The sequence below is a fragment of the Antechinus flavipes genome, chromosome 1 (genome assembly GCF_016432865.1).
Source record: "Antechinus flavipes isolate AdamAnt ecotype Samford, QLD, Australia chromosome 1, AdamAnt_v2, whole genome shotgun sequence".
Classification (NCBI taxonomy): Eukaryota; Metazoa; Chordata; class Mammalia; order Dasyuromorphia; family Dasyuridae; genus Antechinus; species Antechinus flavipes.
The window spans coordinates 185,091,251-185,213,146 of record NC_067398.1 but is presented as its reverse complement, the minus strand read 5'-3'; the positions used below and the strand labels follow the sequence as shown (position 1 = coordinate 185,213,146).

The 121,896-nt window shown below is 34.7% G+C and overlaps 1 protein-coding gene across 4 annotated transcripts; it reads right to left on the bottom strand.

The window, feature by feature from the left end:
• Positions 1-586: 586 nt before the first annotated feature.
• FAM81B (family with sequence similarity 81 member B) lies at positions 587-80,925 on the bottom strand. Of its 4 annotated transcripts, none has more exons than XM_051993825.1 (10): positions 80,788-80,925; positions 80,317-80,429; positions 76,466-76,530; positions 65,170-65,413; positions 54,927-55,045; positions 34,963-35,092; positions 32,234-32,340; positions 9,147-9,282; positions 5,098-5,293; positions 587-2,445 (listed from the first exon to the last, which is right to left on the bottom strand). In XM_051993825.1, the coding sequence occupies exons 3-10, from the start codon at positions 76,507-76,509 to the stop codon at positions 2,312-2,314; spliced, it is 1,110 nt and encodes a 369-aa protein (XP_051849785.1). In that variant the 5' UTR covers positions 76,510-76,530; positions 80,317-80,429; positions 80,788-80,925; the 3' UTR covers positions 587-2,311. The 4 variants fall into 4 exon arrangements, with proteins under 4 accessions (XP_051849785.1, XP_051849795.1, XP_051849802.1 ...); XM_051993835.1 differs by having other exon boundaries at positions 80,317-80,413; XM_051993842.1 differs by having other exon boundaries at positions 65,170-65,384; positions 80,788-80,924.
• Positions 80,926-121,896: the final 40,971 nt, after the last annotated feature.

Genomic DNA, 121,896 nt, shown 5'->3' with positions numbered 1-121,896 from the left:
TTTATAAAATAATCAATTTCACTGAGATATTTTTGGATCTCTGTATAAATAAGTAAAGACAGAAAACCCCACAGGAAATTTGCATTGGAATAGAGCACTAAGGGGTAGACCACATCTATGCAATTATGTAGAGACACATAAATCCTGCCTCCCTACTTGTGTATCCCAAATCAGAGTGAATATTACAAAGGGGTCTCTTTTACGATGACCTAGTCAGTGCTGAGTTTTCTTGTTCTGAGAATGCTTTTGGATCAAACTTACATTGTTCTCTGAACTGTTACAAAGTCCCCAAACCACTCCAAAAACACAAAGATACTCCGAAAACCCAATAAATGCTATCCATTGTCACCTTTTACCACTAACTAGTTCCATGTCTTGTCTTTTGAGCCATCCATTAGTGAAATGAGGTCATGTTATAGTTATGCCGTTATGTGGCCTCCGATGGGCACAAAACCTTAATGTAAGCTGTTGTACAATCTGTTTTGCCATTGGTCAAAGTAAAGTACTTCCTCTATATTGTCTAAAGTGCATTTGATTTCCAATATTAAGTTCTCCACCAGAAAACAGAAAGCAATGAATAGCCAGATTCTTCATACAGATAACAGATTTAATTTAATGGCACACAGAAATTAAATTAATAAAAAAGTGACTACTGAAAAATGCATAAATGGGAATAGTCTCAGAAATTTATTTTTATAAGAAACATAAAACTCAATCTAATGTTATTCTCTGTCAAGGGAGAAGACATCAGAGATATTTTCTTTCTTGGTGTTTAGGACTCATTAAGAAAGGCATCCTAATCAAGCCTGAAGAGGGCCCTAGCAACCTGCTTAATGAGTTCAATCATTAGGAAATTCGGAATATTTCATTACTTGCCTTGTTTCCTTCCAGGTAAACAATTTTACTTTCCAATTAATTTCAATGCTTGTGGAGAACACATATTTACTCTAAAGAAGACTCCTGAATTTTTATTTCTAAATAAAATTATGTTTCTAAACATTTTATATCATACATTAACAATTTTTTTTTTATGAGATGGAAGATATAAGGAGATTTAGGGGAATTAATTACTCTTTCTCCAATAAGAGAACTATACATTAAACTATTTAATAAAAAAGTTACATTCATCCAGTGGACATTTATTGAACACTCTATATAACATTCTATATACAATATACTGTGTTAGGAACTGTCAAGAATACAAAAAATAAAAAGGCATAGTTGTTGCTCTCATGGAGCTTACAAATCTTGTAAAGGTAGGAAAGAAGGAAACAAGCATTTATTTAGTGCCTACTATTTTCCAGGCACTGTGCTAAGCACTTTACAAATACAAATTTATTTGATTCTCACAATAATCCTATGAGGTAAGAGCTATCATTATCCCCATTTTACAGTTGAGTAAACTGAGGCAAACAATGGTTAAGTGACTTGCTTAAGTCATACAATCAGTATTTGAAATCAGACTTGAACTTAAGGTCTTCCTAATTCCAGTTCTCTATCCACTGCACCATTTATGTTGAGGCATGGACATGAATAACTATACTATAGAGTGTAATATAAAAGTGCATGAAAAGATGTACAAGGTTTTCAGAGGTGATAGTGGAGACACTTTCTAGTAAAGAGAAGCATGAAGGAGGTGATAACTGAGATGGTCTTTGAAAGACACAGAGGTGTCTTTGAAAGGCAGAGTTGGGAGGAAAGAGTATACATTTTAGGGTCAGAGAAGAACATAAACAAAAAATCATCCATTATTCCTGGGTAAATTCTCACTTGCACAGGCATATGGGAGCACTGATTCCTATTGGAAACAGGAAAATTGAGGTTTCATGGCAAAAAAAAAATCTTAATCCTGGAAAAATAAAACCTGGGCTAAAAAAAAAAAAGTAAAATGCCAACCTTTAATGACTGGAGGCAATATGATACAGTGGAAAGAGTGTTAGATTTAAAAGTGGGGGAACTGGATTTGAACCTGAACCAGCTGACGTTCTACAGATGTGACCTTTAGCAAATCCCTTACCCTCTTGGGCCCTCAGTTTTTTCATCTGTAGAATAAGTAGACTGGATTAGATGACCTCTAGGTCTCCTTCCAGTTCTAAAATCTGTGAGTATATGGATTTAAAAAAATAATAAATGAATAAAAACATTTACTTCTTTCTGCCTTGCTTTATTGGCTTTTATAGCTTTTTAAAAGTGTAGATTGAAATAGAATGTTAGTAGCAGGATTCAGATATTGTGCTCCTGGCTACTGCTCTTCAGCAAACCAGTAAACTCCATGCATAGGAGAAAACAAAGAAGATGACAGAGACAGGATTTATATTTCTTGAAGTTCCACTATCTTGCGATGCAACTTGTTTATGTCTTTCCGGAATTTATATTTCTCTAACTGGATCTTTGTCGTCTGTATTTGTTGGAGGGATTCAAGAGATTCACGAATCGACTGAAATCCTAGTATGAAAACAGATAAGTTTAATTTAAACCATGCCTTGGAACAGTTTTCTATATATTTTTTAAACAAAATCTTCTAATTAGCCATTCTGTTATCATTGATCACTGCTGCATTCAAAGCATGTTAAATTCCATTAAGGTCTGTCTAAAAAGGTCTGGCAATCCATCTTCTTGTGTTTCAAGGAGATGTTTTAGATCAACAGTGCTCCAAGTCACATCTGACTAGAGTGTGAAAATTTAATTCAATTCTGTTCACTCAAATATTACCAAAGGAAACAGCTGAATATTTTAATGTCTATTGCCAACATTGATTTTCCATCTGCCAATATTTGCAGGCCAACAAGCATAGGCAATCAGTACAAATATGGTTCAGATAAGGTGTCAATGCAATGGAAAGAGTGCTGGATTTGGAGTTAGAGGAACTGGGTTAAATTCTGGCTCTGCTTGGACGCCACACCCCTCTATGGATCTCACTTTTCTTAACATTAAAACAAAGAGGCTAGACTATATGGCTTTTGATATCTTATTCAGTTCTAACTCTACAGTCTTGTAAATTTTCTCTTGATTCTAGTACAAATTTGAAGGCCTTATCTGAGGAAGCCAGATTAGGTTTAAAAACTTTTCTTTAATTTACATTAACAGATGTTGAGTGAAATGAGCAGAACCAGGAGAATATTTTGTACACAGTAACAAGAAAATTTTGTGATGGTCAGTTCTGATAGAATTAGCTCTTCTCAGTAATACAGTGTAATAGATTTAGGATGGAAAATGCCATCGACTTTCAGAGGAAGAACTATGGAGACTAAATGTGGATCAAAGCATATTTTCACCTTTATGTTTGTTTTTTCTTTCTCGTGATTTTTCCCTTTTGTTCTGATTTTTCTTTCACATCATGACTAATATGGAATATGTTTAAAATGATTGTGCATGTATAACCATTATATCAGCTTGTTTGCTGTCTTGGGGAGGGGGAAAGTAAAGGAAGAAGGGGAAAAATTTGGAACTCAAAATCTTTCAAAAATGAATGTTGAGAACTATCTTTACATGTAATTGGAAAAATAAAATACTGTTGAGGAAAAAAAAAATAAAAGCTTTTCTAAGTAACCATGAGGATGGAACTTAAGCAGAGATCAAGCCCTAGAACTGAGGCAAAAGAAGACAGTGGGGTAGGGTTCAAGTCCTCCCTTTTTTTCTTTTCTTTCTTTCTTTTTTTTTTTTTTTTTTTTAAAGAATGCTACCTTATAAGAGAAGCATAAACCCAGACAGATAATAAATTTTACCCACGATTGCATTCTGGTGGGTAGAAAAACTCACTGCATTCAAGTGAAAGCCTAGAGGTTAAAGCAGATGAAAGAGATGGCATAAAAGATATTTAATTTAAAACCAGGGCACTATTCCTGGCTTAAAACTAATTACTTTGGGTTTGGGCTCAAGTATTCAGACAACAGTCTTTGTGCCAGAAACATCTAAAAGAAACAATTTTGACATCAAGACTTTTCCTCCTCTAGAAAAAGTGATGTCAATGCCAGACAGCACAGGTAATTTTTACCTGATTATGTGTATTTGTTACAAGGATTTTCTTTTTCCTTTCCCCCCATCTCCAGAAAGGGGAGGTAGGAGATAAAGAAAATAAAAGCTCATCAATAAAATTTAATTTAAAGTTAGCAGATGATAGAATTCATACAGGAATGTGTAAGTAGAAGTTACTAATTCTTTATTTCTTAAAGGATTTAGATTGATTGATAGAGATACATTTAGTATCACAAATTAGAGACAGATGGCTGCTGCTCAGCACCAATCTGATGCTCTTCCTTTGCTAAAGTTAGAAGACCCTTTCAAATTAATCCTCTTTGATGTTTTCCCAGCTTGACTCAATACCATTAACCTTTTAGGTAGAAAAATCTGTCATTCCACTGGACTTACTGGTTAATTTCTTTCCTTCCTCCTTCTCTCCCTTATGTCTCTGCCATCCCTTCGCCCTTTCCCCTCACCCCAGAAAAAAGGATGTGACTGATAATGTCATACCACAAGCAGACTCATTACCTGCAGTTTAACAGGAAATGGCATTAGATTAAATGTCCCATTTTCCTGATATACAAACAAGTCAATATTTGATACTTTTTAAGGTCCCTTCCAGCTTTAATAATTCTATGATCTTGGAAAATTTAGAGCAACTTTTAAGGGTATAGTCTTAGTAACGTGACCAATTCTGAATATAGGAGGTTAATTCAGAAACCTCATACCCAGTGGTATGATAGGATTGCAGGTTCATTGAGTTTGAGCTAGAGCCTTATCCTTTTTGAAGGTATAAGGAAAGAGGAAATCATTTTTTAGAAAAGTTAGCTGAAAATAGGGAGCATTTCTGTTACTGAGGTAGGTAGACTTAGGGATTCTGAGAGAACCTATGGCCATCCTAATGCCTTAAAAAAAAAAACCCTGGTGTTTTGAATTTCATTGTTTAAGTTTGGATTTTTAAAATTTGTTAATTTTTTTTTAAATTTAAGTTTTAGGGGTTATTTGTTTGATTTATAAAAATGCCATTTGTAATTGAATAGCCACTTTACTCAAATAAAGAAATGCCTTGAATAGCCATCTTAATGAGTTGTGCTGCCCATGTCTCAGATTTTCAATTAATGCATAAGTAATGCTCACCTGATTGGTACTCATTTTGGATTTTGTTTAGCTCTTCCCATATCTGCTTTTCCATTCGATTCATCCTTTTGTACAACTTGTTTTCTGCAAACTTTACTTTGTTCAATTCTATTTCAAATCTCTTTGGGTTTAGTAGCTCTTCTGATTTCATTATTAATTCCTGCACTTTTCTTTCCAATTTGGTTTTTGTTTCTTCCTATTATAAGACACAGCAAAAACAAACAAAAAAACCCAAAACACTCTGTAAGAAACTATTTAAGCAAAGATGCTGTGCAAAATTTATTCATTGTAAGTTAATTTTTTTCTGGAAGCATTAATTTCAATCAAATCCTTTGCCTTGGAAATTATTATTATTATAATTAACAATAATAATCACTAGTATTTACATAACATGTTAAGGCTTGCAAAAAACTTTATGAATATTATCTTATTGGTCCTTACAGCAACCTGGGAGGTAGATAATACGAGAACTCCTCATTTCTGGGTGTCTGTGTGTGTGTGTGTGTGTGTATATGTGTGTGTGTTTACTATCTATACTGAAAGAGCATAGTGAAGATACAATTCTTCTCAAATGCACTTGGGTTTTGGTGGCTGAATGAAGCACACTTTTTCTTAAAGTGGTTGACAAGGCAACTAAGAGTCTTATAAAGCCCCTTTGCTAATGCCTTCTGTCTCTAGGTGGTGCTAAAACACAGGCAGGTAATTAGAGTCTCAACTGCTTGCTGTACCCAGCTGCAAAGGATATCCAGAGCTAGTTTAGAGAATTCAAAGTTCAGTCTATATGGAAGAGAAAGTACTCAGTCTCTTCTTCCTCTGTAATTTGTTGGAAGGAAACAGAAGCAGCTTGGTGTTCAGAAAAAGAATAGAATGAACATAAATAGCATTTGTATAGAGCTTACTATGTACTAAACATTTATATTTATTATTTCATTTAATCCTCATAAAAACTCTGGGAGGTAGATGCTAATATTATTATTATTTCACAGATGAGCAAATAGAGGCAAACAGAGTTAAGTGACCTGCCTAGAATTATGAAGCTAATAAATGACTGATATCTTTTCCTAACTCCAGACTTGGTATACTTTACATTGTTTTTCCTAGTTGCCCCATAAAGAACAATTGCAAGACTTCAGTTCAAATCTCTGCTTCTTCTAATTGCTACCTGGTCTTAGTTTTTCATTTGTATAATGAGAACAAAGATCTATAAAAGATCTATCTCTAACTCCAAATCCTGTCACCCACGTAAGACGTGAGGGTCTTGCTAATTAAAATAACATATGTTTCATAGCATATACAAAAGAAGATTAAGACTATTTAGTGAGTTCTGAATTCTCTTAGTCAATATTGTTCCTCAGTAATACCACAGACTCTCTATTTTAGGACAATATTATAGAGAAAAAAAGCAGAACAGCTTCAATTAGGTGACATTGAGACAACCTTTTGATTTAGTATTGAGGTTATTAATACTGAGATTAATGACCCTTGTTAGAATAAAACTAACAAGGATCATGAAAGTTTTTCATTGTCATCACCATTTAAAACTTTCGCTGCTACAGAAAAACTGAGAACAAGATGTTCAATGATTGGAGAAAGGCTGAAAAAACTCATGGTCTATGTATTATACTGTAAAAAAAATGAATTAGCACAGTGAGAAAATGACTCCAATAATGTCTAACAGTAATGTGATTTAATATAAGGCAGCTGAACTCAGATTCATTACAATAACTAATCTTGGGGCCTGAAGAACAGATAATGAAATATATTTCCTTCAGGTAAGGACTATAGGTTGCATATGATGTCAATCACAATCATTTTGTTGATAGGTTTTGCCTAAATTTTTTTTTCCTTACAAGAGAGGGACTTATGAGAAGAAGAGAAATGATTGTAGTTTAAAAATCAAAAGTAAATCAAACAATAGAAGGCAAATAAAAATTCAGTATTGCACACCAAACACAGGGCAAATGTTTGTGCCAACCTAGCTCAGTATTTTTTCCCTTTATTATATCAAAAGCCATGTTCCAGTTTCTTAGCTTATTTAACATCACCCAGCCATTGAGACCTCTCAAAATTAAAACGACTCTGTCTAGGGAAGAGAATTCCTAAAGAATGAAGGGCTTGCTTTTATTTATTTATTTATTTTAATCTGAAGGAATATAAAACCAAATCTTTTCCAAAGTACTTTTTTTGTTTAGATAGGTTTACCTTTAACCTTTCTGCCTTTCCCATCCAAACACAATCTGTAATAGGACATCAGACAACAAACATTTCAGCATATTTTTGTCCATTCATTCCAGTAGGAGGCCTCTAGACATATTTTAAGAATAAAACATTTGACCTAACATTTTATTGAGAATAAATTCAGGCTTCAGGACTGCAAGTATAATGGGGGGGGGGGAACTGGCCAGTGACGGTACCATTTTCAGCTGCCAAATTACGAAGGCACCTTGGGGCATTTGTTTCTGAAGAGTACAATGGAAAGACCCTGCTCACCAGTTCATGGCATGAGATGGTAGCCTGTTATTGTTTCATGTGAATTTAATGAGTGCTGTAGAAAAGTCTTTTGACTGGTTGATAGGCAAGAGCTGAATATGCATAACTAACTAGTCAAATGGAGCTCTCTCTTTTTTTGGTAGAAGACTTGTGGGTCCTTGACTAGGTGACTAATGATTATGTGTTATTCTTTTTTTTTCCTTTTTGTGTTATTGTTATTGAGTTTTCAATCTTACTCTTAATTGCCCCATTTGGGGTTTTCTTGGCAAATATAATGAAATTGCCTTTTTCCACCCTCTAACACAAAGGAAAAGGAAACTGAGGCAAACAGGGTTAAGTGATTTGTTCAAGTCACACAGCTAGTGTCTGAGACCATATTTGGACTCCATTGTACCATTTAGCTGCCTTACTGGGCATATAGTAACCTCTTAATACATTTTTATTGATTGATTGATGATTGATTTATCTTAAGTGAATGAATATTGGGGATGGAATGGAGTGGGCTTTGAATTTAGAAGAGCCACTAGGAACTGGAACTTAGACCAGCTGGCTAGCAGCTGAGTCAGGTGAGAATGAAACCCTAAGGAGCAACCTAGGGGAACTAGACTATTATTTTGTAATCATTTTCAGTCATAACTGACTCTTCATGATCAAATTTGGGATTTCCTTGGCAAAGATACTGGAGTAGTTTGCCATTTTCTTTTCCAGATCATTTTACAGATGAGGAAACTGAGGTAAACAAGGTTAAGTGACTTGCTCAGGGTCACACAGCTAGTAAGTGTCTGAGTCCAGAGTTGAACACACAGGAAATGGAGTCTTCCTTATTCTAAATCCAGTGATTTAGTCACTATACTCATCTAGCTAGCTTAGGTTGGATCCACTTGGACTCTGAGGGGAAGGGGCTCCTATTTGAAATTAATTTTTCATATTTGTCTGCATCAAGTTAACTTTCTGGTATCACATAGCTGCTGGATGAGTCACTGCTTGGATCCTGAGTGAGTTGATCTGCTATTAGACTGAATCTTGCTAAGATCTCTTTTCAGGCTTGGCCACAGTCAATCTTGTATATAGACTTCAGTCCTTGGACCTTCAGTTACTTGAATATTTTGCATAGCTTAGGCTGTTCCACCTGCAGCATTCTCCCAACTAATAAGCACACAGTATGTCTTTCCTTGATGTACATCAGAAAAGAAAGTTTAATTTGTCCAATAAGTGTCCACTTAGGCACATTCAGTTCTAACTCAGAAACCACTCAAAAGGTCAGGAAGCAGTCATGGAATACTTATGCTTGCTCTGAATTAGGGAGCAGGGCCTGTCAATGAAACAGGCTTATACAGTTCCAGAAATAGGCTCACCAAACACTTTCAACCTGGGTTGGCTGCAGACATAGTCTCTAGCTACCTTCTGGGGAGGGGATCTCCAAGCCAGTCCCTATCCATTCGATAAATAGCTTCATGATTCCATAAAGAACAATCGTGCCAATTTCCCAATAACTCCACAATATATTTTGGGCTTTTTAGAATTTTGTTCTAGGATCTGCCTAACACAAAACTGCTTACCATTTTCTCCTTGATGGTGCTGAGAAATTGGTTAATATGCAAAAGCTGTTCTTTTTCAGCTTTCATAAGCTGATTTTCTGTCCACTTCTGTTGGTTCTGAACTTGTTCACGGAGCTCATTTTTAAGTGCATCAAATCTAAAGGTAAGAAAAGTATTGAATTTTTTAAAAATTAAAAACAATAAAAATAAATGTTAACAAAAGTTTTATTCTGTTGAAAAAGCCTGTTGTCATTTCAGTTTGAAGAACCTGATTAAATATTGTCTTTAAATGATAGTTATTGAGAAGAACATCTACTAACTACAGTGGGGAGTTACTTAAGAAGAGATGAACTCGTTTCTGGTCTTCAAGCTGCTTATAAATTCAGTGGTTAGACATTTTCCTCCTCTTAAGCTGTTCCTTCACCTTAAATCTTGTACACATAACTCAACAAATATTAATAACTGATTATTATAGAAGTAAACAACTATAAATAATTTATAAGAGAAATAAATGAGAGCTGGTTTGTATTAGACCTGTATTGAAACTCTAGGAGGGATGTAATATTATCCTTATTTTAAAGATAAGGAAGTTGAGTCATAGAAATAAGTAATCATCTGAGTGTCAATATAGTACCAGAAATCAATGTAAAAAATAGTCATCAGAGAATTGTGAGTGATAAAAATATGATAAAAGAATATTTTAAAGTAATGAGAGTCACATAAGATTATTTTGGAAAGGTACTATGGAAAGGATGATATATGCCTGTATGAAATTTTTAAGGGATAAAAGTGATATAACTTTGTAGGGAGGACCAGAATAACATGTTAAAATGGGAAAAGGTGCATGAGGGAGGCACGGAAAGAAGAGGATACTGAATCATCTGTGGGGGTTGTCACGTAGGTTTTCTTAAACTGATTTACCAAAACAACAAGCTAATAATAAATAATTTTAAAAATTCCATTTTAGGGTGAAAAAGTGCTATTGTAGGCAAATCACATTTTGTTACTTAAAATGTTCTTACCATATTTTACAAAGTGTTAGAGTGGTTCTTAAAAGAATATGCCAAAACAATAATATAAAAGCTAAATTACGTACAAAGGTACAACTGTGACTTTATCAAAATTCTTTCTTAAATTGCTTAGGACATTCTCAACATGTTTGGAAATTACATCTTTACTCATTATTAATATTACTTTAGTGTTTAAGGTTTACAAAGTGCTTTATATTACTTTATTTGTTCTCACAGCAGACTTTACAGATAGGGAAACTGAGTCTCAGAAACAATTAAGTGCCGTGTCTATGATCACATACCTAGTATGTGCTGGAGGTGGCATTCAACCCTGTTTCATCTCTTGACTCCTAGTGCTCTTTCCACCATGTATTTGGGGAGGGAGTCTGACTGGAGGAAGAAGACTCTGGGTCTAACATTTATTACTTTGATCTTAGGCAAATGTGTTAACTTTCTTAGATCCCAGTTTCCTCATCTCTAAAATTATTTCTCTGGGCTTTAATTTCCACTTTTGGAAAGTGAGGAGGATTGAGCCAAGTGTCCTCAGAGGTCCCTTCCAGTTCTAGTTCTATGAACTATGATTCAGCTGATTTCTGGGATTAATCACAATTAACTCCAGTTGGTTAGTCATTTAGTGAGTTCTAACATTCTGTGATTCTACCTGGAGTATTAACAAATCATTTTCTGGAAAAGACAAAAAAGCATTTGTTAATTATCGAGATTCTGAAGTAAAAATAAAACAATAAAGAATGTTTACCTTTTTTTTTTTTAAACTATAAAATTTTGTCTAGGGCTGAAGACTTATTTTCTCTGTAGCAAACAGAAGTTATTTACTATTAGCTCATGTTGTAAAACAAAAAAAATTTCTAAAATACATATTTCTTTTTTTAAAAAAAGGATAAAATAACATATTTTTAAGTGGGAACATTTGTGTACGTGGTTTTTCTGGGAGAGGGATGTAGTCCAGGGGAACAAAGCTGTTTTTTGAGTTAGATGACTTGAGTTCAAATCCTTTCTCTGATGATTATTGCTTTTGTGATCTTTAGCAAGTCTTTTTAGAAATAGAAAATTGGACTAATTATCTTTTAAGATCCCTTCAAGCTGTACATGTGGAGTTCTATTACTTTAACAGAAATATAATTCATGGTTATAGTTTTCTGTTCAGCAAAATTCCAATGAAATGTATATGATAATTTTTAGATAATGATTTAGTCCCTTAGATGTTTCTATTAAAATCAATCTTTACATTTATATATTATCTATGTGTATACACACTTACATATATACATATTTATTTTTTACTAAGGTAAAAATTTCAAATGATTGCCTCTTCTCTCAAAAGATGGCTTTCTTTTCTCTTCATGTTCTCTTCCTTTCCCTCTTAGAAGAGAACCCGATTTCCTTTAAGAAAAAAATCAAGGTCATCTATTATGAAATTCCTCTTCCTTCTCCCTCCATCAAAAAAACCTGTTCATTGTTCTCCTTACTCCTCATCTCCTTTATTCCAGTCTATTCTAGCTTAGCAAAACTGAACTATTTCCTGATCCCTTGATCTCTCTTTTGGAAATTGATCCCTTTAATCACACTGCTTCCTCAATTTTGTACTGGCTTCTATTTGAGTGGTTGGCTGTTCTTAATTCATTTTTTGTATGATTCTTTTATCTTTTTTTTTTTTTTTGCTTTTTTAAAAAAATAGTATTTTATTTTTCCAAATATATGCAAAGATAGTTTTCAACATTGGTCTCCAGAATGGTCTGATCAGTTCACAACTCCACCAACAATGCATTAGTCACCCAGTTTTCCCACATCTCCCCCAACATTTATCATTATCTTTTCCTGTCAATTTAACCAATCTGAGAGGTGTGAAGTGGTCCCGCAGAGTTGTCATATTTTGCATTTCTTTAAGTAATAGTGATTTACAGCATTTTTTCCTATGACTAGAAATGACTTTCATTTCTTCTGAGTTCATGTCCTTTGACTATCAGTTAAGGAATGATTTGTATTCTTATAAATTTGAATCAATTCTCTAAATATTTCAGAAATGAAGCCTTTATCAGAAACACTGGCTTTAAAAATTGTTCCCCATCTTTCTGCTTCTCTTCTATTCTTGGCTGCATTGGTTTTGTTATGCAAAACCTTTTTAATTTTATGTAATCAAAATTATCCATTTTGCATTTCATGATGCTCTCTACTTCTTTTTTAGCCATAAATCCTTCTATTCTCCACAGATCTGTGAAATAGATTATCTCTTATTCTCCTAATTTACTTATAGTATCATCTTTTATGTCTAAATTTTGAACTCATTTCAATCTTATCCTGGTATAGGGTGTTAGATGTTGGTCAATGCTAGTTTCTTCCAAGTGATTTTCCAGTTTTCCCAGCAATTTTTGTCAAATATTGAGTTTTTATTCCAGAAACTACAATTTTGGGTTTTATCAAATACTAGATTATTATAGTCATTGACTATTATGTTTTGTGTACTCACCTAAATCACTGATTTACTACTCTATTTCTTAGTCAATAACAAATATTTTTGATGAACTGCAACTTTATAATATAGTTTTAGGTCTGCTATGGATAGGCCACTTTCATTTGCATTTTTTTCAATTAATTCCCTTAAAATGAATTTTGTTATTTTTTTCTAGCTCTATAATTTCTTAGGAGTCTGATTGGAATGGCACTGAATAAGTGGATTCATTTAGGTAGAATTATCATTTTTATTATATTAGCTCATGAGCACTTGATATTCTTCCAATTTTTAAAATCTAACTTTATTTTCGTGAAAAGTATTTTGTAACTGTATTAAAAAATACAGTTGTTCTGGCAGGTAGACTCCCAGATATTTTATATTATCTACAATTATTTTAGTGAGATTTTTCTATCTCTTTCTGCTGAGCTTTGTTGGTAACAGAAAAATATCAATGAGTTATGTGGGTTTATTTTATAACCTGCAACTTTGCTAAAGTTGTTAATTGTAGTAGTTTTTTAGTTGATTTTCTAAGATTCTCTAACCAACATATCATCTGCAAAGTGATAGTTTCGTTTCCTCATTACCTACTCTAATTCTTTCAATTTCTCTGTCTTCTCCTTGCTAAAGTGTACATTTCTAGTCCAATACTAATAATGATGATAACGGGCAACCTTGTAGCATCCCTTATCTTATTGGGAATGCTTCTAGCTTATCCCCATTACACATAATGCTTGCTGATGATTTTAGATAGATGCTACTTATCATTTTAAGAAAAAGTCCATTTATTCCTATGCTCTCTAATTTTTTTTAAATAGGAATGGGTGTTGGATTTTGTCCAATGATTTTCAGGTTCTATTGAGAAAATTTGGTTTTTGATATGGTCAGTTATGCTGAGAGTTTTCCTAATATTGTACCTGCCTTGCATTCCTGGTATAAATCTTACTTGGTCATAGTGTATTATCCTGGTAATAAATTGTTGCAATCTCTTTACTAATATTTTATTTAAGATTTTGCATTAATATTCATTAAGGAGATTGGTCTATAATGTTTCTTTTCTGTTTTGACCCTTCCTGGTTTAGGTATCAGCACTATATATGTCCTAAAAGGAATGTGTTAGGACTCCTTCTTCCCTTGTTTTCCCAAGAAGTTTGTATAGTATTGGAACTAATTGTTTGGTAGAATTTACTTGTAAATTTTAAATGTTTGTTAGAATTCACAATCAATCTGTACTTGGAGATTTTTTCTTAGGGAGTTCATTAATGGCTTGTTCAATTTATTTTTCTAAAATGGGATTTTAAAAGTAATGTTCTCATCTGTTATCTGATTCTATATTTTTGTATGTATTCATCCATTTCACTTATATTATCAGATTTATTGGCATACAATTGGGCAAAATAGCTCCTAATTATTGCTTTAATTTCCTCTTCATTGATTTACCCTTTTCATTTTTAATGCAGGTAATTTAATTTTCCTTTTTTTAATCAAATAAACCAAAGATTTATCTATTTTGTTTTTTCATAAAACTCAGTTTTATTAGTTCATAATTTTCTTTCAATTTTGTTAATCTCTCCTTTGATTTTCAAAATTTCTAATGTCATATTTAATTGGGGTTTTAAAATTTGTTCTTTTTCTAACTTTTTAAGTTGCCTTCCCAGTTCACTGATCTTCTTTTTCTCTATTTTATTCATGTAAGGATCTAGAGATTTAAACATTTCCCTAAGAACTTCTTTGGCTGCATCCCATAAGTTTTGTTATGTTGTCTCATTATTGTTATTCTCTTGGATGAGATTATTATTTCCATGATTTGTTGTTTCACCTACTCATTTTTTAGGATTAGATTATTTAATTTCCAATTAATTTTTGGCCTATTTCCATGGCCATTTATTACATGTAATTTTTTTTTTTTGGATCATGATCTGAAAAGGATGCACTTGCTATTTCTGTCCTTTTGCATTTGATTGTTAAGTTTTTATGCCCTAATATATGGCCAATTTTTGTGTATGTGCCACATATCATTGAGAAAAAGGTATATTCCTTTCTATCCCTATTCAAAATTTTCCAAAGTTCTATCACACCTAACTTTTCTAAAATTCTATTTGCCTTCTTAACTTTTTTTGGTTATTTTATAGTTACATTTATCTAGTACTGATAGAGGGAGGTTGAGATCCTCCATTAGTAGAGTTTTGCTGTCTATTTCTTCTTACAATTCACTTGATTTCTTCTCTAGGAGTCTGGATGCTATACTATTTGGTGCATATATATTTAATATTGATATTAATTCACTACTATTGCACCTTTTCACAAGATGTTGTTTTCTTCCTTATTGCTTTTAGTTACAATTAAAAGCAAAATTGCTTTTGCTTGGTCTGAGAACACAACCACTATCCCTGCTTTTATTTTACTTCAGCTGAAGCATAATATATTCTGCTCCAGTATTTTGCTTTTACTCTGTATCTCACTGCTTTAAATGTGTTTCTTGTAAACAACATATTATAGGATTCTAGCTTTTAATCCAGTTTGCTTTGTGGGAGAGTTCATCCCATTCACATTCACAGTTAAGATGTCTAATTTCTCACCATCTGTTTTTCCCCAAGTTTTACTTTTTTATCTCCTTTTAGCCTTTCTCTCCTCACCAGTGTTTTGCTTCTGACCACATCTGCTTTGCTTTTTTCAGCCTTCTTTCTTACCCTTTTCCCCATTCTACTTATTCCCTCCTTTTTATTGGCCTTCTACTTTCTTTTCCACTTTCCCCTCCTACTTCCTTATAGGGTGAGATAAATTTATATCCCAAACTAAATAGATATGTTATTCTCTTTTGAGTCAAATCCGATGAATTTAAGGTTCAACCAATGTTCATCCCCTCTTTTCTTTCCCTCAACTGTAATAGGTCTTTTTTTTTTTTTTTTTTTTTTGCCTCTTCATGGGACATAATTTATCCCATTTTACCTTTCCTTTCTTCTTCTTCCAATATAATCTCTTTTCCTGCCCTAATATTTTTTATAGCATCACATTATAATCAATGCATATATACACTCTCTAAGCATACCTCTTCTAACTGCCCTGACAAAGATGCACTTCTCAAAAGTTACAGTATTATCTCCCCATTTAGAGATATAAACATTTTAATCTTTAAAAACACTTTTTTCTTCCACATACTTTTTTTTTTTTTTTTTTTTTTTTTGCTTCTCTTGAGTCTTGTATTTGAAGATCAAAGTTTCTGTTTAAATCTGGTCTTTTCATCAGAAATGATTGAAATTCCTCTCTTTCATTGAATATCTATGTTTACCCAAAAATAATGCTTAATTTTGCTTGGTAATTGATTCTTGGTTGTAATCCAAGCTCCTTTGCCTTCTGAAAATCACATTCTAAGTCGCTTTATCTCTTAATGTGGAAACTGCTTGATCTTAGATAATCCTGACTGTGGCTCTATTTTTGAATTACTTTCTTCTGCTTGCACTATTTTCTCTTTGATATGGTAATTCTGGAATTTAGCTATGATATTCCTTCGAGTTTTCATTTTGGGTCTCTTTCAGGAGGAGATTAGTAGATTCTTTCAAAAACTAATTTACTCTCTGGTTCTGGAATAACAGGGCAAATTTCCTTAGTGATTTCTTGAAATATGTTGTCCAGGCTCTTTTTTTTTTTTTTTTTTTGCTGAGGCAGTTGGGGTTAAGTGACTTGCCCAGAGTCATACAGCTAGGCAGTATTAAATGTCTGAGACCAGATTTGAACTCAGGTCTTCCTGAGTTTTTTCTTAGATTGTTTCTTCTGGATCTATTTTCCAAGTTAATTGTTTTTCCAATATGTATATTATACTTCAATTTTTTCATTTTTTGGATTTTGTTTAACTGATTCTTGATATCTCATTGAGTCATTAATTTCCATTTGTCCAATTCTAATTTTTAGTGAATTACTTTTTTTAGTTAGTTTTTTTAACCTCCTTTTGCATTTGACCAATTATACTTTTAAAGGAGTTGTTTTGTTCAGTGGATTCCCCCACCCATTTTGCTAATTATATTTTTAAGGAGTTTTTTCTTTTTCCTATTTTGCCAAATTCATTTTTAAGGAGTTGTTTTCTTCAGTCAAGATGTTGGCTATTTTCTCCAAATTATCATAACTCTTCTGCATAACTCTCATTTCTTTTCCCCATTTTTTCTACCTCTATTTTAAGATCCTTTTTGAACTCTCCCAAGAGAGCCTTTTTAGCTGGAGACTGGGTCATATCCACATTTGAGGCTTTACCTGAAGGCATTTTGACTTTCCTATCCTCTTTTGGGTTGGGTTCGAATATTCCCTGTCTCCAAAGTATCTATTGTCAGAGCTCTTTTTGCTTTTTTGTTCATTTTTAAAGGTTTCTGAAGTCTGCTCCTAAAGGCAGGGAAAATTGTTTTGACCTTCCTCTGTAGGGTGACAGGGGCTTCTCCCTTACTGTGGTGGGGCCAGTGAGCTGCAGGCTCCACTTGTGCTGGATGAGCCTGGCCAAATCTTGCTTGTTATGCTAAGGTTCAGGGGCTCATATTTTACCTTCTGTAGTTGCACTGGTAGTCTCACAGTTGATCTGCTGATCCACTGGCCTTCTGAACCAGGACAGAGTGGCCAACATTGCTTTGTTTTGCCTAAGAGTCTCTCGATTCCCAGAACTGGGCCATCTTATGTGCCTGCACTGGCCTGAGTTCCCTCAATTGAGACAGACTTTTCCTGAAGCCTTTCCAAAATATCTTAAGCTGAAAAACTATTATATTCTGAATAATTATGGGTTGTGTAACTCCATTCAGAGGCTTGATTTAGCCTTAATAATGAGGGAACTGGGGAGAGTTCAGGCAATGTCTTGTCTGCTCTCTGCCATCTTGACTCTGTCCCCTATTCGTTCTTAAAGAAGACCAAAATGAAAATGCTATGTTGGGATCAATCTACAGCATAGTCTACTATTGCTGATTAGACCAATATGAGTTCTGGATTTTTTTTTAAACCACAGATCAAGCACATGGTTCATGTGAATATATGCAGTAGTTTCTAAATTTGCACATCTCACATTTTTTCACTGCTAAATTTGATGGTCATTTCTCAGTATTCCTTCTCGATTTCTTGCAGCTTTCAATATTGTTGTGCTGTCCCTTTTCCTGCATGCTCTCTTTCTCCTTCATTTCCTTATGTTCTCTCTTGTATCTCCTTCTACTTGTCTCATCATTCCCTAATCTCCCTTGTGGATCATCATTTACATACTCCATCCCCTCCCCCCCCCAAAAAAAGCCAGAGCCTCTATATTTTTTTGGTGATGCCATCAGTTCTCATGTGTTCAATTATCATCTTTATTAAGATGACTCCAAAATAAAAATGTTTAGATACTTTTCAATCATGTCCATGTCTTCATGACTCCTTTTGTAGTTTTGTCAGTTCATTTTCCATCTCATTTTAGAGATGAGGAAACTGAGGCAAATAGGGTTAAATGACTTAAGGGTCACACAGCTAGTATGTGGCTGAGGCCAGATTTAAATTTGGATCTTTCTGAATTCTTGACTAGTGTTCTATCTACTATGTACCTAATTACCCTAAATGTAAATGTCCAACTCTATTATCTCACGTTGAGATTGAATATCAATGTCTAACCACCTATTGGATCTTTCTATATAAATGTGCCAGAGACATCTCAAGCCCATCAAAACAGAACATAATATCTTCCCTCATGTTTTCTCCAACTTACTTAACTTCCTCTTATCTTAATTTACTTATGTCTATTGGGGATCACACCATCATCATAGTTGTCCAGGTTCCCAAGGGTCTCTTCCCCATCTCTACAATATCCAAACTGTTTCCTAGTCTTCATCCTTTCCCATTTTGGCTTTTTAGAATCCTTAACTTATTTCAAGAATTAGCTGAGACTTCATTCAGTCCAAAGTCTTTTCTGAGTCCCTAGTTTTTTAACCTCTCCAGCTAAGTGATAGAGTCCTAGGGCTGGAGTCAGGAAGACTGAGGTGACCTGGGCAAGTTACTTAATTTCTGCCTGTCTCAGTTTCTCCATCTATAAAATGGGGACAATGACAGTACCTACCTCACAGGGTTGTTGTGAGGATAAAATGAGATATTTATTAGGTATATTGCCTGGCATATAGTAGGTGCTAAAGAAATGCTTATTTCTTTTCCTTGTCAAAATATCTTGCATTTACTTATCTACTTAAGTTAAGTATTCTCCAAGAGAATATAAACTCTTTTTTGGGGGGGCAGGGAGAGAAGAGAGTGCAAACTTATTTTTGATACTTTTTAGTTCTTGTTTATTTGGTGTCTAATACAATTCCTTTTGCGTCTTAGGCACTAGTTGTCTGCTAAATTGAATTAAATTGACAATGTGATCCTGTCCCTTCCTACTTCAGCATGTTTATATAGGTAAAATCAGATGAAAAAACATCAAAAGGCACTCTTGTCCATAGGGTAACATGGATACCAAAAAGTATTTATGGGAGGTAAAGAGAGGTTTTAATAAGAATTACCAATTAATTTGCTTTGATAATAATGATCTTTCTATACTAATTGCCTAAATCTCAGGATTAGCATGTTGATTATTTCTACTTACTGGCTGATAGTCATCTTGAGTCATTGTGCAGCATTTTGGGGAGGGATGGGAGGCAGAAAGAAAAGGCGGGGTCAAAATTCCTGGAACAATAACAATCCAGCATAGTGCTGGTTATAGCTATGGGATTCCACTAGTACAATGGCAGATTATAATTACCAGTATGTGGTTTGTGAACATCTAGAAATCGGAAGCAATAAGACCATTAAGAGTCTGATTTTATCAACAGCAGGTCATGACCCATATTTACAGCAGCCCTTTTTATAATAAAGAACTAGAAACAAAAAGAAGTGTCTATCACTTAGGTGATGGCTAAACAATTTGTGGTCTATGATTGTAATGGAACCTTATTGTATCATAAAATATGATAAATATGATAGAATCAGAGAAATATGGGAAGAAATGCATGAATTAATGCAGGATGAAATGAGAAGAACTAAGAGAACAATTTATGCAAAAATCACAACTATAAAGTAAAGCAAAACCATTTAAAAGACTTCAGAATTATGGTTAAAGCAGTATACAATAATGATTTCAAAAGATCAGTGACAAAATCTATATTCTTTTCTTGACAGAGAGGCAATGGAATAGAGAAGCACAATGAGATATACATCTCAGAAAGGGCCAATGTGGTGATTTGTTTTTATTAGAAGATAGATATTTATTAATAAGGTTTTCTCCTGGGGGTGTGAGTAGTAGGTAAATGGGTAGCTGATAGATGGAGAAAAGATAAAATATCAATAAAACACATTAAAAATTCAGAAGAACAAAGTACCGAAGTCAATAAACAAATGAAGCAGTTTTGTAACTATCTTGTTAAATTTAATTTATGTAGACAAACTTAGAAGTTCATAATTTCTTATCCTATCTTGTTCTTATTGATGAATGTTGAAATATTTGTTAAATTACCAATAAAAAAAGAAAAATTAATTATATAAAAAAGAACAGATCATGCTGAATCAACTTTCATTCCTTTTTTTTTTTTGATATAACATGTTAATAAGACTGACAGATTAGAAGAACACCATAGATGTAAAAGATCTAGCTTTCATTTAAACATCATATAAAATGTCTCATGTTTGCACATGAGGGGAAAGTGGAAGTTAGATGATCAATGGATTTAGGACTATGTGAATTGTTGGAATCCTTACTAACTGCTAACTAATTAGAGCTGATCTAATCTTACAAGAAGATTTTGGCCAGAACCTGAAACAAGGTACTAAGTAGAACTAATTAATACAAGGCTTGTGTTCACACCTTTACTCATTGGAGTCCACAAGTATGCCAGCTTCACAAAGTATACTTTCTAACTTCAAGGGAGTCCCCACCTCCCTTAAAGCTCGTTGGGCCAGAGAGCACTATGGGAGAAAACCCATAATCCCATTCTTTCAGAAGAGTCAGATAAAAGGCCAGCGATGAGGGATCTATGGCAGAATACATTTTTTCCACTTGGCTGGCTGGTGGCTGACAAAGAGCTTTCAGAGGATAAAGCTATGAGTGAGAGTTCAGTGGACAACCAGATTCATCTTCATCTCACACCACTGTAGTTGGTGGCTGGGCTCCCCAGAAGGAGACAAGAGAGACATTCCATCTCTGCGTTGGTTGGAGGCTGAAGAAAGCAGAGGCAGAGGCTTAAGGACAGAACCTTTGGATCTGGAGACATCCGAAGGGCTCCAAGCCTCTAAACCGGCTGTGTTTTGAGAAGAACAAGAACTCCAACATTTGAACTCATAACAGTAAATAACTGGATCCCTGAAGTAAATTAATTTTGTTCATTGTCAGCTTGCAAGAATATGGTGTGATGTAGTTTACTGAGGAGCTGTCCTTGGTGTCATTCTTTTCTGTATTTTAATTAATGACTTGGAAGAAAATATGGTAGGCCTATTTGTCAGACACAGCTGAATAGAGTAGCTCACACACTAAAGATTGGATTAAAATCCAAAAAGACTTCAAAAGAAGAGAACTTTGGGCCAAATCTAATAAGATGAAATTTGATAGAGAAAAATATAGTCATAGAGGATCATTGATCTAGAACAGGAAGGGATTTCAGATGCCATCTAGTCCTTGAGTACTTTACTGAGACTCAAGGAAGAGATGTGCAACCATGGTCACATAGGTAGCCAGCATCAGAGGTGAGATTTGAAACTAAAATTATTTTTATTTAAAAAATTAAATTATATAAAAATTTAAATGCACAATGATTTCAGAGAGGCTTGGAGAAATGTACTAAGAAAAATAAGCACAACCAGGAGATCAGTATATACGGAAACAATAAGATAATACAATGATCAACTCTGATGGAGATGGATCTCTTCAACAATGAGATGATTCAAACCAGTTCCAATTGTTCAGTAATGAAGAGAATCAACTACACCCAGAGAGAGAACTATCAGAAATGAGCATGAACCACAACATAGCATTTCCACTCTTTTTGTTATTGTTTGCTTACATTTTATTTTCCTTCTCAGATTTTTTCTTTCTTTTTAGATCCAATTTTTCTTGCATAGCAAGATAATTATATAAATATGTATACATATATTAGATTTAACATATACTTTAACATATTTAACATGTATTGGACTACTTGCCATCTAGGGGAGGGAGTGGAGGAAGGAGGGAAAAAAGTTGGAACAGAAGGTTTTGTAAGGATCAATGTTGAAAAATTACCCATGCATATGTTTTGTAAATTAAAAGCTATAATAAAAAATTAAATTCATAAGTACAAGATCGGGGACACAGAACCAAATACTAGTTTATCTGGACAAAAAAGATTTTGAGATGTTAGTAGGCTTTCAACAGAAAGATATGATAGCCAAAAAAAGCTATTTTGAATTTAGGCTGCATTAAGAGAGGCATAAAATCTATGATTTGGGAAATTATAATCCTACTATATTCTACCATTGATCTAAGTACATATGGAATATCATGTTGCATTCTAAGTATCACATTTTAAGACAATCATTAATAAGTTGGAGAGGGTCCAACAAGTAATAAGAGGGAGAGTGGATGGTAACCTGGTTGGTGAAGGGTCAAGTGTATGAATGACTGTGACCTGGAAGAGTGATTAGATCTGTTCCAGCTGATCAGTGATCTACTAAGATTCTTTGGTTCTGTGAAGTACTGTGTTAAATTCAAGGGCCAAGTACCAGGAGAAACTTTGCAAGTTGAAGGACATTCAGAAGAGGGCAGATTGAATAATGAGCACACTGAAGATCATGTCTTTTGATTGAAGGAAATATTTTGTCTAGAGAAGAAAAGACTTACAGAGCACATGATACCTATCTTCAATTATTTAAAGGTTCATCATTTGTAAGAAGGAATAACCTCATTCTGCTGAGCCTCATAAGGCAAAAGAAAAGATAAGGAATAGAAATCGCAGAAAGGTAAATTTAGACATGATATTAGGAGGAAAGCACCCAAATACTTTCTAACTATTAGAAAATAGTTTTTCCATAATTGAAGATATTCAAGTAGGCTGGATTATAGTAATTGAGAGATTTTGGAAAGAAGGGTTCATATTTTGGCTTAAGGTCTATTCTAGAGTATAAGTGACTGCTAAATTTTCTTCCTCAAAAAGTGATCTCAAAGTCCTTTTAAAAGATCAGGAAATGGTATTATATACTCATTTAAGAAAAGAGAATGGTTCTAATACAGATTAATGTGGGAAAGCGGTGTTTGGAAGTGTGACATCCTGATACAAATGGCATTTTTTTTTGGAATTTCATCTGAAATGTTGTTTGGTACTGTTGTAACAGATCAAGGGACTTTTCTTTCCATGGAAACTTTAAGGGATTAAGCCTTTAAGACTTATGTTAGAAGTAAGAGACTAATTCCAAGACAGCTATTCTTGTAAAGCATCAATGTGTCTCTAATCTGTACTTCTCAAAATGGTTGTATCATCATATTTAGTGTTTCTAATTAGGAATATATTAAAAAGGCATTTCAGTTCTAGCCTCCTCAGAAATTTTCTCCTTGTTTTTTTCCAAGTCATATCCATCTTTCAAAAATTATACTTTCCTTGTACTTAATTCTTTTCTGGAGTATCCAAGTACCTGTCCAGATCTCTGCTCCTTGGACACCTATGATTAGAACCTAAATGTTAGTCTTCCCACTTGTAGATTTATTCACAATACGAAGAACTTTTCTTTTTCTTGGGTTAGTCAAGTAAACAAACATTACTCTACTATCTATCTATTATCTACTGTATGCTAGACATGTGCTAAGTCTTGGGGATATAAAAAAGGCAAGAGCTCACATTCTATGGGGAAGATAAAATTGAAACAATTATGTACAAGTAAGATATGTACAGGATAAATCAAATAATCAAGAAATGCCAAGGAAAGAAATATGATATTTATAAAACAATTCTGCCCAAGTTGGGCAATATTATAAACTATTTCCATGTTAGGAAGATGCTTCTCTTTGGTTCCACTTTCTTTTCCCTACTCATCCCTTCACCTCTTCCCTCCCCCAGTATTTTGTAAGCGAGAGTTTTAATATTTTAAAAATATAAATTCATGTTCTGGTAGTCTTTTGAAACCTTATTCAGCAAGATTATCTCCAGATCTGAATCTGTGCCTTTGCTCAATGAGAGAGTTGTTTTCTTGATAAATCATTGCCAACTAAATAGCCTCAGCAGGAAAAAGACTATCTGGGAAGTAAAAGGCAGCTGCTGCTTAGGCCAAGTTCTCTTAAAAATGGATGCATTTCATCCTGACCAAAATTTTTGCTTTATAAGCATCCTGTTGGTAAACTCAGTCCATTACTTTCTGTATTTCTGATTAAGGCCATTTTAGAAGGGCTGCAAACGCAATTTATGACAGGCAGTCCAATGGGAAGGTCTTAGCTGATGAAGCCTGTGTTTTTTGGGATGTTTTTGGTCAGGTCGTGTGGTCATTGCCAAAGTCTCAACTCACTAGAGAATGTCTAGATGATGTGGTTTTAGAAATCAATTATAAAGCTCAAAGCTCACTAGAACATAAAATCTTTGTCTTTTCAAAAATGCTGTTTAGAAAAAAACCTAAAAAATTATACTAGCCACTTACATAAATACAATAATCCAGAGAGAAAAATACATAATAATTTGAGTTTCTTCTTTTAAAATAGAAATATATTATAAGTTGGCAGTTATTTTGGTGAATTGGTCCTCCCCACTCCCTGCCTATCTCAGGGTAATGTCATATGGCAAATTCATTGTTTATTGCATTTGCTGTTCAGATTCTTAAATACCTTGTCTTTACCTCTATGTTTTTGTTTACATGGGAGGAAAACATCTTAAAATATTTTTCCTTATTTCTTTACAAGAAATTGTGGCTTTATTACTTATGTCTGATACTAGATAAATCAAATTTTTTTGGACCTCAGTTTCCTTATATGTAAGGAAAATTGTGAGGAGTTATATGATTGGACTTAATTCTCAAAGATTTCTCCCAGCTAAAAGTCCTGTGTCCCCAGCTCATTTCCTCTCACACTAAAATTGCTCCCATGCATTTCAAACTTTACCTCTTCTAATATTCTAGTCAAATGGGTCTTGCCATTTTTTCTATATCTCTTTTTCAGGTCCCTTTATTTTTATTGAGGTCATTCTTTATAAATGGAATATAGTGCTCTCTCTCTCTCTCTCTTTCACACACACACACACACACACACACACACACACACACACACGCACGCACCCTTTCTATACTTGTTGAAAAGTCTTTCAATCCTTCAAAGCTTAGCTTGGGTTCTAATTCATCCATAATCTATATTTTGATCTTCCCATTTGAAATAGTTACTTCCCTCATTGAACCTTCAGAGCACTATGGAGCTATCATTCAATAATTTGTATTATAGTTGTTTCTATATGTCATATTTCCCTTATTAGATTTTTTTTCTTCCTTTCCTTTTTTTCCTCTGTGAAAGTAGGGGCTCATCATTTTAAATAACCCATGGTGACTAATACAATGTTTTGCTTAATTTTTGAATTAAGAATGAAAAGTAAAGTACAAAATCTAATCTGGCATCCAAGGTCTTCCATGTTTTGGTTCTTGCCTTATTTCACACTATTCATAAAAAGGTGTGTGTGTGTGTGTGTGTGTGTGTGTGTGTGTGTGTGTCTTTGTATGAACTGGAGTTAAGTGACTAAACCAGGGTCACACAGCTAGGAAGTGTTAAGTGTTGACGCCACATTTGAACTCAGGTCCTCCTGACTCCAGGGCTTTATCCAGTGATTCATCCAGCCACCACCTCCCACCCCCACCACTTAGTTATTCTATATCCTGACTAGATTGGACTATTTCATCAGTATTCTCTGAATATATCCTTTATTTTCCCATGTCTATGCTTATACTAATTCTATTCCCAAGGTCTGCATAAATCTTGTACAAAGTCCATTAGGATGTGTTTCTCTCCTTATTGGTGAAAATAAATGGCCTGTCCCTGTCTAAGAGTGGGGACAGAGTGGATGAGAGGTTAGAGTGTTTCAGTTCTGCCAATCCCCCTCTGGAAGTGAATCCCCTTTGAATCCTCTTTGACTGTCAAGATGCTTTAGGGTGCTCTTAGCTCCCAACTTTGAGAAAAATGGAAGAAGCCAACCCTACTTCAGGTTGTTGAAGCAAGACTCTAGGAACCCATGAGGGAAGTAGGCAGTTTCCATGATATCCCTCATTCTAAACTTTCTTCTCTAGATTTTGGAAAGTTTTTCTGGATATTGAGTGAGATCCAGGATGCTGGATCATGTTGGTCCGAGATATCTTGCTCCCAAAGGGAGAGCTCCCTTACTCTGTGTTGTTTGGCACAGAGTATGGGAGATACTCCCATGTATATATTCTCTGATTTTTGTTTTATTATGATTTGGATAAATGAACTTCTTTGATATTTGCTATGTGTATTCATTGTGGAACTGATATGTGAGGAAGGAGTCAAACCTTAGCTGTAGAGCTTGGGGTTCCTTCTTTTCTCCTCCAGATCATAAAGTCATCAAAAGTTAGCTTGAATCTGATCATATCACTTAGATGGATACTATTTAAGGGAGCAAACAGATATAATTCTAATATGGTAGCCTCTCTTTCTGAGGAAAGCAATCACCTTTCTCTTCTCGGCAGAACAAAAGCCTCCTTTGGATAAGAGTTGGGGGAGAGAAGAGTCTAGAGATGTCTATTATTCTTCCCTTACAGCGACACATATGGGGCTCACTCTCCCACAATATTATTATTCTTAGAATGCCTTTTATGTCATCCTTATTTCTCAATCTATATTTTTGTCTTATAGGTAACCCTTAGGACCTGGTAGGATGATATCCATGACTAGGATATGATTTGGAAGGTTATAACAGATTCAAAAGTAGGATAGGTAAAATGAAGTATAACATTGTTAATTAAAGATCTATAGTCATGGGAGGAAAAACACAGGAATATGGTCGGGGAAATGATGAAGAGTGTTTGGATAAAGATCAATAGAAGCAGACTAGAAGATATATTTTTATGGAGTACATTGTAGATAGGATATACTGGTAAATGTCTCTCCCCAAAAACTGTATGACATTTTAAAGTTTAATCTATATTATTAACATTTTCTCCATCACTTTCTTAAGTCTAGACAATCAATAAAATAAAAATTGATTTGTAAAGCTGACTGAGGAGGGGGTAGAAAAGAGAGAATAAGCATTTGGATATTGCCAGCTATGTGTCAAGCATTGTGCTAAGCAACTACTATGCAACTATTGGTTACATTCTCATGGGAAATTAGGTACAGAATTACTACTGTGATTCCTTGCTCAAAGTTTGTTCTTCTAGATCTAGAACAAAGATGGCATCAGACCAGAATTTGGATTTTTACACAATTCTTCATTTCCCTCTTCCTCTCTCCCTCCCTTGGGAGGAGAAGGAAGAAGGATGACATAACACAATATGATTATTAGTTTTTTCCCCCAAGTTGATGAAATGACATGTTGTTTTATTTCTGAATGATCAGTTTATCAGAGATAGAATTTTGACTCACTTTGTTTCTTCTGTTTCAGGAAACTGTTAGAATATTAATGTGAGAGAATCATTATTTTGTGAAAGAGTTCCCAAAAGCATAATGCCAAATTTGTGGAATGCATCAAGAGATTTGAGGTCAAAGGGCAATATAGTAAGATTTTTAAAGATATAGAGAACTGAACATGAAGGATGGTTTTTAGCTGTTATTTGTGTCTCTGAAATAAAGGAAATTGGTTGAAATCACATTAGGGAGATTTAAGGATAGTCTTAAGGAAATTTATTCAGACAGTAACTGGTGGCATATATTAGAATAGCTTGTTACAAGAAATTAGGCAAATTAATTTCTCAGAGACCTTTTGACAATAGGGCACATATTTTTCAGTCTGGACTGTGATACTTCCTGAAGATGATTTTTGGAGTACCACTGGCATAATGATTACCACCATTAATAATAAAATCATAACAATTGTCTCGTATTTATATAACATTTTAAAGATTTGTAAAGTATTTTCCTCCCAATAACTTTTTGAGATAGGGAAAGGAAGTATTATTTTCCTCATTGATGAGGCTCAGAAAAGATAAAATAACTTGCCAATTATCATCAACTAGAAAGTAAATGAGGCAGGACTCAAATTCAGCCTTCCAACTTTAGGTCACTATACCTACTAATTGTTTAGGTTTTTCATGACTTAGAATGATTTTAATAGCAATCGTTTTCTGTTCCAACCTGAAACTGAGGGTCTCCCAGCTCCCTGATATATATCTTTATGATGATAAATTGATTCTTCTTTTGTCTCAACTCTTACCTAGCCTTCAGTCAAGAAGACTTGGCTTTAGGTGAACTGGGACTTAGGAGACTTTAATTTAGAAAAGTCAAGTTCATCCACTGAACCCCCAGGCCATTGCCAGTTGTCTTGACCTTCATCTTGCCATTGGACTTAGATGACTGGAGGAGAAAGTGCTGTTGAGGATTTTGCATTGTTCTGCCTCACTCATAATCAGTTTAATTGCAGGGCAAGACAAAAAACAACAGAATAATACAACCAGTTTATATCAGAGGTTGAATTTGAATCCCAATTTTTAAGAATGGCTTTCTATTCACTTTCAAATTAGAGCAACTTGATCCCTTAACTTCACATAATGATGATTTCATATTTTAAAAAGTGGAGGAACCAGTGAAGGAAAATTCTTTTCTAGATCTTATTCCTACAAACAGGGAAGAACTGGTAGTAAGGATGGAAATGAGGGAATTTTTGGTGAAAATAACTACTCCATTTTAGAATGAGGAAAGAGAGAAAAACCTGTACACATATGTTTGGTATTTTGAGAGAGGAGATTTCAAAGAGAAAGGATAAAAAGTATCCTGTTTCTCAAAGTTCTATGAGGGAAGACAACCTAACAAAGATGGTCAGAGTGCAAAAATGAAATTCTGAAGACACAAAGAGAAATAATTACATTGAAGAAGATGCTCCCCTAGAGAATCTGTCTAATGAAACTAAAGTGGAATATACAGGGAGGGCACCAATCAACATGTTTTAAAAAAGCATCCACAGAAAATGGAAAGAAGAGGCACATAACAAGGATCAATACAGAAATGTGACATGGTCCCTTAACAAATGGCAGGAATGGTAAAGCTCAGAGTAAAGTGAAACTAGAGGGGAAAACCAAGGACAGTAAAAAAAAAAAAATCCCTGATTTTTCTCTTTTTTTTTTTTTTCCCTAGGTAAAGTGAAGAAAAGATCATTAAAGAACTGCTGCTTAGACTGGATGAGATTTTAACAATTAATGACAGAGAAAAGATAGAGCTTCTAAATTCTTATTTTGCTTGTTTGTTCCAGTCCAAAAACCATTTTCCACTAATCAAAGTACTGGCAGATATGATTTGCTGAGCCATTCTTAGTGATCATTAAAAGTCTGTGGAGGATAGAAAAAATAGCACAAGACTGAAAAAGAGCAAATGTTTTATTTTGAAAAAAGGGAAAAAAAAGAGAATGGAACCTGAAAAATAATGGCCTGAAACAGTTCCTTTTTAATACATGTTTGATTTGTATTCCTATTTCATATTCCTATATACCTGTGAATAGAGCACTAGGCTTGGAATCAGGAATTCCCGAATTCAAATCTGGCTTCAGACACTTGCTAGCTATGTGACCCTGAGCAAAGTTACTTAACCCCATTTGCCTCAGTTTCTCCATCTGTAAAACGAATTGGAGAAGAAAGTGGCAAAACACTTCAGTATCTTTGCCAATAAACCTAAAAAAGGGTCTCAAGAATTTGTTTAAACTGAAACTACACAACAATGTAGTTTTACGGAAAAGTGGAGCTAGATCAGAGATTGGCCAAATTCATTCACTTGCTTTTGTATGCTGTAAAAATGGATTTTACATTTAAAGTGAAGTTTCATTGGATTCTATTTGCCATAGATTTTGAGCTCCAGAGCTAGAAGATGGTAAAATGATATGAATTTGGAATTGAATGAATGGCTGTATACTCAAACTTATCATGAGTGATTTGATGTCAACTTTGAAGGAGGTCTCCCGTGAGATGGGGGGGAGTGTTCCAGAAATAAGTACTTATTCCCATGCTATTTAGCATTTTAATAAATGACTTGGATGGAATCATAGAGGGCATGCTCACCAATGTGCAGATGACACAAAGCTGAATCAGATTGCAAATACACTGACAGTCAAGGTTCAAAAAGATCTTGACAAGCTCAACAACACTTTATTGTTTCTTGGTCTTTTAGTCCTGTCTCACTCTTTGTGACCCCATTTGGGGTTTTCTTAGCAATACTACTGAAGTGGTTTGCCATTTTCTTTGCATTTTACTGATGAGGAAACTGAGGCAAACAGGGTTAAATGACTAGACCTCTATTTAGTGTCTCAAGGCAGATTTGAATTCAGGAAGATGAGTCTTCTTCACTCTAGGTCCAGTATTTTATTCAGTACCATCTAGCTGCCCCTTTCTGGGATAGTAGACCAAGCCAAATAAAATGAAATTTCATAGGAATAAAGTCTTACACTTAATCATCCTCAGCAAAACAAAACAAAACAAAAAAAAACTCCAAGTACAAGATCTGAGAGACCAGAATAGATAATATTGTATTTGAAAAAGGTTCAAGAGTTTCAGTGAACTGTGAACTCTTTAGGAGTTAAATATTCAACTCAACAAGCATTTATTAAATATTTATTGTGCACCAAGTACAGAAGATACAGAGAAAATTAAAACAGTCCCTTACTTCAAGGAGCTTACAGTCTAAACATATCTCTAAGTAGTAAAAATAAAGACATAAAAATCAAACATAAATTATATACAAAGTAAATCTCTACTTGCAATCCTGTGTGTGTGTATGTCAACACTCATGTAGCATCAGGATGTGCTGAGCTTTTGAAACTGTGGTTTCTTTGAAATACAGATGCATGCAGTCATGGTCAAAGATGAGAAATGAAAGAGCATTTCTGGAGATCAATAAACAGACCATTTGGGTTCCACTCTGATGTCTTCCCTGGCTTTCTTTAAGTGCTAACTGAAATCTCCTTTCTACAGAAAGTCTTCCTTAATCACTTAATTTCAAGGCCTTCTTTCTCTTAATATTTTCCTATTTATACAGTATATAGTTTGCTTTGTGTATATTTGTTTCTCCCATTAGATTGTAAGCTATATTGAAGACAGGGATCGTCTTTTGTTTTCTTTTTTATCCTTAGCTTAGCACAATGTTTGGCATATAGTAGGTGCCCAAGAAATTTTTATACAACCCCAGATGAATAGGTATATAAAATATGCAAATCAAACATTTACTGATAATAAATCATAATAAATTATTTTAAAACAATTGTTTGGTATGATTTTACCATTTATCAAAGACAAAAGCAAATTAACATATTGAGTTGGATGTGCTTGATTATTTTTACACAAATAAATCAATCTTGGCGAAATATTTGATATCTTTTACTGTTGTCAAATTTTTCATGATTTCCCATTCAGTTTTTTGAACCACATTTTAAGAAGCTGTGGACTGGTAAGGTCTCTTCTAGCTCAACATGTCTGATTCCACAATTTGCCCATGCATGTGTTTCAGAGCTTATTTTCAGGAACACCTCCCTTCCTCTTTCAATTTCAAGGTCTTATATTCAATCAACTTAACCATGGAAAAATTTATGAAGTCAGGGCATATTTAAATTTATATTTGTGTTAATAGTAACTAAGGTAGAACACATGAAATGCATAGAAAAGAAAAGCAACAAGTAATTGTGAGGTATCATTAGGCCTAATGACTTCCCTGGATTTTTTTTAAAGTCCCAACTAAAATTTCTTTCTTTCTTTCTTTTTTTTTTTTTTTTTAAACTAGAAGCATTCCCCATCCCCTTTTATTTCTAGTGGCTTCCTTCTCTAATTTCCTATTTAAACTGTCTATAGTATGTTTTCTATATATTGTTTATATGTTGTCTTTCCCATTAAACTATAAAATTCTTGAAGACAGGGACTATTTTTTTGCTTCTTTGTTTTCCTTTATTTAGCATAGTAACTGACACAGAGTAGATCTTAATAACTGGTTATTAATTGGTTGGTCTCTCTGCTTTAGGTCTCTGATGTGGCCCACTGCCAGCACTTTTGTATAGCTCTGATTGTTGAGAATTGTTCTTCCTTACATTAAAGTTCAAATCTACCTTTCTCTGCAACTTCCACTTATTTGAAGTATGATACTGGACAAGGCATTTTACTTCTCTAGCCCTCAGTTTCCTCATCTGTAAAATGGGGCTAATAAAAGTTTTATAATCTATTTTATTATGGAGAAAACACTTTATAAAACCTTAAAAGCACTATAGAAATCTGAATGATTATTTCTTAGAAAACTGCTTAACAGAGTCAAAATGATCACATAAATTCAGGGCATATTCAAGAACAGGATGACATCATTTTAATGGCCATATTTCTTCCTCATTTGTCAGGTTTGCTTGAGTGTATTTTGCATTAGAAGGCCTCTCTGTTTCTTGGCTGGGTTGAGATTCTCAAGATTGCTTTGTTGTTTTATGCCAATGTCTTTGATAAGCAAAATCCCTCAGAATGCATTTAACATAATTAAAAATCTTCCATTCACTTACTTGAAATTCAGAAGACTCAATTCATGGTTATTATCCCCCTGGACTGCCTTTAAATTTGAGGTTTGCTCCATGCCGTAAGAGTCTATCCTTCCTAATAGCTGCATTACCTATTGAAAGGAATACAACGGGGAATACCTGAGTGAGCCAGCCCATCAGGACTTCCTCATTTTATTTAGAGGAGCAGGACTTGGATTTAAGGCAAGATTGCTTTTGAAAAATATAATTTTCAAATGAATTTGACTCAATAGTTCCAGAAGTTGTTTTAGGGAAAAGATATTGAGAGATATTTCATTCTGCTGGGACTATAATATTCTATTTGTCTACCAGGTGATTTCAAAAGGTAGTGCACAGCTTCTGCACTGAAGGCAGTACTCAGTGATGGAGGTATGGGAATAGTTATGGAATGCAAAAAGTTGAAGTGGCTTATATGAGTCAGGGCAGAACCAGTGTTGAGGGGGAAACAGAATTCAGACAATGCCCCCTGAGCCTTGGCCAAGATTTGGACATGTTGCTTCCCTAACATTCCTGGCCTGTTTTACTTACTATACCCTGGAGGCTTTGAGCCTTTACAGGAACATGTTGCCTTACCAAAACAAAACAACAACAAACTCATACGTAACATGGAGAGTGGCTGTTTCTGGGACAGGACAAAATACGCATTTAGTAAGTAATAAATTTTTTTTTTTGTATCTCCCATACATTTGGGATTCTGATCCAAGATCCTTAAAGGTAAGCATGTTCACTTCTCTGGGCCTTAAAATGATGAGTTTGAATAGATAGGTGGTATAGTGTATAGAAAGCACCTGGTCTGGAGTCAGGAAGTCTGAGTTCAAATTCTAGCTCAGAAACTTAGCTTTGTGACAGAACAATTTACTCAATTCTGTTTGCTTCAGTTTTCTCCTCTGTAAAATGAGCTGGAGAAGGAAATGGCAATCCACTCTAGTATCTTTGCCAAGAAAATTGTAAGTGGGATCACAAGAATCCAGACACAATAAGAATAAGATCGTTTTCAGCTTGAAAACTTGATTGTCTGAATTGGATTTTGAAGAATTTCCTTAGTTTATAAAGGCAGTGTATTTATCTTGATTATAAGACAACTTTTGGATGCCAAAGATTTGCCTTTACTATTGGTAGACCAAGATTAATGCTTCCTGTTCCCCAGACAGAAAAAACAGTAGCTGGAGAATGTGAGTGAAGGGAGGAGAGGCAGGAGAACAGATCACTGGATCTTCATTACACATTTATTCTCATGATTCAGCATAAAGAGTGCTGCCATGGTTAAATTTCTCTTTTAGGATCATGGAAGGAACCTTGGAAATATTAGACACCAACACTTTAATTTTTCAGTGGAAGCAACTGGGCTCTGAGAGGCTCCATCTTATTCCTCACCCAAGAGCTCTGGCCATCTGTGATCCTAGGACAAGTTTAGCCAAAACTGGGAGCAATGTGTCTTTGAAATATTATTCAGTTTTTCTTGATAAGGCAACTTTGAGGAGTGCTCTCCCCACCAAAAATGTACTTATTTATTTTGCATGTACTTATAAAATATATATATTCTCTCTCTGGTAAATTGCATGCTCCTTAAAGTCCAGGACTGTATCATTTCTCTTCTTGTATACTCTTAACAATGATTGACACTAAATAAGTTCTTGATGATTGATAGTGAATCAATTAGAATCTAATTTCTACTTATGAGTCAACCATTTAACTTTCTGTATGACTGGGACTCCCGAAGCCTTATTTTTTTTTCCATTTGTCAAATAGGAGATTTAAACTACATTAGGAATACTTAACTTTTTTTTTTTTTTTTTTTGGTCATTGACCTCTTTGGCAGTATGGTGAAGTTGATGGACTCTTTAGCAGAATTATAACAATGATTGACACTAAATAAGTTCTTGATGATTGATAGTGAATCAATTAGAATCTAATTTCTACTTATGAGTCAACCATTTAACTTTCTGTATGACTGGGACTCCCGAAGCCTTATTATTTTTTTTTTTTTCCATTTGTCAAATAGGAGATTTAAACTACATTAGGAATACTTAACTTTTTTTTTTTTTTTTGGTCATTGACCTCTTTGGCAGTATGGTGAAGTTGATGGACTCTTTAGCAGAATTATGTTTCTTTCTTTCCTTTTCTTTTTTTAAATTTTTTATTTTTGCTGAGGCAATTGGGATTAAGTGACTTGCCTAGGATCACACAGCTAGGAAGTGTTAAGTGTCTGAGGCCGGGTTTGAACTCAGGTCCTCCTGACTTCAGGGCTGGTTCTCTATCCACTGTACCACCTAGCTGCCCCTCAGATGTTTCTAAGTGCACAAAATGAAATATTTGTAGGATTACATAAAATAAACCAATTACCTTGAAATACAGTTACCAAAATATATATTTTTTAAAGTTCTTGGAGCCTAGATTAAGGACCCCTGGACGTTTCTTCCAGCTTTTAGAAGTCTGTGATCCATAGTGTATTATCAATATATCATCTATATAAAGCTTACATAAGAAATGACACAGGTAAGAAGCTGAATTTATAATCCCTAAGAACTGTCATTTGATAATATTTGTATTATACTCTTTGATTCCATAGTATTTTTGTGTGGTTTGAAGCTATCAAGGTAGCATCCATCAACATAACCTCTGGTTTGAATGAGAAGCTTCTTGCCCAAGCTGACATTTTGATAAGAGGACTATAGGAGAATATGCAAATATTCATTCCATTTCTTGCTGCTTACCTTCACATCCACAGTCCTAGAAAAAGCTTCCAGAATAGACCTAAGTGCTTGAATGTCTTTTTCAACTTTCTGGTACTCATGCCTGATGACATTAATGTCTCCCGAGAGCTTTGCAAGACTTGCATCACATCTGGTAGCAGAATGGAAACAGATTAAAAAATAAATATCAAAGTGTTCCTAGAATCAGCATAGGTCCTGAATATAAGAAAGGAACAAAGTTAACGGTTTGGATGATGAGTCTTTTGAATATTGCAGAAAAAGACAAATGAGGGAGTGAGAGATGTAAGCACCTATCCCTTTCCTTTTTCCTCCTCCTAGGGGAGAATGGAGAAATTCTGTGCTGAGTTAAATGGGACTCTTTGAATGAACTTGATTGAGGAGAATGCGCTGGATTGTTGAAAGCTGAGGTTTTCGGCTCTTCAAATTAGGTGGGATTTCAATTTAGGAATTATTAGCAAACAGTAGCAACTATTTTCAGTCAGATGCTCATTCAGTACAAGCCTCCAGGGCAAAATTGTAAAAGAGGCAAAATTCGTTTTTGTTGTCTTTAGGATTCTTTCCTAAATCTTTTTTTGATTCCTTCCTTTCTTTTCCCATCTCAAATACTCACGTACAAGTTCTCTCATCCCACCCTAGCTTCCTTATGCTCTACCATGTCTTTTTCTTTCCAGCCCAAGACAACATTTCTCCTTTCTGAGTAGTCTTAGCTGGAATTTGGCTGACTACTTCTACTTTCTAAAAAGACTTAATTAATCCAAATGAATTTCTAATTGTTGGAATCCATGGGGAAATATTTGTGAGCAGAAAAAATATCTTCCTGTGATTTGTTTTGCCAAATTTACTCTAAGGAAAGATATTGGTTTTAAAATCAGAAGACCTATGTCCAAATCTTGGGTCTTTCACTCTCCTCATGTGTGACCTTGTTTGAATTTTTAAATTTAAAATTATAATTATTTTAAAAATAATTTTATTTATTTATTTTAAATTTAACTAATTAAAATATTTATTATGAATGCAACAAAAATCAACAAATGAGTATTGCAATATATAAGGAACAGAAAAAGAAATTTGCATGTAAAACTGTTAACTCTAATACAGAAATTTTAAAACACCAATGACACTAGTTCACATTTATGTAGAACTTTAAGATTTGCATAGAGCTTTACACGTGTTATCTTATTTTTTTAATGAGTGTAGGAAAAAGTTTATTTCTTGCTCATGAGAAAAGTTGTGCAATCTCTGACACACAAAGCATGATTTTAGAGAGAAATACACCACATGTCATCTTATTATATAATCCAAGCATACCTGTGAGGTAAGTGTTATTATTATTCCCATTTTGCAGAAGAGTAAACTGAGGCTGAGCAAAGTTGTAACTCTTGAACAAGCATTTTAATCTTTCTGAGCCTCATTTCCTTGCTTTAACCATTGAGAATTCATGATTCTATGACTTCTATGTTTCTCCTCCTATGCACTTCTTGGGCCACCCCCTTTTTGATCTAGTGTACCAGGAAATAGAATTGATAAAATTGTCATTGCAACTAAGAACTTATCCATTTCCCAGGCTCTCAATTGCAGAAACAGATATATAACTCTATGGAACGCAGTAAAGCCCTCTCTTAGAGAATGTGGATTGTAACACATTATAATGTGTTATCTATCTATTTCAAAGTTCTACTCCATATCAAGGCATGAGAAAAACATGTTCTCTAAGACTATACAAACAGAGCATAGAGGGTGACAATCCTTATAAGGCTGCAAAGGCTTTTATGTATGGATCTGGGGACAGACCAGACCTGCTTCTAGGACCAGCCTAGTCACATATGCAAAAGTGTATGTGACAATTGACTGGCCACTAGGTGATGAATTCTTTGGTAATTCATGAAAGAAGTATGATCCTGTTCAATCCACTTTTATTTCTAAAGTGATGGAGCCAGAGGGTTCTAAGAATGATACTTCAGTAGACATTAATTGTTAACTGGCAACTCTAAATAATAATTTGGGTGGGACCCGAATGGATTTGTATTTGGGAGTTGGCTCAGACCCCAGCTTAGGCATTTTAATATGACTTTGGATTAATCATTTAGAAAAGATGGTTCATAGTTAGTCAATAAATATTTATTAAATGCCTCTTATGTACCAAACCTGTGCTAAGTGCTGGGGATATAAATATGAAAAACAAACAAAAAAGGAGACAGTCCCCATATTCAAGGAGCTTACAATTTAATCAGAGACAGACAGAATACAAAAAAAAAAAAAACCTGAAAAACTTGAGTTAGGAGAAAGGAACCCAATGGGAACATGGGAACATGTCAAAATCACACATCCAGGTGAGAAATGAAATGTTTGAGCTGAGCTTTCTTTTTAAATAAAAATTTGGAATTCATGGCCCCACCCTCCTGTGGGTAGAATCCCAATGCAAATTCTCCCTATAGTCAAAAATAGAGAAATTAAAGATTTCTTCTAACCACTGGTCTGATGGTATATATTTAACAACCAGGTCTCTCAAATCATACAATAAGTTTATTCTGCATTATTAACATTTTTCTATTACTTTCAAAAGTTCAAATAATCCACAAGACAACAAATCAAGCCCTGATTTGTAGCATTTGTCAGTCTCCAAGATGTAAATGCTTTTGCTGAAAACTTAACAAGGTCATATTTATAAGCCAGTATGAATTAACTTTAGAATGTCCCTATTTCCAACTCCGACTTAATTTCATGATTCATATAACAGTGATAAGAAACACTGTTTCATGGAACACTTGGTTATTGTGCTTGAGGTGCTCATAATAAGCACTAAAAATTAGACTGTCAAGAATATAATTGCAGTGTATATACCAACATCTATTCCAGAGGACAAAGATGTAGAGAAATGCTTTATAAATAATCATTTAGGTGGGCATAGGGGAAGATGACAAGAAATGTTGAAAAAATTGTGTCTAATTAAGAAGTTAAAGAGAATAATAGTTTCTCAATTACTCATGGAATTCCTTTTTTTAATATCATCAATATTTTCTTCAAATATAAGAGTCAGAAGGTACTGAACATTGTGAATACTGAACAGTACTGCAAAATAATGAAAAGAAAATATCTTACAAGATATTAAGTGATTGATTATACAATCATTTCATAACCAGCTGTTTTTGTGTAGTAAGACCAATCACTAATTAACAAAAATAACAATGCCAAATTAGAAGAGAATAAAGTTGAAAAAATTATCTATGCACTTAAAAAAAGAATCCAACTTCACCTGTTCAAATGGGCGATTGAGGCTGAAAAAAAGAGAATAGTAAAAGTGTAGGCACTGATTATAATATTTATTTCTTTGAGAAGCAATACGAAACTCTTTAGGTAGTAAAGAGAAGCCAGAAGTCACCTCAGCCAGCAAACAATTGATATTTTTGTGCACTGAAGAGAGAATAATGAATGACAATGGTACTTCAGAAAATAAATCCATCTATTCTATAAAATTTACTCTATTTTGGAGCAGAATGACCAGAGATTATAAGCTCTATTGCCTTCCCAAAAAAAGAACAGAAAAAGGAAAGTCTATAAAAAGAAAAAGCAACGGAAGGGAAAACAAGCTTGCAAAAACTTTAGAATTTGGAGCAACTAAGCCAAATATTTCCAAGAACATTTATAGATAAAACTGGAAGAAATTCAACAGACTGAAAATGGAGCATATCTGTGGATGGTCTCTTCTTATCAAATGATTATGGAACCATCCTATTTGGGCTCAATACCTTCTGTACCCAGTGTAATCTATGAGTTATAGAAATAGAACTTAATATGATGAAATTGGAAAGAACAATTTAATATAGAAGAAATTTCTATAGAGAAATGACACAATTTGGAGTGATTGTGTGTGTGTGTGTGTGTGTGTGTGTGTGGTGCACATGCATGCACGTGCATTTTGGGGAAGCAGTTCAGATTTAGTGACCTGCTCAGGATCACATAGCTAGTATCTGAAGTTGGATTTGAAGTCAGATTCTTCTGATTCCAGGATCAGTGTTCTATCTATTATGCTACCTAGCTGCCCCAGAGAGTGATTTTTCAAGATATTTATCTCAAAGAGAAGAAGATACTAAAATACTAGGCAAAATTTTTTAGGTTTAATTTTTAAAATGCAGTTATGTAAAGATATAAGCAAGTATCTACCCATATGACAGTACATTTTCATCTCTATACAATTTTTGAGAATGATCTATCTATCTATCTTAAGGGTATCCTTGCCAAGTGCTTTAAATACTCATTTGTTTCTTTCAACAGCCCTGTGAAGTAGATACTATAGAGTTGGTATTCAATCTATTTTTTGAGTTCTATTTTACAGATGAGAAGACTGATCTCCTGGAGAAAAAGTAACTTATCTTTGGCAATTCAGTCATTAAATATTGGAAGAAGGACCTGTACTCAAATATAGTCTAATGCTAAATCAATCTTTTTTTAAAAAAACAAACAATGCAGTATTACTTCCATGTTTAAAAACAATTATTGGTTCTCCATTTCTTCTTAGATTAGAAAGGATTCAAGTTCTCTACAATCTAGTCTACATTTCCAGATTTATTATTTCATATTTTTCATCCTTTATGTGCTCTATATTCTAGCCAAATTGGTCTTTTAGGGGTTCCCTTAACTTTATCTTACATCTCCGGTCTGTGCTTTCACTCAAGTTCTACCCCCTATTGCCTGTAAAGCTTGGTGTTTTTACTTTTCCTGTCATCTTTCTGAATTGTTTTCTCTGAACCTGAGGTGATGATTCATAGAATAAGAGATTGGCAAAGCAGTTCTGATGATACTTGTACGAGAATGTATTAACCCTCTCTAATTTCCCAGAATCATGATGTGCTTTTGCTTTTTTTGATTGATACAGAAGTCATGTCATGTGGTAAAATAATACTATATATACAAAACATCTCTTTTTTTTGCTAGTCTCTTCCCTCCTCTTGAAATTTATCCTTTCTAAAAATGGGGGTACCAGAAGCAGAGATGGAAACTGGAGTTCTATGAGCAATAAAGTGATCAATGGGAAACTATTACAGTGTTGAGATTCTTCCAAATGAGGGGCAGATGATGAGCAATGGTTCAGCTGGAATTTATCCAGAGAGAACTCCAGTTTTAATGATTTCTAAGGCTACTACAGGTTCCTAAAACAAATAAATTCATCCACACTTTTCTTTGAGCCTTAAACTTGAAATGGGGGAAAGGGCAAGTGTGTGTGAAAGCACTTTCTTATCTTCCTCTTTTATGGGCTATCATTGCAGGCTATTGAGCTCTCCTTGTATAAACTCTCCAATCAAGAAGGAAACCATAATAAAGACCTAAAAGGGAGATGGTTGTTGGCAATTGTCTCTATACAAGGGTGTTTTGTCTTGTTTTCTTTTCATTTTCTTTCTATGACCAATAAACTTTATGACCATAATGAAACTCCTCTATGTCTTCAGAGATATAGCTTAATATAGGCTTTCTGTTAAATCTTAGGAAAATTGCTCTCTTGGGTTCCTTTTTGTCCTTCTACCCTTCTGTGGTCCTTTCCTTTATAACAAACACTGGCTCAGAATGCAATAAAAAAGCTATCTTATCTTTATGTGGAGACAATCTATCATAAAGTTTCAGAGGAAAAATCAACAAGGTTTTAATGATTTGAGGGGAGTAGGAGGGTAATGGTAAAACACAATTAGGGAAAATTGCAAAATTCTGTCCAAATGGATCATTCCTTAAATGAATAAATGAGCCAGACAAGGTTCAAACTGCTCATGGAAATATTTAGTTCAAAGAACTTGAAGTTGTCTCACTGCTGGTACAGTTCCATTGCCCCAGAGTTCCTATCTTCCTCCTTAGAGTTCAGAAGTTCCTGGGTCCTGGCCCTTATAGCTTTATTTTCATGGGATCTGAAGGATCTTGACTACTGGCCATGAAAAACTACAGTTCGCATCAGCTCCTTACTGATAAGAGACTCTAGTAAAGCTAAACACAGGTAAATCTCTGAATGTGTACTATATTAGGAAATGACTTATGAGATGGAAACGTTTCATCGACTAGAGGCTCAACCAGATATGATACATTGGGGCAATATTCTACTTCATCCCCTAGATTAATATTAGTGCACATGCACATATGTTTCTGTGTGTGAGAGAGAGAGAAGGGGGAGAAGGGAAAGGAAGAAGGTGACGGCAAGTGTGAGCAAGTGAGCATGGATTCCCTTATTAGAATACTGTTGAGTATAAAATAAAGTATATCACATTACAAAGGAAACCAATTTTATTGAAAGATAGTTATTAAAATGTTTTTAGAAAACTACATGTACTCTAGATTTTAAAATTCTGCCTGAGATTAAGTTAGGCTCTAGTAGTAGTGACCATATTGACAGGAAATTTAGTTGTTTACAAGCTAAATGCTGATTAGTGATCACTGGGGATAGCGTCAGAAAGTGGCTATTTCCTTGCAAATGCCCAGAGAGTATTTGATTAGGATCCATCTGGTAGTTCAAGTAGGGCACCATCTGGTGAAAAATTCAGGTACTTCAAGTTTTGAACTCAACTCATTACATTTTCTGACTGGACAATTAACACAGTGATATGCTATCTCCCTGTAGCTTTAAAGTAGTATTTTAGCCAAAGAAAAATATTAGCCTGGAATTTACTGCAAAATACACTACAATTTTATTATAAAATTGTTTGTGAACAAAAGGACAATGGAAAGATGCATATGAGTATGAGTAAGCTATAGAATATTACCAGATGTGAGCTGTGTATAAGAATTGGAATATGAGATGTTAATTAGGAAAGGTATGATCAGAGGATGTGATAACAGATAAATTGAATATTATACTGCCTTCCACAAAATGTTGAAAGGCTTAGGTATAGAGCTGTTGGAGAGACCCTCCACAAATGATTTCTGTGAAGATTTTGCACACGATTAAAACTCAAGTTCATCTAAACTGCTGCAAGAAGTGACCCCCTAATTCAATCTGCAGTCACTTGACAGGTTTGCAGTCACTTCACATCTCTAACACTGGCAGGTTCAATATGGGCAAATCCATTTGAGCTTCAGTCTTTTGGTTCATAAAGCAGACATTATAATATCTCACTTTTCTAAGTAGGTGTTGTAAGGAAAGTACTTTATAAACCTTAAAGGACTATTTAAAAGCTATTATGATTCTATGTTATATAAAATAATTCTTTATTCTGATACTTTTGGCTGTCATGATTAACAAATAACATTTTTGAGACACTGAATTTACATAATCTTGTGTTATGTGCTCTTCTTACCTCCTCCCCACCTTAATCCTTCTGACATTTTCAAAGTAATCTTTTTCATGGATTGTGCAGGATTATGTACCATGAATGAGGTGAGAGGATAAGCTTTACTTGGACAACTGGCCTAGGCATTTTTCTAGAAGGTAATACTAGATGGCTATGGCAAGGAAAGTGCTGGCAAGGGAACCAACCTGGCTTTGAGTTGAAGCTAAAAGTCACTAATAACTCTGAAATGAATTTTTTTCTCTGCCTTTGGTTATTTGAAAGACCCATATTTAGATTTATATTTCTATATAATGTATATATGCAAAAGACATCATAAGGAACAGTTGCCTTAGCTGTGATAACAGCCATCATATTATTCTGTTGGTTGTAGTTTGCTGAATATTGCAATCATTCCTACTTGACAGATTGCATCTGATACATGCTGATTTCATAAGAGTCACTGTATAATCAACATAACTCTCCATATTCCAGAAGAAAAGGTAGGAATATTTTGAAGTTTGCTGACCTCTCTGACATTCACAGGATTCAAAGGTCATATATCTAGTGCTGAAAGGGACCTTAATGGTCATCTAGTCTCTCATGTTACAGATCAGAAAGAAAAATTGAAGCACAAAGAAATTATTAGATTTTCTCAAGGAGGGTATACCATGGACTCTAACTCAGGTCCAGTGATTAGAGGTTCAACACCCTTTCTGTTGTACCATGCTATATATATATGTAGCTATATAGCTCTTTCAATGATTGTAATGCCTTTAATAAAGCATCAGTATAATTTCTAAGGGGCAGCTAAGTAGACAGTGGATAGAGCACTGGCCCACAAATAAAGAGGATCTGAGTTCTCAATCCAACCACAGACACTCATTAGCCGTGTGACCCTGGACAAGTCATTTGTTTCTCATCCAGTTTCTCATCTATAAAATTAATTGAAGAAGGAAGTAGAAAATCATTCCAATATCTTTGCCAAAAACACAACAAATTGGGTCATGGAGAATTGGACACTATTAAAATGACTCAATGAAATAATTTGTAACAGCTATTTTTTTCTTCTTGCTTTTAGGACTATACTGGAAACTGAATAATTCGTGTGTGGTCTAAGAGTCTTGGGTTCATCTCTCCTACTAATTAATGTCAGTCAGTCAATAAGCATTTATTAAACACCCATGATATGCGGGACATTGTGCTAAGATCTAGGAACACAAAAAAGGCAAAAGACAGTCCTTACCCCTCAGGGAACTCACAGTCTGACGGGGCAAAGACTACATGCAAACAAACAAATTATATACAGGTTAATTAGGAAATGACCAGCAGAGAGAAGGCACTATAAATTAGAGGGATTAGCTAAAGTTTCCTGAAGGAGATGGGATCTTAACTGAGACTTGAAGAGTACAGGGAAACCATTAGATGGAGATGAGGAAGGACAGTCTTCCAGGTGTGATGTGGGCAGTCAGAGAAACTGTCAGAGCTTAGAGATGGAGTCTCTTTTTGTGAAATAGACAGGAAGGCAGCACCACTGGATTAAAGAATATGTGGAGATGAGGATGTAAGGTGTAAGGTGACTGGAAAGGTGGGAGGGGACAGGTGATGAAGAGTTTAAATGCCAGAAAATTTTATTTGATCCTGGAGGTGATAAGGAATCGCTGAGATTTAACTGAGTATGAGGATTACATGGTCAGATCTGTGCTTTGTGAAATTCATTTTGGTAGCTGAATGGAGGATGAATTGGCCTAGAAGGGGATAGACTTGTGGCAGGAGACCCAACCATTATTTTTATTGCAATAGTACAGATGTGAGGTGATTAGGGCCTGAATGAGGGTGGGGGCAATATCAGAGGAGGGAAAAGTACATAGCCAAGGGATATTGCAAAGATGAAATGGAAAGCCTATTAATGTCTTAAATGTTGAGAATGAGAGAAACTGAAAAGTCAACAATAGCCCCTAGTAAACCAGAGGGGCTAGAAGAACAATAATGCTCTCAACAGTAATAGGGAAGTTTGAGAGAAGAAAAAAATTTGGGGGGGATAAAAATAGAGAAACTAGTTACCATTCTTATGATAAGGTTTTATATATATATATATATATATATATATATATATATATATATATATATAAAATTTAATATATAATTGGAGTGTCTATAGATGACACTCCAATAATAATGATGTGCATTTACATGCTTACCTTTTCCTTCTGGAAAAACAGACCTATGGAAAGTTACGAAGTAGGTCTAAAATCATTTAGACCCTTCTTATCAGTGATAGGAAGTGATGTTTCATTTTATGCCATTTTATGGGCAGCATTCTGTCACATTTTATCTCTGCTACTAGATATTGAGCCTGTTTAACAAAATAAAAACTTTTTTCCCCAGTGAATTAAATAAAAATAATCAACTTAATTTCACCGATGCCAAAATATTCATTGGAAATGAGTTCAGAGGGTAAAAAGATATGAATTAAGTTTCCTAATAATGTCTTGTCAAGTCATCACTTACTAGGCTTACAAAAATGTAGGAACAACAGAAATGAGGGAGGGTAAAGTTTAGCCAAAAGACAACTAATTTGATTCTAACACAGAGAGTAACTTTGTCAAGTTATTTGAAAGTTTTGGTTAAAGAAGGGAGAACTTTTAAGAAAAAGTGAATTAATATCCTCCCTGACCCAAGGGGAACCAACATTTTTTGAAATGCTAGGCTAGGAAAGAATGGAAAAGACTAGAAGAAGGAAAGATTTTTAAAGATTTGAAATGATATGTTTTGATTCATTTCTTGACACTTTTGAACTTTATCATTTTGTTTTAAACATGAAGTGATACTAAAAAGGAAAATAACAGGTTTGCATGTGTCCCTGTAGTTTAGAGAGGAAGCAGATTTTGGATATGTCCATGCACTGCCACTGAATTGAATTGAATCATAGGTTTTAATTATAAACAGATAATTGCTGTCAATCTGCATAGTAACAAATTATATCATTGTTGAATTGCACTGTTGGAGGGAGTGCTCCCATCAGATGAGGTCACAGCTTTTCCAAAGAACTGAAGAACTATTGATGAATGACTATATGGGCAAATCCTATTTATACTTTTCATAGAATCTTTGAATCTCAGAATAAAAAGAACTACAGATTCCAGCTAATCCAACCTTTAACCAACCAAGAATCCCTTCTACCTAGTAAGTAGTACTCTCTCCAGAAACCTTATCTTTTTAGTATATTTTTTGTAAGCTTTTGTAAGTCAGCCAATACTTGCTGTTGAGATGTATCTGACTCTATATCCCATTTGGGGTTTTCTTTGGCAAAGATAGTGCAGTGGTTTGCCATTTTCTTCTTCAGCTCATTTTATAGACGAGGAAACTGAGGCAAATAGGATTAAGTGACTTGCCCAGGGTTACATAGCCAGGAAGTATCTGAAACCAAATCTGAACTCAGGAAGATGAGCCTTCTTGATTCCAAGCCTAGTGCTCTCTTTTCCTCCCACTGTACCACTTAGTTGCCCTTAGTACCTCAACAAGCATTTATTAAACATTTATTACTTGCCAGACACTATAGTAAATGCTGGGGATAGAAAAAAAAGACAAAAAATAAGGACCCCATCCTTAAAGAACTCACATTCTAATAGGGAGACAGCATGCAAATAATTTTATATACTATATATATAGTGTAAATATAAGAGAATATTACATATAAGGCACTAGAATGGTGATGAGGGAAATGGGAAAGATCTCTTAAAGGAACAGGGATTTGAGTTTTAGGGGAGGCCAAGAAAGCTAGCAAGGAGGAGAGAGAACATTCCAGGCATGGAAAACAGCCTGTACAAAGGCTTGGAGATAGGCCATACAGTGTTGTATTGGAGGAACAGAAAGTAAGGCAGTGTCGTGGGATTGCAGAATGTGTGGATGGGAATTAAGTATAAGAAAACTGGAAAGGTAGGAAGAGATTAGCCTATGAGGGAGTTTTTGTGTTTATGGAATCCCTGTACCTCCCACTGTTTCTAATTTTGCTTTAAAGGTCAAGCAGAACAAATCTAATTCACATGACAGCTCTCTTACTCTGGTCTATTTTCTGGGAAATAAATTACTTAACCAACCTTTGATATTTGTCACTTTTCCATGTTTAAGTAGCACTTTTATTAGGTCCCAAGGAGACCTAGACCCAGGGAAAGCAATATCTCTACTTAAGTAAAAAATCACTGGATTATAATAATAGCTTATAAATATATATAGTAATTGTATATCTGTCTATGCAGTTCCTGCATCCATTAGGAAAGAGGAATATGTGCAGGTAGCCCTGCCTTCCTGATCCTTAGGGTACCAATATGCAGGTTCCTTTTTACCCAGCTCTCAATATGTGCTTTCTTTCCTACACAGCATCTAGCTCTGAGTCTCTTGCAATGTTGGATGTATTCTTCTTGAAGTTGCTTGATCCCCATTGATACTGGCCTCTTGGTCACCCTGAAGTCTGACTTTTGTGGGTAAAAGCTGAATCTCTGCAAATCTTCTTTCATTCTCTGGGGAAATTTTTCCAGACTGCCAGATCTCACAATCTTTCAACTATTTGTCAGATATCGAGAGGGGAAAAAAGAGTTGTTTTTAAGTTGCTTGCTGGAGAAAGCTCAAACCAGTTTGGAAAAGCCAAATGTTAAAATTTTAGTATGAACATCTAGAACTCAAAAGTCAGCAAACACTGTCAATCAGGACTTGATATATTGTTTTATCGATTGTTTAGACTTAAATTGATGGACAAGCAATGTAATTTAAACTCAAAAGTGTGATGAGTGTAATCTTTTCAGTCTCCCCTATACTGATCCCAACTTGTTGTTAAATATTTATCAGCATACCCTCTGTTTGGAAAGAAGCTTGCCTAATTTAGATTTTTTATTTAATAGATAAAAAATTGAAAACCAGAGAAAATATCTTGCACAAGATCACCTGGTTAAAAATTTGTTGCTCTCCATTGTTCTACTATCTGAAGGTATAAAAAAAATTTTAATTTTGGAAAATGAGTGATGGAAATGCTTTTAATTACCTGCTAGTTATCTTGAAATCTGTGTGTGGTCTTTGTTTTACTATGGTATCATGCTTTAATCTAGTTTAGTTGGAGAGATTCAGTGGAAATGTGGCTTTATAGCAACAAGCTATGAATTAAATGCTAGGCACTAGTAAATGTGTGTGAAGGTTTTTTGTTTGTTTGTTTGGGGGGGAGACCCAGCTGGAATATGGAAAACAGTGAAGATTGATCAAAGAATGGAGCTGATCAGAGGCAATGAAATCTGGTGGAGGGGGGAACTTGAGAAAACAGAAGACATTATCTCTTTCTATGAAACTAGAAGGAAGAAAATGTTGAAAAGCAGCAATAGATCAAATGAGAGAGCTTTGGTCTCTTGTCCATTAGGTACAAAGAAGGTACGCCATTGGCTGAAAGTGAGGTTAAGTACCTGCTAAAGGTAGGGCTTGAGAAGAGAAGAAAGGATTTGGAACATCTTTCCTAGGCACTGTTATAGAAGGTTAAAAAGAAGTGAATAAAAAGATTGCTGAGCAGTACTGAACGAACAGTTGAGGTTAGATAGCATAAATTTGTTGTAGGCCCAGTCAGCACAATTCTGTTTTCTCTTCCAGAAACATTAGGCAATTTAAGAGTAAGATTGGTGGAGGTAGATGGAAGATAGAAGAAAGTTTTCTGGTATTTGAGTTTTGATTCAGCTCCACCAACACAGTATACAAGGCAGATCAAAACATATCGCTTCAGATAATAGAGACTTTGTAAGAAGGCCAGGACTTTGATCACAGGGGAATAAGCTTAGCTATTGATTATGAGAACAATTACAGAAAAAATAGAGGTGAACCCATAAGTTTATAATAGTACAAATATTGTGTTTTCTTAGACACTTTGCCGAATAAACACCTTGGTCAGCAACTATTGTTGATTCAGAATAGATGTATACACAGGAGGGTAAGATACTTTTGGTCTTTAGAAATTGTTGGGAACCAGAGAGAATGGGCCTATTTCTGCTTTAGGAGAGTTGGTGACTGGGAAGAGAAATTGGCTAGCAAGAAAGTTATACCCTATTTTCCCAGTAGAGAAAATAGAGGTGCTAACTTTATTCATTAGCAGAGGAAGAAGAGGAAGGAAAAGGAGGCTAGAGATGAAAGGAACCAGCTCCTACAGGAGTGATTGATTGTGATATCCATGCAAAGGAATAGTTTGAAAAAGGCATCTATCTTATCTTCATACCTCCAACTCAAAAAGCTCTTATAGCAAAAGAATCAATGTTACTAAAATAGGAAAAATTATCAAGTGGGGATTTTTTTTTGCAACAAATATCCCAAAGTATATTAACTAAGATATATAGAGAACTGAAATAAATATAGAAAATCAAGAGCCATTCCCTCAATAGATAAGTGGATATAAGATATAAACAAATTGTTTTCAAAATGATTGTAAATCATCAACAACCATATGAAAAAAATATTTAGAACACTAAGAAAGATATGAATTAAAATAATTTTGATGTTACAACTCACTCTTATTAAATTATAAAACTTCCAGTCCTACAGTTTGTAAGTTGCCAAGTCTTATTATTTCTACCTTTATGTTTTGGATACGACCTTGCTCCCAATAGATGCTTATTGAATTGGTTTGTTAATGGAAAGTGTGAAATCAGGGGGAAAATATAAAGCATTCCCAAAGTTTTGGTATATTTTTAAACTATTAAAGCTTTGATGTTTGTTCATTAGTAAGAGGTGGAGAGGAAAGAATACATTCCAAACATCGGTGGAAATAGCCTGTATGATAAAGAGTAAGAGGACCATTTAGAACTATATGTTGTATGAAAGGGAATAAAGTATAATAAAATTGGATATATAGGTTGGGTTGAGTTTGCGTTGGACTTTCAATGGCAAATAGAGAAATTTATGTTGGATCCTAGAGCTAAAAAACAGAAACTGGAATTTGCTGTTAGAAAATGAAGTGTCTGCCCTATGCTGTAGGAAAATCAATCTGGTAGTTCTGTGGATGATAGATTGGAGTAGAGAGAAACCTCAGGCAATGAAAACAATAGGAAGCTACAGATGAGAGATGATAAGGACCTGAACAACTCATGAAAACACTTATAATACTAATATATTCACAGAAAGTCTTTGATAAAGTACTGTATTCTTCAATGCTAAAAAATTAAAATGAATAGGAATAAAAATATTTTTCTTTAACAAAATTCTTTTAAACTGAGCTAGTATTATGTCATAGAAAAAGGTTGGAGATACCTCCCCACCTCCCCACCCCTACATATATATACACATAGTTTTTGAAATGCTTATTATATTAATAACTAGGAAAAATAAAGGGAATAAGCACTGGAATACAATAACTTTAGAAAATTAAAGAAAAATAATAATTGTCATAATTGCATTTGTATTTATAGTGCCTAGTGCATAGTAGATACTTAAATAATGCTTGTTGCTTGTTCACTTTGTTGATGCCTTTTAGTAAGATAGCATGGCATAAATTTTCAGAATTTTTGTTTTTATTTTGATTACCAAAGAAAATGAGGGTTTTCAAATATATATATGTGTATATATATATATATATATATATAGTAGAACAATAAAAATACATTACATGAAACTTCAAATTTCTGATGTCTTTTTTTTTAAGTTTATAATCAGATCAACATGTAACTTTGAAAGATATCCTGCTTTCTAAGTATTTTGTGTATCACCAGGAAAAACTGATACAAGGAGAAATATAATTGAAATAATGACAAAATATATTGACTATAGAAGCATTAGCCTACTGTGGGCTTTGTGGGGCCTATAAAAGCAGATTACAAAACAGTTTTGATAAAAATAATTTTAAAATTTTATGGCTTAACACAATCATGTGAGCAGGTAATATCATTATAGGAAAAGGGTCAACAAAACCTAAATAAATTTATAGATTCAATTGTGTAGCAATGAAAATATCAACTTGCTATTTTAAATAAACTATATTATAACACATGGAAAATAGACAAAATTATATTAAGAAAAACTATGAAAAATACTGATGAAAGGATACTTGTATGGCTAGATCTTAAATTATCTTCCAAAATGTTAATTATCAAAATTATCTGGTACAGAATTAAAAAGAAAAATAGTTCATTGGAATAGAAGAGAAAATTCAACATTAGAACTTCCAATGTATAATAGATTATTGTTTGGTAAACCCAAGATTACAAAACACTGAAGAAAAGAGTAATTTAAATTTTTTTTGGAGAAAATTAGATGCAAAAAATGTGTTTAGACTTCCATTACATCTCATACCATAATACCACAACAAGTACCAATTTGGTCAATAAAAAAAAATACTTTAAAAACATCATTAGAGTGGGAATTGAAAAAATGTTGTGGGCATTGTGACAAGAAAGTGTATGTATAAAGCAAAATAAATTATTAAGAACAAAATAGATTCTAAAAAGCAAAAGGCTTTTATTTAACAAAATGCAATGTTTCCATAGAAATATAAAGACAAGAAACAGGTTGGAAAAAAAATCTTGGAAGTTAACATAGCTGATAAAAATCTGACACCTGAAATCTCAAGAAAACCAACATGGAATTTATAAGACCACGATTCTTCCCCAGGCCTCAGAGGATAAATGATTCAAAGATATGAAGAGATAGCTCTGGGAAGGAGAAACAAACATTCTTAGCAATCACTTTATTTTGTTTACAAATCCCTAAGAATCAGAGAAATGCAAATTTAAAAAACTTGGAGACATTACTTATTATTTAATAAATTACAAAGATAGTTAAAAATGAAATAAAATTTCAGTGTTGCAGAGGCTATTAATAATGTTTGTGGATTGATCACTTGACTGATTCCTTTAATAAGATAGCAATATTTTTTATTCTGAATTTGATGAATACCAAATGAAAGGAGAATTTGCATCTACACGGTAGAACAAAAAAAAGAAAAGAATGAACATGAAATTATACATTTTTAAGATGTCTACCTTGGTTTTCTTTTTAACTATATAATACATCCAATAAATAGTTTTCAAAGCTGTTCTTTCTCAGTATTTTTGTATATTACTAACAAACCTAAAAAAAGTTATAGAAAGAGAAATATGATGAAACATTGAGTATATGAGACATATATTCTATTATACTTTGAAGGTATGTTGTAACATATGTGTAATGTGCATTAATTGCCAAAAATCTTATTTAGAACATAATTTGGTAGTATACATTAAGGTCACCTAGTGTTAGTAGGACTATCACCTGGGAATGTTATTAAAAGGGAAAAAATCTGTTTGTACAAAATGTTTATTACTGCCTTATTTCTAATAGCCAAAGAAATACAGGCTGTATCCACAATAATATGAGAATGGCTGAATAAATTGCAGCATACTAATGGACTGGAATACTTCCATAGAAAAGACAAATATGACGAATACAAAGAAATATGGAAAACATATTTATTCTAAGATGTGGGGAATCAACACAGCAGAATCAGAGCAACATACATTTTAAGTGTGATTATGTATATATGACAATAAAATCTGAAAGATACACAAATGAAAAAAGAAATAGAAAAATCATGCAGGAGTAAATTATATTGTCATTATTTTGTCAAAGTTTATATATGCATGTCTACATGTTTGTATATGCACACAACACACATACATATATACAACTGCATATATGTGTACACATACATACATATATTATAGGTTAATGAATAAAAGATTTTCTTGGGTGAGGAAAGCTGGGTTTATAGCTAGCTTTTGACACCTACTAGCTGTGTGCCTAAGGCAAATCACTGAATTTCTCAGTGCCTCAGAAACTTTCTATGACTACAAATTATAGGAGTTGATCTTTTTCCTCTCTTAAGAGCTCAGAACTACCTGAAAAAGAATGAATGTGTCCTGAGAAATAATAGCATCTGATGGAAAATACAAAGAAAGAAAATATTGTTATTTCTTCAGGAGAGAGGGGGTGGTTTTTTTGCTTCATTGTTGTTGGGATTTCTGCTACCTGAGTTGTCCCCAGAGTGGGATAGTATCTCTCTAATGGGATATTTGTCTGGACCAATCTCCACCTATACTAACACTACAAATGACTATCTATAATACTTTATAAACTTTAATGTTCTAGCAAAGTATTAGCTGTGAGATCATATCCAGTCTTCTTGACTATGTCTTGCCAGATGACCCAGATAACCCTGGAGGAGAGTGAGGCTGTTGACTTTGCACAGCTCTGCCTCAGTTAAATCCAATTCACTTGCAAGTCAAAACATCACCATCCTGATGGTCCTCTTCAACAGTGAACAAACAACAACAAATCTCAGCTATTACCATTATTGTTCTTATAATTACCCAGTTGGTTCTATCTCATTGGAGGAAGACTCACAAGTCATAGAGCACTGGAACTAAAAATCTCAGTAGCCCCTTGAATGTGAAGGTTTAGTTGCTGAACAGGCTGAGCTGTTGGAGGTCACAGAGACAGACTGAGTAGGATGGAGGGCATATACCCTGTAGAAGTATCTTCCAGCCTTGACTCCAGAATCCTCTGCTTAACTAAGTAAATTAATGTTTAATAAAGGAATAGACTCCTAATTAGAGAATTCTTTATATTTGAAATCTATAATTAGTGACTGAGTAACTGGAACTGGCTGGAATATAGTGGAAATTCTTCCTGTATTGTGTGAGAAGTTAGAGTAGATGACTCTATGGGTCCTTTTAAAGTCAGATTTTAATTTGTGGATATAATGAAATGTTGAATTGGAAATATTGTACAGGATCATAGTACTGGAAGGGACCATAGAGCCTATGGTCATCATTTCGCAGACAAGAAAATTGAGGCCCAGAGAGTGCCTTATGGAAGATCATATGGAGTCTGAATTCTCTTGGCTCCAAATCTAGCTCACTTTCCATTGTGCCATATTCCTACATATTTTACAAGTCTTGTGTGTGGAACTCTATCTAACAAGTTACTAAGTTGGGGTGTGTGTGTGTGTGTGTGTGTGTGTGCAAGAAATTAAAAAAAGAAAAAGAAATCAAAAGAAATTTTAAAAAAGAGGACCTATAGATACAAACATATCTACAGCAGCTCAAACCAAAAGAAATTTTAAAAAAGAGGACCTATAGATACAAACATATCTACAGCAGCTCAAACTAGAAAACTAAGGGAGTATCCTATTAGGGAATGACTAAACAAATTATAGTACATGAAAATAAAAGAATATTATTGGTCCATAAGAAATAACAAAATGGACAACTTCAGATGAATTGGGAAGACTTCCACAGAAAAAATAGAGCAGACTTAGGAAAACCATTTCGGAATGATAACATCATGGAGAAAAACAACTTGGGAAGATTTTTAAATTCTCATCAATGCAGTGATAAACTAAAAATACAAAAGAATGAAAAGGAAAAATAGCATTCATTTCCTGACAAGAGAGGTGATGAATTTGAAATGCATAAAGAGGCATGCTTTTTTTGGACTTATGGAAATTTCTTTGGCCAGACTGTGCACATGTATATGTGTTGAAGTCTTCATCATTTTTGAAAAATTTGCTGAGGTTGGAGGGCGGGGAATCATATGAGGAAGAGTGTAATGAAAGAAAAAAAAAACACCCAAATGTTATGTTAGTGGCATTTAAAATTTTTAAATGGTGGTATGAATATGTATATGTTTGCCTGAAAATATGCTTCCTGGATTTTGGTGATATGGAGGGTAGCTATGAAAACTTTGGAGTGGAGTTAAACTACAAAATACTTTGTATTACTTTGTTGGATTTTCAAATCTTTCTCTAACTATATCCTTGGATTTTCTTTTCTTTTCTTTCTCTTTCTTTCTTTCTTTCTTTCTTTTTTTTTTTTTTTAAAGAAACAAGCATTTATGAAGTACTTTATGTTCCAGGCACTGTACGAAGTACTTTAGAAATATTATATTATTTGATCCTTACAGAAAAGCTGGGAAGTAAAAAAATAGAATTTTAGATTCTGTTATTATACTCATTTTACAGTTAAGAAAACCGAGGCAGACAGAGGTTAAATGATCATTCAGTTAGTAAACATTTGAAAGCAGATTTGAGTCCAGATAAGACTTGACAAAAATTCTCTTATTTTGTTTGTATGGCAATTTATTGGGGATGGAGATAAGGCAAGGAATGATAAATATATATTTTATAAGCAAAGACTTATAAGATCTCTCTCCTCTCTCTCTCTCTCTCTCTCTCTCTCTCTCTCTCTCTCTCTCTCTCATTCTTTCTCTCTCTCTCTTTTTCTCATTTTGAAGTCATGCAAAGCATATTTCCATGTTGATCTTATGACAACAAAAAAAAACCCAAAAAACAAATCCAAATCCCCCAAACCCAAGAAAAATAAGTTAAAAAATAGGATTTTAGATTTTGAGCTGGAAGCAACTTCAGATGCCAAATAATCTAACCTCATTTTATTGATGAGGAAACTGAGTACTATTTGCTCAAAGTCACATGTTTTGTAAGCAGTATTCAAAACCAGATCTTATGTCTTCAAATCCAGAGTTCTTCCTGCTGTATCATGTTGGCTTTCACTGGGAGATTTTTCTTTCCACCAAACCTTTTTAGCTTACTTGTACTAATTTGGTTACCACAATATGAAACTTGTTTATAGAAAAGTTTTGAGGAAAAAAAGAGATAGTGACTTCTAATTATTAACATAGGAATTCTGAAAGAATCTTCTTTTCACTTACCTTGCTACTCTTCCACGGAGATCTCCCATTCCATGGAGTTGAGTCTGGGTAAAAGTCTGGGAAGCAAAATGACTTTCAGTGATTGCATTGTCCCGAACCCTTATTTGTTCTTCCAGAACCTGCAAATTTTGAGTTAAATTCTTTATTAATATATATTTTTCATGCCATAGCAAAAACACTTTATCAGTTATGATTTTGATTCTTGTTTAGTATGTTGTTGTTCAGTTGCTTTAGTCATGTCTAACTCTCTCTAACCCTATATTGGCAAAGGTACTAGAGTGATTTGTATTTCATTCTCCAACTCATTTTACAGATGAAGAAACTGAGGCAAACAGGATTAAGTGACTTGCCTAGGATCACACAACTACTGAGTGTCTGAAGCTGGATTTGAACTCTGGTCTTCCTGACTCTAAGCCAAAAAAAAAAGTGCAAATACAATGTTGTGATCCACATTCAGTCCTCATAGTCCTCTCTCTGAACGTCTCTCTCCAACACAAGTCCACTGGAAAAGTTATAACTCTCAGTAAACCATCATTTCTTTATGTAAATGATTGATCCTTAAGAAAGAAAGAAAGTAAAGCCCAAGCTATGGGTACCACCTCAATCAGACTGAGACCTGTTGAAGACCTCAACTTAAAAAGGCCATGGTCTCCCATTTCATCCAGGGTTATCTACAGTCATTTTAATCTATATCTGGCCACTGAACCCAGATGGCTCTGGAGGGGAAAGAGAGACAGGTGACCTTGCCCAGCCCCCCCAAACTTGAATCCAATTCACTTGCATGGCATGACATCACCTCCCCAATATCATGGTCCTCTTCAAGAATGAAGGATGAACAACAAAAAGCCTTGTTCATATATTGGACTAAATTGTTTCCAAATTGTCAATCAGGAGGTCAGTTTAGGCAATATAGTTTTATTGGAATATCATTACAATAAGGAAACTAGAGGTTGCTCACAATGAATGCTCACAGAGGGTAAGTTTATATTCTAAAACATATCTAACTACAGAAAAGTATTTTATCTACTTGTCTAATAATCTATAGAACACTAAATATAGAAGAATAATAGTAAAATAGATATTTATCCCAAGACTGTTTTTCATCTTTGAAAAAAGGAGACTGAGAAAACAACAATAATGGATATTTATATGGTCTTAAAGTTTAAAAAGCATTTTACATTCATTATTTCATTTAATCCTCACAACCATTGGACTTGTTTTTACAGATGAGGAAACTGAGTCTCAGAGAGGTTAAGCCACTTGCCCAAGACCATACAATTAAAAATAATATCAGAGGTGGGGCTTGAGTCAGATCTTTGCAACTTAGTCCCCAGCATTATTATCATTACTTTTATTTTATGCTGCAGATTTATTCTTAAATCTATTGTACATTCTAAATATTGATTTCAAAAATTGTGGATAGATTGGATTTAGAGCCTGAAAGAAGCATGGGTTTGAATCCTGGATCCAATATTTATTAACTGTGTGATCCTGGGCAAATTAATCTTTCTTTCTAAACTTCAGCTTTCTTTTGTATAAAACTTTCATTTTGTCAGATCAGAGTTCAAATCCAGCATCAGTACTCTATGTCACAAGGTTGTTGTGGGAATCAATTAATGTAAACAACTTTGTAAACTTTTAATGTTTTAAAACTTTAGTGAATCTGTAACCTAATTAATGTGAGCATAGGTATTATATATGCTGAGATATGTACTTATTGGTATGTATTTCTTTAGGGACAGATTTCAATTCATTCACATTTTCTCATCCTGTTTACTTCCTTTTCATGTTCTCTCAAGGATTCTCTCCAAATTATCTACCTTGCTACCTTGTCTAGTTTGCTTGACATTGATTCAAAGGTACTAGGGAAGTACTTAAGAGTTACTATCTGTCACATTTGGCCTCAGACATTAGGTGTGTGACTCTAGGCAAAGTCACTTACATTGTGTCTACCTTAGTTTCCTTCAGCTTTAAAATAAGGATTGTAATAGCACCTACTTTGTAGAGTTGCAGAGTGGCTCAAATGAGTTAATATTTGTAAATATTTGTAAATGGCTTAGCACATTTAGGCATGATGTAGGCACTAAATAAATGCTTGTTCTTTTCCTCTCTCCTTCAAGTGAAAATCTAATTTTTGCTTATTTGTCATTATCAGAAATATACTACATCCACCATGGATTTTTCCATTGCCCTTTGGGCTTACTTAGCTTCTGATGTCAAATGGAGTTTTCTTCATGGAGATTAGGAAATGTTTCTTTTGTGGACTTTGTATTTTTAATGCCCAGTATAGTGCTTTGCACACAGTAGATGCTTAATAATTTGTTAAATCAATTCTTTGGAGATCATAATGCTCCAGCTAGAAATTTCTCTGATAATGTCCTTTACACTATTTCTGCATAATTCTTTGTGTTGCAACAACCCCTGCATACATACATGCAACATTATTGCATAATTCTTTGCATCCCTATTCTTGTCCACTATGTGCCTATGGGTAATTATCAATGATATTTTATAGAGCAGAGAGTATTCCATGACTCAGATCTACACAACATCACTAGAATAATGTTGATGTTTGAAAAAAGTGGGCCTTTGTTTTCAGGAGAAGCTTGGAGTTCAAAAGAACTGTTCAATCTTCTAAAAACAATATTGTTCACTTTCCCCTTCCATTCCATTATGAACTCTAAAAGGGAGCAGGGGGACAGGAATGAGAATGGTGAGCTACCTTCAATTTAAGAATCTCTTTCTGGGAAAAATGGGAGGAGGAGAGCTGAAAAGGTTCAATTTACCCACATTTCAGTAACTGGAATCCAGACACAAGCTCTGATTTTTGCTAGTTAAGCATCTCAGTGGGCTCAACTTGATATCACTCTGACTATTCAAGCCCATCTCAGATTGAAAAGGGAACAACTGGTGAACTCTGAGTGGCCAGGAGATCCTTGGGAGATGTCATCTTCTTTGAAAGTAGGGACCACCTCATTTTTCTCATTCTCTCCTTCCTTCTCTTTCATGACAATGTTCTTTTCTGGTTAACTTATTTATTTGGCCACTTTTCAATCTTGTCTAGTGAGTGATTGATTATATCTTACCTCCTAATTAAGAGGGTTCCTTCCAAGATTCTTTCCTGGGATCTTTTCTCTTTTATCCCTTCTTGATCATGGCTCAACTATTACCTCTATGCAAACAACCCAGATCCATTTACAAGTTCTCATGTCTCTCTTAGATCATAGTTTTTCATTGTTAATTGACAGGATCTCTCAAAGATGATGTCATCCCACTCAATATGTTTAAGATAAAACTCATTGTTTTCTTTCTACTCTCCTATCCAAAGCCATTCTAGTACAAACTTCACTATTTCTGTTAAGGATTACTCTTTTATTCACCTACACTCATAGTCTCATTGTCTTTCTCAAGTTTTACCTTTCCTTCATCTTCCATATCCCATTAATTTCCAAATCTTATCAATTCTATCTCCACAACATCTCTCCACTCCTTACCCTTCTATTAGCTAACCCATGATTTTCATGTCCTATCATCTCTTCCTGGATTACTGCTTTGACTCCTCTTTTCTCTTCAAATCATTATTAAATAATGTTTCTAAAACACGTTTGCCATGTTGCTCTCCTGCTCCTTGATCAAGTCACTCTCCTGTTCAAGAATTTTTAATGGCCCCATATTTTCTTTAAGATGAAATATCAATTCAGTTTTTGACTTGAAAACCTTCACAGAATGACTCTTGTCTCTCTTCTGATTTCATATTCCTTCTTTCATATATCTTGACCTTTCTGCTGCTTCACAGACATCATTCTACCTATAGCTTCAATGACTTTGTGTAGGCTGACCTCTTTTTCTGGGATGTGTAATCCCTCACCAGAAAATATTTAATTTAAGTGCTGTTCTAATATGAAATTTCCCCTCACTCTTAATTTTTGTAAATGCTATATCCCTCATCAAATAGTACAGTATTGATTTATCTGTTTGAATGATAAAATAATGATTAATTTTTGTATTTCCAATACATATCACAATTTTACATATGGTAGGCAGTTAATAAAAAACTTATGAATTTGGATTAGATTGGGAGTTACATTAGAATGTGAGCTTCTTAAAAGCATGGAGCACTTTGTTTTTGCTTTTTTTATATCTCCAGAATTTAGCATAATGCCTGGAACACATTTGCTTGTCTGATTGATTAGCAGAAGATCCTTTGGAATCACTCAGCCCTCATTTCTCATATATAGTTTCTCTTTCACATCAATCTCCCTCAATAATTTTTTTTTTGCCTTTTCCAATAAATAGTTTTGCTCAATATGCCAACTTTCAGCGTGTTTTCCTGGCTTTTAGTAGGATCTTTTTAATCTTTAATTTTTTTAATCTAAGGTACTCTCTCATTTGATCTTGGTGATCCATACATGAGATATCATAAATAAAAAATTACTCAAAATTCAACTCTTAGACCTTTCCTGTATTCTTTTTATCTTGACTCATAGCTATTATACAATATAGAATGAAAATATCAATGAGTATGTATTAAATGCTTATTAGGTGCCAGGAACTATGCTATAAATACAAATATAAATGAACATATAAACAAATAGTCCCTACTATGCTAGACAGTAAACTTAATTACATAATTGTATTGTTGTGTTTATATGAAAAACATTTGCAGCATATACCTATATATCTTCTGTGGATTGGATGAAAAGGACTATTCATATTTAAAGGAGCTTGGAATTCCCTAGGAAAGTCACATATGTCATAAGGAAGGTGTACATCATGGCATTACTATGTTCCAACCCAGAAAATTTCCCTGGAATGCCAGCATTTTGGGGGATTAATTATAACTTGTTTAAAATATTGAGTGAACCTTATAGACAGTTTGACTACTGGGGTTGATAATCTGGCTGACTCCAAAACCTGACAAACCGTGCTTCTGGGGCATGCAAGAAAAGAGCTATACCAGGACCACAGCATTTTATACATGGACCAAGGAACTTTATATATATCGAATGGCTAGAAATTGGGGGTGACTTATCTAAACACTATCTCAGTCCTTCTCACTGAACTTAATCAATTTATCGAATCTGAGTTGGAATTGGAAATCAATGACAAGAAAATTTCTATAGTTCCTAGTAGGAATAACTCAGATTTCAGAGAAAGTGAGAGAATAGAATTTTAAGAAGAAAAAATATTTAATGTCTGTAATATGGATTGATTCATAGAATATACTTTGTAAATTCCTGTGTGATAGAATTGAACTACTATCCACTATTTGGGGAATATGCTACTTTTAGCAGAAATTTAGAATTTGGAGCAGCACTGTTCTTGGACTTCATTGATTTTTCTATTATACACTAGAGTAAAATTACATCAATTAGAACCTCACTCATTTGGAATTCATGATAATTTGACCATTATTGGACTAGAGTTAACTTTGGCACTATCTACATAAAAAGGACTTGCTAAGCAAATGGACATGAAACTGTCAAAGATCCATATACAGAAATCTGACCGTTTGTAAATTAGCTGATGGAATCTGCCAGAAGAGCAAGAAAGCTTGCCTTATGGTTCAAAAACCAACAAATTTCATTTTACAACGAAACTTTTTTTAACCAAATTAAAGAAATTAGTTCAACTAACCTTTATAAAGCCCCTAACATGTGCCAGATATTGTACTAGGAATATGAAGAAAGGTAAAAGATATTCCCTACCCTCAAGGAGCTTTCAGTCTAATGGTGGAGTGAACTTGCAAATAATTATGTATCAACAAAATATAGACAGGATGAAAGGTGAATAGTCTCAGAGGGAAGGCACTAAGATTTAGAAGACCTTGGAAAGGCTTTTTGAAGAAGCTGGGACTTTGAATATGTAATACATAATGATTAAATTTGTTTAAAAAATAATGCATTTCATTTTTAATTGTGAGATTGAAGGAATATCCAATCATAGAACCATAAGATAACAAGATTTAGAACAAGAAAAGACTAGAGGGCTGCGCAGGGGTCCTCAAACTACGGCCCACGGGCCAGATGAGGCAGCTAAGGATGATTATCCCCCTCACCCAGGGCTATGAAGTTTCTTTATTTAAAGGCCCACAAAACAAAGTTTTTATTTTTACTATAGTCTGGTCCTCCAACAGTCTGAGGGACAGGGAACTGGCCCCCTATTTAAAAAGTTCGAGGATCCCTGTATCTTGGTTCCTTTTTCCCTCTGAATATTCAAGAAACCTCTCTCTTCTGATTCTCCTCCTACCTGTTTGATCACTCTTTAGTCTGTATTCCATTCCCTTTGTTTGTGAGTGCTTTTTGGCTATGTATTATGCTCTTTTTCCTTTCACATTTTTGCTTGGTGATCTCATGAGATCCTCTGGGTTCAGTTATCACCTCTATTCAGATGACTCACCAATCTACACACTCATGCCTCATCTCTCTCCAGAATGATAATCCTGCATTACCAGCTGCCTGATGGACACGTCCATTTGCATGTCCCAATATTACATCAAACTTAATATGTCCAAAACAGAAATAAAACATGGTTATCTCTCTAACTTTCCCTTTTCTGACTGCCACTCTACTAGCTTTCTATTTATCCAGTTTGGAAATCTTGGCATATTTGACTTTTTTTTCTTCTCCTTTACTGTCCATATTCAACCAGTTGCTAGGTCCTGCTTAATTTTATGTCCATTTCTGTCTATTTCCCTTTTCTATATACATATTCTCACCACTTAATTTCATGTCCTCACTTTGCTTGATTATTGCTATAGCCTCCTAATTGATCTCCCTGCTCTCTGCCTCTAATTTTCCATCCATACAATTGTCAAGTTGATATTCCCAAAGTATAAGACTAAGGCTGTCATTTCCCTACTTAGGAGAAAGAGCTTCTATTGATCTAATATAAAAATACAAATCCCTCATTTTAGCATTTAAAGCCATTCAATTTGAGTCCAGCCTATTTTTTTGCAAACTCATTCTACTTGACTTCTTCTAAAGTGATGGTGTCCAGCCAAACTAGCCTATTTGTCCTTTCCTTCCCCCAGATCTGTTCTATATCTTTGTACATGCTGAACCCTCATATCTAGAGTGCTCTTCCTCCTTTTCTCAGTCTCTTGGAATCCCTAGCTCTTTTTAAGATTCAGCTCTAAAACATCTCCTACAAGAGGCTTTTCTTCATCCCATTAGTGTTTACTATGTGTTCCATACTAGTTCTTCCTCAGTAGAATGTAAGCTCTATGGGGGCAGGAAAGAGTTTGTTTTTGTCTTTGAATCCCCAGAGCCTGACACAAAGTAGGTACTTAATCTTTGTTGAAATGTTTTAAATTTAAATTCACTTTCTTTTAAAGTCTGAATGAAACTATGATTTTATGATCCTACCTGATACTAATTTCTGAATATGGAATACAAAATATAGACTACAGAAAATATTATACTACTTAGAGCAATAAATTATTTTAAAATATTTTAACAGTAGATAATTAGCTCTTGTATAATGTAATATGTAATATATTTCAACAATATATCATTAACTAATTAACTCCTAATGCTCAGTAAGACCTCTATTTAATAATACTTCATTGTGGTTTAGTTTGACTGTATGTATTTATTTATTTTTAGTTTATTTTACCTTATTGCTGAGGTAATTGGGGTTAAATGACTTGCCCAGGGTCACACAACTAGGAAGTGAGAAGTGTATGAGATCACATTTGAACTCAGATCCTTCTGACCTCAGGGCTGGTGGTCTGTCCACTGTCCACCTAACTGCCCGACTGTGTTTATTTTTTAAAAGTTGTCTTGAAATTTAGATTCTCACTAATTCAGACTAGTATTTTCCACCAATTGGTTTGAATTAAGGATTTACATAATATGACTCCCATGGCAGATTTTCAAATACTTTTGAGATTTTGTACTATGTGGCTAGTGCACTGGGTTAGTTTGTTCTTTTCAAAATGAAACTGAAATAGCCACTCACTAGAACCAAAGATGTCCTTATTCCTAATATCTGGTAAAAAGAACATAAGGAAAATTTCAGGGAAAATGGTGATTTTATTAAGAGTTTCATTCTATTTGCAGTTTCCAAAGATTTGGATCCTCAAGGTAACTATTTTTGTTCTAATATTAAGTTTCTATATTCTCCTGGTCCACCAAAAATGCAACTCCTTCTATATTTTATGATTTCCACTTGACTCAATTCCCAACCCCTATCCACAACATCTGAATCCCTGAAAAACTCTTTTCTTATCTTCACCTCCAAGCTTCCCTAGCTTCCTTTTGATCTCTGTTAAAAATCCTATTTTCTTCAAGAAGCTTTCCCAGTCTTTCTTACTCTTAGTATCTTTCCTCAAAAACTACCCCTAATTTATCATCTATCATCTACCTATCATCTATCTATCTATCTCTCTATCTATCTATCTTTCTATTTATCATTCCCTTGTTAGCACACAGTTGTTTGCATATTTTTTTTTCCCATTAGATTATGAGCTCTTTGAGAGCAGGAACTGTTTATTATTTCCCTTCTCCTTTTTTTTTTTTTTATCCCAATGCTTAACACAATGCCTGATACATAGTAGGTGTTAAATAAATGCTAGTTGATTGACTCTGACTTGCAATACTTACTTTGCTCCCAATGAAGCCTAAGTTACTTCTTGTAGCAACATTAACTGAGTTTGATGACACTGGAATATTTTGACTAATAACTTTGGCTAATATCTAAATTACTATTCATTAGCTACAAATAATAATCATTTATTTCTTTAGTACTAAGAAAATATACCTTCAAAATAAAGTGAAATTTCAAAAACAGATGTTTTTATTTAGTTATTTTCAGAATGAATAAGGTACTAGACTTGGAGAAAAAATATTAGGGTTCAAGTTTCACCCCACAAACTTGCTTTGGAATCCTGGGCATCACAACCTTTCTGGGCTTCAGTTTACTCATGTGACAAATGAGATAATGAGAGGGTTGGATTCAATAGTCTCTATGGTTCCTTTCGATTCTAAATATATTGTCCTACGACATTTATTTTTTTTTTTTGGCAAGTTGATCAGGGTTAAGCGAATTGTCCAGAATCAAACAGCTTATAAATGTCAACTGTCTAAGGTCATATGTGAATTCAAGTGTTTCTGACTCCAGAGCTGGTACTCTATCCAGTGTACTATCTAGCTGTCCTTGTCTTATAACATTCTTACAAATGTTTTATCAGATTAAATATGGAAAAAAATGGATCTTTAAGGTTTCTTATCTTTGCATTTAAGAATAATAAGAGTCAGATCCATGATCCATCCAGGATAGTTTCCTTTGTCTCTGTCTCTTTGTCTCTGTCTGTATCACTATATTTCTCTTTCTTTCTCTGTTTCTATCTCTTTGTCTCTGTCTCTGTCTCTCTGGGCAAAGGAGGCATGTTCAAGGAGGTTGAGGTTATCTTTTCTGGTGAAATTTTCAAATAGTTTGGTTTTCTTAACTTATTTTCAAGTTTATCAATGAATTTATCTAATACATGTTCTAAAAATTTTTACATTTTTAGCTTGTACCAGTGATTTAACCTTAAAAAACTCCTAATTGACAAATATAATCAAATTTAAAAAATTACCTTTTTTACAGCTCTTAGGGCATTAGTTGCATCTTTATCCCAGAATACTGACTTCTAGGGATGGATGGTAGGTAGGAACAATTTTTCTTCTTAGGTCAGTGGGCAAGGGAGGGAGGATGGGAAGGAGACCAGTATAGTGGTAGAACTTGGAAGATTATCATGTTGGGTGGGGGGTTAGGGAGGAACACATCCTCACTCATATACCTCTGTTCTGGAGGAAAGAAGTATATGCTACCTCCCTCACTTTGCCCCCTCTTCTAAAGTTCCCATTGCCCCCCTACCCCTCTCAGAGCCTCTTACAACCATACTAGTTAGCTCCATCTTATAAGGGCAGAGCCTATGTATCACCTGGCCTGAGCATTCAGGCCACAGTTTACATGCTTAAGATCAGGGATGGAATTAAGAGAGAGTGTGTTCATCTGCCAGACTTGTAATATTACTAGGGTCTTTACTTCCTGTTCTTCCTCTTCTTGTACACTCCCAAAAATCCTTAATTTGATTTATTCTAGGAATGAGAATTTTTCAGTTCAGTTCTGTTACTTTGCTTCATGTGATAATTACTATTTTAACAAGGAAAACCCATTTATGTCATTTAAAAAATGGTACTCGTAGTAGATATTTTTTGTTAAATAATGATGACACCAAATGGGAAAAAAAAGTCACCTGGATGTTTTGGTTGAGCTTTTTGACAATGCTGGTGATAGTCTGGATGTGGTTTTCCAGTAGCTGCCGGGCCATTGACTCCTCCCTCTGGAATCCATGGCTCCCTTGAAGACAAGATGAAATCTCCTCCTTGATGCGAAAGGCCTGTTCAAGAAGAACAGCTATAGTTCTCTCCTGGCTAGAGAGTTGTTCTTCTACAGGATACCTCAGATTCCCTGGAAGAGCAGGAAGAAAAGGCTGATCCCTGGCCAGAGGAAAAAAATAGAAATCAAAGGCTTTTATACTGATAAATTTGAGGAAGAAGTTCCTTTCTCTTTTCCACCAGTATCAATCAACTCATGGAATTAACAGTAACCTCAGTGAAACAAAAAAGTTGAGTGAAGTTTTAAGGACCACTGTGCTCAGAATCTTAGTTTTATGTTCCTTTTAAAATGCAGGTCTATCTCACTATCTTGACATCATGCTATGACTCATAAAATGTTTTTATCATAAACAAATGGTATGTTATAATGTAACAGTTTTATGCTACAAGGTTTACATCTTACATGTGTTTAAATCATTCAATTAGCCATAGAGTAGAATAAAAGTTTATTTTCATTATTAACTGACACAATTTACCAGGAAACAATTGAGTCTTATTTTCCCTTATTGTTCTTTTTTCTACAAAACAAAGTCCAAACAAACTTTGGAAATTATGAGATTTATTAGCTAGACATGACTTTATGAATTATCTAGTCCAAATCCTGCATTTTATTTATGAAGAAATTTTTCTTACTTCTTTCCTTCTAGGAGTAGTTTAACATCTGTGTTTAAGTCCCATAGATGATAATGACTTACTTTTCCTATAACATCACTGGGACAAAAAAACTTTGAATTTATTTTTCTTTCTTGATTTTGTCTTTTTATTTATTTTATTTATTACTCAAAGTCTCAAAGTCCAAAGACCCAAATGAAACTAATCCCACTTGTTCAACATGAAAGCTTTGACTTGCTTTGTTTTAAATGTGGGTCAGTGTGCCCCCTGTGGCCATTGTTCCCAGGGGCTCACCATAATTGAAGCTAGATTTAATGCAGACAACCAACTGGTTTTATAAAAGTCTATGCAACTCAGTGTATGCTAGCCTTAGCCTTCCCAGGTCCAGCAGTGACTATGTATGTGCTACATCAATCCTGGACAATTTTTTTTCTTTTAAAAGAATTTGGAAAGAATGCTTGAAGACATCAGTGAGGATCTTTGAAAAATTTATTTTCTTCCTGGTTTTTCTATCAAGAAATACTTGTAGGAAAACAAGTTCTTTGTCCCTTTGTTCCTGGCTGGATGTTTGTTTTCTTCTGTTTGTGGTGTCTGCTGTCCTCAGATACAAGAACTCCTTTAATCAGCAACCAATGTATCTCGGACTAATTTAAGAAGCTTAATAGATGGGCTGTGATGGGTGCAGTCTTTATTGGTCTTAGTGATAGTGGTTGCTTACAACATTCATCCTAAATGAAAGATAAAGCTTTCATTTCACCATGAAGGTTGTTGGAAACTGCAGCCAGAAGACAGAATGGCTCCCTATAAACATGTTGCCACAACTGATCTCAGAGGACAATGAGGAAAGAAAGGTATGTTGCTTTAATAAATTATCTCCATAACAACATAACAAGCAATATTTATATAGCACTTTAATATTCACAAAACCCTTTCTTTGTAAAGTAGGCAGAGCATTTTACAGATAAGGAAACTGAAATTCAGAGAGATTAAATGATTTATACATGGTGATGTAGATAAGTCAATTTTGGCCTTGGGTTGGAATCTAAGATTCCTAACAATAGATCTGGGGCTCATTGTATTAAATAAATTTACAGGTTCCCCATACAACAGAAAGTCACTAATCCTAAACAAAGCTATTTTTACCTTAGGAATCATTTTGACCCTATCCAGTTACAGGATAGCTGTTCAAGAGTTTTTGACGAATTAAATCTTTTTAAACCAACATACTATAGTGATAAATGTCCATGCACCACTACTTCAGCCTTGCCTCAGAAAATGCAAATGGCTGAGTGATCCTAGACCTCATGGCCTTGATATTAATCTTTTCCTTTCAAGAATTAGTAGAGACACCCTTTTCAGAGTAGAGGTAGACTATGGCTTCATTATGGAGAAGGTGGGACTTGAAGAGGAGATAAAATTTACAAATTAAGAGGATAGAATAGAGGGCATTCCAAGAAAGGAAAATAGATTAAGTGAATAAATAAATTGTAAATAAGCATTGAGTATGTGCTGACAAGTTGAGGTTATGTGTTATTAAGTTGGAGGAGATATCAAATGAATTAATTAACACCAGATTGTATCTTAAAAGATAGAGATGGTTATACAATAAGACATAAGGAGCCACAGGAGAGTTTTCAACCTGGGAATAGTATAAAATGAGGAACATGAACTAAGTTATGTCTATGATACTTCCAGTGGTTATTGATTTTATGGAAAATGGGATATTTAAGGAAAATTTATTTGTTAGTTGGATATGGCCATGGTAGGGTAGGATTAGAAAAGTCAGGGATGGCTCTCTGAATGAACATAGAACAGTGAAATGAGACAAAGGAAGGGTTTGTGCTGTTTTCCTCAAAACCTGATTGTACTTCTCCATTTCTGTTAGTATCATTACCATTAAATAGTTTATTCACCACATTTGAAATTCTTGGGATTATTTCTGATTCTTTCTTCTCTATTCCCTCATGTCCAAGATTTGTGAGTTCTGTCTTGAAAATCTTTCACATCTTTTCTTGTTTCTCTATTCCTACCATCTCAACATGAATACCGGTGCTTATAATCACTTTCCTATGTTATTATAATAATGTCCTAACAGGCTTGCCTGCCTCTATCCTTCCCATCCATCTTCTATTGTAGTGTTAGATTATGCAAATGTCTTGATGCTTACAGCTAATCTGGTCCTTTCCTCTACTCAAAATCCTTTGGTTTTTGCACATTTAAAAACAAAGGATTCCATGAAGAGGAATTCTATGGAGAAGTCAGCCCAGAAAGATGTGGGTAAATTCTTTTTAGTTTTACTTTTGGCTGTTGACATTTATTTTTATTTTTAAAAACCCATTGGTATTGATGTAATTTGTTTTCACATCATTTAAGTTTCCTTTTCTATTTCTCCTCCCAGAAAGCCATTCCTAATACCAAAGAAGAAAAAAAGAGGGGGAAAACCTGAAATTTGCAATTTTCCATAGCCATAGACCCCTACATTTATGAAGATATGAGGAAAAATATACACTCAGATTTGATCCTTGGGATCAAATTTGGTTATTATAATTTCCATAGTATTCATTTTTGATTATTTTGTATCATTGATCATTCCATTCACATCGCTGTAGTCCAAAGTTCCCAGTGATCTCATAATTATCAAGTCTCAGTCTTTTATGAATCTTTATGCTTTGGAATCTGTCTTCAACCTTTGTTACTTAAATTATCTTCTTATGTTGTATACTCTCTCCTCTTTAGGTTTTTGTGGCATTAATGTTTCCTTAGCTCTTCTGAACTTTCCTATTATTATTGAATGCCCACTATCCTCTTTGTCACCCAGACTTGTAATCTTCACAACATTCTTGACTAATTTCTTGCATTTCTTCCACATATCTCATCTGTAGTGAATTGTAATTTACACATTTTTTTATAATGTCCCCTTTTCTTCCACTAGTTGCCACTGTGGTATAGGTTCTATTGACTCATGGAAAGGCCATTGTAATAGCTGTTTAATGGGTTTGAAGGCAACATCTTTCCTCACTCAAATCCAACAATGATTTTTCCAAAGCATATGTCTGACCATATCATTCCCCTACTTAATAAATCTTAGAGGCTCTCTATTCTAGAACCAATTAAAGATGCTCTTTTCAACCTTTAAATCTATTCATATCTGGTCCTCTCCTATCTTTCTAGTCTTGCTATATTTTTCTTCCTTGCATATATCTTCATGTCTGGCTATCTCACACACAAAGTACTCTATTCTTCAACTTTGTACCTTTTTTCTCTCTGAGATTAATTTCCATTTACACTATATCTTGTATGTATCTAATAATTATATTAGAATATGATCTTGATGGTAGGGGTTGTGTTTTTTTGCCTTTCTTTACTTGGCTCTTGAGCTATTATCCCAAAGTACACTCATACTGACCTGGCACTATACCTATTCAGGGCTAGAACCTTAAGGGTTTGGCCAATGTCTTTATAATACTACAGCTGATGAGTATTCCTTCCAGCAAGGATTTTCAGTGAGCTTCTAGTTAGATTTTACAAAGAGGCATTTTCTAAAGTGGTAGAGTAAAAATAATTTGTACTGTGAAAAATAGCCCATTATCACTTATTAATATTCTTTAAATGTAGCTTTATGTGGCTAGAAATGGTCTAACCCCAAAATTTACTTGTAGAGATCAGACTGACCTCAGAGATGCTCAAGGGAAGCGAGTTGATTGTGAGCTATATTTAGATGCCAACTGGTATTTGTTTGGAGGAACTCAGATATTGTTTTCAATTTCCCGCATCAGATTGACTTAACTGCTGATATTCATCTCAAATCACACTTCTGGAGACTACCTATTACTTATGTGAAGTTAATCAGGAAAATGTCCTTATATCCTTTTCCTGAATCTCACAGAGCCTTAAAGAGAGGGAGCCACACACTTTTTTGTGACTTTCTCTCTTCTACCAAGTGAACTAATACATTTCTTTATAAAACTATTTTAGATTTTGTGGTCCCTTCTCACAACTTACAGTTTCTTCTAGAACATTTCTTTCAAAAGATTATAATATGTTTTTCTGCCTGTAAATACAGAGTCTGGGAAAAAGCAGATTTGAGCCCAGAGATCACATGTAGGAAAAGGTATAACTCAGCTCTTGAAAGTTCTTTTATTGCCATTCTCAAAATGTTCTGCTTGGCTCTCTGTTTTCTTCTGGCTCTCTGCTAAGTCTTTATTCTGATTTCTTCATCAATACAGTCTGTTCTCGAATTTTGTTGTAGAAACTGTTTTTGAGGATGCTGTTAGGACATGGAGTAAAATGTCCAAATTCTCCAGAGCCTTTGAAAATGACAAGATCCAGCCAAGAGGAGGAGAAGCAGCCTTGATTGATGAAAAGTTCCACCCAAACTCATTCTTTTTAGAGGATGATTCTCTCTCCTGGCTCACTGTTCCACTAAATTCATGCTTCTAATCCACTCCCTGGTTTTATATAATTGTACAATATGCATTATAATAGGACTTCTCAAACTTTTTTCACTTGAAAGAAAATTGCCCAAGAAATTTTTACATAACCCCAGATGCATAAGTATATAAAATAGGTATGCAAATCAAATATTTACTGATAATAAATCATTATTTCAAGATACCTATATTCAGTTACTTAAGAAGCTTTGCATTAAAATGATCCTATAATGCATTACAATGTTCCTCAGTCAATTGAAACAGATTTCCTATGAAATTTGTTCACACTCAGTGAAGAACTGAAATCTATTTTCTCCTGATGCACTTGTCAGCATAGCATACTGTTACTTACTTGGGGCAAGGAAGGGTGATTTATTTGCTCAATTACACATTACACATGTGGTCCAATGTTTTACTACAGTACCTAGCACATAGCAATGCTTATCGACTGACTCATTTGTTGTAGTAATTTTGTAGGCAGTTTTCTCAGTCCTGAAAAGACCATAAATGAGTTTCTCTGACATCATTATTCAAGTTATCCATACATCCCAATGGCAGAACAAAATGGTTTTTCTCAAATATCAGAATGTGGTCACTTCTTATCCTTTGAGATTTTCTCCTGACATATGCAATCTTTTTTTTTTTTTGTATTCATCTTTTTTTAAGTCATCAAAAGGCACCAACCTCTGAGCTGTCAACATGAGGAAAATTAATATATTGGTATAATGTGGACAAAAATCACCAGCCCCTTGATGAAAGAATTTTAGAGACCTTTTCAGAGAAAATGTTTTTACTTGTACTTCCATAGATTTCAAAACTATGAAAAGTAAAAAAAAGCAACATATTTTAAAGATGGAATCTTCACCAAAAAAACACCTGAGACACTAGTTCTATTAGATTTGTATGACTTACTCCAGTTGTGTTTTAGTTAGCAGATGTAAGTGTATGTATAACATCACTTTTTTTCCTGCTCTATTCTTGTGAATAAACAAATCTATTTCAAAGAATTAAAAACATGTTGGTTTGGGGTAGACAGAGGTATGATTTTGGTCAATACCACATTATAAATATGGCAAAGAAAAAAACAGAAGAAAAACTTAATATGTTTTGCTATATGTACAATAGACATGCAGCTGCCTAGATTGTGGTTTTGTCATTCACCCGAACAGGAAAATATTAATATAAGTTTAGGAGACTTATGTTAAGTATCATGAAAACATTCCAGGGAGAATATGTGTCACTAATTTTTACATCTCCCACAGTACCTGGCACTTATACATAAATATTATGCAAACTTTAAAATGATGCATAAATGTGAGATAATTCTCACCATCACAATTTGAGAAGAAGAGAAGTGGATCTGGAGGGAAAAGCTTATGGGGCTATTCTGTAGATTCCATATATGATTCCGAAGGTGAGAAACTGGAGGCAAATCAGATAAATGTAAATGGAAACAATGCCAAACTCAGATTTTATGTACAAGTCAAACTTGGACGGGGGGTAGAAAGGGAGAGGAAAAGAAGAGATGGGATGACGTATGGCCTATAGGACCCCATGTTCATTCAGAGGCATTGTAATGATCATCCAGGAAAAGGACTCAGGGTCCCTCTTGTCCCAGGAAAATTATTTCATCTTTTCTAGTCCCTAGAAGTACAGCTTAATAAAAGTACTATTTCTACTTCTTATAGGGATGACCTTGAAGCCATTTCATAATCTCTCAGAGATTTCACTTAATGATCCTGAAATATTAAAAGTAATAATAAAAATAAGAGGAATTATCAGGGCTATTATTTTTTGGTTCAGGAAAATGAACCAAGAAGGAATCACACAGACACAGATATACATACATATACATCCCGAACAAGTTGCCTCTTTTGCTAATTCATTCCCTTTATTTCAGGTCTTTTGATATGGCTCCTGAAATTAGTCTGGAAATGAGAATCATATAATCTGATAATTACATGGTTCTTTAAGGCTTACAAAGTACTTTAAAAGTTTTCATTCTCTCATTTGACTCACCAAATAATCCTGAAAATAAATGTTCCAAATACTATTCTCCCTAGTTGACAGGTGAGAAAAATAACCCTCAACGAGATAAGTTCCTTGCTCAAGGTCACACAGTAAAAGTCTGAGGTAGAATTTGATTATGATCGCTGTCTCTAATTAAAATGGACACAATCACTCTATGGCATAAACATTACTAGAGGACTCATTTGAGCTATTCCCAAACAATATGATGCTCTTATTTTTGATCTACCTTCTGATATATCCAAATATTACTGAACCAAGGATCATGAAATATCAGTTTTCATAACATAGTAGCAAAAGTTATGTATCACTGTATAATAAAATGACTGCCATCATACTAAAAAAATCCTTGAAAACAATTCCTTTCAGGCCTAGATGCCTTATTATACTCAAAGAAGAAATAATAAATCATTTATCATTTTACTCATTTGACTTACTGAAACTTTTATGTGCACAGACTTTAAATATAAAGCACTGGTAGTCAGCCAGAGGGCCTTTACCTCCCCAAATATTCTCCTGTGAGAATTATTGAAATATATATTGGCTACAATTCAGCCTATAGGGCTGCCAGGAGAAATCCCTTCATTTTATTTCTCCTTTTTTCCCTCTGGAAACTTAGAATAAGAAGCAGAACCATCACATATAGAGATTATATTCACCTTAAGGTGAATCTACAAAATTTTAAATCAAATTAAGGATCTTCAGAGCTAAAACTCCTAAGTCTCAAAGGAAAATAAATTTTTGTAGTTCGTAAAATGTTTGAGCCAAAGGGAGCTTTATAAATCCTATAGCCAACCTCTTGGCATCTTGTAACTCTGAGACTTTTAATAATGGATAGAAGATGGGTTAACTTTTCTCCAACAGTCTTGTCGAGCAATCTCACTAGGTAAACTTAACACCTTAGCCCCTGGCTACTTTTTCTGTTTTAGATTTCCTTTCCAGAGTGTATGACCAAGCATCAACTGCATAATAGATATATTCAGACTTGGAAGTGACCTGGTAAGTTCAAGAGTCCAGAGAGCTTTTGAGTTCAGCTGACTAAAGGAAAATATGAATTACTTCATTGAGAAAGATGACTAGTAGTTGTTTGAATAGTATAGAGCTAAGGTGGAATGTGTTCTCAGAAATTGCTTTGCATATTGGTTAGATTTTAATTTTTAGCTTCCCGGGAGAGATTATAATAGCAATTATAGGTTAAGTTAAAGAATCCTGTTTTCCGTTATTCTATCAATGGGCACTTGTAAAAAGTTTTTTTGGGGTATTTTAACATTTCTTTTATAGAGGAAATAAATAGTAGCTCTATGCCCTGATTCATATAGGGGAGACCTAACCATGAGCCAAGAAGTCAAATTTTAAATAATTTGTCACTGGAGCATTGGAATGGAGGTGTAATGGATCAAAGAATATGAAACAAAGGCACCTAACACCTATCCTTCTTATGATAGGCCAAGATCTCCCTAAATTGAACGCAGGTACATATAGAACAGAGAGGTCCCTGAAGGAGAGGAATTAGATGCCCTAGGCCTTGGACTTAGAACTGATTTCTAATATTCCACAAGAATTCTGTATCCCCTCCAACAAAATTATTTTGAATATGTTTGAGTATCTTGGAGATGCAGTATGCAGCAGTGGGTAGAGTGATTGGCTTGGAGTGCTGACTGGAATTTTTACAAATTTATGTTATTTAATTTCAAATGGAACTTCATCGTTCAGGCAATTCTCTCATACTTCCCTAATTGACTCATTATCCTGCTCACCACAGTAGCTTACCTTCTCTCCTCAAATCCCTCCCAATATCTCAGTTGAGAAGCTTGCCTCATATTTCACTAAAACATTTCAGGCTATACCTTGAGAGCTCTTTTCTTTAGGCTCCTCATCTCATATTTACTTATATTTTGCTGTGGTCACCTCTTTTCTTCCATCTCACATGAAGAGGTAGCCCTTCACTATTCCTAGGCAAACTTTCACTTGCATCCTCAGGTTCCATTTTATCGATCTTTCTTTTATCCCCATTCTATCACTTATCTTCAGTCTTTTCCTGTCTACTTATCTACTACCTACAAATATGCTCAGGTTTTCCCCATTCCCAAAAAACCCTCCCTTGATCTATCCATTCTCATCAACTTTCATCATATCTTTCCTTTCTTTGTTGACTAAACTCCTTGAGAAAGCTGTTTAACTCCACTTTCTTTCCCCTCACTCTGTTCTTAATTTTCTAATTTGATTTCCTATCTTATTCACCTGAAACTGCTCTCTGGAAAGTTACCAGTAATCTCTTAATTGCCAAATCTCACTTTTCCCCTCAATATTATTCCTTGTTGCCTTTTACATTGTTGATCATCCTCTTTTCCTTGATTTTTATTCTCATCATACTTTTGTGATACTACTCTATCCTAGTTCTCCTCTTGTCTATCTAACACAAAGAAATACAACCAAGTGACTGTCTCCCAATGATTTTATTCCTTTTTCATTTCTTAGTCTATAGATAATCATTAGATTTTAACCAAATACACTTGGTTTTTATTAGAAATGATCCTTATCCTTGCTCACCACGTTTTTAAATAAATTTAATAAATACTTATATAATTCCTAAAAATGTCCAAGGCACAATATGTAGCCTTATAAGGTATATATGATGATTAATAATTTCTGTCCCTTACATAGATATAATTTTTATCCAGATTTTTTTGTCCAGATTTGGCTTTTTTTCTTTATAATTTTGAGGAGTTTTATGTTGTTCTAATACTATTTTAAATGTTTTAATTCTCCCATTAAAATAATAAGAGTTACAGAATGAATCCAGAGTCAAACTTTATCAATCTATTAGTTATAGGAAAAAAATTAATGGAAAAAAGTGCCTAGGTTTGAAGTAAAAGGTCTGTCTAAAATATTTCAGGTTCAAGAAAAACAGGAACGCAGTGCCAGTATGTAATAAATAGAATTCATACTAAAAATCTTGAAAGAAACAGATAAAGATATCATATAATGAAAGAAAAAACTATATGTAACAATTTTTATTTTATATGTAAAACAATGCAATAGCTAGTTAAATGTGTGATATAAAGCTTAGCAATAATATAAAAAGAAAGAGACAAAAGTGGAATAAAATAGGAGACTTCAATGCTCCATTATCAGGATATGACCAATCCAAAATCATCAATAATAAAAAAATAAAGAATATGTTATTAAATGAGTTGGAATAAACACATATTTGGAGAGAACTGAATAGGAGAAGCAAGAAATATACATTCTTGTAAAAATAAACATAGTGTTCATTGTGTGTATGTCCCTTCCCAGGGAAGTGATGGCATAAGAGAAAAGACATTTAAGTATGACCTTTGGGAGATGTATGTGGTAGTAGAATATTTTATTGCTCTGCAGAATGCTTTAGCAAAAATTGATGTGGGGAAAGCTTCATTTCAATAGTCATAATTATTTTTGAGAAGGTCTAAAGTAAGGACATGAGGCAAAGTCATTAATGCTTTTCAGCCTATGTCTATGGTTTGGCCATTAGTCATTATTCATTTGCAGGTACATTTTGGATGGGATCCAGTTTGTAAAAAGTTGAACAAAGGAATAACATAATTTTTTCTTATGACATTGACTGCTTATACTTCTCTCCTTAACTCTTCTCTTCCCCCTTTCCCCCCTGCTCTGTTTTCATTATAAAGGGTTACAACAATTATAAAGTTCATAGCTTGTTTTCCAATCTTCTGAATTTTACCCATATAATTTATAGTCATAGAAAAGTTCACCTAGGCTCTCTTTATAAAATTTGCTTCCTCTGGAGAACTAAAAGAAACATCTGGGAAAGTTGACAAAGGTATGGACTAATATGATCTCTCTGATTTCTTGTAGACCCTTGCGTTTATGACCAAGGATTTTAAAAATAGAGTAGAGGCAGCTAGATGGTGTAGTGGATAGAACACCAGCCCTGAAGTCAGGAGGACCTGAGTTCAAATCTGGAAGACACTTAACACTTCCTGGTTGTGTGATCTTGGGCAAGTCACTTAACCCCAATTGTCTTAGCCAAAAAAAATAGAGTAAATAATTTTAACTTTAACTATTGAAAATATAGACTTACTTGGGAGCATACTGAACTATATCTGTGGAATTCTCAGTTGACATTCTGGCTGGAGGAAATCTTACCTAAAACAAAAGTAGCAAATTTTTAAGACATTATTATCAGTTTTATAAACATTTGAATTTCAGACAGTACATCTAATGCATTATGTCAGGGAAATTCATTAAATCTTCTTGGCTTATTCATATTGCTAATGATAGAAATCAAAAGCCCAACCTAGAAAGACATTGGTCAATAGTGTGCAATAATTATGATATCTATCATTCATAAAATTTCCTTTCATACATCTTAATGAAGTGCCTAAATTCGAAACCCAACTATATACATTAAAAATCCTCACCATTATTAAACATTTTCCTGTTAACTATTATGCCATAGCTATTCAGCTAATGCTAATTCAATTTGTTTAAAAATGGAGTTCTTCCCTGTTTTTGAAGGAGAAATGACAGTGTCTTTGGAAGTATTTATTAATTTTCAAGTGAGCAAGACTCATAGAAAGTCCTTAAACAAAAAGATTTCAGAAGGCGTAAGTCAAAAGTTCATTATCTGTAGAATGGTTCAATTACTTTAGAATAACTGATCACATAGTGAATTATTTCTGGCATGTTGACTAAAGTTGAAAAAAAAATGAAATATTTTTGTTCCAAGGAAGTTTGAATGACAAATTATTGTACCCAATATAGGTATTCTCAACAACTCTTTGTCTATAAATTACAATAATTGAAGATAACTGGTCATACAAAGATTGGAAAGATAATATGAAATGCAATGAAATGATATTATACTAGAGGATCTGAGAAAATTATTCTAGTAATGATAATGTGTTTACTCTCAAACTTAAAAAGTACTTGTATGAGGAAAGAGGCAGAATTATAGAATGAATATAGCACTATCCTTAAATTCAGGGAGACACAGTTCCAGTTCTGTTTCTGATACCTTAGCTGTAAGACACTGCACAAGTTACCTGACAACTGCATGCTCGGAATCTATTCTCTAAGACTATTTCAGAGACTAGTGCCAGTCTACATCCCTGAATGGATTTTGCACATTTCAATTTTCCCTTACCAATGACATTGCAGGTTTAGATTAAAAAGGATAAAAAGAGAAAAAGTCAAGCATGTGTAATATGTATTTTTATATACCTATGAAATATGTGTTTATATATATAATATATATACATATGTATGCATGTGTGTGTATATATATATGTATATATGGAGAGAGAAAGGAGAGGAAAGAGAGACAGAGATAGGAATGAGAAAAGGAGAGAGGGAAGAAAAGAAGAAAGGGAGGGAGAGACAAAGACAAAGAGATACAGTGAGAGAAACAAAGAGAAAACAGATTTACCCTAATTTTAATTTAAAAAACCCCTGGATTATTTAAGTACTGGTGTACATAGTAAGAATGGCATTCTATTTCAATAGATTACAAATTGGTGTCTAGCATACCTTCTTTATATTTAGGAACAGAAAACTTTGATTACTGTAATTTCTATTAGAGAAGTAATGTGACAGTGTAGAAAGAGGATTTGGAATCTTAGGAAATCTAAATTCAATCCCTACCTCTGACATATACTGATTATATGACTCTGGAAAAGCCCCATTGCCCCGAGTAATGCTCTAAGATTTGAAGTTCTTGAGCAGGGTAGGTACACATATGCATTTTCCAAAAGATTTTCCACTTCAGCATCCTCTTATGCAAGTGAAATCTTCAAAACCAAGGCAAAACAAGAAAAATAGGCCCTGTGAAAATTTCTTAATGTTTTGCTTTTATCTATCCCTAACCTGCATTACCTATATTATCAGGTGATTGTGAGAGGAAAATAAGTAATAAATCTTAATTTGTTACTTAGAAGCACTTATTAGGTACCCACTAATATAATCCTACGAACATTTATTAAATACCTACTATGTGCAAGTTCCTGGGCATACACTGGGATACAATGAAATTTTTTTTAAAAAGGACAATAGTTGAACTCAAAGACTTAAAATCTAAAAGGGGAATCAACACTTAAAAGGAGATAGGACAAAGGGGATACTTGGCATGGGTTCATCTTGTTCTGTGAAGTTGAAACCAGGTAGAGCAATAGATGTAGATTCGAGTAATATGAGAATCCATTTTCTGCTCCTTATAAAGGAAAATATAGGGATCCTCCAAGCATCTAATCAGCATTAGTGTCAGGCAAAGCTTGAATTAAGTAGCATGGTTAAACTTATGTGGGAGAATAAACTCAAGGTCACCAATTATTGGGGTAAGGACTTTCTATTCAACAGAAACTACTGGAAAATTAGAAAAAAGTCTGGCAGAAATTAGTTAGACCATCATCTTGCTTGATATATAGTAATACACTATGAATTGATAGATGAACTAAATATAAATGATCATATAGAGAAAGACATAGATTTTTTCCTTTGAAAAATTATATGATAAAAAATTAGATGAGAATGGAAGGAGCTATCTTTTGCAACTATGGTAAAAATTCAAATTTTTAAGTAAACAAGTACAGAAGTGATAATAGAAGAAAAAGGAAACAATTTCAATATCATAAAATCAGAAATTTAATGATAACAAAACAAATACAAAAAGAATTAGAAGAGAAATTAGTTGAGAAAAAGTTGAGATAGCAATATCACTGATAAAAAAGTTTGATATCTAAAAATATAGGTAATATAAATAAATGCAACAATAAGTGATCAAAGAATATGGGCAGATATTTGTCATAAATAGACAAGCTATCACTAACCATATGAAAAAATGTTCAGAAAGCACTCTTAATAAGAGAAATACTAATGAAACAATTTAGTGGTTTTACCTATGTAAAGAAAGAAATAAAAAATAAAAAGAGAAAGAAAAGAAAAGAAAAAAAAGAAAAAATATCAATAAAATCAATACCATTAATGGAAAAAACCATTAAAAATGGACACAAACTAAAGACTTTTGTTATTCCTTGGCTAATTTAATGTGTATTTTAAAAATACCCTCCCAATATATATGCATGTATATGATATATGTGTATATATATGCATGTATCTATAAATATATATATATGCAAAGAAATAAATGTTACTTTTCTACCAGAATATGTACACTAGCCACATATTAAATATGAATACTATTTATACATACCTATAACTACAAATGAAAAATGGGTGAGGGTAAAGACAAATGTGATACAGATAATCATGGGAAATTACATAAAATAAAAAGGATGAAGTAAGCAGAATAAAGAAAAAAAAATATATATATATAATGATTATAAGAATGTAAACACATAGAATGAGCACATACACATAGCAAAACCTAACAAAAACAAATGTTGCAAATTTACAAAAAATAGTCATAGCTCAAAAAGAAAAGATACCATAAGTTTCTTGTTAGAACTTATCAGTTCTAACTGACTGACTCTGATACATTCTAATAAGCAAATAAGTAGTTACATATCAGAAGTATCTTCATCCCAATCCTCTGCAGAGGCAGAAGGTCCTTTAGTGTAATACATTGCACATAATTTCAGACTTCTGTCATAGTTTGATAAGTTGTTTTAATTTTTCTCTTCTTTGTTATTCTTTAAAAATACTATGTTATATGGGGTCATCTCTGGGAGAAGTAAAGGGAGAGATTCTGGGGAAAATTTGGCTGATATTTTAAAATAAGACATCAATAAAAACTCATTAAAAAACTGCTTTTTTTCCTTGTATAGCCACCAGTGTTTTTAATAGGATAAAAGACTTAAACTTGAGGATTTAAGTCCTTGGTCAGTATGTTTTCGAACCCTCTACAGAACACAACTTTTTGAAAGACCTGGAAGCTGAATTTTCTACCCCCAAATATCAAGACTCTGCAATACTTGCTTTTTTTGTGTGTCACCGGCAGCATCGGATAGGGAGCCATCAATTTTACAGGTCTCTTAGTTGGCTGTCTCAGAGGTACTTTTGTTTACTTCAGTCTCTAGGTTACCAGAATGCTGAATCAGATAAAGAACTTAATAAGCAAGGGAAATTATTCTTATTTTTCTTCTAGGAGTGCTGTTTCTAAGAACCATTTAACGTGCTCTGATAAAAAGTAGCTCCTAATGCAGAGGGGATTTTTTCACATCTATTAAAAATTATGATAAATTGCTCATTATTTACAGGTGGCTTCTTGTGACACTTCCTGGAAATATTCTTTAGGATAGAGTAATTTTTTAAGATCAGAGAAACAGGAAAAGAATAATGATTTGTCATTCCATTTTGTCCCAATTATGAGAAATCTTTAGGTTTATTTCATAATTATTTCATGTCTCTGCTAACAAATATGAATGAGAGAAAAAGTGAGGTGGATACCTGAACTCATGATGCTTAGATTCGTAATTGTGTTAAAGCAAACAGATGGTGTAGAGAGAGGTTCTTTTAAAACTGGACTTTCAGTGGACATTGCATCTTAACCACACTTCAAATATCTGAGTGTCCAAATGAAACACTGGGTATTGTGAGTGTGTTAGGGTTCTGTGATGTCAAAGGTTGGTTCTTGCTCATTAAAGCAATGGAATCTAGAAACTGCCAGAATCTTCCATTGTTTTTCTTCATATCCCCTGTCAATAATGAAATGAAATCATTCATGTGCAACCTCAAGTCTGTAAGTCTGGGAGAACTGCTATTGAGAATCTGATGCTGAAAATTCTTAGGACAACTGAATGGATTTTTACTTATAGGTCACAGGAAACAGTAGAGTTTTAACATGGTATTGGGAATTCTGGGATGAAAGGAGAAAAAAGATTTCATCTTTCTCAGATGAATTATGGGCTGAATTAACAAATTAGAGGGACTTTGCCCTGATATAGGGTTTTTCTTTCACCCTAAATCTCTTACACTTTGAAATTCTTGTGGATTGCTCCTATAGAAGATGACAATTAGAAAATGAGGAAGAACCCATCCCATCTCTTAGTAGAAGAAGGCAGTAGTGAAATGGACTGGTAAATGTCACTCACATCCAATCTTTTTCCTTTCCTCTGTCCATGGCCAGGGAGCAGCCCTCTATTACCTGCCAGACCTATCCAATTTCTGATTCTTTTACCTTCTGAATGGAAAAATTATCTGGGAAAAGCCTATTGTCCCTTCCTATACCTCTTACTCATGCTTTGTTCCCCTGACCAAAACACATTCAGTTCTATTGTTTGATATAAAAATAAGGCAAAGTAGATAGTCACAAATCCTGACTCTTGAGGTTAATTTTGGCAGCAAATGGTGTTATTCATCCTTCATTCTCAAAGAGGACTATTCACATCACAAGGTGATATCTTGATTCATTTGTGAACTGGATTTAATTAATCCAGAATTGTGCAAAGTTGTCAGCCCCACTTTTATCTTCTAGAATCATTGAAGTCCAGTGGCAAGACAAAGGCAATGACCTGGGAAACTGTGGATGATCATGCAGTCTTTTCCATGTTTGATTAAGCTCTTAAGTACTCTAAACAGCACCTGCTTCAGCCACCTTTATGGCATTTGGAACAAATTAGTTCTCATTTGCCCATTCTTTGAGAGGAAATCTTCATGTAGTTGAGGTAGATATTCCCCTAACTCATTGATGGGTTTGAGGCCCATTGGTTACCCTCCATCTGGCATAATCCTTCTGTCAAAATGGTTTTTACCAGGCGTGGATGCTGCACATGCTACAGCTTCTTGGAGCCACAAGTGAGAGTTGAGTGACAGGTGAAGACCAAAGGTAGATGAGCAGCCTTAGAAACAGCTTGACAAGCCTTCATACCTGAGGGGTAATTATTTTCTATTTGTTGCTAGTCCTCTCTGAGCATCTCATTGGTTGAGGAAGACCCCTTTGGTTCTTTGGGAGACACTTATGATTCCCTCTCAGAGGGAGTTGATGGGTAAGAGAACTGACCACTTTATGTTTCCAAGAGAGATGTAGAAAATGAGCCAATTGACAAAATACTCCTAGAAGAGGATCTAACTTTTTCCATGTTATGAATGTCTTTGGTAGTCTGGCAAAGCCTATAGACTCTCCAGCATAATGTTTTCAAATGGAAAAAAAATACATAGAATACAAAGGAAAACAAATTCTATTGAAATAACAATTTCAAAATATTTTAGAAAACAAATTCAGGGAGCTTAAGAACCCCTTCCCTAAACAAAAAGACACTGATGGAAGAATAAGCCTCATGCAAGGTAAGATCTGAGAAACTGGTGTTGCAGTGGCCAATATGGAAATATGTTTTGCATGCCTTTACATTCCTAATGTGTCATATTACTTTTCTTCTCAATGGATGGAAGAAGGACTGGAGGGATAGAATTTGGGACTCAAAATTTTCAAAATCTTAAAAACTAACAAACCAAGAAAGAAATATATAAACAAGCAATATTTTTAAAGAAAGAAATTGATGCTGCAGCAGCTGAGGTCAAGTGTCAATAGCAGCTTTTCTGTGACTTTGACCCCAACTAAACCAAAATTTGTCATTATGTATTTCTATAAACTAGTTGCCTCATTCTACTCTTAGGATGTTCACTTTCTGTAACATTTGGGTATCTCACTCTTGGAATTTTTTTTTTTTTTTCTGTCTCTGGGATAAATTTGTTTTTGATATTCTTTTTGACAAAGTTATTTTATTTTTCTCCTGTATTTGAGGTTTTTTTGATGGAATTATTTTGAGCTGCTTCCAAGGCCAACTTTTATTTATGCTAGTTGAATGAAATTTTGTTTCATTTACCATTCATGTAACTTTGTTTCATATGTTTATTTACTGTCATTTTTATTTGATATTTTAGTTCCTATTTTAATTTTTGCCTTGTCTTATCTCATTTTGTCCCCTTTGTTAGATAACAATATTTTATTTTTTATCTTTTTTTTTGAGCAGGCTATTAGTCCAGTCTCTTCTGAATGAATTTTTTCATGTTTCTTTTATATTTCTGATTATATTTCTTTTAAAAACATTTTATGGCAATCTATTGTAATATTTACAGTTTTGATTTCAGGAAAGACCTGCTTTTTCTAGTTTCATTTTCAATTTTGATTTGGGATAGCCTTATTGGGACAATTTTTCCTCCTATATTGGATCTACTACTATTGTGAAAATATTGTTTATGCAAATTGTTTTTCCTAATTCTGTTAATTGCTTTATCCCATTGCTGAAGTGACAAATATGAGCAAGTGTTTTTATTTTTACTTCATTCTATTGGTATAATTATTTGCTTTTTGTTGGAGCATAAAAATCATTAACCTTGCTTTACATTTTTAGTGCTATCAATTAATAGCAATTTGCATATTACTTAGATACGATAAATTGCATGTAGCATTGTTTTCTGCTGATTTTGTTGTTCAATTTCATATGTTTGTCAAAAGGACTTTGTAAATTTAAAAGTGCTATGCTAACTATTACAAAACAAATCTATGGATCTTTTTTTTTTCTTTTGCTTAACTGGCAAGATCTGGGGAAAGAGTGAAATGTGAGTGATTTAATCATGCATTTTTGTTATGAAATAATTGTAATAATAATAACTGATATTTGATTGTTACATCAAGATGCACAAAACAATTTATATTAACTATTTCACTTGCTCCCCACAATAACTCTGTGAGTTAAATGCTATAATTATTATTCCCATTTTGTAGATGAGGAAACTGAGGCTTAGGCTAATGATTTATAGGTCAAATTGATATAGAGCTCTGGAACTTCTGAGTCATCAGTCACAGCACTTTTCTTTATACTGTTTTGCACCATTCCCTACTACTTTTCATTTGTTTAGTCATTTATTTAGTAAACATTTTTAAAGCATTTGCTTCCAGGGCATCCAGAGCCATCTCCAGCAATCCTGATCTATATCTTACCACAGGACCCAAACGGCTCTGGAAGGGAAAGCTGACTTTACACATGGCATCACCTCCCTGATGTCATGATCCTCTTTAAGAACAAAGAACAATATTAAACATCTATATAGAGAGAGTTTGTGTGAAAGATATGTAAAGTGCTTTTCAAAATTAAAATTTGGTATAGATGATGATGATAAGGAAAAGACATTATCCCTGACCTCATGGTGCTTACTGTATAGTTAGGAGACAAGACACAAACATGAGTAACTATAACAAAAAAAGATCACTAGCACTACAAATCAGAATAATTAGGGAGGTCATCATAGGCTTCATATAAAAGCAACACTTGATTTATGCTTGAAAGGATAAGTAGAAATTCACCAGGTAAAGGTGGATTAGTTCTAAGACCATTTGGTTGAACCTTGATTGGGAGGACAATGAAGCTTGGGCTAATTTGTCTTTGGTATTTCTCTGTCCCCTGCTCTACCCTGCTATCTACTAGAGCAATTAGAGAGGTCTTTTATCAAAAACTCATTTATAACTTTGCCCATTCTCTCTCTATGCAGTAATTTTAGCCAGTTGTAAAAAAGGATCTCACCAAAAAGTATGGAAGGAAGTGCCCTTTTCCATGTGTACTTGAATTCAAAAAGAGTTAATGTCCTAATCCAAATAAATTCAAATAAATAGCATACTGTGGAGGAAGTATTTTGTGGGTCAACGAAACCCTTCCTGGTTTTCCTCCTATAACTCCATATTGGTTTCTGCCTACTTCATCAATCTGAAAGGCAAGTCTGGTTGGTTTTTCAGTTTCTCCCTCTCCTTTTCTCTTTCCCTCTCCCTCTTCAGCTTCCCCTCTCTTTTCCTCTTCCTCTCCCCTTTCCTCTTCCTCTTCCTCTCCCTTTCCCTCTTCCTCTTTCCATCCTTCTCTCCTTTCTTCTCCCCTCCCTCTCCTTCTCTCTCCCCACTCTGATTTTTTTTTGTCTCTGTCTCTGTCCCTGTCTCTGTCTGTCTTTCTCACAAGTTTCACCTATACATGCCTATATAAGTGTTCTTCTCCCACTATTGTGATGATAATTCTCCTTTTTCAATACCACCTCGTTACCTAATTTTTTAATTATTACCAGTACCTCTCCCAAACTTTTAACACAAGCAAGCATCTCTTTTCTCAGAATTCTTGGTAGTCAGCCTGTCTTCAGGTCCTAATTAGTAATTTGCACCAGTTCCTTACCTTTTGTTTTTCCTTCACCATCCTTCCTCCTTCTTGTCCTTACTCTTTGATTTCTGATATCCTACTATGAAACCTAACTACAGCCTCCTAACAAATAGCTTCTATTTGGATTCTTAATTATAAACAAACTGCTATGGTGAATGCATATTTCATTCCCTTGGCTCTTGTTTTCTGCTCTCAACTCCCAGACCTGGTCCTGACTTTTGCTAATAAGTAGTCACAGCAAATGAATAAACTGAACCAATTAAAGTGATCAGTATTATAAATTTGAGTAATCTTCATTCCTTTCAATCATCTAAAATTTGAGGAAAAAAAGAAACATGGGGAACAGTAACATATTGACTTCAATTTAGAACATAGACTTTCTTAATCATGAAAAAATGGTTTACATAAGGATAAATAGTATACTAAATCTTACAAAAGTAAATAGCACATACAAATGTATACAAATGAGAAGTAGTATGGTGTGGTATCAAAAACATTGGACGTCATGTTCAAATGCTGGCACTTAATATTTAGTTGTGTGGCCACAAACAAGTCCCTTCATGTCTCTCATCTTCAATTTCTTTATCTATAAAATGGGAAGAATAATATTTGTACTTAATACTTCATGGGTTGTTCAGTAAGTATTTAGTACCATGTAAGGCACTGGGCACTAGGAATACAAGACAAAAAACAAATAAAACAGTCCTTGCCCTCAAGGAGCTTACATCTTCCACTTACAATAGGTTTATAATATGTAAACAAATACATAAATATAGATAATTTGAGGAAGGAGAGAGAGCTTTAATATTTGTTGTTGACATCTTAAGCCTGGAGAGAAGCTAAGGATCTGGAACCACAGGTTCCAACTCATCATTGTGTAATTATTTTAATATATGTAGTCCCTGGCCCTTCCCCCAAACTGGTAGCATTCACAAGATCCTTTCATATATGTTGTGTACAGACTAGCTCTCTGGAGGATCTTCGTATCAGGCCAAGTCCTTGTTCTTAGAAGATGAGTGAAGAGGTGGGACTCGTGGATGGTCAAACGTTGAGTCCAGTTATTCCAAATTCTCTTAGCTTTTATACCTTAACATCCTTACATAACTATAGCACACTGTGCATGCACTAGGAGATGATTCTCTTGGTATCACTCAGCTTTAATTATAACACAGGTTGTCACCACCTTCTCAGGAAGGCTGAGAGTCCTTAGGGGAGATGGGGAGCCGAACCAGACACTGTCAGCAGGTTCTTTCTGGGTTGAAGAGTCTTACACCTCACTTAGAGTTCCACCATTATCTATGGCCCTCTACATCTTTCCTTTTCTTTTATTTTAATTGAAGCATGTATACATCAGTGGTTAAATTCATTAGAATGGTAGGAATGAGATACTATAAAAGACTTCCATGAGTCCTAGAAGGAAGGTATAGAAAGTAACTATCAATTCACAATCACACATACATCTCCTTCAGCAGCCAGGAGATAGTCCAAAGCCAATCTATGTCCATCACTTCATGTGTCAGGGGATCTAATGATTCCTACAGGTTTTGAAGTCTTGCATCAATCTCATCAAGATGTCCACTACAATATGGATAAAAGACAGGTGACCAAAAGATTTATAATGGGTCACATCCATCTGCCAAATTTCATTGAGTCTCAAACCATGAGGGTTCTTCTCTGGAGGGAGTGTAGGAGCATGGAAAGGAAGGCAAACTGTACAGGCTTTTACTATCCTCCTAGCTTCCTCTTTTGTTATCCCAAACTGCAGACATAAAATTCATGCAGCCTGATGATATTTAGAATGAGATTCTTGGGCTGCCTGAAATAGAGGAGTGTTAGCTAACATGATGAAAAGGCAATCTGCTTTTAAGATTCTATAAAAAACAGGACCTGGAAGTCCTGTATGATAGTAGACATGCAAGAAGTAATACCTGGATATTTTCTCACTTGGTCCTGAAGTTCCTTAAAAAGCTGATATATGTTAGAGGCTATAAATTTTATTTGGGCTGTGGCAATTCTTTGTAACACATCTACTAAATAAGCTGAATCAGATATTATATTTACATCTCTTGAGTAATAAGTTAAGAGCTAGCATAATTGCATACAACTCATTCTGCTAAGTAGACTGAAAGGAAATTCTGACTATTCTTTTTATAGTTAAGTCAGGAGAGTATACAACACAAATGTTATATTTGGACACATCTGTAAAGATAGTTGGTCCTTTAAGAGGAACTTTAGAAATCTTTTCTTCAAAAATTCATGACCAATTATGTAATAGTCTGATCTTTAATGGAGACCCATGTGTAAAATTTGGAATTCTGGCTGATAAAATTTGCCACTCTGGGATGTTTTTACAGCATACATTAATTTGTACATTGGTATAAAAGATGTATATCTTGTCAGGTCCAATTTCAGATAATTGTATTACTTGCTTAATGGCCTTTAATAAGATTCTAGCCACAAGCACTGGAAATGGAATAAAGCTTTGGTCTAATTGTGCTTGGAGGGTCTCCCACTCGATCACACTGTCTCCTTGATGAAGAACTGCTATAGGTGCATTTTTTAGAGCAAAAACTCATATTTCTGAGGATTTTTGAGTGACTCTTTCAACCTCTCTCAAAGCCTCTTGGGCTTCTTTTGTAAGCTGGTGTGGCAAGTTTAAAGCACTGTCTCCCCTTAAAATGTTATGCAATGGTTGTAATTGATAAGTAGTTAAGCCTAACACTGGATGCATCCATTGGATATCTCCTATCAATTTCTGAAAGTCATTTAAGATGTTCAACTTATCTGTTCTTAAAGAAAGTTCTTGTTCTATAAGTACCTTGGGATATAGTTCATATCCTAAATATTGAAAAGGAGTGTGCCTTCGAATTTTTTCTGGGACTATATACAATTGGTAGTTCCTTAGTGTTTCAGTGGTCTTTTGTAGACATGCTTCTAACATTTGCTCCCTAGGTGCACACCCAAGATGTCATCCATGTAATGTAATAACATGACTTTTGGGAATGCTTTTCTTACTGGAGTAAGAGCAGCATCCACAAACATTTGAACACATGGTAGGGCTATTTTTCATTCCCTGTGGCAAAACTGTCCATTCATATCTTTTATAAGGCTCAGCTAAGTTAATGCTGGGCACTGAAAAGGCAAATCTTTTCATATTCTTCTTATCCAGAAGGATAGAGTAGAAACAATCCTTAATGCCTTTAACCCAAGGCCATTTCTTAGGCAATTGAGTAGATGGAAGCCCAGACTAAAGAGCTCTCATTGTCTCCATTTGTTCATTTACTTTTCTCAAATCAGTCAACATCCTCTATTTTCCAGATTTCCTTTTTACAGCAAATACAGCAAAATTCCAAGGACTTGTCCTTGGTCAAGTTGCTCCTATATTATATCTAATAGGGTCTGGATTTTTTCACTGGTTAAGTGCCACTGTTCTACCCACACCAGAGTATCAATTTTCCATTGAATGGGAACAGATGGGAGTACTGGCAGACCTTCACAGTAAGCCTGCCTAAAAAGCAGAAGTACTCAATAGTAATCTTAACTGCAATAAAACACCTCTTCTCTTTTGCCTTGCCTTGGGACATAGGACTCCAGGACTTACCTAATTAAGCATACTTCATATTTATCCTGGGAGGAAGCCCATTTTGGCTGAAAAAACAAAAGTGACTAGATCAGTTCTTAGGGAATCTTCCTGCTTGCCTGTCTTTATGCTTACCCTATTCCTAGGGTCACAGGGATTCCTCAAATGAACCGGCTGGTTGCATCAGTCAAGCTGCTGTATGTCCTGCTTTGCAAGACCCCACGTTGAACACCAAATGTTGTGTCTGGACAAGCTTTTGGAGGATCTCGGTACCAGCCTAAATCCTTGGTGTTAGAAGAGGAGTGAAGAGATGGGACTCAAACATGGAGTCTGTTTATTCCAAATTCTCTCAGCCTTATATACCCCAATACCCATACATAACCATAACACATTGGGCATGTGGGACCACATAAACAATTTGCTATTGTATGTAGATTACTCTTTGCCACCTGATATCACTTTGCTTCAATCATAACACAGGTTGTCACTGCCCCTTGGCTTCTCAGGAAAGCCGCTAGCCCTTAGGGGAGATGGGGAGCCAAACCAGACATTGTTAGGAGGTTCCCTCTGGGTGAAGGATCTTCTACTTCACCCAGAGTTCCCTCATTGTCTGAGGCTCTCTACACTTTAGGTTTGAAGTAACTTATGGGTCAGCATGTACTCAAAGTCATATCATGACTGATGGGTTTTCACAGCCAGAGGACACAGAAATTCAAATCAAAGGGCATTTAATCAAACTAAGCGGCAAGAAACTCTCCACCACTAGAATTGTTTTCTATATGCTACTGTACCACCATTGAGAAAGATTATAAATGCAGAGATATGCATGGAGAGAGTCCATGTGAAAACTTGTCAGGTCAGGAAATCACTGTGGAATATAGGCAGTTAGTAAAGGAGCATTTGTTAAACATTATGTTCTTGGCATTGTGCTAAGCATGAAAGAGCACAATTTGGTTATCACATGGATGTACTCAGTACAAGGAGTCAAGACGCACACATGGCTGAGTCAGCTCTGTCCAAATCATGACAATATTGTACTACTCTCTGTAGCTCTCTACTAGGTAATCACCCAGGGCCTCTTTGCTGTTTTGGTGCTCACTGAACTAATCTTTAACTCTTCAGCCTCTTCAGGGCCATCCATTGCTCTTTGCTCCCTTCTGCTAAAGTGCACCAATTAATAAACTTTAGTAATATAGTGCTGAACTCATACTTCAGAAAGGGTAATCTTCCTATTCCTCCCTCATTGATTCATTATCTCTTTCATCTCAGGGGTTGTTTTAAACCTCTTTTCTCTTCATACCTCCAATGTTACCTCTCTAACCCTCTTTGCCAAGAACTTTATTTCATATTTTGGAAGGAAAAAAGAAACCACTCACTGAGAGATATTCTCTTTCCCATTCCATATGTTACATCTTTCTGACAACAACCCCTCCCCCATTCTCCTTCTTTATTCAATTTCTGAAGAAGAAATTACTTTTCTTCTTGTGTCTCTATGGGGGAAAGATCAAATGAGGTAATATTTGTAAAGCACATAGTAAATTTACCCCCTTCTCTTCCCTTCTCCAGGATTGCCTTCATTAATTGATCTCTCTGTCTGTCTCTCTGTATCTTGTTTCTCTCTCTCTCTCTCTCTCTCTCTCTCTCTCTCTCTCTCTCTCTCTCTCTTTCTCTCTCAAAAATATTCATATTCATTCTCTCACCCCCAGTTATTGGCTGCTTCCCTACTACCTATAATTGAGCCCATATCTCCTCCATCCTTAAAATATCTTCATTAGATCTTATTATTCCCCTGAGTCATAATACTATATCTTTTTTTCCCTTCTCAGCTAAACTCTTTGAAAAAGCCAACTACATTCTACCCTTTTTTTCCTCTTCAAAACCTTCTACTTTCTGGCTTGTAATTCATCATTCAAGTGAAACTCCTTTCTTGAAATTTACCATTTATCTCTTAACTGTTTAGTCTAATGGCCTTTTCTCAGTTCTCATACTTGATCCCTCTAGTGCATTTGGAATTGTTGATCATCTCCTTCCAGATAATCTCTGCTCTTAAGGCTTTTGTGACAGTGCTTTCTTCCGGTTTTCCTCTTACCTTACTGATCATTCTGTCCTTTGCTCAATTTTTAACCTTATCATGCCTATGCAAGTCTCTTCCCTGGGCCCTCAACTCTTTTCTTTCCACACTATCTCATTTGGCAATCTCATTATAAGCTGACAATTTTTTGATCTTTATGTCCTTCCTTTACATTTTACTACTAGCTGCCTCCATTCATTGAATATTCTTCCTCCTCACTATTGCCTCTTAGAATCCCTAGTTTCCTTAAAGATACAGCTAAACTATTTCTTCAGGAGTCTTCCAGTAGGTTATCTTACATTTCCTCTATGGATCAGATATGTATGTATTTATATACATGTTTTCCCCATTAAAATGTAAGCTCATTGAGGGGAGGGACTGTTTTTTCTTTCTTTTTTTAAAAAAATTCCTAGCTCCTAGTACCATGCATGATATATAATACTTAATGATTGATTATTTTAATTCATTACTTAAGTCCATGAACTACCACACAGCAAGGAAACCAGCAAAAGTGCCAGGTTAAGATGAAACCTGTGCTTTTGACCCTCTGTTTCACAGCTGACATTTGGAAGTTTCTATTCCTGATTTGGGATTAAGAAACTCCTCTGAATTATTGTCAAAAGTGATATTAGTTGGTCAGTCTATAGCCTTTCAATCTTTTTATTATGTGGACTCCACTTTACAGAGTGTGTGGAACTGGCATGAAGAGGGTCCCTTTGGGTGCTCCATTTATTCCATAAATCCAAGAGCAAGCACAAAAAGCTTAAGGAAGAGGGTAGTGCTGCCTTATTTTACATTTTGGTCTTTATTATATACATCTAATAGGATTAAAATTTGTGTTCATTGGTGATCATTCTGTCAGCATAAAAGAGCTGGCTTTTATAGAGAGGCTGGGTTAACAATTTATGTGCATGTCTAATAACAGGGAAGATAGTGCTGCATAGTGAATAGAGAGATGACCTTGGAATCAAGGAGACCAGGTCTAAGTCCTAAATTTGACTCACACTGACTCTATGGTTATAGGCAAATCATTTCATCTCTGGAGAATGACTGACCACAAAGGGGATGTTTTCAATCAGTAGGAGAGTGGGAAGACACCTTTCCAGTCCTCACCTATAAGTCTATGGGTTTATATCTGACACAACTACTCTCCTCTCTAACCATCTCCCCTTCTTTTAGGCTGCCCTAGGTCTGGCAGGTATGGGTTTCTCAGAGTCTTATAATATTAAATATCCTCAGTAGTTATGTAGGTAAAATTCCCCTTATTCTCAGACCCCTAGTATCCCCAATTCCTTCCACAAATTATTTTTTGTCTGAATTTATTAAGGAAATTAATATTTGGTTTTATTTTTGTTGTTCCATTTGCCACATTTTAGAGTCACCATCATTGTTTTCTTGCTGGTTCTGTGGAGGGAATAAGACCCTTGTAAGGATGATTCTTACTTTTAAAACTTTTATCCCTCTCTGACCTTAGGAAAACTATGGAACTATCATCTAACTTTACTTGCTGATCTGTCTGGAACTAAGCCAAGAAGCTGGATTTGTAGATCCTTTTCAGCTTTTGGTATTATTTTTCTTTCTCTCCCTATGTCCTTCCTCTTTTTTTTCTCTTTCTGTCTCTCCCTCTGTCTTCCACATGGATATAATCAAGAAACAGATCACTGGGATATTAGTGTGCTTTATATGTATTTTTAATAATTTAAAATTATTTTGTTCTATTCAGTCAAAATCTGCCTTTCCAGACTCTTTATCTTGCCTTCATCCACAATTGAGAACACAAGAATAAAAAAACAAAAAAAACTACAAACATATGTGATCAAGAAAAACAAATTTCCATATTGGCCATGTTCCTCCACCCAATTTTTTTTCTCATTCTGCATTCTGAGTTCCTCACTTCCCTAATATGAAGTAGATAATATGTTTCATCATTAGTCTTCTATAATCATGGTTGCTCATTACACTGAAAAAAGTTCAGCATAATAGCATTCCATTATATTTATATGACATAACTTGTTCATCCATTTCTCAATTTATGAACCACCACCTCAGATGCCCATTCTTTGGTACTTTAAAGAGCTATAAAAATGTTGTGCATTCCTGGAGTGTTTTGCCAGGATTTATCCCTACCTTCTTTCAAATTTCCCCTCCCCACTTTTGTGCTTATCCTTTTGAGTGAAATGTTTGTACCTGAGTGTATGTTTTCACACACAAGTTAGGAAAACTTCAGGGCTGATGCTCTATCCATTGTGCCACCTAGTTGCTCCCTGGTTTTTTTTCCTTCTTTTGACCAGTTTAGATAAGAGTGAGGTTCAAGTGTCAGGTGTTCCTCCCACATCCTCTTCCTTGTTTGTATACATGTCTTCTTGTTCACCCTGATTATATGAGGTAATTTCTCCTAACATTTCTTTCCCTTTCCCTTCATCCTGTACAATCTCTCCCATGTCTTTCTATTTCTTTCTTAAGATCTTTAAACTCCCTCTTATGGCCCCTGATGCTTATGAGGTTCTCAGGAGACATGTCTCATCTCACTATATTTGAATATAAATAGTTTATTCTTGTTTAGTTCTTTATGTTATATTTACCTTCTTAAGTTTCTCTTTACTTATGTGTGAACTTCAAAGTTTCTATTCAGTTTTGTTCTTTGCTTCAGGAATATTTGGAATCCTCTTTTTTCATCAAAATCTATTCCCCTGTAGCATTATACTCGATTTTGCTGAATAAGTTATTGTTGACTAATAACCTGTATACTATGCCTTATGGAATATTATACTCCAAATTCTTTAATCCTTTACCATGATAGCTACTAAATCACATGTTATCTTAACCATAACTCCCTGGTCCTTGAATTTTTTCTTCCTGGCTATTTGCTGTGTTTTTTCATTGACTGGGGAGCTTAGAATTTTGGTTATTATGCTCCTGAAAATTTGCACTTAGAAATTTCTTTTAGGAGGTGGTCAATAGATTCTTTTTGTTTCTTCTTTGCCCTCCAGTTCTTAAAGATTTGGGAAGTTTTCTTTTTAAAAAGTAGTATATCTAGACTTTTTTTCTTGGTCATAGTGTTCAGATAGTCCCGACAGGGGTTCTCAAACTTTTTTAAAAGGGGGCCAGTTCACATTCCCTCAGGAATGGAGGGAGGGCCAGATTATAGTAAAAACAAAAACTTTGTTTTGTGGGCCTTTGAATAAAGAAACTTCATAGCCCTGGGTGAGGGGGATAATCGTCCTCAGCTGCTGCATCTGGCCTGCACGCCATAGTTTGAGGATCCCTGCGAGTGACTTACATTTTTTATCTTGATATTTTTCTAGACCAGTTTTTTTTGTTATGCGATAACATATTTTATTCTATTTTTCAGTTTTTTGATTTTACTTTATTTTAATATTTCTTGGTGCCTGTTGGAATTGTGATATTGAAAGTGATATAATTATTCTGGAGAGAAATTTTTTTAAAATAACTTTTTATTGACAGAACCCATTCCAAGCTAATTTTTTACAACATTATCCCTTGCACTCACTTCTGTTCCGATTTTTCCCCTCCCTCCCTTCACCCCCTCCCCCAGATGGCAAGCAGTCCTATACATGTTAAATATGTCACAGTATAGATACAATATGTGTGTGCAGAACCGAACAGTTCTCTTGTTGCACACGGAGAATTGGATTCAGAAGGTAGAAATAACCCAGGAAGAAAAACAAAAATGCAAACAGTTTACATTCATTTCCCAGTGTTCTTTCTTTGGGTGTAGCTGCTTCTGTCCATCATTGATCAATTGAAACTGAGTTAGATCTTCTCTTTGTCGAAGAAATCCACTTTCATCAGAATACATCCTCATACAGTATCGTTGTTGAAGTATATAATGATTGGAGAGAAATTTAGAACTATTCCCAAAGGACTACAAAAATCCAGTGATAATATTACCAGGTCTGTATTCTAGAGAGATTTTAAAGGGAGGGGAAAGGATTCATTTGTATAAAAACTCTTTTTATGGAGTCTTTGGATTTGGAAACCCAGGGGATGTACATCAATGAGGGAATGGCTATCTCCCAACCCAGCTAGACCTGGGGCTTGCCACTTGCTAGCAATTAGCCTGGAGTATCACTAACTTCATCAGAGTCCTAAAAGGGCCCATAACACAAAAATGATTAAGAACTCTAGATCTAGTCCATATCTTTGTAAAAATAAATAAATAAATAAATAAATAAATAAATAAATAAATGAATGAATGAATGAATGAATGAATGAATAAGTAAATAAGTAAGTAAGTAAGTAAGTAAGTAAATAAATAAATAAATAAATAAATAAATAAATACTTGGAAGTTCAAAGAGGCTATCCCAGTTGCCTAAGTCACAAGGTAGAAACTGGAAAACTAGAAGGATCAGAATTTAAACCCAGATTTTCTGGTATAAAGCCAGGGTTCTTTCAGTGACTGCTATATGATGACTCTCTTGGTGCTTAATAAATGTTCATTTTGTGACTGCTTCAGTTGTTGAGGATCTCAATGCCCAAGAGGAGCCTAGCACTTGGGCATCAATCTAAATTTTCCTTTTGAAGATCTTGAGCATCCTATTTTGGGTATATCATAAAACAGTATGACCCCATACCTCAGTTCTTATATCAAGACAAACACTTCAAGGTGAACGGAAATATCATTTTGAAAAGCATATAAATAGATTTTAATCCAAAAATCAATGAGTGTATTTTTGGATCTAGACAGACATATAGAGCCAAATAGTCATGTGACATTTTCTACTGTCATCTCTCTAGGATGGAATGCAATATTGTATTTCATTCAATCTCCTCCCCCCACAGAGGTGGACATTAACAGCAATAAAAAAGAAAACCTTTTTGTTTAGACTCTTTTGTCATTTCCTAAGAAATCTTTGAGTTCATGAAATTCAAGAAAGCCATTATGGGAGAATAAAATATTGAATGAAGAATCAGGACAAATAGTTTCTAGTCCTGTTCTATTATTAACTCATAGATTAGATATAACATATTGATAAGTAATCCAGTTTGTGATTTTAGTCAAATCACCTCTCTCATTTCAGTTTCCTTACCTGAAACTAAGTGTTGTATAAAGTACAGGATTAACATTCTGTGAAACTAGGATATATATGCATATAAGTCAGAATAACTCAAGACAAGTCAGGTCAACTGTAGATCAAAGAGCAAAGTTCTGCATTTGTTTTTCCGGTGATAGAACTTCCAAGACACCATAACACCCATTTAGAGTTGGAAGGACCTTGAGGAAGGAAAATTTCCTTCTACCATTCATTCTTTCCTTTCTTTCCCATTTTCCTCCCATCCTTTCCTCCTCCCCACTTCCCTCCCTTCCTCCCCACTTCCCTCCCTTCCTCCCCACTTCCCTCCCTTCCTTCCCCTCTCCCTTCCTCCCTTTCCTTCCTTCCTTTCTTCCCTCCTTCCTTCCCTCCTTCCTTCCTTCCTTCCTTTCCTCCTTCCTTCCTTCCTTCCTCCTTCCTTCCTTCCTTCCTTCCTTCCTTCCTTCCTTCCTTCCTTCCTTCCTTCCTTCCTTCCTTCCTTCCTTCCTTCCTTCTTTCCTTCCTTCCCTCCTTACTTCCTTTCCTTTCCTCCTTCCCTCCCTCCTTCCCTCCTACTCCCTTCAATAAATATGTGTAGAACACATATAATTGAATATAAATTCCTTCAATGAAACTCTTGACAAATGGTCATCCATCTTCCACTTAAAGATATCTAGTGAAAGGGTATCTCAACTTTCACAAACAGCCTATTCTACTTTTAGATAGTCCTAATTATTAGGAAGTGCCTTCTTCTATTGAATCAAAACCTGCCTCTCTACTACTTCCATCTATTATCTTTGTTCTATATTTTGAGGCCAAGTAGAGGCCAAATTGTTTCACATGATATTCTTCCAGTTATGTGAAGAAAGCTTTCCTTTTTGGAATTTATTCCCTCCTCAACTCTGCCTCTTGGAATCCTTTGCTTCCTTCAGGATTTAACTCAGGTGCCTTATGAAGCTTTTCTTGATCCCCTCAGTTGTTGGTACCCTCTCTCCTAAAATAACTTACATTTGCATAAATTCATTTATATTCATGTTGTTTCTCTCATGGATTGTGAACCAGAGACTATTCTATTTTTGTCTTTGTGTCTCCAGCACTTAGCATCTGGCACATGTGTGATTAATAAATGCTTGTTGCTCACTTATTAATTGATTTAAGATTACCTTTTGAGACAATACTGTGATAGATGTAATGGAGTTTACTTAGGGCTGCTAGTCAGAGAGAAGGAAATAAACATTTGCATAGCACATATGTGTCCACTATGTGCCAGACATCATACTAAGCACTTAACAAATATCATCTTGTGTGATTCTCACAACAATGCAGTGAGGTAAGTGCTGTTATTATACTCATTTTACTGTTGAGGAAACCTGAGGCAGACAATAATTATGACTTGCCTGAGGCCACTCAACTAGTGAGGCTGGCTGGTTTAGAACTCGGGTCTTCTTGATTCCACTTGATTCCACTACACCACCTGGCTTTTAAGTCAAGCAGCATGGTTTCTGATTTTTGTCCTATCACTGACTGATTTTGTTCAAGTCACTTGACTTGTTTGAAAGTCAGATTTCTCTTTACTAAGATATTATGTATGAGAATATGATCTAAGCATTTATATTCCGACAATATTTGTATATTGTCCATAGTTATAAAACTATCGGTCCAAAAAAGACTTTGAACTCATATTTTCCTGACTCAAAGTTTAGAAGTCTATCTATATTATCTATTAACTTAATCAAGAACCTGCATCTTAGAGAACAAGTATTAATATGTGATAATGTAACCAAAAACCTCAGTTCTTATGCAAAATTCTAACTTTTTTTTTAAAGTCAAAAAAAGTTGGGATTTAATCACTAATGATAATAATGAATGAAGACTTTCAGTAAAGAAATGACTAAATAGAAGTCTTAAAAAGACTCTAATTAATGTCATTAACTAATGGTCTTTTTGGTAGACAGTAGCTCCATTAAGCCTCACCTTCTCTAATGAGCAGATCATAAGAATATGAGAAAAGGGCAGACAAGATTTCTAAGTCTCTTGCAATGCTATTTTTGTGCAGGCAAACTTATTCCCACTCTTCCCCGATTTATTTTTCTTTTAGCTTCAAGGGTGCTAATTGCATAACTTTAGCCATTTGGATCCATCAAGCTCTTAAAAACTTTTGGGAACATTTGCTGTCATGAAGAAAACTCTCTAAAATAATTTCACACAATACAAGTGCAGTTCAATTTGTGTCATTTTGATATTAATAACAAAAACACATCTGTTTCATTGCCCTCAGTTATCACATGATCCATAATTTTAAATATGCCTACTGGCTCATTATTTCTTGGCCTTATCAGGAAGCAAATCATTAATGGTACCTAAAATTGATATACATTATCACTCCATAACTCAAGAGAAGGGCATAAGTACTTGAGTAAAGACTCTAATTTGAATAAAAGGCTTAATTAAAGATCTAAGAATTTTCCCTCAAATAAAAATGGTGTTTACAATTAATTCTTTCAGGGCTACTTATTCATCCTCAAATGCTAATGGATCCAGCACTTGAATTTTGCAGCATATGTTCATAATACCTTAAGATTCAACACTAGAGAGAAACATTTTTACAAACATGATCACATTTCCACTTAAGTAGTGTGCACCATTCCTAAGTAGAGTGGGAAATAATGTTAGAAATCATAAGGGTCTCCTAATCATAGATTTCCTTGGCATACTCAGGCTGAAAATATCTGATAATTCCTAAACATTTTCACAGGTTTTAGCTGACAGAGAAAGATGAAGTGGTTTAAGATCTTGAAATCTGATTCAGGTTCCTGACTTGTCCAACTCTATGATGCCATTAGAAAGCAGAAATGTAGAATGCTATTGCCTGATCAATTATTAATATATAGGAAAGTAAGCACTGAAGCACTTTCAGAGGGGAATGTTATGCTTTAGGCTGAGAAAGCATTTTTCACTCTAAATCTCAATTTTATCTGTCAATAACTCATTTTTGTGTGTGCATATATATGTACACATATAATATATACTAAAATATTTGAAAAAATAAGAAATGTGGCAAACAGGAATGGATAAGAGTTCTTCAACTTTCAAAAGATTTTTGTAAAATAAAAACTGGTCTTTATCTCATCAATTTTTGGGTAAAGTCTCCAGTTTTAAATTTAATGAAAAGTGCTTTCTCAATCATCCACTCTCGCTAGTCTTCAATCTTCCCCTATTTACTGGTCCTTTCCCTGCTCTCTAGAGATATGGCAGGTGGCATTATAAGGATGATGATGATGAGGATGATATCAATACTACTACTACTACTAATTATTATTATATTATAATAATATAGGCATAAATAGAAACTATGTAGTATAATTCAATGAGGTAGATTCTATTATTGTCTCTAATTCAAAGATGAAGGAACATATTTACAATTCTAAAGTTGACTATAGACAAAGTATCCCTTTTGATGAACCTTTTGATAGTCTCTTATCCTTTGGATGAGATAGAGAAATTATGGATTAGAGAGTATTAAATTTGGAATTGGTTAGTCTATTAAATATCCAAATCAATCATAAATGGTTCATTATTAACTTGGAAAGAGGTCTCTAATGAGCATTCATCTGGTTTTGACTTTAGGCTAATCATCACTACTTTTAATCAATGACGTTGATGAAAGCATATATATTACATATACCAAATTTACTGATGACCTAAAGCTGGGAGATATAGCAGACAACAAGATAACAGAATAAAGAATCAAAAAGATTTTGGTTTTAGAATGATGGGTCAAATCTAATAGATCTTACTAAGATCAAAGCTAAAGTTATACATCTGAGTTCAAAAGATTAAACTCCTTACTACAGATATGTAGATGTATGTAAATAACAATTCATATCAAGTTAACAAGTATTTAAAAAGATATATACCAGTATATGAGTACCTGGTATATATCAGATACTGTGCCAAATTATGAGGATACCAAGAAAGGCAAAAAACAATCCCTGCTGTCATGGATCTAAGAATTTAATGGAGGAGACAGCACACAACTAGCTTTGTAAAAATATGTTGCAGAATAAATTGGGCATAATCTCAGAGGAAGGTGCTAAGATTAAGAAAACCTGGGAATCCTTCTTGCAGGAAGCAAGACTTCACTTTAGACTTCAAGGAAGTAATGAGGTAAAGAGAGAGGGAGGAGAGTGGAGAGAAAGGGTGGGAATAGAGACAGACAGACACAGAGAGACAGAGACAGAGAGAGACAGAAACAGAGACAGACACAGACAGACAGAGACAGACAGACAGAAACAGTGACAGACAGAGTGGGGAGAAGAGGAGGTGGAAAAGAGAAAGGAAGGAAGGGAGGCAGGAGTGGGGAGAGGGAAGTAGGTAAGGGGGGGAGAAGAAGAGAATGTTTTCGTGTGATAAAAATTTGAGGATTTTAGTTTAGCGAAAACTCAAAACTGTCTCAGGCAAAAAGGCAACCCTAACAGCAAATGATATTGTAGATAAGAGACCCTCCACATGTAAATGAGGTTCCATGTGTGATGAGGGTTGTCATTGTGTGACAGAGGCCAGACAGAATAGATCTCTAAGCTCCTCTCTTGCCATTCTTCTCTAAGAGAGACTAATTTCTGCCAAAAGGAGAAGAAAGAAATTGGTGTTGGAAACTACTCTGCTCTCCTCAGATGTAAAAGAATTATATCTTTCTGCACCTTTGAATATTATTAGGCTAGGACATATGATCAGGCTCCATTTAATATTTAACTACTTTGTCATTTTTGGAAGGTAGTAGTGGAAAGAGGACTCTAAGCTCTATATCCAGCACTTGACTTTCCCGCCAAATATTTTCCCAATAAACACATATAGCAATAAGAAAGAAAACATAGTTTATTCAAATTGATAGCAAAAGAGAAATCAAAGAAGTTATACAAAGGAAAATATATGCCAGACAATACAGAGTGAAGGAGCTTTCCCACTGGAAGTGAGATAATTCAACCACGAGAGAGAAACGACCTCATGTAAGGGGAAATTTCCTGCAGAAGTCTAATATAGCAATCTGGGAGTAAGAATATGATATTGTCAGGCTTTTCTGAAGCTTTCCAGAATTTTTTTTCCTTCAGAAACCCAAAGTAGGGTTGTCCTCTTACTTCTTCCCTCTTGAAGCTAGAAGCTAGGAACACCCCCAAATAACTCAAGCTTGATTAGTCCCATATAAGACTAAAGAAGACTATACCTCTCCTACTTCTCTCAGCTTTCACACATGCAGAGCATTCATCTTTGACAATAAGAAGAGAGTCCCATACTAATAAGCTTTGGGTCAGAGGTTACACTATTTTATGCAGTATTAAGATATCCCTCTGGGATGAAGGAATTAATAGTTACCCTGTTCACTTGGAGAGTTGTCAGAAAGCAAGCAAAATGGAGAACATGTTGAATGAGGATTGGGTGAAAGGACTAGAAATGATAATCTTGGAAGAAAAGACTCAGGAGTAGAATATTTTAGGGGCAAAATGGAGAACATGTTGAATGAGGATTGGGTGAAAGGACTAGAAATGATAATCTTGGAAGAAAAGACTCAGGAGTAGAATATTTTAGGGGTTTGACCATGAAGGTCTGACATGAAAATGAGTAACATAACTTGGTCTAATTGGTCCCATAGGACAAAAGAAAAGAAGTACACAAAAGCAGATTTTGGCATTAAAAAAAAACCTCACATAACAATTAGAAGTGTTCAAGAGTGGAATGGACTCTTTTCTGCCTGGAGATTTCAAATGGAAGCTGAATGACCTCTTCTCTTCATTGTTGAGGAAGTATTTTTATCTGAATATGGTTGGCTTAACTGTCTGAGATTTTTTTCTAACTCTGGAATTTGATGATTTTGTGGTTTCTCAAAAGGGGAAAAATTGAAGGAGGCACCTTTACCTTTCTTATGCACTTTCTTGGGTTTCACCACTTTTTTTTTTGTCCCCAAGTCTGCTATATACAATAGACTCTTAAGAATGATCAATTTCTGGAGATACTTAAATTTTTTTTTCTCCCTGGGATGTGGTAGAAACAGATCCCTAATGTGACTATTATATGTTTGTATAATATACAGGAACTAATAGAGGGGAATAAATGATTTTCAAGCAACCTCAACCATGTCAGAAATATCCATTTACATATACTTGATAAAATATTTACAAATAGTTCTTAAAAATTAATGCAACTAAACTCCCTAAGGATTTCCACTAGCCAGCCTTTTGTTAGCCTAGTTTGTCACAGTAGAGTTCTGAAATTCTTTCTTTGAAAATATACTACATTTTTATTTTTAGATCGAACTTATGATTTCACTGACATATGGAATTCAAAGGAGGGGACTTCCTCTGACAATACAAATGATCAATTGTGCTTCAATTTTTAGCTCTAGAATATTACTTGGAACACTTACAGGTAAAAGGACTTGCTCGGGGTCACATAGCTCATATTTATCTTATCAAAGATGAGACTTTAACTCAATTTTTCCTCAGTTGGAAGTCAGATTTGTACCCACTATACCACAGTCTCAGCTTCTTTTAATGTAAAGAGAAACAGATATTTGTAGAGATAATTATTGGTTGTGGTTAGGCTATGATAATATAATAAAATGATAAGACCAATAATAATAAATTAAGGTAAATTTATTTATGGATTTAGTGCTATGTTGCATTCCTGGGGAGATTCTATTTAGAATAAGATAAAATAATAACAAAATTCATTTGAAAAAACAAAAGTTCAATAATCTCAAGGGAAATAATGAGGAAAGCACTATCAGCAATGTTATAAGCTATATTATAATAAGCTATATTATAAAGCATTAGTCATCAAAACTAGTAATGTTAACACACACACACACACACACACACACACACACACACATAGTGTGTGGACCAGTGGAATGAGACTAGATAAGCAAGTCTTGAAAACAATCAGAAATAAGAGTACACCATTGGATACATCCCAAACCACAAAAACTCATGGTAGGATTCCCTTTTTGACAAAAACAACTGAGGAAATTGGATTAAAAAGAATGAGATTATGTATGTTTCTCAACTGGAGAATAAATTCTTAACAATTAAGGGAAAGAAAAGATTAAATATAATAGATGATTTTGACTACATAAAATGAGTTTTCATACAAATCAGTGAAGATAGAATAAGAAGAAAAATGACAGAGTAAAGTAATAAATAATGTTCTAACAAAAGTTTGATAGCCAAAATATTCAGGGAACTGACAAAAATATGTAATGAAAAGTACCCTTCCCTAATAGTTCATCATAGGATATGAACAGTTTTCAAAAGAAAATGACAAATTACCAATGACCATGTGAAAACTTGCTCCAAATCCAAAAATATGCTTAGTTAATTTGTGCTTTCCTCCATTACCTCATCTGAAAATGGGATACTAATAGTAGCTATCTTCCAGGGTTGTTATGAATATAAAATAGATAATATTTGCAATTCTGCAAATCTTAAAACACCAAGTAAATTGCAGGTATTATTTTTATTAAGAGGAAAGATGTTTCTTCCAATAAAACACAATTTAACAATTGTCTTCATGAAGTAGAGTTTTGACTTATTTGGAATATGTAATACTAAATCTGAAACATGTTATGATTTGATTTGATTTGTGATTTAATCTCTGACAATATTCTTCTTGAGAAGAAAGTAAAACCTAAAAAGAAGCTCAATCTGTCTGTGAATGTAAGAAAAGAGCTAACTTAGCAAATATAAAAATGAAAGCACCTATTTAAAAATCTGGGCTTATTTCCCAATCAAAAACTCAAAGCACATGGCAAAAATTCTTCCCCAAGTGTGAGAGAAAGGGAGAAAGAAGATGCATGTTACACATAGTTTTATTTTTTAGTTATTAAATGTATTGGGCAAGGATTATGAATTTGCTTCCTTATCTCAGAGTTTGCTTGACATATATTTATATATATACTTATATATATAAACACACACACATATATATGTATATATAGAAAACCCACTCCTCTGATAAAAGGCTCACTGAAAATGGTGATTACAAAATGGTGATGATGGAAGTTGGATTCAAAATATTTTTTATGAATTTTTGATGACCATATTTTATATGTTACCTAAACCTGTTCTTCTAGATTCTGAAATTATTTTCATTTACACATTTCAGTAAATAGTAACCTATAATTACTTGAGAAGGGTGACTTTTTAGGCTAGATTGTAAAACCCAGAGGTTATTTTCTGAAGACAAAAAAGAGAAGATACATGAAAATCTTTATTGACTTCCTTTTGTCCAACTGGGTAAAGTTCAACCTGCTTAGCCTGACATTAATGGCTCTTCATCTTGCCTACCTTTCCAGTCTTTATTTATATCATTTCTCCTTAACTGTTTGTAACTAGGAATTGAACAGAGGATGTACAAAACTGTCTTTCCTGATTCTGGCCATCTATGTATGCTAGCTCAGTGCTTGGGTGCTTTGGGAATTATGATCCCTGAATTAAGAGAACTGCTGATTTATTAAACCATTAAAAAGGAGTCTATCCCTGGTTCTTTTCTCTCCTAAACACTCCTTATGGTGAGGAGTCCTCTCCTCAGGGCTTTAGATAGCATTTACTTTGTGGTAAATGGTAAATTGCCGAACACATGTAAGATATGTATTACCTCAATGAGGTTGAGCGTAGGTTTTGGGCTTCCTTTTCTGTTTGTGTTTATCTGATTTAAGTGACTGAATAATAATATGTAGTTGGCCTTGAATAGGCTCGGAGATGTGTTTGGGAAGTCTGGAGGTGATGGATAATTGAGTAGATATTCTGATTAGTAGAAGTGTCAAATATGATCACTGCTGAAGAAGAGCAGAAACAAAAGTTTAAAACTGGCTATTCAGTTGAAATAGACTTTGAGGGAACAGTGCAGGGCTAAGGTGAACTAGAACAATGTTTGGAAGAGTTTTAAATTTCAGCCTCCTAGTAGTGTACAACAATAAGCTAATACTGTCACTTATTTTTTTTTTCCTTTCAACTATGCTTGTGTTTTGTATTCAATGATTTCTTTTGTGTTTTTGTGTCTTATACACAAGCCATATTGTACATAAAGTTCTTTCTACTTCTTCTTTGGGAAGGGACCCTAGATATAAACCAAAATCTAAGCTTTAAGTAAATTAAGAAATTTAAGGAAGTTAATTGTTTCCAGGACAATAAAATAGTGATATAATGAGACCCAAAAATGTAACAAAGGGGAGACCCTTTTCATTAGAGTCCTAGCTCTCCTCTTCTGGGCCATTGCTAGTCATTGTTTTTCTTGTCACTGAACTCCAGTGACTCTGGAGGATTGAATGAGGCTGATGACTTTGTGCAGTTCTGCCTCACTCAAACACAATTCACTTGCAAGTCTACACATAACCCTCGTCATGTGATTGGTCCTGTTTAAGAGCTTTTCTCTCCCCAGGACTGCATCAAGACTAGAGTAGGGGCCCCTCCATGGAAAAGAAATGGTCAATCTGCATGGGGCCAGCAGTGTTTATTATTGTTAGATACTCAAGGATCTAGTCAAATTGGATAATCATTTATTGAACATATCATGACCTTATAGACCAATAGGCTTAGAGATCTAGAACTAGAAAATCATTTAATTTAATTCACTTATTATAAAATAAGTGAAAAAAACCTGAGGGTCAGAGAAGTTGTGACTTGCCCAAATTTATACAGGCAGAAACTAGCTTGTTCAGGATTGGAATTGTGACCTGCCTGTGACTCTAATTTTAATATTCTTTTCATTGTATTCTGCTAACTTCCTTCTTATGTACATACTTGTGTTTTTTTCGCTTAGGATTTCCATGTCCTCACTCTTTCTGCCTATAACATTAGTTGCCTCTTAAAATCTGCTTATCCCTCAAGGCCCAGATCACATAAAACTTCCATGTAGTTTTCCTTGATTCTCCAGATGAAAAGGATCTCCTCCTTCTCAGACTTTAAACATTATGGTTCAGTGTTAGGATAAAGCAGGAGATAAGGTACATTTGCTTAGGGTACAACAAAAATGGGGATACAGTGAAGGATGCTGTTTAATATTTCTTGTGGTTAGTGGAAAGAGCAGGGCTTCAGAGGCAGAGGATCTGGTTTCAAATTTTGCCTCTGACACTACCACCTGTCTGAGTTTTGCCAAATCATTTAATCTTTCTAGGTATCAATTTCTTCACCTATAAAATGAGGGTATTAGACAATATTAACTGCAAGATGCCTTCTAGCTCTGTAATTCTATGAACATATTTTAATGACAGAAATGTTGCCCTACATGGAATTTAATTGCTTATCTTATAGTAAAACCTCAAAACCTCACAGTAGGAGTAAAGGCATAAAATTTACAGTCTCTGTTTATACCACAAAAATACCTTGTCTTGAATCTGTACTTTGTTCATACTTCTCTCGTGTACTTACTACATGCCTTTTTTTTTGTAGCAGTTATTTTATTACTATTGTGGCTGTCCCCTCTTCTGTAGCAAGTTCTAAGGGACTCTTAGGAAGGCAGAAGAAACATCTCTAGCCTTTTATTCCTCCACCCTTCTCAAAGGGAAACTTTTTTTTCCCTATTAGGAGGGTAAACAAGAGATAGAAGGCAGAGTCTGACCATCCTGCTTTATAACCTGGGGATACCAGGTTAGAATTATGTCTGTCTGCTTCCTTAAGTGTTATAAGTCTAGGAGACATAATGGAATTTGATCTAACTTCTAACTGTTATTCATTATTATTATTATTTTTTGCTGAGGCAATTGGGGTTAAGTGACTTGCTCAGGGTCACATAGGTAGGAAATGTTAAGTGAGGTCAGATTTGAACTCAGGTCCTCCTGACTTCAGGGCTGATGGTCTATCCACTGTGCTACCTAGTTGCCCCCTGTTATTCATAATTGAAGGGGAGCAAGACCCCAAGATTTTTATTCAAAGGCTTAACCCCCTCCCCAACAAATACCAATTTCATAATGAACACACATTATCAATTCATCTGTCCAAGTCAAAAGAAAATAGAAAGCAGAGATGATATACATAGAAGAATGTATGAGACAGTGCAGAGTAAGGGAGCTCTCCTGCTAGGTGTGAGGAAATTCAGTTCAACCAAGAGAGAGAGCACTTAGTAGTTATGTGACCTGTTTGCCTCAGTTTTCTCATCTATAAAATGATCTGGGAAAGGAAATGGCAAACCATCAGCATCTTTGCCAAGGAAATTCCAAATGGGGTTGAATAAGTTGGGATGAAAATTACTGAAACAACAACAAAGAGAGAAGGTCCTTGATTTCACCTAATGGGAAAACTCTTCAAAATTTCTGTATACAGCTCCCAGTCAATGTCTTGCCTATTTACTCATACAGAAGTTTCAGGTTAACTTTGTACAAATCCTATTTATTGGAGTTGTGGTATGATGTTAATTGTGAGAGTAAAAGTTTTAACTTTTTAAAAAAATAAATATGTAGAAAGAAGTGGAATAGCATCCTTGCTTCTTCTACCCCTTGATTATAACCACCAGTCAATCTGGAGCAACAGAGGTAATTCTAGATAAAGCTGATTACATGTACTAAAAAGGAAGTTGTCTTATTGGAAAGCTCGTTCTATGAGTTAATTCTGTGAGCTTGTCAGACATGATATAGTAGGATCACTGAATGTCTCATATGGATAGTTGGATAGTTTACTCTGGAAAGAATCATGGAAAATTAAATAAATGAAATTGGACAGGTGTCCCATTGGTTCAAGTATACTTGACATTTTATTTTCTTACCCGTTAGCTTGGTTTTCAACATGGAAAATATTTGGCGTTTTTAGTATATTTTCTCAATGCCTATACGATGAACATAGTCATCAGAATTGTCTCCTTTTCAAAGGAGAAAGATGGAAGAAAGTACACAAAATGTATAGTCTGCAGACCTTAATTTAAATCACTGCAGTGTTACTTAGGAACTATCTCTATGAACTCGGACATTTTTTTCAGTTTTTCTATGGTTTGGTTTCCTTATACGTGAAACGAAAGGCTTGGACTAAATAATAACTCAGTTTTGTAATATCCACTCATTATCTGTCTGTTCCTCCCTTCATTGTTCATGAGAAAGGGAGAAAGACAGCTGATGTAAATCAGAGGGAATAGACTGAAGGACAAAAATGACAATCAATGGCCACTCTTCTCATTACCCTGATGCACTGAAATGATCATCTCTATAATGAATTATCTGTTCCAGATGAGGTCAGAAATTCCCCTGCCCTGACCAACGATCAGACAAACAACCTGTTCTCCTGAGAGAGCATAATCCATCATAAACTGGATTGTATGTTCTGTCTTCTATCCCCTGTGACCAGAGTTAGTGTCAGCACTGGATGAAGTAGTCATTTGGAAAAGTGACTTTTTCATCCTAAGAATTGTGATTGGATTGATTTGCCAGATCAAGAGAGAAATGAGATTGTGTAAATGTGCAAGTGTCTCTCTGTGTGTGTCTGTCTGTGTTTTCTACAGCTCCTGTATCCCAGTGACTATATGGAAGGTGTACTTCTTAGAATTAGAAGGATGATGATCTAATAGCCAAAATAGTTTATAATAGAAAATGTTTATATACTCAGTCTTTTACATATTTTTTCATTTACTTAGCAAATCTATTCTGAGTGAAAATGCATTCCTACCTGAAAAACAACTCCATTATATCAAGATCATATGATCAGTGCTCCTTGAAATATCAAAATTCAAATGGAGGTGATATTATCTAGTGGGTAGAGACTTCGAGTTATCTTTTAGGATAATTTTACTTAACCCTAGACAAGTGTTCCTCAGAGAGAAAAGTAGAGTTGATGGACTGTAGGTTGCTGATTCACTGATACCCTAAACATCACGCTAATGATTCACCCTTTCTATCTCAGCAGGTCATGGTACCAACTAACAGGATGTGGTTATATATTTAAATATATAAATGTGCTTTACTCACAACAACTGTTTTAGGCAAAATACTAGTTACATTTTAAAAAATAAGGATATTTACCTCAGAGAAGTCAAGTGAATTTGAGCCTAGATCTTAATTACAAATCTAGAATATTCCTAATATATCACATGACCTTAAATATACTCTAAGCTCTTTTCCAATTCTAAATCCTATGATTTCATGAGAGGAGGCAAAAGTAGTTTGAATGGAAATAGACTCTTACTGAATATCTTTACAAATTGAACTGCAGCACATGGCTCATTTTAGAGAGGATGTCCTGTTTTTAATTTATATTGTTTTGTTTTAGAGCAATATGATCAATTTAGTGTCCTTTACAGCCTAAAGATATATGTCCAAAAATAGGAATAAATCTTCCTCATCAAGTAAAACAGTGGTTCTATAATAAGATAGAAATTCATATCCCACAAAAGAATGTTATATTGTGAATTCTTGACTCAGACAGAGCTGTTATTTCTTTCCACTCCACTTTTAGCAAATGGGTAGTTCTATAAACCTGATGCTTAATAAGTATTTTAGATGAACCCAAAACATTATGTAGACAAGAGTTCTTAATCTGGGGTTCATGGACCTCCAAGAGGTTAATATGTCAGCAGGTCTATGAATTAGTTTATATTATTAACTATTTCCATATAATTGGATGCCTAGATAATCTCATGTAGTTCTATTTTATGCATTTTAAATGCATTATGAGGAGTCTGTAACCTTACCAGACTGTCAAAGGAGTCTATGATTCAAAAAAATTAAGAATTCCTGGTACATTGGTAATTTATAGATTTAGAGTCAGAGAGTCTAAGCCCCAATTAAGGCTCAGATACTTAATAATTGGGTTATAATGGACAAATCTTGTGCTTCTCAGTCTGTTTCTTAATCTCTAAAATGAGGATTTGTAATATCAACCTCATGTTATTCTTATGAGCAATTTTTTTGTATAAATGTATAAATATAAGTTGCCAAATCTTTCCAAGAGTACTGTTTAGATTTTTAGAGGCTTCTAACCTGGGATAAAAGTTTTTTGTAGCACAAGAGTCAGTAGGATTTTGAGATGTGAGTAGGGTGAGTATAAATAGAGGGAGGATAGCTTAATAGAAAGAATATTAGACTGGGGAGCTAGAGAATAGTATCAGGATGCCTAATCTGGGCACTATTAATCATCAAGATCCACAGATACAGGATTGGGAAGTAAATCAAAGGGAGAGAGTATTCTCAAGGATGCCATATCGTTACTTCTATGGCTACTTATCCTTCCTTAATTCCTATCCTTAATTCAGATGAAGTGGCCCCTTGGAAGGAGACAAATGGCCAAATACATACATATACACATGTAGATACATACATACCCATGTACACACATAAACGCATAGTATCTCAGGGGCACATATACTACAACTCTTGGGGAAAGTCAGCAGGAGAGCATATGTAAATCCATATGAGACACACAAGGATGAACCAGCTCCTGGGTCCATGCCATTCAATCATACTAAATTTCAGCTCTTGCACAATTCCCACACGTCCTTTTGACTCACCATCATATAAAGGCTATTTTCATCAATTTAATATCAGTTTCATTCCATATCTGTTCTTTAAATGTATTTTAAATATGTCTTCCCCCTCTGCTGACATGAGTCACAATAGCTGGTAGTAATTTTTCAGTAACAGACTCTGAACTCTGCCAGGTTGGCCCTTGGGTGGCAATCCATTGCCAGGCTAGATTTGAAATCTTATTAGCAAAGATGAATATGTGCTACATTAGCATAGGGATTAAGAACTCAGGGTCACCTTTCAGACACAAAAAGTCACTGGAATAAGATTTCAGTGGATGTTCAATTGTTCACCTCTCCCAAATATCCAGGATAGCTGAAAGTCCAGCTGGAAGTGTTAATGTTATCAGCCCACACTGTGACACAGCTGTTCCCCATAGCCTGGGGAAGGAAGAAAGCATCCTAGAAAAATCTTGAGAGGAAACAATGAGCAATTCCGCTCTTGCATTTTCCCTCCAATCCTGCTCATCCCTCCTCCCTTTCTCTGACCTGCTTTTTTTCTAATAGTCTTGGTTCTCTCATTTATTAGCTTTATGATGCAGCTAAGCTGTATCCATAGGTAGCCTGATGTGGAAAGCTGGAGAAGAAAGATACAGCAGAGTGTCATTCAATAAAGGTGAGTACCAATAACATGGGCTAAGTACAGTGAGAAAAGCACATGTTTTTATTGTTGTTTGTTTTTTCTTTTTTGCAAGACAATTAGAGTTAACCCAGGTTACACAGTTAATAAGTGTTAAGAATTTGAGTGAGATTTGAATTCAGGTCCTCCTGATTCCAGGGCCAGTGCTCCATTCACTGCACCTTTTAGTAGTCCCAGTGAAAAATGCTTATGGAACAAGATATACGATAGTGGGGTAACACCAAACAACAATAATAATAACAAACCAACCAACAAAAACCAACCATATTTTTTTCTCCCAAGGTCTGGTCCCTTGAAAAATGTGGTGAATAGGTTTTATTTAAATTACTGGCCTCCCTGGTTTTCAGTTCTGTCTTAGACTTAGACTTAGACTGGGCTTAGACTAGATTACTTCTAAGGCCTTTTCTATTTTTAAATCCTATATTTTTCACGACAGCAGCATGGTATAATAGGGCCCCAAAGCTAGAAAGACTTGGATTCAAGTCTCCACTCTTTCTCAGATTTATACCTCTAAATATTCCTGGCAAATCCCTAAAACCAGACCTTTCGGAGAAAGTGTTTACCCCCATAAAAGGGTATTTCCTCACTTGTGAGCTCCCTCACCATAAAATCATAGGTTCTGTTTCAGTCCCTCTGTCATTAGATTGTTGTGGTTGTTTGTCCTTGCTCATTGGGGATGGGTTTTTACCTCATTTTTTGTCCCCACAGCACTTAGCATAGTAGATGCTTAATAAGTGTTTATTGATGGATTGATTGTTCCTGTTCCTTTTATCTTTCAGATACTTAAAGCCTGGCCATAATCAAAGTTTCTTAGGGAAAGTTTACATAGAGTTTATCAGAGAACAGGTGACAATGGTCAAATTGGACTTCTTATTCTAACCTATAATACTTAAATTCTAAATTCAATAAATTTAATCTCAACATAATTTCATAAATTTTGCTGTTGAATTGCTAGGCTTCAGGAAGATCACTGAACATGGGGAAGGTAAGGAATAGATACAAAGCTCTTCCTGAGGAGGAGAGTGTGGCTTCCAGAGGAGGAATCAGTTGATTATCTTCTAAAGGATGTTGATATAGGTGTCCTGGTTCCAGTAGGTAAGAGTTTTCTCTTTAAATAGAAGGTCAAAAGAATGGATCAGTAATAGTAGTAGTTGTAGGTAATACTCACTGCTCAGGTCAACTTAGGCAACTACTTTTCAACTTCAGAGTCATATTAAAAAGTCTCTAACTTTCCTGATGTCTTGGATCCAGGAACTAATGGAGATCTAGGTCCAAATTCTCCCTCTGATGTTTGTCATTCCCTTACCATCTGCTAGCCTGTTTTCTTTGTAAAATGAAGGGTTTAAATTAGTTGACCTCAGAAGGGCTTTTTAGTTTTATAGGTATGATCATACAATGGTAGTTTTCTATATTGTTATATTCTTGTTTTGAGATAGAAACAGCATGGTCAGTGAGCATAAAGCTCACTATTTGTTGATCCTCTACCACATGCATGGTGCTGTAGTAGTCTGATAAAAGATATGCTTTCTAGTTCTCATATCCATGATCATCATGACTCGTCTTGAAAAATCAATGAAATTGTTCTATCTCTGCTTAATCCATGCATTTAGAGAGGATGAAAATGCTTGATATTTTACAAAATGATTTTAAGCATAAAATTTTACTTAAAAAAAAGGATCTGTTCCTGTATCATTTGGATGTTTTGCTATTTCAGTTGAAATATGAACCAGTTATTCAGGATGCACATGAGGTGAGGCACACTGGATTGAGTCAAACAAAGCTATCACACACAACTCACTCGCTTTGTCTTTCGCTGTCTTTGTGCCTCTCGCTCTGTCTTTGTGCCTCTCGCTCTGTCTTTGTGTCTCTCTGTGTTTTTCTCTTTGTCTCTGTGTCTCTCTGTCTCTGTCTTTCTCTGTGTCTCTGTCTCTGTCGTCTGTCTCTGTCTCTCTGTCTCTGTCTCTGTGTCTGTCTGCTTGTCTGTCTCTGACTCTCTCTCTCTCTCTCTCTCTCTCTCTCTCTCTCTCTCTCTTTCTCTCTCTCTCTCTCTCTCTCTCTCTCTCCTTTCTCTACTCCTCCTCCCTCCTTTCTTTCCCTTTGTCCCTCTCTTTCTCCCACCCCATTATGTGTGTTGGTGTGTGAAACTCATTAATACCTGGCAGTCCCTCTTCTTAATTGGAGCACATTAAGCCCATGGTTGATTGGGGAAATCTGGGAGAGTGAAGTAAGGTCACTGACATTCTATTATAGGTATGATAGAGAGGGAGCTAATTAGAAGTTTAAAAACATTTTCAAAAATGTTGAGTAACAAACTTTCCCAGAAAAGCTTCAGTTGTTAGTCCTAAGAAATAAAGTAGAGGAGAAAGACAAGAACATGACCCCAAATGACCTGTTTATCCTTATGATGTAACATTTTGTGACTTTATTTAAATAATCCAGTGTCCTCCAATTTTTAAAAAATGTTTTGAGCCCAGAGATTTTTTTTTGGGGGGAGTGAGGCTTTTGGGGTTAAGTGACTTGCCCAGGGTCTCATAGCTAGTAAGTGTTAAGTGGTTGAAATCATATTTGAACTCAGGTCCTCTTGACTTCAGAGCCAGTGGTACTCTATGAACTATATCATCTAGCTGTCCCTTAGGCCTAAAGGTTCTTAATCATTTTTTTTTTGTGTGTGTCATGCATCCCTATGAAGTCTAGTGAATCCCTTCTCAAAATAATTTTTTTTAATGCATAAAACAAAGTACATAGTTTTACAAAGGAAATCAATTATATTGGAATAAATATGCAAAATTTTCCTTATCCAAGTTCATAAACTCTTTTAAAATCTATCCAAGGACCTTGGGCTAAGAACTCTTGCTCCAGGCAAATTATTTTATTCCTTGCCAAATGATTTTGTGATGAATTATGAAGATTCTGAGAGATCCTGGAAATTGATATCTATTGGAGAAATAAATTTTAATGAAAGATGCTAATTCTTGCACATGTTTAGCCTATATCAAATTGTTTATTGTCTTGGGGCGGGGATTGGGGGGAAAGGAAGAAAAAGCACAGGGATTTGCAGAGGTTAATGTTGAAAACAATTTTTGCATGTATTTGGAAAAATAAAATACTATTTTTTAAAAAGAAAGAAGCCTCCCCCCAAGAAAGATGATAATTCTATAAGCCTACTTATGTTAACAATGTAGTTTAATGGATTGCTTATTGGACTAAGAATCAGAAAGACCAGGGTTTATTAAGGGTTTATTAATTAATTAATAAATTAAGATATTACTTAAGTCACTGAGTAGATGTACTGAGTAGAGTAGTAGTACAAATCATGTACTTTCTCTATGAACTAGTTTTCTTATCCACAAAATAGGGATGAGAGCATCTCCTTGGGTATTTGTGATGATCAAATCAGATAATGAATATAAAAATTCTGATGAATGTAAAATAATGACTAAATGTCAATGAGGATTCAAGAATGATACCAAGATGGGAGGCTGGGTAATTGGGATGATGGTGTTGTCCTTGACAACAATAAGAAAGTTCAGAAGGTGGAGGATGTTTTGGGAAAAAGATATTGAGTTCTCTTTTGGACATGTTAAATTTGGGATGCCTAAATAGCATCAAGAAGCCAGGTAGCGTTATGACTTAGAATATATATGGCACTCATATGCTGAGATGATGAGGGCATTCATTAGAGAATCATGAAATCACTAAGGAATATAGTATAGTGCAAAAAAGACACTCCAGGACAGAGCCTTGGGGCAATAAGTCAGTAGTCATGACATAGTTAAAGATGTGATATGTATCAGACAAATGGAAGGAGAACCAGGATGGAGCTGTGACACAAACATTTAGAGAAGAGAGCATATTCAGTAAGATAAGTTTATCATCAGTGGCAAATACAATCAGAGATGTTAAGAAGGATGAGGAGTGAGAAAAGGCCATTTGATTTGGCAATAAGGAGATTATTAGTAAGGTTAGAAAGGCAATTTTAGTTGGATGATAAAGTGGGAAATCATTTTAAGCAGTTTAAAAATGAGTGAGAGGACAGGAAAGTAAGGAGCTTAGTTTTAATAGATTAATAGAATTCCCAAAGGGGTTAGTCATGAAGAAGAGGAGATAAAACTGAATAGGAATGAGTTAGTTTAAGAAAACAGGGGGTGACTTCCAGGGGTGGAGCCAAGATGATGGAGTAAAGTCAGGAACTGCTAAAACTCTTCCAGTCTCCCTTGAAAAACCACATGAAACCAAGCCTCTAAACAGAGTTTAATGGAATGGAACCACTCTTCAGCTCAATACAGACTTAAAAAAACTTCAAGAAAGGTAGGAACAGAGTTCTACCTTAAAAATGTGATGACTGTGTATTTAAAATCAGCTGGAGTCAGGAATTTAGGTTAGGGGAAAATTGCCGATCTTTATTCTTAGTAGAGGTTAAGAAGGATCAGAGGTGAAGGGGGATCGGAGGTGAAGGAAAGTCATGATAGCAATGTGAGCAGCATTGTCAAGAAATCAGCCAGCAGTCTCTCTTAACACTTCCTTCTCTGCCCCTTGCCTCCACCCAACAAAATCATCATTTTCTATACAACACATCAGGACTTGCACAAAGAATAGGTGGGGGCCATTCTTTCTCCAAGCATATATATTAATAGAGTATGGTCCAATTACTATTTAGCCTCATGTGCTTGGGACCTCAGTGCATCAACTCGAGCCTCAGCACATTACATAAAAGTAAAGAAAAAAAGAGGAAATAACAAAAGAAATGGAAAGAAAACGAGCGAGAAACAGAAGAGAAGCTTGATCATAGAAAGCTATTATGGTGACAGAACAGAAACAAAACACAAACTCAGATAAGGACAGAATATCCACAGAGGAAATCTCAAAGTATGATATAAATTGGTCTCAAGCCCAAAGAGACTTCTTGGAATTGCTCATAAAAGACTTTAAAAGGTAAATAAGAGAGGTAAAAGAAAAAATGAGAAAGGAAATGAGAGGTATGCATGAGAAAGTCAGTAACTTTGTCTGAAGAAAACAACTCCTTAAACAGAATTAACCAAATGAAAAAAAAATACCAAAGCTAACTGAAGAAAATCACACATTAAAACCTAGAATAGGGCAAATGGAAGTTAATGACTTTGTGAGACAGCAAGAATCAGTCAAATAAATTAAAAAGAATGAAAAAATGGAAGAAGATGTGAAATACCTTATTGGAAAAACAGTCGACCTGGAAAATAGATCTAGAAGAGAAAAATTTAAAAATTGATGGCCTCCCTTATGGCCATGACCAAAAAAAGAATCTGGATTGCATTCTACAAGAGATCATTAAGGAAAATTGCTCCAATATTCTAGAAACAGAGGGGTAAATACTGATTGAAAGAATCTATTGATTACCTTTGGAAAGAAATCCCACAAGGAAAACCCCAAGGAACATTGTTCCGAAACTACAAAACTACAACCTTAAGGAAAAAAAAAATAGTGCAAGCTCCCAGACAAAAAAACAATTCAAATATCAAGGATCAACAGTCAGAATTACGTGGGATCTGGCAGCTTCTACAATAAAGGATCTGAGAGTCAGGAATACTATCTTCTGGAAGGTAAGGTTACAACCAAGAATTAACTACCCAGTCAGATTTAGCATCACCTTTCAGGAGAGGCAATGGAGCTTCAATGAAGAGATAAATCATTTCTACTGAAAAAAAAAAAAACAACCCAGAATTAAACAGAAAATTTATACGGAGCGGGGGGGGGGGAGGGAGAGAGAGAGACAGACAGACAGACAGAGGAAGGAAGAGAGAGAGAGAGAAGGTGAGAGTGAGAGAGAGAGGGTGAGAGTGAGAGTGGGGTTAAACTGTTTACATCCCTAGATAGGATATACCTCCCTTTTCCTCTTTTTCCAGTAGAGAAGGGAGGGGGATGAGCATTGTCTGAAGTTTGATCTCATCAGTTTTGGTTCTAAGAGGGAATGATTTAATCATCCAGTTTGGTATAGACTTCACCTAACCCTGTAAAAAAGTAGGAGAGAGAGGAAAGAAAAGGCAGGAATAGGACAGAAGGGAGGGCAGAAACATTAAAAGAAAAGGTAAGAGAAGGGGTGATCGGCATAAAGTAGTGGGTGGAATGGGTTAAAAAACAAGTAAGAGAAGGGGGAGGAGTAATAGGAGATAAGATAGTGGGTAGAGAGGATAAAAAAACATTACTAAGGACAGGGTGGAAAGCGAGAACAAAAGTATATACAGGGGAGAAAATAGGATGGAGGGAAATAAAGAACTGGTAGTCATAACTGTGAATGTGAATGGGATGAAGTCTCCCATAAAATGGAAGCAAATAGCAGAGTAGATTTAAAAAATAGATCTTATATGAATAGACAATTTTCATATGAAGAAATTGAAACTATTTATAGCCACATGAAAAAGTGCTCCAAATCACTATTGATCAGAGAAATGGAAATTAAGACAACTCTAAGATACCACTACACATCTGTCAAATTGGCTGAGATGACAGGAAAAGACAATGATCAATGTTGGAGGGGATGTAGGAAAACTGGGATACTGATACATTGTTGGTGGAACTGTGAACGGATCCAACCATTCTGGAGAGCAATTTAAACTATGTTCAAAAAGTTATCAAATTGTGCATATCCTTTGATCCAGCAGTGTTTCTACTGGGATTATATCCCAGAGAGATCCTAAAGGAGGGAAAGGGTCCCACATTTGCAAAAATGTTTGTGGCAGCCCTCTTTGTAGTGGCAAGAAACTGGAAACTGGAAATTGAGTGGTTGCCCATCAATTGGAAAATGGCTGAATAAATTATGGTATATGAATGCTATGAAATATTATTGTTCTGTAAGAAATGACCAGCAGGACAATTTTAGAGAGGCTTGGGGAGACTTACATGAACTGATGCTAAGTGAAATGAGCAGAACCAGCAGATCATTATACACGGCAACAACAAGACTATACAATGATCTAATCTGATGGACGTGGTTCTCTTCAATATTGAGATGATTCAAACCAGTTCTACTTGTGCAGTGATGAAGAGAGTCATCTATACTCAGAGAACTGCGGGAACAGAGTGTGGAGCACAACATAACATTGTCATACTCTCTGTTGTTATTTGCTTGCAATGTGTCATCTTTCTCAGTTTTTCTTTTTCTTCCTTCTTGATCTGATTTTTCTTGTGCAACAAGATAATTATATAAATATGTGTATGTATACTGAATCTAACATGTAGTTCAACATATTAAATATGTATTAGACTACCTGCCAGCTAGGGGAGGGGGTGGAGGGAAGGAGCGGAAAATTTGCTACAAAAGATTATGCAAAAATTACCTTTAATTAAGCATTAATAATAATAAAAAAACAGATCCTACAATGTGTTTGCAAAAACACATTTGACACAGAGTAAAGGTAAGAGTCTGGAACAGAATTTATTGTGCTTTAATTGAGATAATAAAAAGCAGGGATAGCAATTCTGATCTCAGATAAAGCAAAAGTAAAAATAGATCTTATTAAAAGAGATAATGATCTTGATACATCTTGATAAAAGGTACAGGAAATAATGAAGTAGTAACAATACTAAATGCACCAAATGGTAGAACAGGCAAATTCCTAGAGAAGATTTTAAGCCAGTTACAGGAAGAAATAGCAAAACTATTCAAGTGATGGACTTCAACCTTCCCCTCTCAGAATTAGACAAATCTAATCACAAAATAAAAAAGAAACTAGGGAGGTTAATAGGATCCTAGAAAACCTAGATATTATAGACCTCTGGAGAAAATTGAATAGGGGCAGAAAGGAACACACTTTTTTCTCAGTAGTACATGCCAGCTACATAAAAACTGACCATATGTTTGTTAAGAGTTCAAATGTTGGAGTTTGTTCTCAGAGGACAGCTGGTTTAGAGGCTTAGAGCCCTTCGGATGTCTCCAAATCCAAAGGTTCTGTCCTTCAGCCTCTGCCTCTGCCTTCTTCTGCCTCCAACAGAGATGGAAGATCTCTCTTATCTCCTTCTGGGGAGCCCAGCCACCAATTTGCCGCGGAGAGAGGGCTTCTGGCGTAGCTCCACTGAAGTCCGTCAAAAGTGTTCTCTGCAGCAGAGTCGTTTCTCTCGAGTCTAGCGCGATCAGCCAGCCAAGAGGAAAAAATGTATTCTGGAATGGCTGTCTCGCCTTATATGTGAACCTTCTGAGAGAATGGGATTATGGGTTTTCTCCCATAGTGCTCTCTGGCCCAAAGAGCTTTAAGGTGTGGACTCCAATGAGTAAAGGTGGGAACACAAGCCTTGTCTTGATTAGTTCTACTTAGTACCTTGTTTCAGGTTCTGGCCAAAACAACTTCTTGTAAGATTAGATCAACTCTAATTACTTAGCAGTTAGTAAGGATTCCAACATATGTTAAGGAATAAAAACCTCACAATCAAATGCAGAAAGACAGAAATAGTAAATGCTTCCTTTTCAGACCACAATGCAATGAAAATTATATTTAATTAAAGAGCCAGGGAAAGATAGACTAAAAACCAATTGGAAATTAAAGAATCTAATTCTAAAGAATGAGTGGGTCAAACAACAAATCACAGAAACAATCCATAATTTCATTCAAGAGAATGACAATAATGAGACAACATACCAAATCTGTGGGATGCAGCCAAAGCACCACTTAGGGGAAATTTTATATCTCTAAATAGCTACATGAATAAAACAGAGAAAGAGATCAATGAATTAGACATGCAACTAAAAAAAGAACAATAAAATACCCCCCCCCCCAATAAAATACCAAATTAGAAGATCTAAAACTCAAAGGATAGATTAATAAAATAGAAACTAAGAAAACTATTGAGAAACTAATAAAACTAAGAGTTGGTTTTATGAAAAAACTAACAAAATAGATAAAACTTTGGTTAATTTGATAAGAAAAAAAGGAAAAAACCAAATCATCAGCATCAAAAATTAAAAGGTTGAACTTATAACAAATGAAAAAAGAAATTAAAGCAATAATTAGGAGCTATTTTGCCAAAATGTATGGCAGCAAGTCTGACAATCTAATTAAAATGGATGAATATTTGCAAAAATATAAATTCCCCAGGTTAATTAAAGAGGAAATAAATTACATAAATAGTCCCATTTTAGAAAAAGAAATTGAACAAATCATTAATGAACTTCCTGATAAAAATATCTCCAGGGCATTCTGGAGAGCAATTTGGAACTATGCTCAAAAAGTTATCAAGCTGTGCATACCCTTTGATCCAGCAGTGTTTCTACTGGGCTTATACCCCAAAGAGATACTAAAGAAAGGAAAGGGACCTGTATGTGCCAAAATGTTTGTGGCAACCCTGTTTGTAGTGGCTAGAAGCTGGAAAATGAAAGGATGTCCATCAATTGGAGAATGGTTGAGTAAATTGTGGTATATGAACATTATGGAATATTATTGTTCTGTAAGGAACGACCAGCAGGATGAATACAGAGAGGACTGGCGAGACTTACATGAACTGATGCTGAGTGAAATGAGCAGAACCAAGAGATCATTATATACCTCAACAATGATACTGTTTGAGGATGTATTCTGATGGAAGTGGACCTCTTCGATAAAGAGAGCCTTAATTGATCAAAGATGGACAGAAGCAGCTACACCCAGAGAAAGAACACTGGAAATGAATATAAACTGCTTGCATTTATGTTTTTCCTCCCAGGTTATTTATACCTTCTGAATCCAATTCTCCCTGTGCAACAAGAAAACTGTTTGGTTCTGCACACATATATTGTATCTAGGATATACTGCAACCCATTCAACATGTAAAGGACTCTTGCCATCTGGGGGAAGGGGTGGAGGGAGGGAGGGGTAAAATCGGAACAGAAATGAATGCAAGGAATAATGCTGTAAAAATTACCCTGGCATGCGTTCTATCAATAAAAAATTATTTAAAAAAATATCTCCAGGGCCAGATGGATTTACAAGTGAATTCTACCAAACATTTAAAGAACAATTAATTCCAATACTATGTAAATTATTTGGAAAAACAGGCAAAGAAGGAGAACTGCCAAATTCTTTCTATGGCACAAATATGGTAATGATAGCTAAATTAGCAATAGCCAAAACAGAGAAAATTGCAGACCAATCTCCCTAATAAATATTGATGTAAACATTTTAAATAAAATATTAGAAAGGAGATTACAGCAATTTATTAGCAGGATAATACACTATGACTAAGTGGGATTTATATCAGGAATGCATGGCTGGTTCAATATCAAGAAAACTATTACCATCATCAACCATATTAATAACAAAACCAACAGAAATTATATGATAATAAAAATAAAAGCTGAAAAAGTTTTTGACAAAATACAGCACCCATTCCTATGGAAAACACTAGAGAACATAGGGATAAAGGGAGCTTTTCTTAAAATAATAAGCAGTATCTATCTAAAACCTACAGCAAGCATTATTTGTAATGGAGAGAAGCTGGATGCATTTCCAATAAGATCAGGGGTTAACTGTATGTGTAAGAATGTTTGTGGTAGCCCTTTTAGTAGTGACCAGAAACTGGAAACTGAAAGGATGCCCATCAATTGGAGAATGGCTGAATAAATTGTGGTATATAAATATGATGGAATATTATTGTTCTGTAA

What these genes read in the sequence shown, in the direction of transcription:
- FAM81B (XM_051993825.1), bottom strand. Translation starts at nt 76,509, where the DNA reads ATGTCAACTGAGAATTCCACAGATATAGTTCAGTATGCTCCCAA. An exon ending in TTGAGTCTTCTGAATTTCAA is followed by an intron (nt 9,283 to 32,233) that starts GTAAGTGAATGG and finishes TCTTACCTTTAG; the next exon opens with ATTTGATGCACTTAAAAATG. An exon ending in GCACCATCAAGGAGAAAATG is followed by an intron (nt 5,294 to 9,146) that starts GTAAGCAGTTTT and finishes GTCTTATAATAG; the next exon opens with GAAGAAACAAAAACCAAATT.